Source organism: Macaca nemestrina, chromosome 16 (assembly GCF_043159975.1).
Source record: "Macaca nemestrina isolate mMacNem1 chromosome 16, mMacNem.hap1, whole genome shotgun sequence".
Classification (NCBI taxonomy): Eukaryota; Metazoa; Chordata; class Mammalia; order Primates; family Cercopithecidae; genus Macaca; species Macaca nemestrina.
The window spans coordinates 37,095,133-37,239,311 of NC_092140.1; the positions used below are offsets into that span (position 1 = coordinate 37,095,133).

Genomic DNA, 144,179 nt, shown 5'->3' on the forward strand with positions numbered 1-144,179 from the left:
AATCCTATCCCTCCATAAAGATACATTGAAGTCTTAAGTCCCAGTCCTCAGGATGTGATGTAATTTAAAAATAGGGTCAGGGAAGATGTAACTAGTTAAGATGAGGTGATACTGGAATAGGGTGAGCCTTTAATCTGATTTGACTGGTCTCCTTGTAAGAAGACAGAGACATAGAGGGAAGACAGCCATGTGAAGACATAAACACACAGGGAGAACACCCTGTGACGATAGAGGCAGAGACTAGAGTGATACATCCACAAGCCGAGGAAAGCCTGGAGCTACCAGAAGCTGGAAGAGGCAAGGTGGGACACTCCCTTAGAGGTTTCGATGGGAGCCTGGCCCTGCCGGCAACTTGATCTCAGAGTTCTGGCCTGTAGAACTAAGACAGAATAAATTTATGGTGACTTAAGCCACCTTTGGCCAGATGCAGTGGCTCATGCCTGTAATCTCACCACTTGGGGAGGCCGAGGTGGGTGGATCACCTGAGGTCAGGAGTTCGAGACTAGTCTGGCCAACATGGTGAAAAGTCATGTCTACTAAAAATACAAAAAATTAGCTAGGCATGGTGATGGGCATCTGTTATCCTAGCTACTTGGGAGGCTGAGGCGGAAAATTGCTTGAACCTAGGAGGTGGAGGTTACAGTGAGCCAAAATCACGCCTCTGCACTCCAGCCTGGGCAACAAGAATGCAACTTGGTCTCAAAAAAAAAAAAAAAAAAAAAAGCCATTTTCTTTGTAGTACCTTCTTGAGGCAGCCCTAGAAAGCCTGCACGATGGGAGAGGAGAAAAATACAGCAGAAATATGTGAAGCCAGAAAGCCCCTCGGAAGCATTCGTTGATTCAGCAATACCAAGAAAGCTGACTTCCAAGTTCACTATGATGAAGGTCAGGAAACAATTTGATTTCCATTGCCCATTCTCCCTCTATCCCCCAAACTCAGAAATTGTTAATACGAGGTACCTATAGAAGCAGGAATGAGGGAGAGTAGCGACAGAAGGATGTAAAGGTGAACAGAGAATCAAGTAAGTAGAGAAACAAGGATTATCATGTAACACTGGGGGCTTTTGAAGAGAAAGAGAGGAGGACCTGGAGAATTTTCTTGAATTCTTGGAATGTAGCAGTGTTTTTGCAGATATTATTTCTATTACGACCCAATAAATCCAAGCCAGGAGTAGTGAGCTAGCGTGGGCAGATCTTTTGATATTTTAAATGTTTAATGGTCTGACTTAATACAATCTAAAAAGATTGGGCAAGGTAGGAAAGAAGACAATTTGTCGATGATGATATAACAAAAATAGTTGCATCTTAGCAACAGTGTGATTTGACAGGACTCAAGAGGAAGTCAAATTGGAAGAAGTTGGCTTCCATGTAAATATTCTGGTTTAGGATAGGTTTGCAGGGAAAAGGGCACCCAATTAACTCTAGGTTTTGAAGAATAAGGACAAAGACACTTGGCTTTGACCAGGAATTTGTCAGTTAATTCACTTTAAGACTGCAGTGAAAGAATCACCTTATTGTACCCAAATTGGAATAAATGCAAAACCTTTGAAACTTAATTTTAAGTATGAACATTCTAACAGCAGTTTATCAATGATTTGACTTTTTGGTTTGTCAGAATTCCCTGTATTTGGTGTTTTTCTTTACACAGATGTTTGTAAAAATCTACTTTGTATTTAATTCTTTTCTTATACTTACTTAATGAGGCACTTTTATTTTGAAAATAATTTGTTATCCTCCTAGACTGTTTTCCTACCTCAAACTTGAAAATAATAACCTTAATAGTGTCTGTCAAATGAATGAACCGAAATTTCCTTTAACGTGTTACTGGAAAAGTCCCAAATTAGATTAAACCATTAGGTATAATCCCACAAATCAAAAAATACATTTTTATAAAATGTATTTCTGTTTAATGGAAATACATGTATTTTTGCATAACTAATAAATTGTATAACTAATAACTACCTCTATTTCTGATAAAGATCATCTGCTTTTAAAGATTTTTAATTCAGAGAAATTATAGAATAATCATATTGATGACTAATAAATATAGATGAATATTAATTTCCTATTACTTAAAAAGTATCTTGAATCTAAAACCCCAGATTTTTAATTTTCTTCCAATAGTCTCTCAGAAGATTCATGAAGCCAAATTGCATGATAATTAGGACAATGTAAATATTTCTAATTATGCATAAATACTTTGTGTCTAGAAGAAGTCAAATAACACAAACTAAATTTAATTCCCATATTATAGTATTATAGCCTGTTTTTAAATTATCTATCCATCTATTTATATCTTAGATGGCCAGAACAAAAAAAAAATGTGTTTGTGTGTTTTAAGTTTGACATTTCTCAAAATAAATGGAGTTCATTTGAACTGGTAAATGTGGTATTCAAGAAACACCTTAGATTTTAAAGAATTGGTTCACATGGAAAAAATACCACTATTTTGGTGGTTTATTTTTCCTTCAGAAAGCAGTTATAATGCTAACTCTTTTTGTTCACAATGCCCCATTTTCAAACCGTGTGGTTTAAAAAAGTGAATTTAGGTCAAGGGCTATTTTGAAAATCAAACAGGGTCACTACTTCTCCCACAGAATTATAACTAGTTGTGTAGTGAACCAGTTTTCATAAATGTTGACTGGATGGCATATATGTCTTTATTCAGGTATTGTAATGTTAATGCTTGTTTTAGTTGTAGGTTATGTTTATTTCAAAAAGATAGCATTACTTCACCTGCTAGCTTGATGTTCTTTTTTTAAAAAAAATCTTTTTCCTTTCTACTATAGATGAATTTGTGTTCAAAAGAGGCTAGGCTACATAAATCAGAAATTCAGACTCAAATTTCCATAACAAACTGTTCAGTTTACTGAAAAGCTAAATGGAAAACAATTTACTTGCAAAAATGTGATGAATATCTATTACATTGAAAGAATCATGACCTAATGGAACATATACAAAGGTGAAGCTAATATATAATAATTTCCATACATGCCAGATGATGCATTCTAAAATGAGGAAAATATCAACATTTTTACCACCAGATTTAAAAGCTAAAATTGTTTACAATAAATTCCTATGAAGATAAATGTTCCCAAATATTAATGTCAAATTCAATCTTCATCAAATATGAACATAGATGTGCATTTTTTTTTTCAAACAATGGCTATGTTTCAACTCACCATCACTATATAGGTTATTTTATTGTTTTGGAAGTAGGGTGGACTTGTTCTAATCAGTTCTCACATTCTTATTGTGTTCAGCTCTTCCTTAGGATCAGTGTTTTCCTAGTGAAATAGCTGTACTTAAACAGGCAGCTTCTAGGTGCAGACTAATGATAGCTAGTCCTCATCTAGTGCTTTCTGTGTGCCAGGCACTTTGAAGCCTGTTATACCTATTATCACAGGTTATTCTCAGAACAACCCACAAGATAAGTACTATTATTATCCCCATTTAACACAGAAAGGTTAGGTGACTTGCCCAACCTTATGCAGCTGTTAAGTAGCAGAGACTCAATTCAGATTCAAGTACTCTGGTCCACAAGACTCTGCCCTGATTCATAATACTGCAGTCCAAGATTTTAAAGTGATAGCTATATGGAGTTATTCACTCACAGACCTATCATTAAAGATACTGATTTTGATAAACTGAGCTAAGCATGGAAGAGGGAGGCAGAATCTACTCTGATGTACCATGCAACTAAGGGAACTAACCCAATACATAATCATGTACTTGTAGAATTCATCCAGTGACCTGTTTAAAACACATTATTATTTCTGGGACGTTGACCATGATAAAAAGAGAAAGGAGTAACTAGAAAGAGATCCCTAAGACTCACAATTGAAATCATCAAAGTTACTAAATGTTTTAAGTCAAAACAGAAGAAGAAAGTACTTGAGCCTATTTTGATTTTAGTCACAGAGGCATAAATTACTTATGTCGTATCTGACAGTTACAACAATTGAACTGTTTTCAGATCCCTCAAATCAGTTAAAAATAAACATTATGGATAAGAGTTAATCAATAAACATGTCATCTGGTGCTTGATCACAGCCAACTGTCTGAAGAACTGAAACAACTGGCATTATCCTTCCTTCTGTATGTGAACACTGCAGGGCAGGAATAGCAAATAGGTTTCAGTTACTGCACAGCTTCAGTAGCTTGCTGGGGCTGCCCAGGTGCCCAGGGAGCTGTGCTGCAGAAGGTTCTGAGGCGCATCCAGAAACCAAAGGGAAAGAAGCTGCAATGAATTACCAGCAGTTACCAGGATATTTGTCATCCTGGTTATTAGGCAAAAGATCTTAATTCCAATAATTATGAAAAGAGTCGTCCAATCTAATGTGTAGTCTAATTCTCTTTACTTCAGCTTGCCTTTGTGTTTATTTATACAACTCTGCCTCTGCCTCTGGAGGTTGTTGTCAGGGCATGATTTTTTTTGTAATTCATAGTCCTTTAAGTGAAGGTATTATGGATGTATAGAACATTTTAATTGTTCAAGGTAACATCATAAGCCCTGTTAGGAAAATAAACAATTGAGGAAACAAACCTCAAAAACATGATTGCCTTTTTGTTGTTCTTCTGAAGAAGTTTTAGTACTAGAAAAAGAGTATTTTATTTCCTCAAAGAAGCAAAGCATAACATGCTTCAGAAAGAATCACGTATTTGCAATAAAGTGACTGGGTTGGAATTTTACTATATATACATAATCAGGTGATGAAAATTCTTTACATTGTTACTTCTGGTGCAAGTATTTAAATTTAGTGAAACATCATCCTATGAATAAGTCTCGCTATAGACTTCTTCAAAAGTGTTGATATTAGAATAAAATTAGTAATGAGTTAACTGTTGAAAATTATTCAGCATCTGGGCCTTAGAGTTGCCAAGAACCAAAGTGTGCTTTGGTTATTGGCTGAAATTCTGGAGCAGATGAAGGAGGAAGAGGAAGAAGAGTAGAATCCTATGCCAACATCAGATGAGCAAGGTGCTAAAATGACTAATGGGATGAAGTTACATACAGTACCCTTAACTCAGAAAACATTTCTGTTTCATAGTGCTAACTACAAAAGGAAAAAAAAATACCCAGTAACTTTGAAGTTTAATCTTTAAAGATACAACTGTTAACACTTTTGGCTGGAAATTCAGAACTTTCTTCATTCCAATGAATGTGATTTTGTGAGTGCTATGGTTTGAAAGTTTTTCTCCTCCAAAATTCATGTTAAAATGTAATCCCCAATGTGGCAATATTGAGAGGTAGGGCCTTTAAGAGGTAACTGGATCATGAGGGCTCTGCCCTTATGAATGCATTAATCCCATTCATGGATTAACAGACCAATAGGTTATGTAGAGAGTGGAGTTGGTAGCTTTATAAGAAGAGAGATCTGAGATGAGCCCATTAGCATGCTAAGCTTCCTCACCATGTGATACCCTGCACTGCCTCAGAACTCTTCAGAAGGTCCCCACCAGCAAGAAAGCTCTTGCCAGGTGTGATCCCTTGATCTTGGACTTCTCAGCCTCCACACTGTAAAAAACAAATTCCTTTCTTAATAAGTTACCCTGTTTTAAGTCTCCTGCTATAAGCAACAGAAAATAGACTAAGATAGTGAGCATGTAGGTTATGGCACATTTATCAGTAGGCAAGAGGAAGTTGTCCAGTTTGATGAACATGAGGTGCAGTCTTGAACTTTGCTGGTCCTCACAGAAAAGCATAAGTTGGCTCCAATTATGCTAGATCTTCAGCAGGCACTATTTCCACAAGGGTTACTAATTGCTCTGTTTTGGTACCAGTTTACAACCATTGCTCCCAGAACAACCCATGATGAGGGCTGTGGCATGCTGGGCATCTTAAGGGGTCATTCCTGGGCATCATTTTATCAATGAAGAACTATTAGAATTACTATCTTCATCTGAATTCCTGGTGTTAATATGCCTTTTCAAGTTTCTGTGCCATTACACATGGAATTTCCTCAACTGAAAATGTTCTCCTTCTTCTTTTCCATAAAAATTCCATTAATCATTGAAAACTAAAGGACAAGTGAAATAGATACTTTTCTCCTAAATCTGGCAACGGCTTTTGCTTTCAAGTCACTCCAGGGTGGGAGTCTCTCCTACTGTCATATAAATGGCACAGTTGACTCTTGAACAACACAGTGACCCAGGGGTGTCATGCAGTAAAAAATCCACAGCTAATTTTTCACTCCCCCAAAACTTAACCACTAGTGGCCTACTGTCAATCAGAAGCCTTACTGATAACATAAACAGACAATGAACACATATTTTGTATATGTACTGTATATGGTATTCTTATAATAAGGTAGAGAAAAGAAAATGTTATTAAAAATCATAAGGAAGAGAACATATATGTACTGTTCATCCGGTGGAAGTGGACCACGTGGATCACCATAAAGGTCTTCATTATCTGTCTTCAAGTTGAGTAGGCTGTGGATGTGAAGGAAGAGGAGAGGTTGATCTTGCTGTTTGTTTCAAGAATGCTAAAAACAAAAGAGATCGGGGAGGTAGAAAGGGAAGCAGGAGAGGCAGGCATAGTCCCTGTAATTTTTTTTTAATTAAAAAAATATTTTTTTAAATGTGTGAGACAGAGTCTCCCCTTGTTGCCCAGGCTGCAGCGCATTGGCTGGAGCACAATGGAATGATCTCAGCTTACTGCAACCATCCCCTCCCAGGTTCAAGCAATTCTCCTGCCTCAGCCTCCCAAGTAGCTGGGATTACAGGCATGCGCCACCACACCCAGCTAAGTTTTGTGTGTTTAGTAGAGATAGGGCTTCACCATGTTGGTCAGGCTGGTCTTGAACTCCTGACCTCAGGTGATCCACCTGGCTTGGCCTCCCAAAGTGCTGGGATTACAGGCGTAAGCCACCATGCCCGGCATTTTTAAAAATTGTGATAGTTTTGGGGGTACAGGTTTTTGGTTACATGGATAAGTTCTTTAGTGGTGATTTCTGAGATTGTAGTGTACCTGTCACCTGAGCAGTGTACACTATACCCAATATGTAGACTTTTATATCTCACCCCCACTCCCAACCTTCCCCATTATATCATTCTTATGCCTTTGCGTCATCATAACTTAGCTCCCACTTATAAGTGAGGACATATGACGTTTGGTTTTCTGTTCCTAAGTTACTTCGCTTTTATTGAAAAATCTGCATATAAATAAATGGACCAGAGCAGTTTAAACCCATGTTGTTCAAGGTCAACTGTGTATATGCTAATTGTATTTGCTTAAATGCAAGTCTGGTCTTGGAAATTGATTTGCTCCAAAAGATAAACAAAAAATTTGAAGGAACTAGAATATTTTATAGGTGTAATTTACAAAAAGACTTTATCTTCTGCATACAAATTGTGGTTACTTGTGCATACCACTTTTCATCATTAGATAAACTAAGATGAAAGCTCCAATTTAAAAATAGTCTGTTTTCAAATATAATTGTTCCGTCAGGCTGGAGCTCTTTCTTGTTGGCAAAAGGGAGACAGGGACATTTCAATGTGTTTTTCTGCACTCTGTAAGACTGTAGCTCTTGGGTTTTTTTTGTTTTTGGTTTTTGTTTTTTTTTTTTTTAATTAAACTATCTTTAAATAGGCCAAAATTTTGGCTTTACATTACAGGGCACGACATAGTTTTGTTAAGTACGCCCTTGCCTTGATGTCCTCAGAGCATTGTTTAGAAAATTACTTTTACTGGCATATTTCCTCTTTCACAGCACCCTTGAGAAAATTGCTACATGGAAATGGGAGGATAATAACCCAGTCTCTTCCTAAAATTCTTAGGAAACTATATTCAAAGACAGATTTAATTAACAAAAGATACTAACTCATACACACACAAATATTTTGTTAGTAAGAGTCTAACCATGTGGTGTCATTGGTATTACTTTCACACCATTAATAACTTTAGGGAGGACTGCAAGTGAGACAGTGGGTCTGGTCTAGGAGTAGAGCTGCTGCTGAGTAATCATCTTCCTGGTGGGCCAGAGTATATTCCTGGAGGTTCTTGATTTTCAGACTTTTAACAGCTGGTAATTTGCTGTAGAGTCACAAGGGATTGTAGAAAAAGCAGCTGTGTTTCTTCCTGAACAAAAAAAAACTTCTCTGAAATTTTCTGAGTTTTTTGTTTTGTGTTTGCTTTTTTTAAAATTCAGGAATAGTAGTCATATTGAAAGAAACAGTGGTTGGCCTTTTATATATCATTTTACTATTTACACAGCACATTCCTAGATTTAATTCTCATAACTTGTGAAATGGGTATCATTATTAGGCAACAATTAAATTGGCTATAGAGCTTACACTGATTTTTCCAGTGGCCATGTCTGTCTTTGCTAATCCCATCCTTTCTATCGGAGAATTGATTTCTTTTTCCATCTCTGGCTCACAGGATCCAATATTTTTTAATGACCCACACTCTCTGGCTTAGCAATTGTTAAGGATTGGTCATGGTTTAGCAATTGTTAGGGATTGGTCATGTGACCCAAGCCAGTCAAAATCCTTCATTGGAATTTTATTTTGTAATATCAAATGTGTGCATGGTGGGCAGGTCAGTAAGTGGATATGAAGTAATTTTAGAGCTATTGACAGTCATGTCCCCAACAGGGTGGCATAGGCCTCTTTCAGAGAATAAAATCTACATGCAGAGAGAGACTGAGATAAACTATGGAGAAAGACAGACCCCACCTGCAGTTTGGTTCCATAAGTCAATTAACTACCCATTATGTGCTCAAGTGATTACTCCCACTGAAGTGAATTGATACAATACTAATTCCCAATTTAAACTTGAGAAACTGAAATCTTGTCAACATAAATGACCTTTCAGAGATGTTAAAATGTGTTATTTTTTTCTTCCCTTTTAGACTCGTTTCTATTGAACCGCTCTTTCGGTTGTGCCATTAATGTAAACCGAAGGAAGCTAAAGAATAAAATTCTCATTATGTTGACTCAAGGCTCTTTCAACCTGCCATTCATTGATACTATACAGTGTTTCTCTTGTAGCTAGGGGGAGTTTACCTGAAAGTGTTTTCTCACATGTCATTATAAGGAAATGTGTCGATATAAGGCAAAACATAGATTCTCCCAAATAAAAAAGTTTATAGCTTGAAAACATTACACGTTTTAACACTGATTTTGTTTCCCGCTTTGTTTGGTGAAACAAATGTAAACCTTCAGCATCTCTTTAGCAACTGTACAGAACTGCACAGTACACATTTTCTACTATTCATCTCCCCTTGTTTTGTTTATATTTTGTGCATCTATTACTTTTGTCATCAAGTTTTGATTTTATTCCTTTCGTATTATGTGCATTTGTATAAATAAGAAATGAAATAAAAAGAATAATAACTAAGTATATTTCAGTGGAGTAGCTTGCTATGCTTTTTTCCAGACTTCCACTAAGTACTATTGAAAACTGATACAGGCAGAAACCAGCAATGGCACTTCAAGTTAAGGATAGGGGAAGGCCCTCTGTGAAGCCTTTTTCATTCCATGGGCCAGAACTTGCATTAATACCATATCTTTGGGAGGCGTATATTAAGATTCTTAGATAACATGGCATGTGTTTTACTCTCTGAACAGGAAATATATGCGTTTTCACTATTGAGATAGGAAAGGACTTTCGCATCTCATAATTTTCTGCTACTTATTAGAAATGGTGACTGATAGAAACACTGAGTTGAAAACGGCTATCATATAACTGCTTAGGATCAATGTTTCTGAGCAGGACAGCACCAGGAGAACCTGTGTTTCTAATTTCACTCATCTCTCAACACATAGTGATGGCGGCAAGAGGCAGACAAATGCCTAGGCAGATAAGGAAGGGTCCCCGGAGAATCTCCAACCTGCCCTGTAAGTATTTATGCCAGATGTTTTTGTGCAGAAGAGGGAGCCTGCACAGTCTCCTCTGGGCATGCCTGCAACTGCCTGGAGGCCCACAGGCACTGGGGGAATGGGATGGAGCCACCAGGAATTAGTGCCTTATGTAGGGGGAGGATCCTGGCTTCAGCTCATGAGCAGTGTCCTGGTATTCAATCTGTGAGGTGGGAGCCTGTAGTAGGACCCCCTCTTTCTTTGCTGAGAGCTTTCTTTTATGCTTAATAAATCCATTCTCCTTCACCCTTCAATGTGTTCCCGTGCCTAATTTTTTCTGGTCATCAGACTGGAACCCGGTTTTAGCTGAACTAAGGAGCAAAAATCCTACATCAATAGGACCATCAGCTTTTCTCTTTCTTAATGCATTCAGAGACCACTTCAACCAGTGGCCAGAACAGCAGAAGTGTTTTGCATCTTGGGATGCTTAGCTATCTAAAGATTTTCATTGGCCCTGTTCATCTTTTCACATTATATTCCTGTTGGTCACTGTCCACCCTTAGAATGAGTTAGGTCTTAGATGACAAGCTGACTCCTGGTCCATTTAATTGGCCATGTGTGAAAGCAGGATATATGGTACAGAGCCTCACTGTGTGGGCAGTAGGGCACTACTGTGAGCACTGCTCACTGATTTTTCCAGTGGCCATGTCTGTCTTTAGATTGTCTAAAACTCAGTGAGCACTACTGTGGGCAGGTAGTCAACCTCACAAAAGGGTATGAGCATGGCAGACGTTTTGAAGATTGCCTAGTTCAGCACAAAGGCATATTTAATTTATTATACCTCTTTCTACCTTTATAAAATCCTTAAGGGTAAGAATTTACCTCATGAGTTTTTCTATATACTTTATGTTTTCATATAAACTACATTATTATTTTCTAAATACTTTGTAATTATTTTAATTTCCTTTTTTACTCACTAGTTTGTAGAAGGAGTTTCTAAATCTTCAGGTATGTTTTAAAATTACACATTTGATGTTGATTTCTAGGTACAGTGGTTAGAGCATAGCATGAAAAAATGTACTTGTAGAATTTCTTGAGGTTCTTTTGTGATTTAAAGTAGGGTATCTTTGGATAAATACTTTTCTTTCTCTATAATCTCTTACACACTGAAAGTACTCTATTTAAATATCTTGCCTGGGTCTTGTGTTTTGTTCATTTCTTTCTTTCAGTTTTTCCATATATTTTAATGCCATGCTATTTGTTGCACCCAAGTTTACATTTATTTTACTATATATGCTGTTGTGAACATATAATTATTCTGTTTGGCCTATTAAGTGCATTTGGCATCAAATTCTATACTGTTACCTTTTTAAATATACCTTCCTTTTTCCTTTTATTTTAAACTTCTGAGCCATTTTGTTTTAAGCACTTCTTTAAAACAGCACATGTTTGGAATATCTAGAAACTTAATCCTGATATATTTTCTTCATAATAAACTTTTAAAATTTGTTTCTAACTGAAGAAAATATTAATATATATTAATATATACGCAATCCTTGACTAGATACTCACTAATGAGCAAAATAATTAGAAAAGGGTAATATGTTAGAATAAACATTAAAAAGCATGTATTGGAAAGCCATGAAAATAGACAAACTGCTGGAAAGCGTAACCAGAACACCAACCTAAACTAAACACAATTACAAAATTTTAAGATAAGAAAATGAATATAACTAGAAATGTGGAGAAGAGTGAAAAGAGTGAAGTGTATACTTTATTCTTTCTGGATAACTTTATGGCAATGAATTGGAAAGTATATGTAGATTGGAGAGATACAGAATGCTTCTGAGCAATAGTGTAAAGATGTCAATATTCCTAATAGAAATTCACAATTTTGAGGTAATTCCTATTGTATACAATTGTAAATTGTTTTAAAATTTCCAGTGGGAAAATAAATTGGTAAAGCAATCATAAACTTTTTTTCTCTTCTTTGAATACATTTGAAATACTGTTACCAGATGGAAAGTCTTGACTGAGAGTTGTCCATGTTCGTGGTATGTTGAACAAAGAATTGAACAAAATGCACAAACAAAACAACAAAAGAACAAAGCAGAAGCAATGAAAGCACAGATTTATTGAAGTGAAAGTACACTCCACAGAGGGGGAGCAGGCCGGAGCAAGCGGCTCAAGAGCCCTGATTGCAATGTTCTTCAGGGTTTTTGTTGAACTAAAAGAATTTGTTAACACCCTGAGGTACCCTTTAGAGACTACCTATTGGTTACACACTATCTGAATGAAGGATTGGCCTGCAACCAATCAGAGGCTGAAGTGAAGGCTTGGCTGGCAAACGAATTAGAGGCATTTCCTGTTTCTGACACAGGGTAGGAGGAGTTTTGTAGAGGGAGGGGTCTCTGGTCCCTTGTCACTTGGGGATGGAGAGGTGGAGTTTTCCTTTCAGTCTAAATCTAAGAAGTCCGCAGCAGGTTGACCTTAGGCTTTCTGTCTCCAGACCCTATTCTCCTGCCTCAGTCTGAAAACCAATTGCAATCAACAGCAAGTGTGCAACAGTTTTTGGCTATGTGAATGCATGAGAGAATAAATATTACTTGCATTATCTGGTATTAAGACATAGTAAAAAGACACAGTGGTTACAACAAGATGGTACTGGTCTTAGTGTCATAGCAGCATTCTAGGTATGCATATTTAATAGAACACGGGATAGGTTTATTTAAATAGAAAATAATAGGTATCTTAAAAACGAGGACAAATCTTGACATGTTATCATGTGAGGAGGTCTGTGAATAACTAAGTGACAAAGCTATTAAAAGACATTTATAGTACAATAACTAATACCCATTGTTTACCTATTAGGTACTTTTCTATGTGCTTTTCTAAATTGATAGTGAAACAATATTATAAAGTAGATATTATTTTCTCAGTTATAGATAGCAAAGAAGATGGTCAAAGAGGTTAAGTTGTACAGGATGAATAAGTTTAGAGGTTTAATGTACAGCAGAAGGACTAGTTAATATTACGTTGTATATTAAAAATTTGCTAAGAGTAGATTTTAGGTGCTCTAATGCAAAAAATGGTACATGTGGAAAGTGATGGACATGTTCATTTGCTTACTTCATTTCACCATGGATATGTATATCAAATATCATGTTGTATGCCTTCAATTTATACAATGAAAAGTAAATGTTGTAGAAAAGAACATCAGCCAAGAGGCCTGGGAAGGAGGAGCCAAGGTTTATGTTAAGTTCTGACCCCAAGAGCCAGGTGATAAGTAATATGCCAACCAAGAAGGCAGGAGGCTCAGGAATCATCATATAGCCTTACCACATCCGTGGAGCCTCGTACAACCACGTATCTCAGTAGCTGCACTTCTTAAATGCACCAAACATTGAGTCAGCTTGAAGGGCTTAATTTTACCACTTCTGGTCACTCAGTCTGTGTTCTCCAAATCAGTCTCATCAATTCCATTCCCAGTTAGTTGTAAAAGAAGTAGTTACTGCAGTTACTCAAATTATCTTTTTTTTTAAAAAAAAAAAAATAATGTTAACAGATCAGAAGACACTTTCTGCAAATCAATTTCAGCTGAGGACTCACAATTTGAGTACGCTTCAAGATCAACTTTTCACCCTACTTTCGCTTTATGTATTTTTTTTTTCTTCATTTTCCTCACACATTGTCAGTGTGAGATGTCTATTTGTGGATTTGAGAGGAATCTTTACTGGAGCAGAAGAGATGGCTTTCTCCGTACGAAGAGGAACTCTGCACGGCTGGAAAGTGGGCTGTCTTACCACTGTCATAGAACACTCTGTGACTTGGACATAGTCAGAAAAGCATCTGGAAATCTGTAAATAACCACTGAAATTTTTGATTCAGTTCATACTAGAAACTCTCCCCCTCCATTATCAATGAATATTGGTTGGCGTTTGTTTAAAATTACAAATTGGAGCTAATCGATTTAGCGACTATCTTTTAAACAAAGGGAGGTTACTTCTATTATTTTCCTGTTGGGGCGGGTGGGGAAATAGTCAGAAATAGAATGGCACTTCAAGTACCTTGAGAACTATTATTAATGTTCTGACTCACAATCAAAGGCCACAAAGAATAACAGCTCCAATTCTGAATAACAGTTAAAATCCTAGAACAGGGGTAAAGGAAGAAGCAAATGAATGGAATTTTCTAAACAACCCAAAAGGGGAAAGAGAGAGGGAGAACCTGGAGAATCCTGTCAGTAGTAGAAATCAGAAAACAACCGGCATTCATCAGATTTAATTTCTGCAAACCAACCAGTGTCCTGGAAATCAGACATTTACTCAGCAACTCTGTGGTAAGCACCATGTATGACTTTTGAGGAAATGAGTAAGGGCATAAATACGTTTAAAGCGTAATATATGCATATTTATAATAATACCTGAAAACATAAATGTTCTAGAGTTTGCCTTAGGTGAAGACTACATAATGCAGTTTCAAGGGTTAAGAAATCGCCACTAACAATGAAGAAAATTTCCCACTTTCTGTTTACTACATCTGAAATTGATTTATGAGCACATACCCTAAGGCTTAAACTTAACTTCTGGAGAGAGGTAACTCATTAGTGTAAGGAATATATGCATGATACTAATGTTTTCTATTACGGGAGGGTCATGAGGTAGGAGGACAGAAAATAGTAAAGAGCCCTTAGCAATAGTAAGTTCACAGAATGATACCTCACCTCTTTCACAATTTTGTACAAACCTGGACATGCATATATCTCATTTATCTCAGCTGTAAGAGAATGGTTTTAAAAATGAAGATATTTTCTTTACTTTTTGTTTTCTTCTGTTCTTGTTTTGAGAATCTAGCAAATCTATAAATGCTGTCACAAGAAAAAAAAATGTTCATATGTGCATTCATCTGTAATTTGGGGGACAATTTCAGGGATTCAAAGACTCTCTGAAATCTATCTAAGATGGCAGGTTAAGAACAAGTGATCAAAGCATTTGTTGGCATCATTAGAATAATGGGGTGTTTGTTAGAAGTCCTGAATGTGACAAGCACTTTCATGTCAGTTGGGAGAAAAAAGGTCTGGAAATATAATTCCTGAGTGGTGTCTAGAGTGAGTTGGTTTGTCTGGTGTGAAATGTGCAAATGAATAAAACAGAAGACAAAAATCAAAAACTCATAACCGTACCCTGGTCAAGCATAATTTGTAGAATGCGAGTCACAGAAAAAAATGTGTTTCCTTCTCTCACTTGTCTCTTAGGCTGCTCAGTGAGCTAGAAATTCTCCTGCCCTTGCATGAAAAAGGGAGGTTACAGGACACTGCAGAATGTAAGCCAAAGGCTTAAGATCACTTTAAATCACCAAATAGTCTCATTTGGTACTTAAAAGTACTAATTGTGTCATATACAGAAGTTAATGCTTCTAATTTCTACTGGCTGAGGGAAAAGGTGAGGGGGTTGACATGAGCTACAACCTGCTTTGATTCTCTTCCCCACCCATCTCACTAACCCTGATGTCCAATAGCTCTGAAGTGAGAATGTTGAAAGTGAGGGGATACAGGGGTATGAGAAGGTTCTTGCTCTTGTAAACCGTCTTCATGCTAGGTCTGAGTCAGGCAGGTTCAAACTCACTTTTTTCTAAGGGGTGGGATCCCTGCTTCTTCATTGCTGGAGATCTTTTATTAGCAGTTCCCTTGATGTACATGAGGAACATTTATCTGGCTCCTCATTTTCTTTGCTTTCATAGTCCCTAGGAACCCTGAACTTCCCTCTTTACAGGACAATTCCTCAGCATACCTCCCCGTGACCCTTTCTCCCTGATTCTAATCATGAGAAGGAGTCATCATTCCTTTGCCCTGATGCATTTTTTTTTATCAACATAGGAACCCTATTTCTTTTTCTTTCTTTCTTTCTTTTATTTTTTTTATTATACTTTATGTTCCGGGGTACAGGTGCACAACGTGCAGCTTTGTTACATATGTATACATGTGCCATGTTGGTGTGCTGCACCCATTAACTCGTCATTTACATTAGATATATCTCCTAATGCTATCCCTCCCCTGTCCCCTAATCACACAACAGGCCCCGGTGTGTGCTGTTCCCCTTCCTGTGTCCAAGTGGTCTCGTTGTTCAGTTCCTACCTATGAGTGCTACTTCCACTGCTGGGGTAGCTGGTTGGTTTGCCTTCTCCTTTCTGCAATTCTCAGGCAGGATTCAGACTCAAGTTATTAAAATCCCCCAGTTGCAGGAGTCCCATTTGAAGCTCAGTGGTCCTGTAGAAGTTGAGGTGATAAAAACAGCTTACCCCATTCCTCCTCCTAGGTAATGGTGAATGGCTCTTTGTACACTGGCAACTCTGTCTACAAGGTCTTTCTCACAAATTCTCTGTGGACATTTTATATTCTCCGTGAGGAGGAAGTACTGAATATTATCTTGAGCATCTAAATTTTTGCAAGTTCTATTGATTGATTAGTTCAACTTACAACCCATTTTTGAATCAGACATCCGTCATCATAGGCTAAAAATGAGACAAACTTTTCACCTGACAGAAAATAAAAACATATATGGTTTTGCAGAAAAGAAAACAGAAAATTAAAGCATAATTTTAGACAAAAAAGTTACAAATCATTACACATGGCTTTTATTTAACAAATTTAACAACACTGTTGCTGCTTTTCCAAGAACTTTATAGACTAACTCAGTCTTAAACATGATCAATTTCATGACGCAAGCACTATCATTTTAATCTCCATTTTCAAGTAAGTAAGCTGAGGTATAGAGAAGCTAAGTAACTTGTCCAAGATCACATGGCTGGTAAATGATAAATCCCAGATTTAAACCTAGGAAGTCTGGCTCCACTATGATTGGTCCTAGCAATTATGCTATACTTCTTCTCAAGGTTACTGGAGGCCCTACAGAATACTTTTTTTGTGTGTTTTTTTGAGATGCAGTTTTGCTCTTGTTGCCCAGGCTAGAGTGCAATGGCGCGATCTTGGCTCACACCACCTCCACTTCCTGGGTTCAAAGCGATTCTCCTGCCTCAGCCTCCCGAGTAGCTAGGATTATACGCATGCACCATGCCCAGCTAGTTTTGTATTTTTAGTAGAAACGGGGTTTCCTCATGTTGGTCAGGCTGATCTCAAACTCCCGACCTCAGGTGATTCACTCGCTTTGACCTCCCAAAGCGCTGGGATTACAGGTGTGAGCCACTCCACCCAGCCAGCCCTACGGAATTCTAATAGGAGAAAAGTATATTTCTTATCAATCTTTATTCCAGAGCCTCTAGTTTCAACCACTCTCTTGCCACCACTCTCAAATGCTTTGTTTCCCTGTAGCTCTGTCCTCTTACCTGACAAATCAGATCACATCAATTTTCTATCTAAAACCTTTGAGTGTGTTTAAATTACCAAGACCAGATTTCTTAGTGATGCATAAAAAGCCTTTCATGTTGCAGTTTCTTTTAAACTCCCCAATTTTATTCTGTTATTTTATCACACTCTGCTCCATCATACAAACCTACTTGCCCTGTGTCCTCAACATGCTAATGCCATTTACTTTCTCTATATCATGGAAATACATCTCTCATGTATACCCCTATAGTCCTCAAACTACAAATGGGTTGATTTTTCTACAAAGCCACCTTTGACCCTCTTATCCATCCATCAACCCATCAACCTATCAACCCATCAACCCATTCATCCATCCATCCATCCGTCCATCCTTTCCTGTGTTCATCACATATTCACCAAGTGCCACAGGTTTCAGTGTTTCAGGTTCTGAAATACAATGGTGGCCAAAGCAGATACAAGTCTGCATTCATTCTGTGCTATTCTCTTCATCCCCAGAAATACATACATTTAATTTCCTAACACAGCATTGTGTAATAGTCTGTGGGCATCTGTGTCCTCCACTATGATCTGAGATCTTCCAGGACCCCCGAAAAGGTCTTTCAAGTAACATTACCTCCATATCCCCAGGTACCTAGTAGATTTCTTATCACATATTTGATGGTTAAGTGATGGATTATTAAGTAATACATGCATATATTAATGAGAGGTAAATGAATGGACGAATCTAAGAAAACTGTTCTTGCTACTTTTGTACTATTGTCTGATGGAGTTAGAAGTTGCTACTAGGCTCAGCACTCTAGGAGGCCAAGTGGGCGGATCACCTGGGCCAGACCTGATTGGGCAACATGATAAAACCCCTTCTCTACAAAAAATTAACCAGGCATGGTGGCACGTGCCTGTAGTCCTGGCTACTTGGGAGGCTGAGGTGAGAGGGTCACTTGAGCCTGGGAAGTCGAGGCTGCAATGAGCTATGATCATGCCACTGCACTCCAGCCTGGGCAACAGACTGAAAGCCTGTCTCCAAAAAAAAAAAAAAAAAAAAAAAAAAGGTTAGTACTAGGGGAACTGATAAGGAAGTTGTTTCTGGAGTCTAGGTTCAAGGGTTTACAGTCTGGACCGATTTTCTTACAGCTGTGGAACCAGAAAAGAGTTTGCCTTGGTTGGGAAAGCATAAATATGATTCTCTCTGAAGGCTAGAAGAGTGCTGCCTTTCAGTTTTAAGACTTCATTTGCCGTCCAGAAAACTTTTTTTTTTTTTTTTTTTTTGAGATGGAGTCTTGCTCTTGTCATCAGGGCTGGAGTGTAGTGGCGTGATCATGGCTCACTGCAACCTCCGCCTCCCTGGTTCAAGCGATTCTCCTGCTTCAGCCTCCCCAGGAGCTGGGACTACAGGTGTGTGCCACGATGCCCAGCAGCTAGTTTTTGTATTTTTAGTAGAGACAGAGTTTCACCATGTTGGCCAGGCTGGGCTTGAACTCCTGACCTTAAGTGATCCGCCCACCTTAGCCTTCCAAAGTGTTGGAATTACAGGCATGAGCCTGCTGCGCCTGGCCCAGAAAACTCTTGAATTGATCAACATAGAAGATCCTAGCAAAGACAGGCAAAAAGTAAAAAGATTTTAAAAGTTTTTCCAGAACTTATGATTTCATTTTTTTCCATTAAAGGTTAGATGCTCGGTTTCTATTTCAAGGGACTCCAGTAAAATATTTTGATATCTGAAGACAAAATCAATGAAACACTCTACTATGCCAAGTTACCCATAGTCTTTTCATGAAAAATGAATTGCATACTCAAATACTTTAAAGGGAAAGTGTATTTAAGATATTCCTGTTCTTAATGTGAGTCTGTGTTGACATGTGAATTAAGTACTTAGATTGACTTTCAGCACATTTTCTTAAATCCATCATCTGGATTCCCAGAAAAACCTGTATTTTTGTTAGATTCTTTTATGCTTATCTAGTAAACTAAATAAAATAATGCTTTCTTTGATGTCACTGTATGAAGGATTAAATTTCCTCTAAGGAAATTATTCATATCCCTTCCACAATATGGTGAAAGTGATGAGTCACCTGTCATTGACCTTCACATGTTTATGTGTGCTTATCTAAACCACACATCTGTTCTTTATTTTCCAATAAAGGGACCATATGCCCCTTGACTCACATATAAGAGCACAGTGTTCTAAAACAAACACACTGAAGTTAATTTGGGGATAAAATGAACTTTGAAGAGGATTCACATTCAATACTTGTAACTGTAAAAACAAAACAAAACAAAACAGAATTTATTCCTAAACTCAAGAGTGACATTGCATCTCTTCTCCCTAATACTCCAGTGAAGAAAACAGTTTAATAAACTATTTAAGAAAGCTAAAGAGTTAGTATTCAATACTAACTCTTGAATCATTCTTCAGAATAACTCTTGAAATATTTTCTCCAACTTAGGATTTTACCTTTATAAGCTAGCCAATTGCAGCCTTAGAACAATATCAGCTACAGGTTTGAAACTTACAAGTAAATAAATATTAAAAAATAATATTTTATGTTTGAAAAACTCTACCTTTCACATTATTAAACTCTACTTTCACATTATGTACTTTCCTATGCTCCTTATAACAATTTATTAAGGTAGAATGGACTATCATTATCTTGTTTCTGCAAATGGGAAAACTAAAGCTCAAAGAGTTGAAACAAATGGCCTGAATTGATAACGACAACACAGAAGACAGAACTTAAACCCAGGTCCTCTTCCAAATATGATGTTGAAAATCACAGTGATGGTTCAGAAAACTGAAGTGTAATGGTTTAGGTCACATGAAGATGTTTGTTCTCAACAAACACAAGTCACAATCATTGAAGCATATATCCATGATATTATCTATCTATCTTTCTGTCTGTCTACCTATCAACCATTTTCTTAGAAATTCAGGCAGAATTCAACCAAAGCACAGCCAGGGTAGAAGATTTTAACATATCTCTTATGGAATTTAATGGCTGGGGTTGATGAAGAGAAAAGGTGCAGAAGAGACTTAATATAGACATATTGTACTCCAAACCCAAGTCAAATGTATGATTTTCGACTCTTCATAGAAAACATACCAAAAATCAACCATACACTAGTCAACCAGATATGACAACCAGACTAGTCAACTAGATAAATTCCATAGTAAAAAAAATCTTATATGTTGTATTGAAAAGTATCCTGCAAATATAATCACTTGAAAATATAATAACAAAGTGCTCTCTAAAATAGCCCAAATTGGAAATCAAGATAAAATGAAAGACATTTTGAAATTAATGTCAATGAAATGCTATTATATATGTCAAAACTTGTAATGCATGGTTAAATTTATAATCTAGAGGAAACTTTATAGTTTAAAAGTTGCATCAATGAGCAGAAAATACATAATACAACTGAACTAAAAGTTAAATGTCTAAATTAGAAAAAAAGTACTAAAAATGTTGAGGGAAGGAATTAATGAAGACAAAGTGTTTTAAAAAAAAGACTAATAAATTAGGTAAGAAGAACTACAATCACCATAACAAAAAGTTCCATATGGAAGGAAATTAATAAAGAAATGTTTTAAAAAACTGATGAATTAGTTAAGAAGAACCAAAATCACTGCCACGACAAAAAGTTCCATACAGGCCAAGCGTGGTGGCTCACACCTACAATCTCAGCACTTTGGGAGGCCAAGGTGGGCTGATCAGTTGAGGTCAGGAGTTTGAGACCAGCCTGGCCAACATGGCAAAACCCATCTCTACTAAAAATAGAAAAATTAACTGAGTGTGGTGGCATGCACATGTAGTCCCAACTACTCAGGAGGCTGAGGTGGGAGGATCACTTGAACCTGGGAGGCACCACTGCACTCCAGCCTGGGCTACAGAGTGAGACCCTGTCTAGAAAAATAAATAAATAAAATAAATAATATTTTAAAAGTTACATACAGTTCTGGTTCTTTATTTTCTTTTAATTTTATTATTCTTTGAATTTTAGTTTAGGTTCAGTGAGTGCATGTGCAGGTTTATTACATGGGTAAATGGTGTGTTCCTGAAGCTTGGTGTATGAATGATCCCATCACTCAGGTAGTGAGCATACTGCTGGATAGGCAGTCTTGAACTCGCCTTTCCTCCCACTTACCCCCTCAAGCAGTCCAGTGTCCGTTGTTCCTATCTTTGTGTGCGTGTGTACTCCCACTTATAAGTGAGGACATTAAGTATTTGTCTTTCTGTTCCTTTGTTAATTCACTTACGATAATGACCTCCAGCTGCATCCATATGGCTTTAAAGGACACAATTTCATTCTTTTTTATGGCTGCATGGTATTCCGTGGTGTATACGTACCATATTTCTTTATCTAGTCCACTGTTGATGGCATCTTAGTTGATTCCATTTCTTTTGCTGGTGTGAATAGTGCTGCAGTGACCATACAAGTTCATGTGCCTTTTGGGTAGAATGGTTTGTTTTCCTTGGGTACATTTGTTTTCCTTTGAGCAAATTTCAGAAATGTGGGGTGAAATTACAGGAAGACCTTCTACTTTATACATATCTATAATATTTAAACTTATAAATTGTATTATTGTTATCAAACAATGTAATATAAATATATATAAAATGATAAAAGTAAAAGAAAATCATTAATTGGCAAAAAAAAAAAAAACCACAAGACACAGTGGGATATTTTAATATATAAAAGGAACTTTTGAACAAATAAGATGAATACTCTTAAAGATTATAAAAACATTAGTCTCCCCAAATTACAATCAACTAAAGAATTTAACAATTATTCAACATCATTATTAATAAGAGAAAGGCCGATTAAAGTATTAGCATGCCATTTGGCATTTAATAGTTTGGCAATTTTAAAAAATATGCATTCTACTTTAGATGATTTTTTAATATACTGTTTATATACAATAACTTAAAATCAAGAACCTTGAAATGATGCATACTCTTTAAACCATAATTTAAGTTCTAAGAGTCTCTGCCAAGAAAAATATCCGAGATATAGCAAAGAAACCCGTATCACAGGTGATCCTTATAACTTCATAAGAGTAAAAAGTGTATATAACCTAAATATTCAACAATTTGGAGTAGTTGTCTTAATTCTGGCAAAATACAGCAATGGGAACTCGTGACTATGTTATTCCTTGGGCTCTGAGGTTTCTTTTCTCCAACTTTCAGAGTCTCCTTATGTTTTGTGGATATTGTCTGAGGCTTTTAGTCATACTTAGCAGCAGGAATGAGGAAAAGTACACCTGCTCCATCTTTTGAAGCCAAAATGGAATACATTTAAAAACTGTAAAGAAGATCCTGGCTTACAGGATGATAGTGGTGACGGATATGTGGGATGCAGAAAATCCTAAGGGAACCCCACTTATTCTTTGTCCAGGTGACTGCAGGGGCCATTTCTGGAGTTAATGATTCCTGAAGAAAGAGGCTACATGTTTTCCTTAGAATATGTTTTAATAGGTTCAATAAGAGATATGATCAACAGGAAAGTATCTGTTATTCTTCTTTCAAAGGAGCAAATTAATGAAATGTGAGAGAACGGACAGAAGGAAAGCCAGATTTATGAGGAAGTGGTGATTATATTAGTGAAAGTAATAGGAAAAAGATGCATTAATTATTAAAAATTAAGATTTGGGATATTTATATAAATGGATATAGTGGCCACTATTCCCAGAATGCTGAGATGAAGGGAATTTCATCTTTGTGAGGACAATGTAAGTTTCAAAGAGGAGCTGTAGAAAATAACAGTGAAAAAATCATGAAAGAAATAGTAATAAAGTATGCCACACACATGAAAACTCATATTCTCTGAAACAGGGTTTTCCTCCTTATTTCCAGCTTTATTCTGTTTGGAAATTCCATCACACTAATTCCCTGAAACAATTGAAAGAATTATTTACAAAACTGATTCATGCAGAATTTCATGTTCTAGTTTGCTCATTAATTTAATAAAGCAATATATGCACTCTGGAGGACAGAACTCTGAAAAAAGCATCATAACTGAAAGATCCTCTTCAAATCTAAAATGATGGTAAAGTCATTCAAGAATAATAAGGATGTGACTCGCAGTGGAAGAAAAAAATGAACTTTGCAAATACAAGTTGGAACAATCCTAGTAAATATGCTAGCAAATTATTTCTGAGTGCTAGGTCACCCATGTATCTATTAACTTAAGAGTAACATATACATAGAAAATTACAGTGGAGATTTATAAGTGTGCAATAGTTATGACTGATAGTATGATTAAGTGTCTTTGATTTTGCACCATTCAGAACAGTCTTATGAATTATCATTTGTTAAGCAGGTAAATTATTGAAATTATCTTCAATGTACTTTTAGTGTGAAAAGTATTTTACCGTATCTTTATTCATCCATGCTAGTGTATACAAGAAGCTGTGCTAGAATCTGTGGTCCACATAAATTAACCATAAACTTTGCCCACAAGGTGTTGCGGAGTAACTTAGGTACCTTGAATTACTTTCTGGAGTGGGTGAGATATTTATTAAAAATAAGTAGGTAGTAATTACATTAACCAGGGTTCTCCTTTGCAAGCATGATATTTCACAAAATTAGCTGTTCTAGAATGTGTAAAAATGCCATGATGAATTCATCTGTGAGCTGCTCATTTCACTAGCAAGCAGTGACACAGGTACCACAAGGATCTCTGGAAATGGGGCAACATATATTAGTAAGAATGTGATAGACCAGGTGAAAATTCTAGCTGTGAAAGTAATTGACCTGACATACATTATTTAGTTGCTTTAAGCCTGAGTCATTAGCCAAATTTTGAAACCTTAATCCTAATTGAATCAGGAATCCTAACATTTATGTTCATTTGATGATCAGAACTGTCCACACCCACACAGCTTGCTATCCTCCTTGGGAAAATTATATTCAACTGTCTTCACTAATATGACTTTACAATTCTAGCAAACTTCTCAGGAAGATAAAAGTTGTAAATAAGGGTATTGTTTGTTTCAGAAAATCTCCCCACCTCCCCAAATAAAACATCCAAATGAACATCAGACATTCAACTTTTCAATAACTGGCATCAAACTACCCTTCTCCTTGTTACTCCGAAACCTCACCTCAAAATCTCTACCTTGCTCACTATACCTCAACTGTTATAGCATGATCCTAATCTAATACCAACCAAGCTCCCACCATGAAAGGTGAACCTTAAACCAAACTTCCAGACCTCTTAAATATTCCAACTTTACTCTCTACCTGCTAAGAAGCTACTAAGATTCTATCAAGATAATGCATTTTCTTTCCTTCAAAAGCAACAAAATCACTTTGTCCTGTGGACCCTTCATTTCAGGGGGACTTTCAGGGAGCAAGCATTTTGTAAGTTCTTAAGAAATAATAGGAAAATTACAAACTTTCAAATTAGGAGATGTGAAGGCAATGTAAAGAAAGGGGCCTATCATAATTATAGCAGATGAAAGTAAAGGACCAATTTTATACTAATTTTCACATAAAGAATAACTGCATGTGCTGACTATTATAGTATAGGACAGAAGAAAATTGAATTAAGTGAAACAGTGAAGACTGTAGATTATGTCCTAAAATAACGTGACACCAACCCATAGCCTTTCCCTTTTAACCTTGGTGGCAATTTCAAATGGGAAAGCATTGAACTGAAACTGACTCTAGCCTTCCTGAATGGTTGAGAGAGAGCCTTTTATACTCTTCTAACCATAAGAGCCAGGATTACGAAAGATCCTCACCCATGAGGATGCCCAAGTTACTGTCCTATAAAGGGAAGGATGAAAGACATACTAAGCAAGTTCTGTTCCCAAATGGGACTGGAGCACCTCTAGAAAAACACGAGTTATCCGCTATCAATGCGAGCTCATCTAAAAGTCCAAGATAGCGATCAGTCATAGCTTTCCCTGATCAAGAGATTGAATTGCAACTGGAGCCCCCATCAGTGCCCCTCAGAAGCTTAGAGCTATTTCCCACCATCCCTTGGAAGCAATGGTGGTAAATGAACCATGCTTTCATGGGACAATGCCTTCTTCATTTATTTTTATTTTTATTTAACTTTTATTTCAGGTTAGGGATACATGTGCAGGTTTGTTATACAGGTAAACTCACGTCACAGGGGTTTGTTGTGCAGATTAATTCATCACCAAGGTACTATGCTTAGTACCCAATAGTTATTTTTTCTGCTCGCCCTCCTCCCTCCCTCCACCCTCAAGTAGGCTCCAGTGTCTGTTGTTACCTTCTTTGTGTTCTTGAGTTCTAATCATTTAGTTTCCATTGTAAGTAAGAACATGTGGTATTTGATTTTCTGTTCCTGCATTAATTTGCTAAGGATAATAGCCTCCAGCTCCATCTATGTTCCCACAAAAGACATGATCTTTTTCTTTCTTATGGTTACATAGTATTCCATGGTGTATACATACCATGGAACAATACTTTCTTCAAATATTTCTCTTTGTGAGGTAGAGCAAAGCCTCATCCTCTGTTTCTTCTGCATTGTGCCCTTCCATAAAAGAACTTCATACCTTCCCATCATCGTCTGATATGTGTTTGGTTTGAGGGTAAAGGGTGAGGATGGCAAATAGTATGCTGGGAAAGGGCTATAGGCTTTGTTCAGCCATTGTATGGGGACTGGGGCTGTTAGCCATGAAAGTCACACCTTTGTCCATGTCGAGTTTTGGAAGGTCTGGACCCATGAAGAGATTAGGCATGACTACTGGGGAGGGCAGGTTTGGAGGCTGTTCGTTACTCATTTAGCTGATATTGAGGGATTATTATTTGCTGGATACTGTGTTTGTGGTGATGAATAAAATGATGAGCAGGCAGGTTTTCTTCCTTCCTTCACTGAGCAGACTTTAACACTGAGGATGAACCTCAATAAAGGAATTTGACATGTAAGAGTAAATGTACATAATAGATATGGGCAGCCATGATGCTGTCTAGGAAGCTCTGCTGGCCACAGTCAGGGAGGTTGGAGAAGGCTCCCTAAGAAGTATGATTGCAATGGTACTTAAAGGAAGAGGAAAACTTACCTTGGCATAGTGATAAGGGAGGAGTATTCCAGGCAGAGGGAATAGCATGGATGAAGGTGAAGTGATAAGGACCACATTCAAGGGACTTCAGTAAGATCAATGTAGAGCAGGGTCTTGGATTAGCCTGAGGGACAGGAGGGGCAGATCCTGTAGGTGACGGAGACTGCACTCAGCCATTATCCTGAGAGCAGAGGGAGAAGGATAAGTCTGCAGCATGAGCAGTGGCCTCTAGAGATTGGAGAGTCAGGAATCTTGATTTTCAAGGATGGCAGAGACCTATGCCCACTCATGCGTGGCACCCACAGCCAATACAACAGACAAGTACTATTGGCTTTATTTTCAGATATATTCCAAATCACATCTCTTCTCACCTCTTCTGCATATGTCATGGCAGTGAATTCCTAATTTGTCCCCCTAGTAACTTTTGTCCATCTGCAGCCTATCATAGACACAGAAATCCAAGTGACTTTGTGAAGACGAAAATCACATGGTATTTTCTTTTTGACATACTCTTCCCATCTATGGTAAGTAGAAATCTAAGATTATTTCCAGTATAGAAATAATATTGGTGTAGATGCCTTGCACAACTGCTTTGTCTGAGTCTGAGAAGACCTGTGATTATGAGGGTCCCCAGTCAATTGACTTTAAATTAATCAAAAGGCACACTGTCTTGGGTGGATCTGACCCAATCAGGTGATCCCTTTAAAGAAATCAGAGACATCTGAGGCCATACAGATTCTCTGCTGGCCTGGGAGAAGCAAACTCCCATGTTGTTGAGATGACAATGTAGCAAAGACCTGAGTGTGGCCTCTAGGAGCTAAGAGTAGTCTTCTAAGCTTCGAAGCTAGCAAGAAAATGGGAAGCTCAGTCATGCCTCTGCAAAAAAAATCTATTCTGCAAACATCTTGAAGGAGCTTACGCTGTATTTTTTTCTCATGTCTCCAGATGAGGATGCAGCCAGATAACACCTGATTTTAGCCTTGTGAGACCCTGAGCAGAGGATCTAGCTAAAATAAGTTGGACTCGTGAGGCATGGAAATTGCGGGATAAAAAATTTGTCTTTTCAAGCCACTAAATTTGTAATAAGTGGTTACACAGAAACAGAAAGTGGTGCTTAATTTGTCAGCACTTATATTGAGGAGTAGGTCTTCTTCTTTTTTTTTTTTTGCCTAAATGATATTTTTATCTCTAATACTTCAAACAGTATGTGGAACATATTGAGTGTTCAACAAATATTTGTCGAAAGAAGTTTCAGATTGAAGATGGCAGGATTCAGTGAGTGGATGACAATGTGGGCATGTGTGGAGGCTGATCACTCAGCCTGCTAGTCTACGGAAAGTAAAGAGAGTTTTTATGGTCAGTAAGAGGCACCTGAGAAGACTGTGCTTGAGGCCTGCCTGCATAAGCAGTGTAACAGGTGGCAGGACACCAGCACTCAACACTGATAGTGTGAACCAGGTGCACGACAGTGATGACAGCTTCCCCAGGGGCGGAAGATGGAAGACTTCCCTGGGCCACAGTGTTATGGGAGTCCTGGAATTACCCATACAAGGCAAGGCACCATGACCAGTGAACGATGTTGGTCCTCATATTCACTGACCATGGCAAGTGGGTGCTCAGAGCTGGATTTGATGTGGAGAAATAAATGTGGCAAACATTGCACCTTAGTGTCATGGGGAATTTCAGACCCTGTGTAAGGCCTGAGAGTCTTTGAACTTGGTGCTTGATTTTCACTCAAAAGAGAATCCTTGCTGATGAAAATCATTTTCAATCAACAAAATGATGATAAGACAATAATAAAGTGGATAATTAATGACTTGAATTTCTGTTTTTTAAGCTCAGGGTAATGCTATTTGCATTTGACACAGAAATGTAAAACAGCAATGAATGGTAGGGGTAAAAAGCTTGAGCTTTGTGATCAGATGACTTGTGTTTGCATTGCGATGCTACTGCTACCTACAGGATGTGGTAGGTGCGTCCACAAAAAGACTCACCAATGCTATTAAGGCCGTAGCGCTTCACATTCACCTCCACATGACACATAACCATCTCGCTTCTTTGTGCCTTAGTTTACCTTTCTATAAAACAGGCATAGTAATAGCATCTACTTTGCCAAGTGGATTAAATTTGGTATTATATAAAGTCCTTAGTGGAATGGTTAATAAAAATTCATGGTTATTAATAGCATTGGGTAGTTAATTAGACTCACTCAAGCAAGTCTCCATCTACATACAATTAAGGTCTAGATCTCTGAGATTTTTTAAGGGATAGAATCAGCTATGTCACATAGCTGGAGTCAGAAATTGTAAAATGCCTCTTCTTGGGTTTAATCTTGCTCTGTTCTTAACTGTATTTCAAGGCCATCAAGGTGACACATGCAAGCTGTTGACAGTTAGGTTTTGATGTACACATATACACACGCTGAACATTAAATAGATATTCCCTGTGAAATACTAGTTCCCAGAAAATAGTCTCCTCTGTATTTGATGAAATAATCTCCTTTCTAGGATGATACTTTAAAAGACCTGACCTTCATTGACATCACCCACATGCTAGATGAGATTACTGAGCCACATTGCAAAATTTCTGATATGAGATAGTAATAAAAACCTTTTTATTTGCCTTATATTTTGAGGCCTGAATATAAAATACAATTTCCAGACTTGACTACTCCAAGAACCAGTTGAAAAATTTGTACATGGTTTTGTTTCTATAAGCCAAATGTGTGTCTCTCACCCCTATATCAAAGACTCAACTTAATGAAAGTAATACAACAGGTTCAGAATCCAAGGACTATTTTCCATATACTCTGAGGATTACAGAATAATTTTAACCATCATAAATCCCACACATTCTGAAAGGAATGCATTCTGTGCACTCAGAGATTGGGTAGGTTTCAGCCCAGCCCTAAACATGTGGGTCAGGTGTCCTAAAAGAACTGCCCCAAATTGCCTGAGGAGGTTATATGCATTTATCTGAATTCCTCTGAGGAACAGATCTCCTCTGTAAGAGAACAGTAGGCACACAGGATATTTAGAGGCAAGAAAGTTTCCAAAGTATGGAACATGCAGAAGAAGAAAGACATCCTTGCACATCTGTTACAGCAGACTTCTCATGTCCTTTGTGACCATGAAGCCAGCATTTCATGCCAGGGAGTACGTCTTAAACAGACAATTCTCTCCATTGCTGCTTACTGAGAGTGGAGCACTTAAATCTCTCAAAACCTACCAACTTTATTTATACCAGAGAATTCTGCACAGGATCTTGGTGACCCATCATTTATCAGAATGATAAAACAATTTATTGAAACCAGTGAATTATTGTGTGAAGGGCTGCATTTGACGTGCAATCGCTAATTTTTATTTCCCTCTTATGTGTCAGTCAGACAAGCACTTTCACATATGTGGTCTTAACTATTTATGATTTTGCATATGAAGATACTGAAGCTCAAACTATTGCCTAAAATGTGATACTGGCATGAATATTTAGTTGCAATTTGAATTCAGGCTTCTATCTCAAAACCAGTATTCGTTGTGTAAAGAATATCTTTATATAAAGAATTCTTAGACTGTTCTGGCTGCTATAACAAAATACCATAAACTGGGTAGCTTATAAAGTACAGAAATTTATTTCTCACAGTTCTGGAGGCTGCAAGTCCCAAGATCAAGGAGCCAGCAGATTTTGTGTCTGGCGAGAGCTGGATTTCTCACAGGTGGCACTTATGTGTCCTCATGTGGCATCAGGAGCAAGGCAGCTCCTGGGGACTCTTTAATAAGGGTCCAAATCCCACTTACGTGAGCTCCACCCTCATGACCTCCTCAAGCTTCCCATTTTCTAATGTCACTTTGGGGGGTTTCAAGTTCAACATACAAATTTTGGGTAGACAAAAACATTCAGACCATAGCAAATCACTTTGAGATTTGCAGCATCATTGAAAGAGAACATGTTTGAGAAACTAATTTTGGAGGCAGAGAAGAATGTGATGTTTTCTTTCAGCAATCTCTGGCCTTGTAAAATAGAGGAAAATAAGTGATATTCAGTGTGAATATTTTTTTCCTGAAATGAGATGCAACAGATTTTGTGCTCAGTTAAATCTTCTTTCCATTATGTGTTCATTATTGAGTGTGAAAAGCTTTCCCCCCTCCCTTTTAGACTTCAGCATAGCCACATTTTAATTGTTAGAAACTGCTTTTTGATTTAGGGCCACCTTTACATAGCCTTTTCAAATTCAAGAAATAAGGTACAATACAATTGAGAAGCTTTTGCCATCAGCCTCGGCTGCAGCCTCTGAGAAGTGTGGGTGGCTGAGAGCAGCCATCCTCCACGGCAGGACTGTTTCAGCAGCTGTGCTGAAAAGCCAAAAACAAACATGACTCTTTCTGACCAGGAATTTCTCCTCTTTGATTCCTCATCTGCATAGAGTCTCTTTTTGCCAGAGGTTTTTGAATCCGTTGAGGGATGACAGGAGAAAAGGGTGCACTTCAGGTTACAAAGTTTGACTTCCCCTGTCTATTGATTTGTGGTACCATGTAGATTTGACATCAACAAGAATTAAGCATCAGCCAATAGTCGCATAGAGTCTTTACCTTCCTTTTCTTCCGTGGGGAGTTACTTTAGACTGGTGTCTGAATATCTCTTACTTTTGAATGTTAATTTGGGTGATGTATGAATGTGAAAAGCTTGTGGTGTACCAGAAAGTTCATACAAGAAAATGATAAATGCTCTGTTAGCTTAATTACATTTTTAGAGTACTTTCATTCTAGGGGTTTAGGAACATGGATCTGAGGTGGCATTAACAGAATATGGATCCTGCCTCTACCACTTTTTAGCTCTGGCAACCTGAGCAAGTCACTCAAACTCTCTGTACCTCTATTTCTCTACAAACTAGAGACAATGATAGCAAATTCATGCAGTTACTCAAAATATTTAGACTCAGTATATGTAAAGCAATAATACCATGTGTGACACACAGTGTTAGTTATTCTAAAATATGTTTCATTACCCCAATATGCACTCTAGCATGGGACTAAAGTATTTGAATCCAAGAATTGAATAAAATTCTTGATGTTTTCATATGAAATATGAAAAGCAATTTCTCTTTCTCTAAACTTTAATTTTCTTTATAAGCACTACATTTAATCAGAAATTTTAACCATGGGTGTTGGGATGCAGGATTGATCTCTTTCTTTTAATTTGGACACTGAGAGATCTCATATTTCTTAATTAGTCTGCATCTTTGTGAGCCTTTCACCTGGCACTTTGCCAGCAGTATGTAGGAGTCAAGGGAAAATTACTGCTAACAGTTGGAGATGATATTCAGGAAGGTCTTTGTTAGGAATGAAAAGTTGGCATCTTTGTGGTGGTGCTAGGCTTGAATTTTAAGTGATCCTGGCTATGAAACACATGGATGGAGGAATTCCAGAAAATTAGTTTTCTTTTCTCTCATAGGAAGCGTTTGGTACTAACAATCCACATAAAAATGGGGAGTGGTTTAAATACCAGGTAAATTCTCACAAAACCCTTTTTATATTGACAAAAGGTATGCAGACATTACCTTTAAGATAGCATTGTAGATAGAATTTCAGGTTAATCTCTTGAATATGAAAACTCAAGCATATGTTTATGAGATCAAGTTAAATATTATTGTCAACTTGATACAGCTATTGGTGGAAGCATTCTGCGAAACACCTAGATCAGCAGTAGGCTCATCGGTCCAGCCTCTTATGTATCCCACAGCTTCCACCAAGCACTAATGTGTCCAAAGGCTATTATAGACAACTGACCTCACACATAGAGAGCTCCCAACATGGTGTGATTCCAGGGGGATTGAAAACCACCTTCTTTATCCAGCTTATTAATACCTAGAGTTCTAATCTGAGCATGACATTGATTTCAATTCCATGGATTCTTTTAAGCATGTGTTTTTATAAAAGAATAAGGTGGTCCCAGCTACAGGAATCACTGACCTCTATGATACCAAATCTACTGCACACTTTTTGATATTCATTTTTATTTTACTTCAGAAGCATTTGACAGAACTGACTTTTTCTTCCTTCAGTATTCTCTTCTCTTGGCTTCCTTGACAACTTCCTCCCTCCCTCTACTTTGGACACCCTTTCTCAGTTTCTTAATTGGCTTTATCCAATCAGTAAAGGCACTTCGAAAGCCTCTTTTTCTTCCTCTTTTCTGTCTTTCTTTTCATGACCTTTCTACTCTTGCCACTTCAGTGCCACTCATTCACTAATAACTCTTACTTTTCTTAGGCTCCCCAAAAAGCAGAGTAAGATCAAGGCTTGCATGCAGGTAGTGATTTGGAAAGTTATCCCAACCGGTGGCAATGAGGTATGCTGGAAATGAGACAAGGAAAGAGGAAAGACTAGATGCATTATCAAGGCAACACTCCTGCAGGCACTTCTCAGATCTCTCCACCCAGAGGAGAGTAAAAAGAAGTGTTCATTCATCAGCTGCTTTTCCTGGTTGTTCAAGGGTGGCTCATATAAGTTTACTCCTTTATACTTCTGGGGTGCACATATGTGAGCCTCAGGCAGCCAACAAGAGATATATGGCATTATCAGACATTATCGGATTGGACCTGTGAAAATCTGATTGAAACTTGGATACGGGATACCGGCCATAGTTGTAGCAACTTTGGCCAGTGTAACAGATAGGGATGAAAGGTTGTAAAGATGCACAAAAAGGGCTGTTACAACTCCCAAGTACATTTCTCTAGCCCAGACTTTACTGAGCTCCAGACCCATGGAACTCCTTAGACTTTGCATATACTAAACTGATCATACTCTCCTTTTCCCAAAGCCTGTACTTCCCAAGTTTCCTGTCTTAAGAAGTGGTACCTAGTTTTTCATGTCACAAAACCTAGTCATTATACTTGACATTGTGCTGTCTTCAACTCTCCATATGAGTCCATCCCAAATTAAACCTCTTGGTGATTCCTTTTCATTTCTACAGCCACAACCATAGTCCAAACCACTGTTTTCTTTTACTTTGACTGTAATAGCTACCTAACATTTACTCTTTATTCCTTCCAATCTGTTCTCCACTTTGAACAGAAAAGACCCATTTTAAAAATGAAATTGTAAGCACATAACTAACTCTCAAGTCCCCTTGCTAGCTTCCCATTGCTAAACATAAAATCCAAACTCCTTAAACGTGGTCCGCATAAACTGGAGGATCTCTGGTCATCCTCCTTACTCACAAGGGTCCAATTGCACAGAGCTTCCTTGGATGTGTCAAATGACACAAGTCCCTTCCTTCCTCTATTTCTGCTCATACTCCTTTGCTATGTATGCCGTTTTCTGTGAATTTTTAAAATGCTGATTAACGGAGATATGTGAAACTTTGAAGGAAGGGATGAGGCAAACATGGGAGGTCTAAGAGGGGAATAAGTAGTTAAGGAAGATGGAACTGAGGTCTTACTTAAATGTTTACTACTTTACAATTTTTATCTCAGTCTTGCATCCAAGTCTTCACTATTTATTTACTTAGCCAACAGTTATTATCAGTTGTACAGCATTTAGTTTGTGCAAAGCAGCATCCCAAGTGATTTGACAACATTAATTCATTTACTTAATTACTTCTGTGTTGCAGAACACAGCAATGTTTCAGATTCTGGTTCCTTAATGTTGCCGTGCTCTTTAGACAAAATATTATACCTCCAGGAAATCTTGTGATTGTGTAGAATGAGTGGTTTAAACCTTGAGATGAAGCAATTACAAATTATGAACTTCTAGAAATACCTGACTCTTAAAAAATCTTGTTTATTTTTCATTGATATATTTAATATTTAATGAGAACCTTCTACATGTTAGGAGCTGTGCTACCATTGAGATGTGCTGCTAGAACCTAGATTCACTATGCTTAGACCTCACGTCTCCCCACTCTGCTGGAATTCCCTGCCATGTGTCCCTGTTTCCATTTTGGATAAATCTCTTCACACCTACCTGTCAACTTACAATAAGAAAATACATTTAATTTATTCCAAATTTCTTATGTTGGTTGGGATACAAGACCATTTACTATGTGTATGTGGCCCAGGCTATTTCCTTAGGAGTTAAATTCTAACCTCTTTTCACATATACTCCATCTTCAGCCATGCTGAAATCCCAGCAGGAGTATTTCACCTGAACTGCCCTCTCCTCTCCTTCCCCTGTCTTTGCATTTGCCCTTCTGCTTGCAAAGCTCTTTCCTCTTTTATTGCCCCAAAGACTCCACCCACTCTTTTTTTTTTTTAACGCATGTACATAATTCAATCCCACTGTAAGTAGACATGTGCTTTTAAACTGATGTATAAAGGTGCTGTGTCAAAGGAGCAGGGACAGCAGCCCCAGGATGCAGGGTCAGCAGTGGATGATAGTCATCAACAAGATCTTTTAATATCTGTGAAATTTCTTGAGAGCTCACTGCTGAGCCAGTGACCACAATAATGATGAATCTGGTGGTCAGAAGGATGCTGAAGACTAGGCTACAGATGTTCAGGCACTTGATGGTGGAGGCAAAGGTTCACTCATGTTTAAAGACCCAGGCCAAATGCTGTCTTCTGGGAGGAAACCTACTTTGCAGAACTGGCCACTCTTTCCTCTGAACTCTCACATTGTTCTGTACTTGTTTTATTTTCTCAAAGATACTATCCTTTACATATTGGCAAGTTCCTAATTAGACTCAGAGCTTTTCAAGTTGACAAGTTATATAGCTTCCTCATTTTTCTTTTATCAGCATTTTGGGAAGAGAGACTATCACCATCATAACAACAAAGATAAAATATTGAAGAATAAACCCAATGAAAGATGTTCAGACACAGTATGAAGAGAGTTTTAATATTCCGTTGAAGAATAGGAAGTAACTTCTAAATAAATGGAAAGCCATTTCCTGTTTTTGGATAGAAAAATGAAATTATTATTGACAACTTTCCCAGAATTAAACAATAGACACCTTATACTTCAATTAAAATGTCAACATATTTTTTAAAAACTTGACAAAAAATCAGATTAAAAATTAATATGAGAATATTTTGAAACATTTTGATACTGAAAAGTAATTAACAAGAAATCATTTTTATTGTTTTAAAAGTACTATGGAGCTACCCTAAAATAATTTGCTAATAATGGATAACTAGATCAAGAAAACAAATTCAGAAATATACTCATAAATATTAATAATTTGATACAGAAAACATTTAAATTTGTTGAAGAACTAGTAGATTAATCAGAAAGTTCTGCTGGGCTTTGACTAGGTCTTTTTAAGCAAAGATGAATCCCTACTTGAAGCTTTATTCTGAAATAAATACCAGAAATATAAGTATATAAATATATGGCTCACACCTGTAACCCAACGCTTTGGGAGGCCAAGGCAGGCGGATCACCTGAGGTCAGGAGTTCAAGACCAGCCTGGCTAACATAGCAAAAACCTCTCTCTACTAAAAAATACAAAAATTAGCCGGGTGTGGTGGTGGACACCTGTAATTCCAGCTACTCAGGAGGCTGAGGCAGGAAGAATTGCTTGAACTCAGGAGGTGGAAGTTGCAGTGAGCCAAGATCATGTCACTGTACTCTAGCCTGGGTGACAGAGCAAGACTCTATCTCAGGGAAGAAAAAAATATATATAAATATAAAGAAATTCTAAAAGTACCAGAAAAAAATTATTTTATTTTAAAAACTCTTTAGAAAAGTCTTCTTCTAACCCACAAAGAGAGGAAAAGACATAAATTGGACCACATTAAGAATTGCAATGTTTCTTTTTTTAATTTTTGAAATATTATGGTAATCAATAAAACTTTTTTTGGTAATAACTGTAGTAATAAATTTATTACGCAGATTAATCATTCTTGAACTTACACATCCCAGAGGAGCAACTGGGTCTTTGTGTCACAAAACAGTGACAACTGAGGAAAATATTTGCAAAATATAAAATATATGCCAGACACATATTCTATTTCCTTAATACACAGAGTTCTTACAATAGAAAAATGAGCAAAGACTTGAAGCAACATTTCACAGAAAAAAATTACGGTGAATAGTCAGCATATGATAAGATGCTAAAATCACTCATAATATGAAAACTTGACACCGTTTTTGTCTATCATATTGTAAACACTAAAATATTTTATGATAGCCAGATTTGGCTAGAAGAAATAAGTACTTCCACATCTTGTTCAAAGACAAGTTGAAAATATCATGATTTCTTGTTGCCCAGAAATCCCACTTCTCACAGGAATTTATCTAACAGTTTGATTTCCACAGGCATACAAGATACAAAGATGTTCACTGAAGTTCAAATGCAGGAACAATACAAATATTTATCAATAGAAAAAGTACTAATATTCATACATTCTGCTATTTTGCAACTGTGATCAGAAGTGGGTAGATTTAGCTACTTTGATGGAAAGTTGACCAATATATTTGTTAATAAGAAAATAAAATTATAAAACAGAAGCATTGGTATAGATAAAAGGACAGTGCATATAATGTGTAAATATATGTTTCTGGAAAGGTAGATATGAAACTGCTAATATGGTTAAGTCTGGAAATGACAACTGAGTGGCAAGAGAGATGGCAAGGAGACAATATCACCTTATACGCTTCTGCATTGTTTGAATTAGTTTAACTGAAGTTTTTTTTAAATATGTTTTATTTTTTTCCTAAAATGGCAACTCATCTTACCTCTCTCACTTTACGCTCAGACAGTTATCCAGAAATAACTTGTTTGTTCTAAGACACATAGTGTCTGGTAAGTGATGAATCCAGGAATTGAAATATTCACGCTCACTTGATGTGACAAATCCCTTGGGGGGTTAAGTTTTATATTTATAGTTTGCTCTGACAGAAATATTAAAATCTGCATTTGCACGCCACAGCGAGGATGTTTTGGGCACAAACACAGGCTCTTGCTGCTGCAGTGAAGGGCAGATGCCTCCAACAGGAGTGACAGTATTTATTCTGGCATTGTGAAAATCCTATTTTTTTCCTTGTCCTTTACTTTCTGCACTTCCCTCTGGGTTAAGCAGAAAAATAACTTTTACAGTGGTACCATTTTCTTAGTAGCTTCCTGGTAAAAATAAAAGGGGGAAAGTTTGACCTTTCTATGGGGTCTAATTACTGAACCTGGAAGCTTGACTCTAAACGGTGTAACTACATGTACAAGTAATTAGGTGAGTGCCTGTTATGATTCTCATGTTTGGTCAGAACTTTAGAAGGCTTGGAGGTAACAAATATAAATGAGAAAGAAATATATAAAGGATGTCCTTTCTAGGCTGTTTTTGTTCTCCAGAAGCACCTGTTTCTGGGATTTCAGTCAATTCCACTTACTTGGGTTAAAAGAGTAGAGCTCAGTATCCAGTCTCCACAGGGAGAAGAACCATGTTAACACTGATCCTTTTTAGCCATGTTTTCGGTGTTGAATTCCACACAATTAAATAGGCAATTTCCCCCAGGTGGTGGTTTTAAGACATGATTTCTTTAAAGATGAATTTTTCAATAATATTAAACGTAGAGTTTTGTATGTGGTGGTAACTGAGCAAACTTTATTCATTGCCATACAAGTTTGCTTGGTTAAGTGACAATAGGATACAGAGGACATAAGGAATTTCAACTTATAATATTCAGTGTTTATAATAAAGTTAGAACAACAAATATGTAGTCAAAGGCAAAAACTCAATATTTAAAGCAAGAATATAACAATACTTAACTCTATTTCTCCAGACACTGAATACAGTAATTTAGCACAGTACATTGGCACTCTCAGAATTCAACTTGGCCAATTTAATAGGAGACTTTACTTGTTCCTAGAAATATATGTACTGTATTTTTTAAATTGTTCCTCATAGACCTGTTTATAAGGAAAGCTAATTCATTTTTTGTGACTCCAATGTAAAACCATGAACAGGTAGGTATCTCAGCTACTTACCAGAAAAGGGAGAGATCTTAGTACTAGATTCATTTTTCAAAATGAAGTTTAGGTAATTTTATGGAGTTTGAATTCAAATTTTATTTTAAAAACTAGATCATGCTCAGTGAAAACAATTCCAAGAATTCAAAAGGTTATAGGGTGAAAGTGAGAATCTCCCTCTACTCCTTTCTACTTCACTTCCCAGAGTAAAACTCAATTCATATATATATATATATATATATATATATATATATATATATAAAATACATAACTAAAATAGATATGTAAAATATATAATATATATATATTATATGTAATATATATATATATATTTTTTTTTGAGATGGAGACATGCTCTGTCACCCAGGCTGGATGGAGTGCAATGGTGCAATCTCGGCTCACTGCAACCTCCGCCTCTCGGGTTCAAATGATCCTCCTGCCTCAGCCTCCCAAGTAGCTGGGACTACAGGCGCCTGCCACCATGCCTGGCTAATTTTTGCATTTTTAATAGAGACAGGGTTTCACCACATTGGCCAGGCTTGTCTCAAACTCCTGACCTTCTGAACCGCCCGACTTGGCCTCCCAAAGTGCTGGGATTACAGACATGAGGCACTGTGCCTGGCCAATTCTTATATTCTAAAATATTTTTGTCAGAGATTGGTTTTCTTTGCTAAGATTTTCTATATTTTCATTGATTTCAAGATAATTTTCAATTGCTTGTTAAAGCCTTTATATGAAGGCAGCTTTTAAATCCTTGTCAGATAATTCTAGTGTCTGATTCATCTTGGCTCTGGCATTAGTTGATTGTCTTTTCTTGGCACAGTGGGTTACTTTTAATTGTATCATAGACATTCTGAAAATTGTGTTAGGAGACTCTAGGTCCTATTTAAATCTTTTATTTTAATAAGAAGTTATTTGTTTAGTTTTGGCCCACAGCTCTAGGCTTATTTTGTGGGCTGTGGTTCTAGCAACAATTTAATTTTTTTAAAAAAGTTGTGCACCTCAATGGTTTTTAGTATAATCGCTGATACATGCAACCATCACCATGGTCAATTTAAGAGCACTTCCGTCATACAAAGAGAATCCTTGTTCTCTGTGAGAATCACCTCCCTGTCTCCCCGTTACCCAGCCCTAAGCAACCATTCATTTACTTCTGTGTCTATAGAATTTCCTGTTCAACATTTTACATAAATGGAATCACAGAATATATGATCCTTTGTTACTCGCTTCTTTCACTTAGCATAATGTTTTCAAGGTCCATCTATGTTATAGCGTGTATGAGAACTTTATCCCTCTTTATAATTGAATAATTTTCCATCGTGTGGCTATACCAAATTTTGTTTAGCCATTCATCAGTTGATGGACATATGGGTATTTCCATAGTGCTGCTATGAATATTTGTGTACAAGGTTTTTGTTTGAACACCTTTCTTTGCTGCTTTGAGATATATGCCTAGGAGTAAAACTCCTTGGCCAGGTGACAGTTTTGTGTTTAATTTTTGAAGAACCGCTAAACTGGATGGCACCATTTTGCATTTCCACCAGTAATATATGGGGGCTCCAATTTCTCCACATTGTCACCAACACTTGTTATTTTCTTTGTTGTTGTTGTTAGTTTATAAACAATTTAATCTTTAGAGGCTTTACACTGCTATTTTTATCTGCTTGGTTTATTTGGTGTCGCTGGGGCTCTCACTGGACCCTGCTAGTGCTACTGAGAGGAGGAAGGAATCTCCCGCAGCTGAGCTGCCTGCCTCTAGGTGGGGCAGGGAGTCTCTCCCTCTTCCAAGGGATAGAGTGCTTCTGGAGTCAATTCTTACTGTGGCTGGATCCCCTCTGAGGGTGCTGCCTGACTGCTCAGTGGCTCCATTTGGGGAAGGAGAGTCTCAGGCCTGATGCAGAAGGAGGGCTTATTCCTCGGTGGCATATTTTCAGCACGAGGCTTGATCACCACCCCCGCATATGTTGCCTTGCTTACCTGGCATTGCTGACGGAACTCCAATTTGATTCAGGGGAGGAATGAGCCTATTTGGGTTGCCTTCCATTGCTAGACTGGAAATTTGGCATGCTGGGACTGGATAGCCTTTTTCTATTGGGTAGAGGATTGTAAGACCATTAGATACTCTGTTTTCCTGCCTGTCTTGGAATCACTAACCAGTTCGTCTTCCACTTTCCACCTCTCAGAGTTCTCCTTCAGTTGCTGCTTGTATTTCCAGAGTTTATAATTAGGCTTAGTGGGGAGGAGCTGGGAGAAAAGAATCTACACCCTTTTATCCAAACTGGAAATCTAATTATTTCTTAACATGTATGTCTCGTTGACTAAGCACTGAGTACTTAAGCATAGGGACCATGTCTTACTTGGTGTTTTCAGTGGTTAATTTAGTTTCTGACACATGGCAGGCACTTACTAAAGATGTGGTAATGAATTAACATACAGAATTTGCTCTAACTATATTTTAGTACAGTGAGCTTCTGTGCCCTGTTACTTAGCCGTGACAGTGACAACAAAGCCAGATTAGGGATCTGCTTAATAATGTAAAGATGTAACTTTTTTTCTCTGCACTTGGATAGCTGACATCACATCTATCCTTTAGTGTTACCTCCACTGCGTGCAAGTAAAAAGTGTCAGGAAGAGATACTGGAAATGCTTCGTGCTGCCATGTTATAAGCATCAGAAAATGTCTGAGTGAGTGTATTAGTCTGTTCTCATGCTGCTAATAAAGACATACCCAAGACTGGGTAATTTATAAAGGAAAGAGGTTTAATTGACTCACAGTTCCATACGACTGGGGAGGCCTCTCAATCATAGTGAAAGAACAAGGAATGTCTCACATGGTGGCAAGCAAGAGAGAGCTTGTGCAGACGAATTCCCCTGTATAAAACTACCAGATCTCATGAGACACATTCATGTCACGAGAGCAGCATGGGAAAAACCCATCTCCATGATTCAATTACCTCCTACCAGGTCCCTCCCACAACACATGGGAATTGTGGGAGCTACAATTGAACATGAGATTTGGGTGGGGACACAGCCAAACCATTTCAGCGGGCAAAGAATTTTCTCAATGGATATTGGAAAATGGTCTATATACAGCTCTGCTGCTCGAGGCTTCTCTTAAGATCGAATAAGAAATTTTGTTCCTCTGATAATAAGTTTGTTTTTAAAACAGCAAGCATCCAGCATAAATCAAAGGTGTATTTTATCTCCCACTCTCTGACTTACTTATTTACTGTCATGACTTAATGGAATTATGTGGCAAAAACAAAATAAGTCTAGGTTAAGATTGTTTAATAGTTGTAATAATGTTTCCCTCTTTCAGGCTGTCCCCTTCTGTGAAGCCTTGAGCTAGCTACATTACTTTTAGTCCAAATAAACTTCAAAAATCTCTCTTCTGTAGATGCAGAAATTGCAAATTAGAGAAATGAATTTATATTCTCTAAAGTAACACCATTTGTATTTAATAGAGTTTCAATCTCAGTCATCACTCTTTCATGTTTAGTGTCTCTAATAAGACAAAAAATTTCTAAAGGAAAGCATGAAAATGGAACCCATGACAAAATAGGATTTTATGAACACATTTTTTTCTTTATATACAAAAGTGTCAGAGCAATAGCTTAGTTAATGTTATAGGATGTTTTGATGTGATGATAGTAACAACTGCCTTTTAACAAAATAATGCACTGCTTATTAGCTCATTGAACTACAATAGAGAACATTGTTTCCAAAGGCAATAATGTCTTATAATACAGTGACTCTTGCCCTGCCCCCTACTGTGTTATTTTCCTTCCTCCAAGCTGACAAAGGCATTCAACAAAATGAGGAAATAGTGGAGGGCACAGCTGAATCAAATTTTGAAACAAACAGCCTAAGATAAGTGCGTCACATGAGAACAGCTCTTAATTGTTCTGTGATAATTCACTCAAAATATAATGATGTTGTTAGAAAGAATGAACTAGTTTCTTGCGGATTAAGAGAAAATCGTTTGTAGAAGATGAAAGGGCATCTTGCATTTGAATAGACAGAGAAAAGAACTGCAAGAACATGAAATTACTTTTTCGCCTGATAAGACATTTATCTGTGTTTCTCTATCCTCATGCTAAATGAGGTCTAGAAGACAGTCCTTTGAAAGCAGAAATGGTATTAGGTTGGAATTCTGTTCCAGCCACTCAGAAGGCAGATATAAATAAGCATGGCAGTGATGCTGGTTACTAATGAAGAGACCTCTTTTGCAAAAAGCATCTTAACTAGCTAAAAAAAAAAAAAAAAAAAAAACTGCCCAGGGCTTTTCACCAGAAGCCAAGGCTCCATTCTATGTATACAAGGAAATAAAATGTGTAAAGTAGCCTCCCTTCACTGGAAGAATTTGGAACCTGGAATGTGTTAGCTCGAATCATGCTTCTAGTATTAATACAGATGTCAAAGCTGATAGTCATGGTATTTTTCCTTTGAAGATAAATCTAAAATCTTTCCAATTCACTCACTTTGTTGAACAATTCATCCTCCTGTAGCAGGAACCTAATACTATAAAATAGATTCCATACTGAACTTATTCTTGAGCTTCCCTGATCTGTCTGCCATTTGCTATGCCTCTTCCAATGGAGAGTCTTCACCACACTGTAATGGTGATCCCCCCAGGCCTTCAGTCTCACCCATGCTCAATGGAATCATCAGTGGGTAGTATGTTTGGTGGCAATGGGATGAAGCAGAGGTCTTTGCCTGAAATAGTACAAGTGGGCTTCTGAGTACAGATGGCTCTCAACTTAAATGATTTAACATATAATTTTCAATGTTACAATGGTGCAAAAGCAATATCTATTCAGCAGAAGCATACTTTGAATTTTTATTTTTGGTCTTTTTCCCGCTAGGAATATGTGGTATGATACTCTCTCGTGATGCTGGGCAGCAGCAGTCAGCTGCAGCCCCTAGTCAGCCCTGTGAGCACAAGGGGGCGCAACAGAGACTGTACGATACAGTGCACCAAATTCAATAAATTCAATAAATTACGTGAGATATGAAAACTTATAAAATAGGCTTTGTGTTAGATGATGTTGCCCAACTGTGGGAAATAATGTAAGTGTTGTGAGGATGTTTAAGGAAGGCTGGACTAAGCTATGGTGTTCAGTAGGTTAGATATATTAAATGCATTTTCAACTTATGATATTTTCAATATGCAATGGGTTTATTGGGATATATTTCCATTGTAAGTTAGTAAGTGAAAAATATTGGGGACTTTTTGGAATAAGGGAGAAGCTGGTTACCTTTTAACAAGGATTTCCCTAGAAATATGGATCTATCTGCTGTTAAAGAGAGAGTAAAATCCCAGGATTGAGACATGAAAGTGGAGCAGGCAAGCTGTAAGTGGTATGGCAGATGACTGATTCTGAATAAACCACCTCTTCAATACAACCCAATCATGCATAAATAAAATGCATGCTGTGTTCAATATATACATTCCTGGGCACTTGAGAAAATTAAAAACTAGAACATGGAGTAGTGAGACAAACACTTGTAAAGGCTAGACTTTGGAATCAAATGCCCAAACCAATAAGGAGAACAGGAACCCAGGTATTAGAATCAGTGTCAGGGAGTGAAGGTAATTCTGATATTCCTAATATAAACTAGAATCCTCAAAAGGGACCCAAGTTACTTTGAGGATAAATAAATGTATAAATTCCTTTAGGAGGGAAGCATTCTGATTTTAGTCTTTAAGGAATCCATGGGGGAAAATTCAAATAAATATTGAATACAGATAAAAAAAATTCTGTAAAATTCAAGAAAAAATTATAATATATGAAAGTCAATGAAAACAAACAATTTAGACACACAGTACTTTAGATTTTGATATTATTACATAAAAGTATAAAGTAACTACAGGTCTACATCTGAGATATTGCAGATTTGGTTCCAGACTACCTAAATAATGTACATATTGTAATAAAGTGAGTCACACAAATTTTTTGGTTTCCTAGCACATATAAAAGTTATGTTACACTATATTGTAGTCTATTGGATATGCAATACCATTATTTCACACCTAAGTAAATGAACAATTTACATACTGTAATTAAAAAATACTTTGTTGCTAAAATATGCTAACGATCACCTGAGCCTTCAGTAAGTAGCAATCTTTTTGCTGGTGGAGGGTCTTCCCTCTATGTTGATGGCTGCTGACTAGTCAGGGTGGTGGTGGCTGAAGGCTGAGGTAGCTGTGGCAATTTCTGAAAATAAGATGACAATAAAGGTAGCCACATCGATTGACTCCTCCTTTCATGAAAGGTCTGACTATAGCACGTGATAGATGAGTGATAGCATTTTTTTGCAGTAGAACTTTTTTTTCAAAATTGGAATCAATCCTCTCACACCCTGCTTTATCAAGTAAATGTAGTATTCTAATTTCTTTGTTGTTGTCTCAGCAATGTTCATAGCATCTTCACCAGGAATAGATTCTATCTCAAGAAACTACTTGCTTTGCTCATCCATTAGAAGCAACTCCTCATCCTGTCAGGTTTTATAATGAGATTGCAGCAATTCAGTCACAACTTCAGGTTCCAGTTCTAATTCTAGTTATCTTGCTGTTTCTACCACATCTGCCATTACTTCCTCCACGAAAGTTTTGAACCCCTCCAAGTCATCTGAGAGGTTTGGAATCAATTTTTTCCAAACTCCTGCTAATGTTGACATTTTGACCTCCTCTCTTGAATCATGAATGTTCTTAATGACAAATATAATGGTGAATCCTTTCCAGAAAGTTTTCCATTTACTTTGCCCAGATCCATTGTAGAGATCATCATCTATGGCACCTATAGCCTTACAAAATGTATTTCTTAAATAATAAGACTTGAAAGACAAAATGACTCCTTGATTCATGGACTGCAAAATGAGTATGTTAGCAGGCATGAAAACAACATTATGTACATCTTGATCAGAGCTCTTGGGTGACCAGGTGCATTTTCAATGAACCCTCATATTTTGAAAGGAATATTTTTTTCTAAGCAGTAGGTCTCAACAGTGGGTTTAAAATATTCAGTAAACCCTGCTGTACACAGATGTGCTATCATCCAGGCCCTGTTGTTCCATAGAAAGAGCACTGGCAGATTCAACTGAGCATAAATCTTAAGGGCCCCAGGATTTTTCAAATGGTAAATGAGCATTAACTTCAACTTAAAATCACCAACTACGTTAGCCCCTAACAAGACTCAGTCTGTCCTTTGAAGCTTTGAAGCAAGGCGTCAACTTCTCTCTAGCCATTCAAGTCCTAGATGGGCATCTTCTTCCAATAGAAGGCTGTTTTATCTACATTGAAAGTTTGTTGTTTAGTGTAGCCACCTTCATCAATTATCTTAGCTGGATCTTCTGGATAATTTGCTGCAGCTTGTTTATCAGCATTTGCAGTTTTACCTTGCACTTTTTTTTTAATATTACTTTTTTTTATTATTATACTTTAAGTTCTAGGGTACATGTGCACAATGTGCAAGTTTGTTACATATGTATACATATGCCATGTTGGTGTGCTGCACCCATTAACTCATCATTTACATTAGGTGTATATCCTAATGCTATCCATCCCCCCTCCCCCCCACCCCACGACAGGCCCCAGTGTGTGATGTTCCTCTTCCTGTTTCCAAGTGATCTCATTGTTCAATTCCCACCTATGAGTGAGAACATGTGGTGTTTGTTTTTCTGTTCTTGTGATAGTTTGCTGAGAATGATGGTTTCCAGCTGCCTCCATGTCCCTACAAAGGGCATGGACTCATCCTTTTTTATGGCTGCATAGTATTCCATGATGTATATGTGCCACATTTTCTTTTTTTCTTTCTTTCTTTTTTTATACTTTAAGTTAGTTGTGGAAATGGCTTCTTGTTTTAAATCATATGAACCAACCTTTTCTAGCTTCACACTTTTTATCTGCAGCTTCCTCACCTCTTTAAGTCTCATAGAGTTGAAGACAGTTAGGGCCTTGCTCTGGATTAGGCTTTGGTTTAAGGGAATGTTGTGGCTGGTTTAATCTTCTGTCAAGGTCATTCAAATGTTCTCCATATCAGCAAAAAGGTTGTTCCACTTTCTTATTTGTGTGTTCACTGGAGTAGCACTTTTGATTTTCTTCAAGAACTTTTCCTTTTCATTCGTCAGTTGGTTAACTCTTCGTGCAAGAGGCCTAGCTTTCAGCTTATTTCGGCTTTCAACATTCCTTTCTCATGAAACTTAAATTATTTCTAGCTTTTGATTTAAAGTGGGAGATGTACAACTCTTCCTTTCACTTAAGAGGCTACTGTAGAATTACTAATTTACTAATTGGCCTAATTTCAATATTGTTGTGTCTCAGGGAAAAAGAGGCTAGAGGAGAGGGAGAGATATGGTAGGGAATAGCTGGTTGGTGAAGCAGTCAGAACACAATATGTATCTATTAAGATTTCCATTTTATTTAAGCATAGTCTGTGGTGCCTCAAAATAATTACAATAGTAACATCAAAGATTACTGATCACAGGTTACCATAACATGTAATAATAATTATGAAAAAGTTGGAAATATTTTGAGAATTACAAAAATGTGACACAGAAACATGAAGTGAGCATATGCTGTTGGAAAAATTGTGCTAATAGAGTTGCTCAATGCAGGGTTGCCACAAGCCTTTAATTTGTTTAAAATAAAAGGAACATCTGTGAAATGCAATAAAGCCAAGTGCAATAAAATGAAGTATTTTGTATGTATGCAATGTTTAGGAAGTAAAACATGTACAAAACTCATCAGAGAAAAAGGAAAAGGGACTTCATAAAATAATCAATAGCTTTGTTTTTGATCATTTCTAGGTGATACAGATCAACTCTTCCAGAGAAGATAAGCAAAGCTGGAGATGTGTGTGTGTATATGGGTGTGTATGTGTGGGGTGTGTGTGTATGTATGTGTGGTATATGGTGTGTATGCATGTGGTAGATGTGTAGATGATGTGTGTGTGCTATGTGTGAGATATGTGGTGTGTGTCCACCAGATTATAGGAATAAGTGAACAAAAGAGGCAGCTAAGAATTCCCGGGCCAAGACCCAGGTGAAACATAAAGATCTAAAAAGTGCACAAAGGGATAGCATATGATAGTAACCCAGAAAAATCTGGAATAGCTGTCAGAAAGCATTACTAGAGGTAAGAAAGCCACTCATAATGCTAAAAATTCACCTGTGCTGTGGTCTGAGTGCTCCTCAAAGTTTACGTGTTGAAATTTAATCACTGTTTTGGTGGATTAAGAGGTGGACCTTTTCAGAAGTGGTTAAGTCATCAGGCAGAGGCCTCATGAATAGATGAGTGCCTTAGAAAGGGCTGAACTGAAGGGAGCTAGCTTAGGCCCGTTCCCCCTTCCATCTCATCTGCAGTGTGAGAATACAACATTCATCCCTTCTCGGGGACACAGCAACAAGGCACCATCTTAGTAGAAGAGACCAGGACTTCCCCCAATATTGAAGCTGCCAGTGCCTTGATATTAGACTTGCAGTCTCTACAACTGTGATAAATAAATGTATGTTATATATAAATTACCCAGTTTCAGGTATTTTGTTATAGCAGCACAAACAGACTAAGACATTCAGGAAGATATAATAATAACAAATTATTGTTATTGTATGAACCTAATAATTTGATCTCAAAATATGCAAAACAAACATTGACAGAACTAAAATGAGAAATAGACATATTCAAAATGATAATGGACAATTTTAAACATGTATTTTAATAATTAATAGAACAGTCTGGGTGCCGTGGCTCATGCCTGTAATCCTAGCACTTTGGGAGGCCGAGGAGGGTGGATCACCTGAGGTCAGGAGTTTGAGATCAGCCTGGCCAACATGGTGAGACGCTGTCTCTACTAAAAATACAAAAATTAGCTGGGCTTGATGGCAGGTGCCTGTAATCCCAGCTACTCAGGAGGCTGAGGCAGGAGAATCACTTGAACCTGGGAGGCGGAGGTTGCAGTGAGCCGAGATAGTGCCATTGCACTCCAGCCTGAGTGACAGAAAAAACTAATAAAACAAGTGGAGAAAAACCATAAAAAATAACAATTTTAAGTACTCATTACAGACTTAATGCCCCTAAAACATACTTCTCTGCTCAATAACTATAGATAGATTTTTTAAATGACAAATGGGGCAGTCAAAAAAATTGATCGTATGCTGCCACACAAGTCATGTCTCAAAAATTTCAAATAAATGAGATGATACAGACTGTAATTTCTAATCAAGGTATAATTAATTTACAAATCTGAGAAAAAATCCATTAAAAAAAATATCGAGAGCCAAGAAGAATACTTCTAAGTTCCTCATGGTCATAGAGGAAATCGCAATGGGAATTAGAAAATATTTTTAGTTGAATGAAAAATAATATGTTACTTACAAATGTTTCATGTTTCTATTAAAATATGCTTATATGGAAATGTGCACCCTTAAAAGTACATAGACTGCACATGTATCCCTGAACTTAAAAGCTTAAAAAGTGCATAGACTAGTAATAAGAAAGGCTGACAATTAATCATCTGAGTTTCCATTTCAATAATTATAAGAAAATAGTAAATTAAACTCAATGAAAATAGAAGAAAAGAAATACTATAGGGACATAAATGAAAAAATATAAAAAGATTAGCAAAATTGTTAACTCTTTGGTCACAATAAAAACAAAGAAGACATAAATAATATCAGGAATTAAAAAGGAAACATTAAATAGTTTAGTAAAGCATAATAAGTTGGTAAAATTATAATCTAATGTATCTAATAAACAGAATGATACAACTTAGCAAAATTTGCATAAAAAAGAAATCTTTGTGGTTTTATGCTTATTAAATATAAATATGTTGACAAGTTTCCTAAAGGAAAATTATTGGCTAGTCCAAACGTCTCTAATCGGTGACTTATAGCAAACACTAAAGTAGGAAATGACGAATTTGCTTTGCCTAAAAATAAAAAATGGAAAGCAAGTACCTCAACTTAATATTTGAAACCAAAATGACAAGCATATGTGAAGCAGATCTAGTAGAATTTTTATGAAAAAAATACCAGTAATTGAAAGAAAATCTTAATGGAGTGATTAAACAACACATAAAATATAACTGAAGAAAGAATGAGAAAAGTGGAAGACAGATGTAAAGAGATTACTTAGACTGCAACATGGGAAAACAGAAAGAGGAAAGTAGTGAAGCGATGATCCTGGACATGAAAGATTGAATGGGACAGTTTAATAATATATCTTATCATGATCTCAGAAGAATAAATAAAATGCGGTGAAATGTTCAAAGAGGCATTGGTTGGATTCAAAGACACAGAGTACACCACATATTAAAAGCAGAATAGTTGAAAAACTATCAACTTAGTAAGTCTATACAAAACCTCAGGAAAAGGTAGCCAGAGAGGCACAAGAAACCTACAAAGAACCACACTTGAACTTCCAGCAGCCTTCTTAAATACTTGGAAGTCAAATAATAGCAGAATAAATCTTTCAGAGTACTCACAGAACATAACTGGGTTGAAATAAATATATTTTCATATAAAGAAAATCTAAGTTCATTTAGCACTAACTTCACTAAAGGCATATTAAAAGTTTTTCTTCAAGAAGAAGAAAATTTACCTGCCAGGTAAGATGCAAAAAAGAATTGTGAGAAAAGAAACTGGTAAATACGTTGCATTAGCTATTTAATGCTGAGTAACAAATTGGCTCAAAACGTGGTATTAAAACAACAGTAACCGTTGCTTATCTCAAACAGTTTCTTTGCCTCAGGAATTTGGAAGTGGCTTGGATAGGTGGTTCTGGCTTGGGGTCTTTCATGAGGTTGCAATCATATGCGAACTGGGGTTGCAGGCAGGTAAAGGTGTACATGTGGCCAGAGGATCCACTTTCTAGGTGGCTGGGTCACACAGCTGGAAATTAGTGTTGGGACTAACTTTCCCTAACAGTGCTTGGGTGTTTTCACAGTGCAGTGACCAGACTTCCAGAACCAGTAATCCAAGCAGCACCAAGGTAGAAGTTAGAATACTGGTATAACCTATTCTTGGCAGTCACACACTATGGCTTATACTACATTCTGTTGACCACACTGGTCAGTCACTATTCAATGTGAGAGGACATCACACAAACATGTATACATATAATTAGAGCCAATCATTGTCTTCATAACATAATAATAATGATGTGTTCCTTTTTAAAAGAAAAGAAAAATTAAGGATAAAATTATCATTGGCAGGAACATTGTCAGTGCTACATTATTCAGTCTTTTAATTATTCAGTAAGAGGATACAGAAACTGATTTACAGTATTGTGCCCATGACAGCATTTTAATAGTAGCCAGTTACAAAATTAGAATATGTTATTAAGTTATGAATTTCTTAGGAAAGAAAAACAGAGGTGACCAAATTAAAATATAATTAATTGAAAAGATAAAATGGAAGAAGCATAAAAAATGGAACAGTTCCAAAGCACAGTGAAAATGGTAATCAGTTCTGATATATTAGTAATCACATTAAGTTAAGAATAAACTTTCCAGTTAAAAAATGCCAGTTTGAGTAAAATATATCTATTTTAATCATATAAAACATGAAGATGTAGAAAGTTGAAAATAAATGGTTAGAAGATATATATGAAAACATCAGGAAAATATAAAACAAATAAAAATGTGTGTAGCTATATTAACATAGAAATATAGAGTAACCAAGAATAAATTTTTTAAATGTAAAAGAAGCCTTTGTTGTTCATATATATGTGTATGTATACGCACACATATATGTATACACATACATATGAACAATTGATTGTATTGGTTCAGGGAAATTTCAGTCAAAATCCCAACAGATTTTATGTTTGCATCTTGCAAAACAGATTCTAAAATTTTTTTGGCATAGCAAATGCTGAAAAACAGGAGTTTCCTGAAGAAGAAAAATAATGTGGGAATATCCCCTTGCATATTCCAAGACTCATTATAAAGCCACAGTATTAGCTAGAGACATGCTATTCAATTAATGCTGAATATCAAGGTGACATTGATGCTGACACTCTTGGGGACCACACCGGAACTGCTGATGGAGAGCACACAACAGCGAATGTGACGACTAGGTCAGAGAGAGGGAGTATATTCAATTTTATCAGATAATCTCAAACAACTTTCCAAAGTGATTAGACCCATGTCTATTCCATCCGCACTGAGTGTGAACTCCCACTGCATACATCTAAGATTGATTTTTCCACCTTATCTTTTGCTCACAGGGTACATCTGTAATGGTATTTTATAGTAAATATTGCAAGAGACATGTTATTCAATTGTCCCTAATAGGCCAGAAGCAGCCCATGGATATACAGAAATTATATATAACACGTGGCATTGCAACTACTTAGGGAAGAGTAGACTAGAAAATAAATGGGGCCAGAATATTTGTTTATCTCTATGGGAAAAACAATTGGATTCCTGCCTCGTATCATATACTAAAATAAATTCCAGGTGGATTAAAGACTGGAATATTAGGGGCAAAACTTTAAAACATTTGAAGAAGATATTTGGGTGAATGTTTATGACTGAAGTAGGATATAATTTTCTTAACTAGGACTCCAGCCATAATGAAACAGAAATAAATGGCATAAAGAAAAATACTGATAAATTGTATTGTATTAAAAACAACACCTTTGCATTAAGACATCATGGAAGTGGAACATACGCAACAAAACTAGAAGACATCTGTAGCAGACACCACTGATTAATTATATTAATTCTCAGGATATATAAAGAATTTGTATTGATTGGGAAATAGTGGAAATGCTGACAATATTAAGTGCTGATGAAAACGAAAAGCAAGAGTACCGGACAATCTAAACATTCATTCTAAGTAGACATCCCAAGGAAATATTTCTATGTGTACTAGAAGGAATGTGTAAAAACATGCAAAACATCCCAAAATATGTTGAACATGAGCACAAAAATGCATACTGCTGCAGACTGAACTCTCTCCCCACAGTTCATATGTTGAAACCCTAACTCTGAGTACCTCAGAATGTGACTCTGTTTGGAGGTAAGGACTTCCAAAGGAAATTCATTTAAAATGGAGTCGTTAGGGAATGCCCTAGCCAATCTGACCAGTGTCCCTTTAAGAAGAGGGGATGAGGACACAGGCGAGACATCAGAGTTGTTCACACATGGAGAAAGGCCATGTGAAGACACATTCATCTATAGTATTCATCTACAGTAAAATGGGTGTTAAAATGTGCTGTATTAAAGTGAGGCAAGGCCGGGCGCGGTGGCTCACGCCTGTAATCCCAGCACTTTGGGAGGCCGAGGCGGGCGGATCACAAGGTCAGGAGATCGAGACCATGGTGAAACCCCGTCTCTACTAAAAATACAAAAAATTAGCTGGGCGCGGTTGTGGGCGCCTGTAGTCCCAGCTACTCGGGAGGCTGAGGCAGGAGAATGGCGTGAACCCGGGAGGCGGAGCTTGCAGTGAGCCGAGATCGCGCCACTGCACTCCAGCCTGGGCTGGGCGACAGAGCGAGACTCTGTCTCAAAATAAATAAATAAATAAATAAATAAATAAATAAAGTGAGGCAATATTATACTGGGGTGAATATGGATGACCTACAGTTCCTCATACTCATTGGGTAAATCTCTTTGAAATGTAATGTTGAGAAAACAAAGATTTAGAAGCATATTTTGACCAAGATGGTCTATTTCCTTTCAGCTTGACTAAACTTTAGAAAGGTTTCTTCCTGACCTAAGCTCCTGATCTCCCTTTTCTTAGTGAGTTTATTTTAGAAAACTTGCAATTGTAAATTCTTTCTCTGCCCTTTTAAGATGTAAATCTCCCAGCCTCTTGCCAGTTTTACAACATAGCAATGTGTTTTGTATGATTTTGAGAGTTATTCTATGACACGTAATCACCAAAAAAGATAGGTCCCTTATCTCTCAGTCTCGGTGCGGGGGAAGGAGCCTAACTTCTCCTCTCCCTCATTTCATGCCAATTAGCAAAAATAGATGACCTAATATTTAGTAACCTCCAGGCTTATGTCCTTCAGAACCTTTGCACCAACTTGACCCGGTATTGAAAATCTCTCCTGCCTTTTGTTTCAACACAGTTCACTCTATATTCCATATTGCGATAGTTGTGAACCTATTGTGGTCATCTTGAAAAAAGTCTTCCTTGCCTGGTTACCTTGTCTGGTGCAATTTTACTTTGATAATGTAAAGTTTAATATCATTTCTTAAAGATTTCCATCAATAGAAATATATAGTTTGGAGGTTTATATACACATGGTAAAACCATTTTTAAAAACTGCAAAATTGGGGCGGAACAAGATGGCCGAATAGGAGCAGCTCCAGTCTCCAACTCCCAGCGCGAGCGACACAGAAGACCAGTGATTTCTGCATTTTCAACTGAGGTACTGGGTTCATCTCACTGGGGAGTGCCGGACGATCGGTGCTGGTCAGCTGCTGCAGCCCGACCAGCCAGAACTGAAGCAGGGCGAGGCATTGCCTCACCTGGGAAGCGCAAGGGGGAAGGGAGTCCCTTTTCCTAGCCAGGGGAACTGAGACACACAACACCTGGAAAATCGGGTAACTCCCACCCCAATACTGCGCTTTAAGCAAACAGGCATACCAGGAGATCATATCCCACACCTGGCCGGGAGGGTCCCACACCCACGGAGCCTCCCTCATTGCTAGCGCAGCAGTCTGTGATCTACCAGCAAGGTAGCAGCGAGGCTGGGGGAGGGGCGCCCGCCATTGCTGAGGCTTAAGTAGGTAAACAAAGCTGCTGGGAAGCTCGAACTGGGTGGAGCTCACAGCAGCTCAAGGAAACCTGCCTGTCTCTGTAGACTCCACCTCTGGGGACAGGGCACAGTAAACTAAACAAACGCAGCAGACACCTCTGCAGACGCAAACGACTCTGTCTGACAGCTTTGAAGAGAGCAGTGGATCTCCCAACACGGAGGTTGAGATCTGAGAAGGGACAGACTCCCTGCTCAAGTGGGTCCCTGACCCCTGAGTAGCCTAACTGGGAGACATCCCCCACTAGGGGCAGTCTGACACCCCACACCTCACAGGGAGGAGTACACCCCTGAGAGGAAGCTTCCAAAGCAAGAATCAGACAGGTACACTCGCTGTTCAGAAATATTCTATCTTCTGCAGCCTCTGCTGCTGATACCCAGGCAAACAGGGTCTGGAGTGGACCTCAAGCAATCTCCAACAGACCTACAGCTGAGGGTCCTGACTGTTAGAAGGAAAACTATCAAACAGGAAGGACACCTACACCAAAACCCCATCAGTACATCACCATCATCAAAGACCAGAGGCAGATAAAACCACAAAGATGGGGAAAAAGCAGGGCAGAAAAGCTGCAAATTCAAAAAATAAGAGCGCATCTCCCCCGGCAAAGGAGCGCAGCTCATCGACAGCAACGGATCAAAGCTGGACGGAGAATGACTTTGACGAGATGAGAGAAGAAGGCTTCAGTCCATCAAATTTCTCAGAGCTAAAGGAGGAATTACGTACCCAGCGCAAAGAAACTAAAAATCTTGAAAAAAAAGTGGAAGAATTGATGGCTAGAGTAATTAATGCAGAGAAGGTCCTAAACGAAATGAAAGAGATGAAAACCATGACACGAGAAATACGTGACAAATGCACAAGATTCAGTAACCGACTCGATCAACTGGAAGAAAGAGTATCAGCGATTGAGGATCAAATGAATGAAATGAAGCGAGAAGAGAAACCAAAAGAACAAAGAAGAAAAAGAAATGAACAAAGCCTGCAAGAAGTATGGGATTATGTAAAAAGACCAAATCTATGTCTGATTGGGGTGCCTGAAAGTGAGGGGGAAAATGGAACCAAGTTGGAAAACACTCTTCAGGATATCATCCAGGAGAACTTCCCCAACCTAGTAGGGCAGGCCAACATTCAAATCCAGGAAATACAGAGAACGCCACAAAGATACTCCTCGAGAAGAGCAACTCCAAGACACATAATTGCCAGATTCACCAAAGTTGAAATGAAGGAAAAAATCTTAAGGGCAGCCAGAGAGAAAGGTCGGGTTACCCACAAAGGGAAGCCCATCAGACTAACAGCAGATCTCTCAGCAGAAACTCTACAAGCCAGAAGAGAGTGGGGGCCAATATTCAACATTCTTAAAGAAAAGAATTTTAAACCCAGAATTTCATATCCAGCCAAACTAAGTTTCATAAGTGAAGGAGAAATAAAATCCTTTACAGATAAGCAAATGCTTAGAGATTTTGTCACCACTAGGCCTGCCTTACAAGAGACCCTGAAGGAAGCACTAAACATGGAAAGGAACAACTGGTACCAGCCATTGCAAAAACATGCCAAAATGTAAAGACCATCGAGGCTAGGAAGAAACTGCATCAACTAACGAGCAAAATAACCAGTTAATATCATAATGGCAGGATCAAGTTCACACATAACAATATTAACCTTAAATGTAAATGGACTAAATGCTCCAATTAAAAGACACAGACTGGCAAAGTGGATCAAGAGTCAAGACCCATCAGTCTGCTGTATTCAGGAGACCCATCTCACACGCAGAGACATACATAGGCTCAAAATAAAGGGATGGAGGAAGATTTACCAAGCAAATGGAGAACAAAAAAAAGCAGGGGTTGCAATACTAGTCTCTGATAAAACAGACTTTAAACCATCAAAGATCAAAAGAGACAAAGAAGGCCATTACATAATGGTAAAGGGATCAATTCAACAGGAAGAGCTAACTATCCTAAATATATATGCACCCAATACAGGAGCACCCAGATTCATAAAGCAAGTCCTTAGAGACTTACAAAGAGACTTAGACTCCCATACAATAATAATGGGAGACTTCAACACTCCACTGTCAACATTAGACAGATCAACGAGACAGAAAGTTAACAAGGATATCCAGGAATTGAACTCATCTCTGCAGCAAGCAGACCTAATAGACATCTATAGAACTCTCCACCCCAAATCAACAGAATATACATTCTTCTCAGCACCACATCATACTTACTCCAAAATTGACCACGTAATTGGAAGTAAAGCACTCCTCAGCAAATGTACAAGAACAGAAATTATAACAAACTGTCTCTCAGACCACAGTGCAATCAAACTAGATCTCAGGACTAAGAAACTCAATCAAAACTGCTCAACTACATGGAAACTGAACAACCTGCTCCTGAATGACTACTGGGTACATAACGAAATGAAGGCAGAAATAAAGATGTTCTTTGAAACCAATGAGAACAAAGATACAACATACCAGAATCTCTGGGACACATTTAAAGCAGTGTGTAGAGGGAAATTTATAGCACTAAATGCCCACAAGAGAAAGCAGGAAAGATCTAAAATTGACACTCTAACATCGCAATTAAAAGAACTAGAGAAGCAAGAGCAAACACATTCGAAAGCTAGCAGAAGGCAAGAAATAACTAAGATCAGAGCAGAACTGAAGGAGATAGAGACACAAAAAACCCTCCAAAAAATCAATGAATCCAGGAGTTGGTTTTTTGAAAAGATCAACAAAATTGACAGACCACTAGCCAGACTAATAAAGAAGAAAAGAGAGAAGAATCAAATCGACACAATTAAAAATGATAAAGGGGATATCACCACCGACCCCACAGAAATACAAACTACCATCAGAGAATACTATAAACACCTCTACGCAAATAAACTGGAAAATCTAGAAGAAATGGATAATTTCCTGGACACTTACACTCTTCCAAGACTAAACCAGGAAGAATTTGAATCCCTGAATAGACCAATAGCAGGCTCTGAAATTGAGGCAACAATTAATAGCCTACCAACCAAAAAAAGTCCAGGACCAGATGGATTCACAGCTGAATTCTACCAGAGGTACAAGGAGGAGTTGGTACCATTCCTTCTGAAACTATTCCAATCAATAGAAAAAGAGGGAATCCTCCCTAACTCATTTTATGAGGCCAACATCATCCTGATACCAAAGCCTGGCAGAAACACAACAAAAAAAGAGAATTTTAGACCAATATCCCTGATGAACATCGATGCAAAAATCCTCAATAAAATACTGGCAAACCGGATTCAGCAGCACATCAAAAAGCTTATCCACCATGATCAAGTGGGCTTCATCCCTGGGATGCAAGGCTGGTTCAACATTCGCAAATCAATAAACATAATCCAGCATATAAACAGAACCAAAGACAAGAACCACATGATTATCTCAATTGATGCAGAAAAGGCTTTTGACAAAATTCAACAGCCCTTCATGCTAAAAACGCTCAATAAATTCGGTATTGATGGAACGTACCTCAAAATCATAAGAGCTATTTATGACAAACCCACAGCCAATATCATACTGAATGGGCAAAAACTGGAAAAATTCCCTTTGAAAACTGGCACAAGACAGGGATGCCCTCTCTCACCACTCCTATTCAACATAGTGTTGGAAATTCTGGCTAGGGCAATCAGGCAAGAGAAAGAAATCAAGGGTATTCAGTTAGGAAAAGAAGACGTCAAATTGTCCCTGTTTGCAGATGACATGATTGTATATTTAAAAAACCCCATTGTCTCAGCCCAAAATCTCCTTAAGCTGATAAGCAACTTCAGCAAAGTCTCAGGATACAAAATTAATGTGCAAAAATCACAAGCATTCTTATACACCAGTAACAGACAAACAGAGAGCCAAATCAGGAATGAACTTCCATTCACAATTGCTTCAAAGAGAATCAAATACCTAGGAATCCAACTGACAAGGGATGTAAAGGACCTCTTCAAGGAGAACTACAAACCACTGCTCAGTGAAATAAAAGAGGACACAAACAAATGGAAGAACATACCATGCTCATGGATAGGAAGAATCAATATCGTGAAAATAGCCTTACTGCCCAAGGTAATTTATAGATTCAATGCCATCCCCATCAAGCTACCAATGAGTTTCTTCACAGAATTGGAAAAAACTGTTTTAAAGTTCATATGGAACCAAAAAGGAGCCCGCATCTCCAAGACAATCCTAAGTCAAAAGAACAAAGCTGGAGGCATCACGCTACCTGACTTCAAACTATACTACAAGGCTACAGTAACCAAAACAGCATGGTACTGGTACCAAAACAGAGATATAGACCAATGGAACAGAACAGAGTCCTCAGAAATAATACCATTTGATCTTTGACAAACCTGAGAGAAACAAGAAATGGGGAACGGATTCCCTATTTAATAAATGGTGCTGGGAAAATTGGCTAGCCATAAGTAGAAAGCTGAAACTGGATCCTTTCCTTACTCCTTATACGAAAATTAATTCAAGATGGATTAGAGACTTAAATGTTAGACCTAATACCATAAAAATCCTAGAGGAAAACCTAGGTAGTACCATTCAGGACATAGGCATGGGCAAGGACTTCATGTCTAAAACACCAAAAGCAACAGCAGCAAAAGCCAAAATTGACAAATGGGATCTCATTAAACTAAAGAGCTTCTGCACAGCAAAAGAAACTACCATCAGAGTGAACAGGCAACCTACAGAATGGGAGAAAATTTTTGCAATCTACTCATCTGACAAAGGGCTAATATCCAGAACCTACAAAGAACTCCAACAAATTTACAAGAAAAAAACAAACAACCCCATCAAAAAGTGGGCAAAGGATATGAACAGACATTTCTCAAAAGAAGACATTCATACAGCCAACAGACACATGAAAAAATGCTCATCATCACTGGCCATCAGAGAAATGCAAATCAAAACCACAATGAGATACCATCTCACACCAGTTAGAATGGCAATCATTAAAAAGTCAGGAAACAACAGGTGCTGGAGAGGATGTGGAGAAATAGGAACACTTTTACACTGTTGGTGGGATTGTAAACTAGTTCAACCATTATGGAAAACAGTATGGCGATTCCTCAAGGATCTAGAATTAGATGTACCATATGACCCAGCCATCCCATTACTGGGTATATTCCCAAAGGATTATAAATTATGCTGCTATAAAGACACATGCACACGTATGTTTATTGCAGCACTATTCACAATAGCAAAGACTTGGAATCAACCCAAATGTCCATCAGTGACAGATTGAATTAAGAAAATGTGGCACATATACACCATGGAATACTATGCAGCCATCAAAAAGGATGAGTTTGTGTCCTTTGTAGGGACTTGGATGCAGCTGGAATCCATCATTCTTAGCAAACTATCACAAGAACAGAAAACCAAACACCGCATGTTCTCACTCATAGGTGGGAACTGAACAATGAGATCACTCGGACTCAGGAAGGGGAACATCACACACCGGGGCCTATCATGTGGAGGGGGGGGGAGGGATTGCATTGGGAGTTATACCTGATGTAAATGACGAGTTAATGGGTGCAGCACAGCAACATGGCACAAGTATACATATGTAACAAACCTGCACGTTATGCACATGTACCCTACAACTTAAAGTATAATAATAATAAATTAATTAAAAAAATTAAAAAAATAAAAACTGCAGAATTAAAGGCCTGTATTTGGAAGCTGATTTTCTTTGGGTCAGGTAGTATACACAGAATTAGTGATGTTCTAGTTCTTAAATTAGTTCAGAAGTTGTTTCACAGTTCTATAGATCTCTCTCTCTCACATATATATACACATATATATGTGTAACAATATATGTAAATATATTTAAATATATGAGTACCATCTAGTAAATAGAAATAAACCAAAGAAATTGGGACTGACTTTGAGAAATCATTTCAAAAACTAGAGAAAGGAGCCAAACAGAAAAATAAAGCCAAACAAAAACAAATAAGTAACCCCAATAAGTGGGTGGGAATTGGCTTTCCGCATTGTCAGGTTTTTTTTAAACCATAAACCACATTTGTGATGCACTTATACTTCAAATAGGATTTTAGTCCTCTGTAGATCAAATTGTAGCCTAATTATAGCAAATCAAATCAGGATTGCAGCATGAATCCATCATCATCATCATCACCATTCTCACTAATATGTACTTCAATTCTTACATATTAAACTTCTTTTACCAACAAACCCCTGAACATCATTTAAATTTTTGCTAAAAATAATTTGAAGCAGGAATATAGATAAAGCCAGAGGAACCGTCAGCAGTGACACAGTGATAGGTGGACTTTCTGAGGTACAGCTTTTAATGTAACTCAGTGCGAGGGAATCTTAGTCGCTGTGTTTTTCTATTCCAATGCTCCCATATCCAGGAGAATAAGTGTGATTCATTAAGCACAGAAAAATACCAAGTTATGGCAGGTGGTGCTTGGGAACAGTGGCATTCCGTTTTGAGTCAGCTACAGAAGTTTGAAACAGAGTCAATCTGAGTTTGACTGACAGATGAAATGGTGGTCTCATGTAATCTTCACTGTTACGGAAGTAAATGCTTTTCTAATCATAAAAGCTGCATGGCCCTTTGACAAATATCCTATGAGTTCGTTTCCCTCCTCGTTTTATAATTTTCATTTTTTTCACCTGATCTTAGCTTAGGTGCTCTGAATTTCCAGAAAAAAGGAAGATTAGAATCAGGATCATGTGTAGAATAGTCCAATTTAAAAATCTGGGCTATAGTAGAGTTTATTTTAATGTACTTTCTGTCCTTACTTCCTCTGATGAATGCGAGCCTCTAGGCAGACAAGCACGACTTGAATGTTAGATTCCAATACTCTGTCTCCCAGTGATCTTGGACGGTAGATAACATTACAGAATGGGCATCAATCAAAAGTGTATAAGATTTTGTAGTGAAGAAGTTTATCTAATAGAGAATCAGTGGAGTGAGGCAAAAATTGCCGTAAAGTAGCAAGGAACTAATTTATTCAAGTTATTCTTTCCTATTACTTTAAACTTAAATACCTAATCAAAGTTTGAACATTTGCCTTGTATAAAGCATTGCACTTAAGGAGATAAGTTCTGGGAATTAAGTTTGGTAAAAACAATAGGTCAAAACCTATTCATCAAGGCTAAACCTGTTAGAAATTAAAAAAAAAATACTCAACTCTATTTAATTAACTTTGCTACTAGAAGTTAGAAGTTTTGTGTAACAACCATAGATAACAAAAATTGTTTTAGCTGGAATTTGACAATAGAGGCAAATATTTGCATAAACAAAATTGCTCCTGGAATTAAACTTGTAAAAGCAAATAAGAGGCATATTTCCTCATTGCAACAATGCTCAAAGTTCATAGAAATAATCTTTAATTTTATGTGCAGAGGAAATTGACTTTGCCTTTATGGTGTGCTATCTATATTCATTCATCCAATCATTTCTTAGCACTCATTGTGTGTCAGGCACAATTCCTGATGCTGAGGATTTAAAAATTAAAGTCTGTGCCACCAAGTTACTCATTAGACTAATTGGAATGATTGAAAAGTGAACAGCTACCATTTTCTAGTCCAGAATGATCAATTATACAAAATTCAATCACTGACAATTAGGCTTAGCTTAACAAACAAATTAGAGAGGAGGTGTGTCCTAGCTCTTTCAGAAATAATCAGGGATTGATCGGGTGGGTGGCAGAACAGGAACTCATAGTTGGTTCAGGTGTGACCGTGAAAGGGTAGAGCATTCTAGGCAGAAAGAGCTAGCAGGTCATTCATTCAGGAAGGGAAAATTCAGTCCTGAAAACACAGTGTGAGATCCAGAAAATAAAAATAACAGTTAATCCATTGGGTGCCTGGGTGAATTAGATCCTAAACTCGCACTGACCTCAAGACAGTCAGACACTCAGCCACTTTTTGTCTGTGTCAGGGCCAGTTCATTCATTCATTGGCTTCTAATTCTAAGTGATTTATTCTTGATGTCTCTATATGTTCTACACATTCCATACATTTTAATTCTTAGCAGTCATAGATCTTAAGATCTAAGAAGTATGTAGGGCAGTTTTTAAATTCCCCAAAACTTTTAGAACTTTCAAGAGAGGCAATATAATATGCTGAACTTCCCAGTATCCTAGAGATACTCATGTATCAAAATTACCCCCTCGTAGCCCAAGGTTATCCATCAGAACTCCTTAGATTTCACTACAGCTTATTACAGTGAAAAAGCACCCACGTGTCCCTAAGTACGTATTCAATTTATGAGCATCAAAGGACAGAAGAGCATCAGACAGATTTAGATACATTAAAATGTAGTCTCTATGTTTATAATGATATGCAGCCACATAAAAATAATATAGCAAACACCTTGTACTACAAAACAGCTGTGGTGAAATTTTTGACGAGAAAATATCCCAGTTTGAGAACATTAGATTAGACATGAACATAAATTAAATATATTATTAATTCATTTGGAAGGGTTGAACGTTTAAGAAGTCTGTTTCTACCAGTAGAAACAAAGATGGAGAACTGTCAGATAGTTGTGAGTTGCTCAGAATTCTTCTTGGCTTCCAGAAATTGAATTGGAAACAGATGTCTGCCCACAAAGTGAAAATGATCTTATTAGTAAATGCGTCTTTAAGTGAGACACACTGACAAAAATGATTCTTTAGTGGACTTCCAGTCAAAGGAAAAGAAATATTAGATAAGTTAGAAAGTATGTCATAGTGCTCTAATTCTAGAAGTTGAGGGTGGCAATTTACAGGCAATTTTCAGGGATGCTTGAAAAAACATTTTGTAATTTATGATTCGTTTTTTGTGACCAGTTTGATGAACAAAAAGAAATGGTTGATGAAATTTACTAACCATCTGAAAGAGTGTCCAGATTCCATGCTTTTTAGTTCTGTTTCAGACCCTAGTATATTTACTTTTGGTTGGTCAGAAGCACCAAAACAGACTTTACAACAGGAATTTAAGAAAATAAAAAGTATCTGTTCTGAAAAGAGAAAAAATACTATTATTGATAAGAAAATAATCAATTTTACTTTATCTGTATTTATTATTGATTCTTTGTATAGCTTTTGTTTTAAATTTCCTATGTTAGAACAGATTAGTTTTTGCTTTCTCTGCATTTTGAATCAAAATTTTGGTGGCAGTTTCATATATAAGTGTTTAGTTAGGTATTTGGAGCTGTTTCAAGGAGGATGACTTATGTTTCTTGACTTCCAAACATGAATGAAGAAATATATTACATGGCATTATGTCACAGCTTCTCATGTCATACTTTTGACATGGTCCTCAATAGATATTTCTTGATTTTATTGAACCAGAGAGGGGTGTGGTAAGTTTAGTAATTACCACCAGGGGGCAGCAGAGGCTGTAGGATCTCAAAACATGGACGTGGCTCTACTGGCCAAGATGGGTACAGCCTTGCACTGTCCCTCCAGTTCTGCTGGGTTGTGATTCAGCTCGGGGTGATCATCAGAATGGTACAGGAAGTTCTTAAAAAAAAATTCTGGGAGCACATAAGTATCGAATCATAGTCTTTGAAGAAATGGCCAGAACATGTCTAGTTTCCAAAACTATTGGTTATCTTCATACATGAGAACAGGTAATGACAGAAGGGTAGGAAAGAGTTTCTCTGCAGTTGGTAGAAAAAACGATTAATCTCCAAGAAGAATGCCTGCGTCCTGTGGGTTGACCCTAGGGAACTGTGGAATTGCTACTGAAGCGCCAGGGTTTGGTCTAGGTCCTGTTGCGTGCTGCACAGAAAGCCAATCACTGAGATGATAAGTATTGTCAGAGAAGAAGGCTTTAATTGGATACTGCAGCCGAGAAGATGGGAGATCAATATTAAACACATCTCTCTCACCAAGTACAATAGGGGAAGGAATGTAGCTAAGTATAGGAGGGCTAAGCAAGAGAAGCTGGTCAACAGGAGGCAGGTGGTTGACTAGACAATCATGATGGGTGAGGGGTCTGGGATCTCATTGTCCAGATGTAGTGATCTGGTAAGTGTCAGCTACTTCATACTATCTGGGAGGTCTGATGGTCAGTTTCCTGAGGAAGGAACTCAGATAAGACCAATGCAAGTTTCATACTTTAAGACCAGGAGAGTTAATATCTACATGTATTCAAACACAGTAAAGATCAGTTCTCTGGGCCAGTTGGGCCAGTTTGAGTGTTATGGACTATAGATGGGATTTTCAGGGGCTGATTTGGGGATATTGGGTTTCATATTCTGTAGTTACATGGCAGAAAGAAAAGTAAAACAGACTTACTTTTACTGGTAAGGAATACCTACTGACTTGTTTTAGCTGTAAGTTGACCTACAAAGAGTTCTACTTACTCTCTTTTGTTCTGGCTCTAACTGCAGTTGCTCCCATGCCTCTAACTTACATCAGTGATTTCAGTGTTCACTTACATATAGAAATGCTTCCCTCTTTGGTTCCCTCTTTATTAAGTTTTTAATATTTGCATTAAAAACATTGATGGTGGTTAGAACACAAAGTCCTGATTCTGTCTCAGATATACTACCCGCCCCCCTGCGCCTTTTTCTGAGATAGCGTCCCTTGTACATTACCATCCTCTTACTGTGCTGGACTCAGGAGTATGTAACTATTTCTTTACATCTTCCAAGATCAACTAAGTAAGAAAATAGGACAGGTGTGGTGGCTCACACCTGTAATCCCAGCACTTCGGGAGGAGGCTGAGGTGGGTGGATCACTTCAGGTCAGGAGTTTGAGACCAGCCTGGCTGACATGGTGAAAACCCATCTCCACTAAAAATACAAAAAATCAGCTGGGTGTGGGGGTGCATACCTGTAATCTCAGTTACTTGGGAAGCTGAGGCTGGAGAATCGCTTGAACCTGGAAGGGGGAGGTTGTAGTGAGCCGAAATCTCACCAACTGCAATCCAGTCTGGGTGAAAGAGCGAGGCTGTCTCAAAAAAAAAAAAAAAAAAAAGGAAAAAAAAAGATATATACATGTATATCTTTGAACAGATTGAATCTACAGTGGTCAAACAGTAGCTGGATAAAGCCTGGGACAGCAAAGGGGATGTAAGCACAGAAATGTTCAATGTTCTATGGAATATTACTTACAAAATAGGGTTTGTTGTCTGGGCTCACAAGCTTCGTTTTATCCAGGATAGACTCCAAGAATAAAGGAGTTTTTGTGATATTCAGTTCCTCTAATTCTTTTTGGAGCACTGCAAGCTCCTCTCCCAGCTAAGTTAATGAATTTGAATTTTATTCTGAGCGTGTTGGAAAGACTTTGGAGGATTTTATCCAGGAAAAACAGGTTCAGTTTATGTTTAAAAGAAAGGAATATAACTGCTCAATGATGAACAGATGGTAAGGAGATAAAAGTAAAAGCAAGAAGATCAATTAGGAAAAAATCATCATCTTAGAGATGATGTCACTTACACTGTGACAGTAGTGATGGAGATGGATAAAGTAGACAGATATAGTACATGCTTTCAAGTTTCTAGATAAACTAGGTCTATGTTTGTTTGGTAAGGTGTGGGGACAGAATTTTGGAAGACAATGGTTGGAAAGCCTGTTCTTTTTCTTTCAGTGCTGTTGTATAGGTCTGTGAGCTGCTGCTTGTGCTCAGACATTACTATGCAAACTGGGTAAAGAAAAAAATGAATTTGTTCTTCTAAATACCACATTCATTAATTTAAGGAGATTAAAGTGTTTTCTTATACTCAAATTTGTTTTCTGAAATGACATATTATGAAGAAACACAGAACACATGTGCCCTCACCCTACTTTATATGGAGATAGGAAAAGAGTTCACCAGGCAGGATCAAGCATGCTGTGAAGGATGACTGGTAGATTCTTGCTGGAAGCACTGACATATGCCCAGAAGTTTGTTCAAACCAGATACAATATTGCATGTCTGGTCCTAAGATCAGCCTATCTACACATCAAGGGTGAGGTATGGATGTGTTTTATTGGAATTGGGTCATCACTAAATATACATTTTTCAGTTTTCTTTTATTGTTCTGTTCTTTTTCAGTGAGGTTCTTTTTTCCTTTTTTTTTTTTTTTTTGTCTTATGGTCACATGTGTGAGTGATTTTAAAAAGAATGTAGCATCATCATCCTGAGAGAGGACTGACCTGAAGATCTGGGTATCTGTGTGAGATTTGTCTCTTGCCAAATAGCTAGACAAGTCACTTAGCTCCCCTGGATAAATGTCTGTGATATAAGGAGTTTGATTCAGTGATCTCCAAATGTCTTCCAGCCCTAATAATTTGTGACTCTGATTTTTGAGGTTCATGTGGAATCAGTGTGAACTCCTGACACCTTCAATGGGCTGCCAGTTTTTCCCTTAAATGAAGGAGTCTCATTAGCTGCATTTGTATCAGCAGTCTCAGAGAAACACAAATATTTGAACTTTCAAAGCAAAGAGAAACATAATGGCTACAGGTTGCTGCTTCAATTCCACTGGAAATATCTGTATTTCCTTCTGGGTTTGTTGCATTCTCATTTTGGTGTTCCTTGGGATTGTGATAATCATTTTTTAGCTATCTTCTTTGTATTTTTTTATGTGCCACCTGCCTATTATTTCTCTGTCTCTCCTAAAAAATAGATGAGTTAGTCAGAAGTGAATTGTCAAATGCCCCTGAGTCCAGGGCGTCCATGTTCTCTTTGCTGTCTCGTGTGGCATGGATCACAAAGACCTTTGGTTACCTTGCATTGTCCAATTGCATTTTTTAAGGATTTACGTGGTGCATGGCATGGGACTAATAGTAATGTTCTTCAGATTTCTGTTTTCTTTGTAATCTAATAATCTAATTTAATGCTAAGGCAGATTAATATTATGTAATATATACCACCATTATATATCCATAATAATTAAGGTAAATATGTTTTAAAAGATTATACAGACAATAGGTTAGCAAGAAGAATTTCTCCTAGAGAAGCTAAGTTAGACATAGTGAGGCATGTTGACCTAGCAGGCAAAAAGAAATGGATAATGAGGCTGGGAACAATGGCTCACACTTGTAATCCCAGCACTCTGGGAGGCTGAGACAGGCAGATCACCTGAGGTCAGGAGTTTGAGACCAGCCCAGCCAACATTATGAAATCTGGTCTCTACTAAAAATATGCAAAAATTAGCTGGGTGTGGCGGTGGGCGACTGTAGTCCCACCTACTGAGGAGGCTGAGGCTGGAGAATCTCTGGAACTTGGAAGGTAGAGGTTGCAGTGAGCCAAGATCGTGCCATCGCCATTGCACTCCAGCCTGGGTGATGGAGCAAGACTCCATCTAAAAAAAAAAAAAAAAAAAAAAAAAAAAAAAAAAAAAAAAAAAAAAAAAAAAAGATAATAAGTAGTTTCCTTCATGAGCCCAGAGCATCCAGACAATCCTACTGTTTCTTCTTGAAGGTCATAAAATGCAACAAGAAGCTTAATCTTAGGCGCTGTGGCAGTTCATAAGAAGAGCAGCCAGTGTGAATTCAAGATATATAAAGTGGAAGATGTTGGGTGAATATTACCCCCTGCCTTGTGAACTGAAAACCCAAGTTAATTAACAGGCTGCTAGCTTCCTTCTGTTTCTTTGGGTAAACTTCAGAACTTACAGGATTTTGATAAAGAGTTGGGATTTTCCAGGGGCCAATGAGACTGGCATGTTTTGTTACTAACTTGGATGAAATATGTGGAAGTTTAAATTGCTCATCTGTTCTGCTCCTTTTATCCAGCTTGTACCAGAAGTGACCATTCCCACGTTGTTCTAACTCACCCCAGTCGGCAGTTGCCAGTTGCCAGCTTTGGTGGTGGTTGTTTTAGAGGTTGCTTTGTTGCCAGTGCAAAGTTGATAGTGGATTCTGTAAATCGTTTATGTGGGGGCTGACTCCATACTGAGTATAAGCAATTAGTGGGTTATTTAGTCTGAACATGGTTTCTGTGCAGGCTGGGATAATACCCATGCTACTCTGTTAAATTATGGTTAGGTTTTTGTCTCATTTGCGTTAAATACCAGAGGCATGCATCCTGAAATAGAACTTAGCCAGGAAGTTATTCTTTGTCTACAAACATGAAAGTAATTGGCACCCCCACCTCCTTCTACTCTCCTAAGACCATCCCAAGCAGCTGCAAAAGGCATATTTGATAATGGATGCACAGGAGGAGAGCAGCACCAATTGCCATGGGAGACATAAATTAAAGCAGTAAACACAACAGAAAACCATTAATGAAGACTCCTTCGGGCCAGAGCAATTGCAATGAACCTGAAACTTTTCTGCAATTAGTGTGTGAATTCTGATGCAAATAAAAGGTATATTTATTATAAGATGTTACAGAAGTGTGGCATCTACCGTGGCTTAGAGCATGGAGGAGATGCACTAGATGAAGCATAGATAAATGATAAAGAAAATCCTGTCACGAGTTTGCTGACCTTATTTAGATGTTAAAGTTGACATTAGAACTACATTCTATCTTCAATTTAAATAAAGTACATAATTTGAGTTAATTCATCCTTAACTCGCCAAAAGTTTATAAAATCTAGAGTCCAAAAGTACCAGGTAATGTGTTGCCAAAGGAAAGTGGGTGGATTCAACCAACAATTGAAATCAGGTTTCATGCCCAGAATGTGTTTCACCTATACAGATTTGTCCCTAGCTGAATAAAGAATTTTAGTGTCTCTGGTGCCTACCACAGTTAACTTAAGCACATGCAAAAGCCAAGTTTGGTAGACTTTAATTGCATTTTCCTTAAAAACATTTGGTGCACCAGATAAATAATTTTAAGGCCTGGATAAAAATACTCTACAAATATATGATTAAATTTTGCCTTTAAATACACAGACTCAACTCTAGTTAAAGTCATGAGTACTTGCAGATGGGAAGCCACAGGGATTTGGTCATATACTCAGTGGAAAATGGTAAAGACGAGACTTGTATTTTTAGGACAAGAGGGGAAAAGGAGGTGGTCTGGGCCAAGGCAGTATTTTGTAAGTGAAAAAGACCTTATCACATTTCAAGTTGTACTTTAACTCATGACCTACATTTTGTCTTTTAAATGCTATGTCAACATGCAAAGGCAGAGTAGCAAGAAAGTTGGAGGTGTGGAATAAAACTGTGACACACAAATACTGTTTCCTTCTTTACATGTTCAAAAGAGAACAAAGGATTCTAATGGAAATGCTAAATCTTTTGCCAAATAAATATGTTTAATCCAGTAATGAAATGGTTTATTAAATAATTTTTTAGAAATGTTACATTAAGATGGCTGTATAAAACATAGATTTGGGGAATACAATTTGAAAGACATGGCATATAGATATCTGACTCAAGAAATTATTTTCTAAAAAAAATATAAAACTTAAATACCGTTTTTCCATGGTATGCAATTGGCAAAATCCAAACAGTTGGAAAAATCTTATGAAACGCATGATCCATTTTTTTCTCTGTAAAAATGTTAGAATGGGGTCAGGGAAGAGCCTCTAGATTAAGAGAGATTTAAGAGATGAATCAGCCAATTTTAATATATAGACCTTATTTAGATTCTGATAAATTGTAAAAAAAAGTTGCACAGCACTTATAAGACACTTTACAAAATGTAATCAATGACAGCATATTTCATAATGTTAGAGAATTCATTTTATTTAGGTATTATAATGTTTGAAATGTAATTTCAATTATTTGGAATACATACTGAAATCTTTACATATAAAATAAGTTAAAGAATTTGACTCAGAAATTTGGTCTTGGAAATAAAGCCAACGGACAACTCTTAAAACCTAATTTTGAGTATTTTAAGAAATTCCTGTCACAAACAAATACATTTTTAGGTTTCTTGGTATTTACAAATGATTGCATTCAGGAGAAAATAATCTCTCCTACTAAGAGAGTAAAGGGGAAAACCACGCATTCAATTTGTAGAAAAAAAGCCATTTTAGTTATTTCTATTTTTATTCGAGCAAAGTATACCCAAGTTGGCCTATTTTTCCATTTAAGCCTATTTATTATTGTCATCCAACGTTCATTAGATGTTTTTGCTCCTCTGGGAGAAAATACCCTTTAATGCCCCTTTCTAACTACAGGGCTATTGTGCAGAGATGCTACCTGGTGTATGTCTGGAAGATAGCAGATTGTGGATCCCAGGTAGGCTTTGTGGGGTCATACTGCTGGATGAATGACTTTGAGGATATCACTTCCCATAACTTTTTTTTTAGGGGGGGGGTATCATGTTATAAGTTTTTTTTTATTACACTTTAAGTTCTAGGGCACATGTGCACAATGTGCAGGTTTGTTACATATGTATACATGTGCCATGTTGGTGTGCTACACCCATTAACTTGTCATTTACATTAGGTAAATCTCCTAATGCTATCCCTCCCCACTCTCCCCACCCCACAACAGGCCCCGGTGTGTGATGTTCCAAGTGTTCTCATTGTTCAGTTCCCACCTATGAGTGAGAACATGCAGTGTTTGGTTTTTTGTCCTTGCAATAATTTGCTGAGAATGGTGGTTTCCAGCTTCATCCACGTCCCTACAAAGGACATGAAGTCATCCTTTTTTATGGCTGCATGGTATTCCATGGTGTAATGTGCCACATTTTCTTAATCCAGTCTATCATTGATGGACATTCAGGTTGGTTCCAAGTCTGCTATTGTGCATAGTGCCACAATAAACATATATGTGCATTTGTCTCTATAGCAACATGATTTATAATCCTTTGGGTATATACCCAGTAATGGGATTGCTGCATCAAATGGTATTTCTAGTTCTAGATCCTTGAGGAATCGCCACACTGTCTTCCACAATGGTTGACCTAGTTTACAGTCCCACCAACAGTGTAAAACTGTTCCTATTTCTCCACATCCTCTCTAGCACCTGTTGTTTCCTGTCTTTTTAATGATCGCCATTCTAACTGGTGTGAGATGGCATCTCATTGTGGTTTTGATTTGCATTTCTCTGATGGCAAATGATGATGAGCATTTTTTCATGTGTCTGTTGGCTGCATAAATGTCTTCTTCTAAGAAGTATCTGTTCATATCTTTCACCCACTTTTTGATGGGGTTGTTTGATTTTTTCTTGTAAATTTGTTTGAGTTCTTTGTAGGTTCTGGATATTAGCCCTTTGTCAGATGAGTAGATTGCAAAACTTTGCTCCCATTTTGTAGGTTGCCTGTTCACTCTTATGGTAGTTTCTTTTGCTGTGCAGAAGCTCTTTAGTTTGATTAGATCCCATTTGTCAATTTTGGTTTTTGTTGCCATTGCTTTTGGTGTTTTAGACATAAAGTCCTTGTCCATACCTATGTCCTTAATGGTATTGCCTATGTTTTCTTCTAGGGTTTTCATGGTTTTAGGTCTAACATTTAAGCCTTTAATCCATCTTGAATTAATTTTTTTCCCCAGTTTAAATGGAAATTTTATTTATTTTTATTTATTTATTTATTATTATTATTATTATACTTTAAGTTCTAGGGTACATGTGCATAACGTGCGGGTTTGTTACATATGTATACTTGTGCCATGTTGCTGTGCTGCACCCATCAACTTGTCAGCAACCATCAACTCGTCATTTACATCAGGTATAACTCTCGATGCAATTCCTCCCCCCTCCCCCCTCCCCATGATAGGCCCCGGTGTGTGATGTTCCCCTTCCTGAGTCCAAGTGATCTCATTGTTCAGTTCCCACCTATGAGTGAGAACATGCGGTGTTTGGTTTTCTGTTCTTGTGATAGTTTGCTAAGAATGATGGTTTCCAGCTGCATCCATGTCCCTACAAAGGACACAAACTCATCCTTTTTTATGGCTGCATAGTATTCCATGGTGTATATGTGCCACATTTTCTTAATCCAGTCTGTCACTGATGGACATTTGGGTTGATTCCAAGTCTTTGCTATTGTGAATAGTGACGCAATAAACATACGTGTGCATGTGTCTTTATAGCAGCATGATTTATAATCCTTTGTGTATATACCCAGTAATGGGATGGCTGGGTCATATGGTACATCTAATTCTAGATCCTTGAGGAATCGCCATACTGAGTTTCTTCACAGAATTGGAAAAAACTGCTTTAAAGTTCATATGGAACCAAAAAAGAGCCCGCATCTCCAAGACAATCCTAAGTCAAAAGAACAAAGCTGGAGGCATCACGCTACCTGACTTCAAACTATACTACAAGGCTACAGTAACCAAAACAGCATGGTACTGGTACCAAAACAGAGATATAGACCAATGGAACAGAACAGAGTCCTCAGAAATAATACCACACATCTACAGCCATCTGATCTTTGACAAACCTGAGAGAAACAAGAAATGGGGAAAGGATTCCCTATTTAATAAATGGTGCTGGGAAAATTGGCTAGCCATAAGTAGAAAGCTGAAACTGGATCCTTTCCTTACTCCTTATACGAAAATTAATTCAAGATGGATTAGAGACTTAAATGTTAGAACTAATACCGTAAAAACCCTAGAGGAAAACCTAGGTAGTACCATTCAGGACATAGGCATGGGCAAAGACTTCATGTCTAAAACACCAAAAGCAACAGCAGCAAAAGCCAAAATTGACAAATGGGATCTCATTAAACTAAAGAGCTTCTACACAGCAAAAGAAACTACCATCAGAGTGAACAGGCAACCTACAGAATGGGAGAAAATTTTTGCAATCTACTCATCTGAAAAAGGGCTAATATCCAGAACCTACAAAGAACTCAAACAAATTTACAAGAAAAAAACAAACAACCCCATCAAAAAGTGGGCAAAGGATATGAACAGACATTTCTCAAAAGAAGACATTCATACAGCCAACAGACACATGAAAAAATGCTCATCATCACTGGCCATCAGAGAAATGCAAATCAAAACCACAATGAGATACCATCTCACACCAGTTAGAATGGCAATCACTAAAAAGTCAGGAAACAACAGGTGCTGGAGAGGATGTGGAGAAATAGGAACACTTTTACACTGTTGGTGGGATTGTAAACTAGTTCAACCATTATGGAAAACAGTATGGCGATTCCTCAAGGATCTAGAATTAGATGTACCATATGACCCAGCCATCCCATTACTGGGTATATACCCAAAGGATTATAAATCATGCTGCTATAAAGACACATGCACACGTATGTTCATTGCGGCACTATTCACAATAGCAAAGACTTGGAATCAACCCAAATGTCCATCAGTGACAGACTGGATTAAGAAAATGTGGCACATATACACCATGGAATACTATGCAGCCATAAAAAAGGATGAGTTTGTGTCCTTTGTAGGGACATGGATGCAGCTGGAAACCATCATTCTTAGCAAACTATCACAAGAACAGAAAACCAAACACCGCATGTTCTCACTCATAGGTGGGAACTGAACAATGAGATCACTTGGACTCAGGAAGGGGAACATCACACACTGGGACCTATCATGGGGAGGGGGGAGGGGGGAGGGATTGCATTGAGAGTTATACCTGATATAAATGACGAGTTGATGGTTGCTGACGAGTTGATGGGTGCAGCACAGCAACATGGCACAAGTATACATATGTAACAAACCTGCACGTTATGCACATGTACCCTAGACCTTAAAGTATAATAAATAAATAAATAATAAAATAAAAAAAACAAAAACAAAAACAAAACAAAACAAAAAAAATAAACCACCACACCTGGTGAGAGCTATTCACTGTCAGAACAGCATGGGAAAACCCATCCCAGTGATTCAGTTACCTCCAACTGGGTCCCTCCCACAACAGGTGGGAACTGTGGGAGCTACAATTCAAGATGAGAGTTGGGTAGGGACACAGCCAAACCATATCAGCATGTAATATACTGGTATCTGTAGTTTTATGAAAAAGTGTGGAATAAAATTATAGGTCAACAAGAAGTGAAATATTTCCCTATAAGATTTTGGATGGCTCTTTTGAAGGCTGTCCTCTATTCACTTGTGTCTCACAAACCCAAAGCATCTTAGTTTATCCCTGCATTTACTTGTTGCTTTCTCCCTCTGTGTATGCCCTGGGAGGTTAGTAATGGATGATAGAGTCAAATCCATGAGTGAGTGATAGTTGGTCCGGATAACTGGGGTAGAAGATAATTATCCATTTGGCATCAAATTTACATCTTCCTTACCCAGGATCCCTCATAAGCACTGGAGAGAAGCATATTCATGTCAGGTGAATGCCCAGAAGGCTAGCATCATGTGGCAAAAGTTTCAGAGTCAGAGTTGATTCTCAAATGTGTTTGTTCAGAGCACTTGACTTTTAGTGGATTATTTAACTCAATTGTAAGTTTATCTCCAAATGAGGGTAATAATATCAAACTTATGTAAATGTGAGAATTAAATTAGATAATAGATTTTAATGCCTAGTACAGTGCCTGGCTATTAATAGGGCACAGCAGATGCTAGTTAATATTATTTTTCTTCAATAGAAATATAATTAAATATTTTGTTTTAATGAAATGATTCTTTATGTTGATTACTCTGGTTTTCTCAGGTTTTTTTTTCTTTTTAAGTTAACAGTGGAATTTGCTTTCTTTGAAATCTCATAATCACAAATGTAATGTTCTTTATTGTTGGCCTCGAAGATTTTCTCTTAAATGATTAATGTCATTTAAGGGATGTTAGAAATGATCTATCCTCACCTGTTGACTCTGCAGGTGAGATTATGGTAAAGCGGTGAGGCTGAGTGGCACATGGTCTCAAGTACCAGTTAGTGACAGCTCTGGCAACTGCTCAACTGTCTACTACTGTGTCCAGTTATCTTTCCAGAGAAACTATAGTGTTTTTAAATCAAGTCCTGATTGGACTATGAGATAGACAGTTGACCCAAGGTACACTCATATGCTTGTCATTCCTGTTAAAATGGATTTATGACTCACAAATGTTACAACCTGAGGTTGATGTTAGAACTCAGAGGGTATGTTGCAGGAAGGGACAGTATGGTGGCACCCAAACACACACAGCAGCAGAGAAAACCAGCCAACACAGTGAATAGTATGGAAGATCAGCCTGTAATCGTCCAGTAAACTCCTCTATTTTACCTCTGTTAGTTGTAGTGGATTTCTTCTACTCAAAACCAAAAGACCCTTGACAAGGACCAAATTAATAATTATTTTTATAGCACTGAGTAAGTATTTAACTGACAATTTATACCTTATTAATAGACATTAATTAATGCAACTTGGATTTCGATTTCACAAATGTGTTGGCACCTTAGACATACTCTTGTCTTTCATAAAATAAAGCCATCTGCTAATAGCTCTGTTCAAAGTGTAAAACATTACTTAAGCTAACACAGAGCTTCTGAAATGAAAGTATGAAGAGAAAGGCTTCTTAATTTTCTAATTGCTCTTTCTTGCTATTGAAATTAGCCAGCATTTTATCTTTAATAAGAACAATTATAAAGAGAAACATTTGCCAGATAATTTAAAGGTTAGTCACTATGGCATGACTAATGTCTATGGGAAAAATAATCAGCAAATTGCTCCATTGTTACAATGAGAGTAATACATTTTCTCAATGAATACCTGGGATATTTAACTCCTCACTTTAACTCCTCACTCTTCTCAGTGGATCTGTAGCCATGTCTGGTACAAAGTGGGAATTTGATGCAGTCTCCTGCTTTTGCCTACAAAAAAATGGCAAGACTTCATCTTTCATTTACAACATTTTGCTTGTAACAAAGAAAAGTTTCTACTTTGATGATCAATTTTTCATATTCCAGTAACTTTTTCTCATTAGCTGGCAGGTGAGGAAAAGGATCTGAAAGTATGGGGGTGGTGCAATAGCATTAGAATTGTATCCCCACATTGCCCCAAATGTGTCCCATGGGAGTTGAGGGTGGGAGAACTCTTCACTGCCATTTATCAGTGACCCTTAGCTTAGTCCCTGCCAGCATTTGGTTCTTTTCCAAAACATTTGCATGTATATGGGGGAATGGAAGAAGTGGTCTTAAAATAATAACCTTTTTTCATTTGGAAAGCTTGAAGAAATGAAGATTTTACTCTAGTATAACTAATGTTTCTTAAATAAGATGGTTAATTTTTCAGGTTGAAGAATCAATTTCCTAAAGCTAAACACCCAGTCAGCTGTATGGCTGGCTTATAGCATCCTCATGATGGCCACATAATAGAAAAACATCTGATGTATAGTCAGTGTTTCCCAAGCCAAAGCACACATCTGTGCTCCCAGGATGTCCCGATGCAGATGCTGTCCTTTTCCAGCCAAGTAGTGTGTTCTGCCACTTATTATAATAAAGCCCTTTGAGAGGCACTATGAACTCGACTCGCTAGCCATATTCATCCCCACCAACTAGTAATGACTAGTTGATTTTTACAAATTGCATATTGAATTTTGCACATGCTTTGCTCTTTGAAAAGGCAACCTTCCCATATAAAGAAAGAGAAGGCCATTTGTTCAGCTGCCGTGTTTGGTACCCTATTGTAACAGTTCTGCTTCCTGATAAAATATAGAGCCAAATCTGAAAATGTGCAGATAACTGGTTCTACCCAGGCCACTTATCTGTAGAAACCTGATAATTTGATTTTTGAATAAGCTCTCCAGGTGTTCTTAAGCAAGGTGAAGTTTGAGAATCATTGATTTAGAGGACTTCAGCATAAAGTTCTCTCCTAGTAAAACTGGTTTATTGAACTTCTTGGATTTTCCTGTGATGTGGCTGCTCTGCTGGGCCTGTAGTAAGTCTGCCTAGCTTTGGAATGCTTTATGAAGATGTCTTTTGTGGCTACCCACATTCTCCAAAATGTCTTTACCTCCACTCTCCTGGCTTTTTTTTCAGTTAGTCCTAACATGTGCTGGAGAAAATAATATCATTCACTGTGCAACATCAAACCCTTACATACATATAAATAAGATTCCCCATTTTTAGCCTAGGAGGAGAAATGCTTATACCAGCTTACACATACTTATTCGTGTCTATCTGTCCTGTCTTTAACAGAATTGCTGAACATCTATGAAGAACAAATAGCATCTTTGGGAACAGTAAGACATCTGTCATGCTCAAAGGAGGTTATAAAGATCTGAGTGTGGTGATACAAACAGGTGTGCTGACAGGCACTGGGTTTGGCATTGAGGTGATTCTAATGTGAGCAGAGTAATGTGAGCAGTGTGTGGTACTCGAAGACCTTGATGTTTTGAACTTGGACTCCGGTGCAGGAGTGGAAGGGTTGCACTTGAACCCACACACCATGGCATCTGCATCATAAACATTCATTGAGGTCTGGGAGATAAGGGGGCTAGTGTAAGGGAGGAACCACTTGGTGTCATTTGTTAGGGAGACGACTGTGCTACCATTGGAGGATAGAGAGCCAATTTACAGCAGTAGAACGTGCTCTCTCTCTCTTTTCAGTTATATTATCCTGTTTTTCCGTGTGAATGTTAATCTGAGTCAGCATTTCCCACAACTGAAAGCGAGATGGCAGTTGTAACAGAGGATGGAATGAACACCAGCCTGAATGCTTGCCAGTCGGTGTGGCTGAACTCTTCTCAGCTTGGAAATTCAGAGCAAGGAGTAATCTATGTGGATTGAGGCTTTTCCTTCAGGATCTGCAAGTTTGCCTCCTACTCCTCCCGATTTTAGACAAGTCTTCATCAAACTGTCTGGACAGAAAATACTCCATTTTTATCCTAAGACGAAATAAACAAATAGCAAACCTCTAATGAAAACATACAGAACTTGTTGGTTATAAATTACTTTTTAAATTTTATTACAATGTCGTGTATACTCACTCACTGTAAAACATTAGAAAACATTTCATACAGGACGAATAGCAGAAAATTTATCTTCACCACTTTTAACTTCTTAAATTTAATGTTGAATCCCTTGTGTTTTTTTCCCTGTCATACATACTATGCATGCACATTCATATCCACCACTTCACCATATTCACTTCTTTTCGCTTTCATACACAGCTTTCATACTTGCAAATATTTAAATTTAACTCCATATTCTATACATCTTTCCCTTTCATTTAATACTCATTTTTATCATTATTTGAATGGCTGAGAATGCCTTATTACATATGAATGTAACACAATTTCTATAAGCAGTTCTCTGTCTTTGGACATTAGATTATTTCTATTTCAGTTTGAGTATGACAATATATACGCATGTAACCACATATATCTCAAAGTATTAAAATTTCCAGTCAGAAGATCAAAATGATCCTTTTGAGACAAAGGTATAAGTTATAGTTTGGCTGATGGGCTTTAAATTCTGGCAGTTGCAATGGTTAAAATCTCACAAAACTAGGCAGAGTCTCAAAGAAAATAGTCCTAGGCTTTTGGCTGATGAAATATTTTGTACTGCTCTTTAAGCACAGGGAATTAATCCAGTCTGCAAAGTGAACTAAATAAATAAGAGACCAGGCAGATTAATGGTTTGCAGACAGAAAGGTTCGGGGAAGATCTGGCCTTACCGTGATTGATGTTCTCCAAGTGGAAAATGATAACATGCCTGGCAAGTGCTTAACAATCTTAAAAAATGGACTTCCTCTTTCCTGCGAGTAAAACTTTCTAAATACCCTTATTTTAAAATTACTGTATCAAATCATATTATTTTTATTTTGGAATCTTTTAAAAGCTATGAAAAGATACATTTAATACAACTTCTCTAGTGAAATCATAATCAGCATTTCTCACCAAAGAACAATTGTGGGAGGGAGGATTCTTTTCAGAAATACAAAGAACAATGCCAAGTTTCTGATTTTCAGAGGAATTGCTTAAATAAGGCACAGAAATGAACTAGGTATAAAACAAGTTATCAAAAATGTTCGTTTTTCTCAAAAGAAAGTATACGGAAAAGTTCATTCAGCAAAAGATTAGGTTCGGATTTTTAAAGAAATGTATGTTGGGATTGCTGAACTGTCCATTTTATTTATATTATGATTCTTGATTTTTAAATATTTTATTTAACTGTGGGGGCTATGATCGATTGATTAAAATAAAGCCCTAGCTTTTGCAAGTTTCATGCTATGGAAAAGTCAATACAGACTCCATTTTACGATTTAAGAAATAGAAAAGAAAATACTTTCACTACCTTTCTGACATACAAACATTCCTGGATGTCTTTCTCCTTCTCATTAGTAAAAATTCCATGACTATTAAAGCTTTATACATGCTTTTATTTAAAAGGTATTATATCATGCTATTTTTTATTTTGGAATATTTTAAGAGTGATGAAAAGATACATTTAATGAAACCTCTATAGATATAGTACTTCAAACCAGAGAACAATTTAGCAAAAGATTATGCTAAATAGAACTACACTTAAATATGTAGGTGGCTTCTCCAACAATTTAGAAGTGAGGGAAATAAAGTTACCTCCTATGAATTATATTTCCTTAATGAAGACCAGCATGAATGTATTTAATCTTTAGTAATAAAGAATTTAAAAGGAGAATGGTTAATATAGCATAGAAGTCAAAGTAATAAACCGTGAAAGTGTGTATGTCTAGCTGTCTTCAGAAAGATGCTGAGTGGGAGCTGTAGGAACATGCCTGTTCCTCAGAGAGGAGATCTGAACTGTGTTGGGGATGCATTATTCTTCTGGGCTTGACACTTAGAAATAGGAAATGACCAACTGGTTCGTAAATAAGAAGTGTTACAGCTTACCACCTACATTTTCCTTACCTCTGAAACAGAACCACTAGTAAGTAACTTCTACTTTCCTTGTCTTGGAGTATTTTTCGCCCTTTCCTGGTTGAAATATAGTATCTATATAATTCTGCTTCTAACATGGTCATGGAGAGATGCATAAGTGCTAGAATGTCTCTGTATCCGACTCCCTAAGGGAGGCCAGTAAAAATCCTAAGGCTCCAAGTGTTCATAAGGATGGGATGGAAGGCAAAGATCAGTGGTTTCAGCGATAAGCTGATGTAGCCCAGTTCTCCAGAAAATACAATCTAGTGATGACTGCATTTTGATTAGAAGGGGCTTCCCACTGGAGAGGGCAGTGTAATGCTTGAGACCCATGTTAAGTCAAAAGGGGGCTTTTTGAACAGCCTGTTTCACATGTGACTCAGTGGTCTCAAGATCCTGCCAGTCTGATTTATATCTGTTTTCTTTGACATGGTCTAGAATTCTGAAAGTCCAAGGATATACGAAAGTGGGGTACTGAAAATGGTACCACTATGGGTTAGCAAATTCAGTCAACATTCAGGATAAATTAGTCTGTTCCCTCCTATTGTTGATCTCTTTATCTTTTTATCCTATATTGTGGGTTGTTTAACTTCTCACTTTTCTTTTGAAAAATTTTTAAACTTTCATCTATTATATTTATTTTTTTCCCATACCATTTAACTATTTTTTTTTTTTTTTTTTTTTTTTTTGAGAAGGAGTCTCGCTCTGTCTCCCAGGCTGGAGTGCGGTGGCGCGATCTCCACTCACTGCAAGCTCCACCTCCCGGGTTCACGCCATTCTCCTGCCTCAGCCTCCCATGTGGCTGGGACTACAGGCGCCTGCCACCGCGCCCGGCTAATTTTTGTATTTTTAGTAGAGACGGGGTTTCACCGTGTTAGTCAGGATGGTCTCGATCTCCTGACCTCGTGATCCGCCCATCTCGGCCTCCTTAACTATTTTTTTTTTTTAAAATGGAGTCATGGTTTTATTTCAAGAATTCAATATCTTTAATTATTTTTCTAAAGATAATAATTTTACTTTTTGAGTTTTTTCTGCCCCATGCATTTTCTCTCTTATTTTGAGTTACTGTGTATGAATGCTGGTGTCTTTTTGTGAGTTTTGGTCTTCTTTTTGGAGTTAGAATGATTTCTTTTTCTCTTTTTTTGGTGGGGGGCAGGGATGGAGTCTTGCTCTGTTGTCCAGGCTAGAGTGCAATGTCGTGATCTCAGCTCACTGCAACCTCCACCTCCTGGGTTCATGCAATTCTTGTCTCAGCCTACTGAGTAGCTGGGGCTACAGGCGCCTGCCACCACACCTGCTTAATTTTTGTATTTTTAGTAGAGATGGGGTTTCACCATATTGGCCAGGTGGGTCTTGAACTCTTGACCTCAGGTGATCCACGCACCTCGGCCTCCCAAAAATACTGGGATTATAGGTATGAGCTGCTGCACCTGCCCAGGAGTTAGAGTGATTTCTGACTGCCTCCAAAGTAAGGCAGTAAAGTATTGTGTCTGTTAGACCAGCTATAATATTGAGGTATCCCCAAATCTATTATTTTCTTTTTTTTTAGAGAAGATTCTTCGATCTTCTGCCTTGATGGGCAGGGCATAGCCAGTAAGGATGGGTGAAGAGGTCTCACTCTTAGGCACGAGTGCTGCACCTCACCCCTTACCCTCTGTGCCTGTCTCTGAGCCAAGACCTTTCTGGTATGATTTCTGCAGGGAGTAAACCTCTCACTTCTTGCAGGGGTATAGGAGGAGTAGTCACCATGGTTGAACAGGGTGAAAGAGGGACTAGTTCCTCTGATAGCTCCATGTCTAAAGTGTCAGCCTCATATGTTTTAGCTGTCTTCGTTCTCTCATTTCTTACCCTCCTTGGCATCCCAATTTCTGGCTGCAGCCCTTAGCCTTTTCTGGGTTCTGGGAGGTGAATTGGCTTGTTTCTTATATGGCACTTTTTGTATTCAGATGCTAGTTTTCCACTTTCTCCACTCTCCTAGGTTGCTTACCATTCCCCTATCTGCTTTTCAGTTCAAATATGGATTACTAGTACCCATCACTATGTCTGATCCTACCCTCTTTGTCCTTGAGTGTTTACCACTTTTCTTCTTTAGTCTCTTTCTTGAGTCATCTCAGGACATCTGTAGCCCAATTCATGTTTGTCCACATGCCCAGGTTTAACTTCCATTGGAGTGTGCTTTACAACAGAAAGGAAGGCTTGTAACAGGTTTGGACAGGGTTTCCTGGGCCATTTCTTTCTTTGGTGAAGCTGCTTCCTCAAATCTTAACACCAGAAATAGCCTATTACTTCCATACCTTCATATCACAATGCAGACTCTGGTCCCAGAAAAAAGGAGGGCTGTGTTTCCTTCCCCCATACTCTCATTTCCTGTCCTGGTAATGAGATTCTTCGATCTTCTGCCTTGATGGGCAGGGCATTCCACAGGAGGACATGATCTAGCCTTGTGGTCCCAAAGTTAAACAGTTGTCTGGCTGCTTCACCACACTTCCTGGATTCTGAGTGATTTAGGATTAAGTTACATCACATGTGACATTAGCAGCCCTGGATATATTGCTCCAAGCTCCATTCAATTTCTTTTCAGCCTCTTCTTGGCAGTAGTTTAGAAATCTTGTGGTCCAGGCTAAAGCTGGTTCTCCCTCGTCAAAGACAGTTGGAGACAATGTGTAGGAATGATGATCAGTGCAACAGAACTAGCACTTAGTACTTGTAGAGCAGTTAAAACCATTTCAGCTCAGGAAACTGAGAAAAGAACTGAAGTTTCTTCCTTCCCTTCTTCTCCTCCTCCTCCCTTCTTCTCCTCCTCTTCCCTTCCTCTCCTCCTCCTCCCTTCTTCTCCTCCTCCTCTTCTTCCCTCCCTCTCCCTCTCCCTCTCCCCCTCCCTCTGCCTCTCCCTCTCCCCCTCCCTCTCCCTCTCCCTCTCCCTCTCCCTCTCCCCCTCCCCTCCTCCTCCCCTCCTCCTCCCCCTCCTCCCCCTCCTCCCCCTCCCCATCCTCCTCTTCCTCCTCCTTTCTTCTTATCCTGATCATGAGGAACGAAGAGGTCCCAGCCTTCCCTTGGAGGAATCCTGCTCTGTTACAATTCTGAAAGCCAGGAAGATCTCCATTACCTCTAACCTAAATTGCCTCTGACTTAATTCAATGCTATTTTATTGTATTCAGTTCACCATGAAAAGGGAAAATATAGTAAGTTTCAATTTCATGGAAATCCTTCATACACTTGAAGATGATCATTAAGCCACTCCAGGTTTTCCTTCTGTAGCCTAAGCAACCCTGACAAAAATCTTTCAGAAATGATTTTTAGATTGTGTTGGAGGAGTGATACTTCTTTCAATAAAATGTGATCTCGATGCTTCCAGAATTCTTTCATCTCTGTTGCTTTTCTGGCCATGCGATTTTTTTTTTTTCTAACTAAGCGTGCATTTCAATCCTACTTTATAAACTTCATTTACAATGTTTAGCACTTACATACTCAAAACATATGGGCCTGAAAAAGTATACAACTTTACTCTAAATTAAAGCAGACACCACAGCAATTCAAAAGTGATCACTAACTGACTTTGGTCTTATGAAAACAAACTTTGGTCTCTCAGGCTGAGTTTCTTCTTTCAGAGGTTCTCAATTGAGAGAACAGCCTGTGTATAGAAGAGTGTTTTTGCGCAGACACTGCTTGAAAGCAGTTAGCATTAAGTGTGCCTGTGTGGTTAGTGCAAGCTAAACAAAGAAACAGTAAAAGCACAGCTTTAATCAAGTCCAGTTGAGAAGAAAGTCTTAGGGATTGTGTCTGGGATAAGAAGAATTATACTGAAAAGCAATTTTCTGCAAGCTTCACTAACAACATACATGTATCTCACAGTTTCTATTTTCAGTGAGAAAATATGCCATAAAATGACTAATAAGTGTCCATGGTATTTCTTCTTTATTTTTAATTTTTGTGGGCCCATAATGGTTATACATATTTATAGGGTACATATGATATTTTGATATAAGTGTATGATATGTAATAATCAAATTTGAGTAATTGGGATATCATTCACCATAAACATTTATTATTTCTTTGTGTTGGGAACATCATAAGTCTTCTCTTCCTAGCTATTTGGAAATATACAAAAATTTATTGTTAACTGTAGTCTACAAAAAATTGTTAACTATTGTGCTACTGAACACTAGAGTTTTATTCGTTCTATCTAACTGTACTTTTGTACCCATTAACCAACCTGTCTTCAATCCTTGCCCCAACAAACCTTCCCAGCCTCTGGTAACCATCATTCTATTCACTACCTCTGTAAGATCAGTTTTTTAATCTCCCACATGTGAGTGGGAAACATGAAATATTTGTCTTTCTATGCTTGACTTATTTCAGTTAACATAATGTCCACCAATTCCATTCATATTGCTGCAAATGACAGGATTTCCTTCTTCTTTGGGGCTGAATAATATTCCATTGTGTGAATATACCATATTTACTTATTAATTAATCTGTTGATGGAGACTTAGGTTGATTCCATGTCTTGACTATTGTGAATAGTGCTGCAGTAAACATGAAAGTGCAGATATCTCTTTGATATACTGATTTCTTTTTTTTTTTTTTTGGCTGTATGTAGAGGACAGTGGGATTGTTAGATCATATGGTAATTCGATTTTTAGCTTTTTTTTTTTTTTTAAGTACCTCAACCTTTATTTAGGTCACTGCTCACTACACGCAAGTCCTAAAAAAAAAAGGTTTTTTTCATACATATAGGCTTATCATTTATAACAGTAAGTTATAAATGATATTTATATCATTTATAGAGATTCATTATAATACAATAAAGAAAATTATCAAAATACCATAAACTTTCACCTGCCTTTCTTCAAGGTTACAGTCTCAAATGACTCATAAACTAATCTGCAATGAGGTCTACATAAAAGTGAAATGATGGTATCATAGTTAAGTGTTGTATCATTTTATCACTGCCAGTTAATGTAACGGTATTTATCTAACAGGAACTTTTTATAAAACTTAACTATTCTTTAAAATACTCTAGCAGGAAAAATAAAGTGGTGGGGGAATTAAAAATAGATAAAACAAGAACAACGAAAATTTGAATTGTTAAAGTAAGGTGATGGATATAGTGTTGCATTACTATTCTATTTTGCATATGTTTGAACATTTTCTATTATATGATATTTTGAAAAGGTGTTAAGAAAAATAAAAAGAAATATAAACCTGTGCACAATCATTCATCATATCAACTAATGTAACACAATTAAGCTAATAGCCACTTTTTCTTTTTCTTTTTTCTGAGACACAGCCTCGCTCTGCTGCCCAGGCTGGTGTGCAGTGGGGCTATCTTGGCTCACTGCAGCCTCTGGCTCCTCAGTCCAAGCGATTATCCTGCCTCAGCCTCCTAAGTAGCTGGGACTACAGTCACGCGCCACCATGCCCAGTTAATTTTTGTGTTATTAGTAGAGATGGTGTTTCACCATGTTGGCGAGGCTTGTCTCGAACTCATGACCTCAAGTGATCCACCCACTTTGGCCTCCCAAAGTGCTGGGATTACAGGCATGGGCCACCAGGCCCGGCCCAGTTTCTTCCTTTTATATATATATATATATATATATATATTTATTATTATTATTATTATACTTTAAGTTCTAAGGTACAGGTGCCTAACATGCAGGTTTGTTACATATGTATACTTGTGCCATGTTGCTGTGCTGCACCCATCAACTCATCCTTTACATCAGGTATAACTCACAATGCAATCCCCCCTCCCCCCTCCCCATAATAGGCCCCGGTGTGTGATGTTCCCACCTATGAGTGAGAACATGCAGTGTTTGGTTTTAAAGAACCTGCCTACTCTCTTCTTAGTACCTGTGGTAATTTAAATTCTCATCAACAGTCCATGAGCATTTCCTTTTCTCCACATCTTCACTAGCATATGTAAGACGACACTTGTATTTTTAGGACAAGAGGGGTAAAGGAGGTGGTCTGGGCCAAGGCAGTATTTTGTAAGTGAAAAAGACCTTATCTCTTTTCAACTTGTACTTTAACTCATGACCCACATTTTGTCTTTCAAATGCTATGTCAACATTCAAAGGCAGAGTAGCAAGAAAGTTTGAGGTGTGGAATAAAACTGTGACACACAATAGTGTTTCCTTCTTTACATGTTCAAAAGAGAGCAAAGGATTCTAATGGAAATGCTAAATGTTTTGCCACATGAATATATTTATACCAGTAATGAAATGGTTTACTAAATAATTTTTTAGAAATGTTACATTAAGATGGCTGTACAGAACATGGATTTGGAGAATATAATTTTAAAGACATTGCATATAGATATCTGACTCAAGAAATTATTTTCTAAAAAATAATGTAAAACTTAAAAGTGTAATGTTTTTCCATGGTATGCAATGGGCAAAATCCAAAGAGCTGGAAAAATCTGATGAAATGAATGATCCATTTTTTTCTCTGTAAAAATGTTAGAACGGGGTCAGGGAAGAGCCTCTAGATTAAAAGAGATTTAAGAGATGAATCAGCCAATTTTAATATATAGACTTTATTTAGATTCTGATAAAATAAATTGTAAACAAAGTTGCACAGAACTTATAAGACACTTTACAAAATGTAACCAATGACAGCATATTTCATAATGTTAAAGAATTCATTTTATTCAGGTGTTACAATGTTTAAAACATAATTTCAATTATTTGGAGTACATACTGAAATCTATACATATAAAATAAGTTAAAGAATTTGACTCAGAAATTTGGTCTTGGAAATAAAGCCAACGGACAACTCTTAAAACCTAATTTCGAGTATTTTAAGAAATTCCTGTCACAAACAAATACATTTTTAGGTTTCTTGGTATTTACAAATGATTGCATTCAGGAGAAAATAATCTTTCCTACTAAGAGAGTAAAGGGGAAAACCACGCATTCAATTTGTAGAAAAAAAGCCATTTTAGTTATTTCTATTTTTATTCGTGGCAAAGTATACCCGAGTTGGCCTATTTTTCCATTTAAGCCTATTTATTATTGCCATCCAACGTTCATTAGATGTTTTTGCTCCTCTGGGAGGAAATACCCTTTAATGCCCCTTTCTAACTACAGGGCTATTGTGCAGAGATGCTACCTGGTGTATGTCTGGAAGATAGCAGATTGTAGATCCCAGGCAGGCTTTGTGGGGTCATACTGCTGGATGAATGACTTTGAGGATATCACTTCCTGTAACTCTTTTTTTTTGGGGGGGGTACCATGTTATAACTATTTTTATTACACTTTAAGTTCTAGGGTACATGTGCACAACGTGCAGGTTTGTTACATATGTATACATGTGCCATGTTGGTGTGCTGCACCCATTAACTCGTTATTTACATTAGGTATATCTCCTAATGCTATCCCTCCCCCATCCTCCTACCGCAAAACAGGCCCCAGTGTGTGATGTTCCCCTTCCTGTGTCCAAATGTTCTCATTTTTCAGTTCCCACCTATGAGTAACAACATGCGGTGTTTGGTTTTTTGTCCTTGCAATAATTTGCTGAGAATGGTGGTTTCCAGCTTCATCCACGTCACTACAAAGGACATGAACTCATCCTTTTTTATGGCTGCGTGGTATTCCATGGTGTATATGTGCCACATTTTCTTAATCCAGTCTGTCATTGATGGACATTTGAGTTGGTTCCAAGTCTTTGCTATTGTGAATAGTGTCGCAATAAACATACGTGTGCATGTGTCTTTATAGCAGTGTGATTTATAATCCTTTGGGTATATACCCAGTAATGGGATGGCTGCATCAAATGGTATTTCTAGTTCTAGATCCTTGAGGAATCGCCACACTGTCTTCCACAACAGTTGACCTAGTTTACATTCCCACCAACAGTGTAAAAGTGTTCCTATTTTTCCACATCCTCTCCAGCACCTGTTGTTTCCTGTCTTTTTAATGAACGCCATTCTAACTGGTGTGAGATGGTATCTCATTGTGGTTTTGATTTGCATTTCTCTGATGGCCAGTGATGATGAGCATTTTTTCATGTGTCTGTTGGCTGCATAAATGTCTTCTTTTGACAAGTGTCTGTTCATATCCTTTGCCCACTTTTTGATGGGGTTGTTTGTTTTTTTCCTTGTAAATTTGTTTGAGTTCTTTGTAGATTCTGGATATTAGCCCTTTGTCAGATGAGTAGATTGCAAAAATTTTTTCCCAATCTGTAGGTTGTCTGTTCACTCTGATGGTAGTTTCTTTTGCTGTGTAGAAGCTCTTTAGTTTAATTAGATCTCATTTGTCAATTTTGGCTTTTGTTGTCATTGCTTTTGGTGTTTTAGACATGAAGTCCTTGCCCATGCCTATGTCCTGAATGGTATTGCCTAGGTTTTCTTCTAGGGTTTTTATGGTTTTAGGTCTAACATTTAAGTCTTTAATCCATCTTGAATTAATTTTTGTATAAGGCCTAAGGAAGGGATCCAGTTTCAGCTTTCTACATATGGCTAGCCAGTTTTCCCAGCACCAGTTGTTACAGTTAAGTCTTGAATCCATTTTGATTTTATTTTTCTATGCAGTGAGTGATACTGTCTCGTTTCATTCTTATGCATGTAGATATACAGTTTTCACAGAACAATTTATTGAAGAGACTGTCTTTTCACCCATATAGATTGTTGATGCCCTTATTGAAAATGTGTTGGTTGTTAATATGTGGATTTATTTCTGAGTTCCCTATTCTGTTCCATTGGTCTATATTTCTGCTTTTGTGCCATTACCACGCTGTTTGGTTACTATAGCTTTGTAGTATATTTTGTAGTGTAGTAGTGTGATGCTCCTGTTTTTGCTAAAATTAGCTTTTGTTATTCTGGGTATTTTGTATATACTCATAAAATTTTAGGGTCGTTTTTTCTGTTTTTGTGAACAATGACATTAGTATTTTGAAAAGGTTTGCATTTTATCTATAGAATGCTTTGCTTAGTATGATCATTTTCAAAACATTAATTCCTCCAAACCATAAACATGAAATGTCTTTCCATTTTTGTGTGCTCTTCAATGTCTTTTATCAATGTTTTGTAGTTTTTATTGTAGAGATCTTCCATGTCTTTGGTTAAGTTTATTTGTAGATTTTTCTTTATAGCTCTTGTAAATGGGATTGCTTTCTTGACTTCTTTTGTAGACTGTTTGCTTTTAGCACACAAAATGCTACTGATTTTTGTATGTGAATTTTTGTATCCTGCAATTTTACTGAATTTATTTATTAGTTCTAACAGTTTTCTGGCAGAGTCTTTAGGTTTTTCTAAGCATAAGATTATGTTGTCTGTAAACAAAGAAAATTTGAGTTCTTACTTTCTCTTTGGATGCCCTTTATTGACTTTCTTGGCTAATTTTCTGAATAGGACTTCTAGTACTATGTTAAATAAAAATGGCAAAAGTAGGTATTCTTATCTTGTTCCAGATGTTAGAGGGAAGGCTTTTAATTTTCCCCCATTGAGTATAATGATAGCTGTGGGTTTATTGTACATGGGCTTTATTATTTGAGGTATGTTCCTCCTATAAGCAGTTTGTTGAGAGTTTTTATCATGAAGGAATATTGAATTTTATTGAATGCGTTTTTGGCATCTATTCAAGCGATCACATAATTTTTATCTTTGATTCTGTTAATGTGATATATCACATTTATTGATTCACATATGTTGAACCATCCTTGCATGCCTAGGATAAACCCCACTTGATCATGATGAATTCTTCCATAGCACAACAGATATGTTTCAGAATTCAGTTTCCCAGTATATTGTTGAGAATTTTTACATCTATGTTTATCAGTGATATGGGCCTGTAGTTTTGTTGTTGTTGTGTTTTTGTCTGATTTTGGCATCAGAGAAAGCCTGGCCTCAGAGAATGAGTTTGAAAGTATTTCTTCTTCCTCAGTGTTTTAGAATAGTTTAAGTAGAATTGTTACTATTTCTTCTCTTAAATGTCTGGTAGAGTTCAGCAAACATTCTTAAATGTCTGGTAAAGCCATCAAGTCCTCAGCTTTTCTTTGATGAGAGACTTTTTATTATTGCTTTCATCTTGTTACTGGTTAGTCATGTGTTTGGGTTCTTTATTTCATCATGGTAAAATCTTAGTAGGTTGTATGCCCTTGGAATTTTTTCCTTTGGTCTAGGCTTTCCAATTAATTGGCATACAGTTGCTGATAAGTGTCTCTGATGATCCTTTGAATTTCTGTAGTAATGTTTACTTTTTCATCTCTGATTTTATTTATTTGAGCCTCTCTTTTTTTCTTAGTCTAAATAAAGGTTTTACAATTTTGTTTATCTTTTCAAAAAAATCCAACTTTTTGTCTTGTTGATCTTTTCTATTTTTCTTTAGTATCAATTTTATTTATTTATGGCTGATTTTTAAAATTTATTTTCTTATACTAATTTTGAGTTTGCTTTCTTCTTGCTTTTCTAGTTCTATCATTAGGTTGGTTGTTTGAAGTCTTCCTACTTTTTTAAAGAAGGCATGTACTGCTATAAACTTCCCTGTAAGAACTGCTTTATCTGTTTCCCATAGGTTTTGGTATGTTGTGTTTCCATTTTCATTAGTTTCAAGACAGTTTTATATTTCTGTCTTAATTTCTCTGTTGACCACTTGTTCATTCAGGAGCATGTTGTTTTATTTTTATGTATTTGTATTGTTTCCAAAGTTCCTCTTGTTATTGATTTCTAGTTTTATTGCATTGTGGTCAGAAAAGATAGTTGCTATGATTTTGATTTTTTAAATTTGTTAAGACTTGCTTTGTGGTCTAATACATCTGATCTATCCTTGAGAACATTCCCCGTGTTGATGAGGCGAATGAGTATTCTGCAGCTGTTGGGTGAAATGTTTGTATGTGGTATTTTGACATGATTGACCTTCAGATTTCAGATATGCACTTTTAACTAGGAACCAATATCATATAAAAAGGTTTACTACATTTATTAGTCTGTCTTCATGCTGCTGATAAAGACATACTCGAGATGGGATAATTTATAAAGAAAGAGACATTTAATGGATTCACAGTTTGACGTGGCTGGGGAGGCTTCACAATCGTGGTGGAAGGTGAAAGGCGTGTCTCACATGGCAGAAGACAAGAGAATGAGAGCCAAGTGAAAGGTGTTTCCCCTGATAAAACCATCAGATCTTGTGAGACTTATTCACTACCATGAGAACAGCATGGGAGGAACTGCCCCCATGATTCACTTATCTCCAGCTAGGTCCCTCCCATGACACAAGGGAATTACTAGAGCTGAAATTCAAGATGAGATTTGCATGAGGACACAGCCAAACCACATCACTACATAAGAATTATTTAGTAAATATTAAGTCCTGAAAATAGAAACACATACTTAATTATGTCTGAAATATGGGAAGCTATTTATTTCATGATCCTTGTAATGGACATTGTCTATTTTTATGTTCAGAATCTATATCTATATTATCTGTATCTATATCATCTTTATGAAAACTCCTTTTACTAAGAAAAACCATTGCATGGGATTTGGATGGAGTGACTTCCTCTCCCACTCCCATGCCTGACCCCTATAAAGGGTTAGACACATGATACAGGACTTGTGTAGCTGAACACTATATTCCCTTAGTCTCAGTGACTGCCTCATGAGCAGACATGTGTTCCAAACAGTGGTATTTTTAGGATTTTTTTGACCAGTCCCAAATAAAGAAAGATGGACATTTGGGGTATTAAAAATCCCTGATATACAAAGAAGCAAGAACTACTGTGTCAATAAATTCTGCCCTCTAACTGACGTTTTTTGTTTTTCTTTTTTGTTTGGCTTGGCCAGTTTGATTTGAATTTCTATGGCAATTAAAAGTCCAATTAATAGGATCCACTGGAAACATTATATACAAGGACAATGAAATCTGAATTCACAAGTGATTTGTCTAAGTCAGCATACACCTGGTTAGCAGGGGACCTATGCTTGACATTGAGCTCTCTTAATATTTGTTCTCTGATCTCGTATTTCCTGGTTACCTGCAATGTATCAGACTCTGGTGGCACGGTGGTAAGCCTCTCCTCATAAAGCTTACAGTCGATTTCTCTTTACTTCTCCATGTCAGTCTGAGAAATGTTTTGATGAAGCTGTATATTTCTAAACAGTTTAGTCTACAAGACAGTATTTCCAAAAGTACTATTTTGTTACAATAAATTTAACTGCAGAGGATATAGTGAAAGGTTTTCCACGGAAGCATAAATATTAAATTTAAATCTTAAAGCTTTTTAAACCTTTAATTTTATAGCTAAAATAAAATAAGAAGTAGGAAAATTAAGCCACTCTCCTGTATTCATACTCTCTTCAGTTTATTAGAGTTTTGTTGCTTAGTTCATTAAGAAGACTACATACAAGAAATAGTGAACTTTTTCTTAACCATATTCATATAATAGATGCAATATATCTTTTGTTACAAACACAATTCTTAGAATCTTACCTTAAATATCTTAAGTGCTATATAAATACTATTAGTGGAATGATTACTATGAAAATGTGTAATTGCCAGCTGTTTGTATTGCGATAATGATACAAGAAACCTAAGATTCTTCTGATTCTTTCACTGTGCCTCAGTGTTTCAATAACTCTTCACCTCTTGCCTAATTCAAATGGCCCCAAACAGTTAATCTCCAAACCTCCCATCAAGGCAGGGAAACCAAGTTCTAAAATGACTAAAATGAAAATGCTAAGTCTGACGTCCACCTGACTTTTTATCTATTTGATTCAAATGTTTATTTTCACATACCAATTTATTAGGTAAAGGAGGCAAATAGATAATGTACAGAACTTTAATTATTAAGATAGATCTATTTATTCTTAAATAAGCAGGTGATGTTTTCGGTTTTTGCTTTAAATATGTGCAATTTATTTTATGTTGATTAAATCTAAATAAAACTGTTTACAAAACCAAAATGTATGAGATAGATCTAAATAAGCCAATTCCTACTCACAGGAAAGATGTCCACAATGTATTGAGTGGATGAAAACATATAAAGTGATAGCCATATCTTTTGTTAAATACACGTAAGTGGAAAATGTTAACTTTGACTGTGGGAATACAAGGAGTTTTCACTTTTAAGTTTAAATGCTACCAAGATAACTCCCAATGATTCCTACTTCCTGCAATGAGCATAGCCAAGATAACTCCCAATGATTCCTACTTCCTGGGATTCACTTTCTTTGCAGTTCCCTCCCATGTTGTATCAGGGTTTTCTGTGACCAGCAGAATGTGGCAGAAGTGAGGATATGTCACTTATTAAACACATCTTGAAAAGAATCATTTCTTCCTTTTTATTTCTTGCTTGGATTGTTTGCTCTGGAGGATACAAAAGTGGCTTTATGGCAAGGTACACATGGAGGACTGAAGCCTCCTGCCAATAGCCATGTAAGTGAGCGATCTTAGTAGAGGATCCTCCAACCACAGCCCAACCTTCAGATGACTGCAGCCCTGTGTGACATTTGACTGCAACCTCATAAGGAACCCAGAGAACCATTCATTTGAGCCATTCCCATATTCCAGATTCTTAGAAACTGTGTATAGTAATAAATATTTGCTGTTTGAAGACATTAAGATGTGGGGAACCTTGTTACATAGAAATAATTAATACAACTTATATCACTTTTCTATTTATTATATGTGTGATTATATATATTCATACAGACATACATACACATAAAACAGCTGTATTGAGGTATAATTGACATATAAAATATATATTTAAATTATATAATTTGTTAATTGTGTGCATGACATAAATGGTGTATATACGTGTGTGTGTATATATACACACACACACACAAACATGTATATATCCTAAGTCATCACTAAAATCAAGATAATAAACACACTCATCATGCCCCCCACAATTTCCTTATGCCCTGCTGTTATCATTCCTTCTTGACCTGCTGTATTCCTGTCATAAGGTAACCACTGTCTACTTTCTTTTACTATAGATTATTTTGTATTTTCTAGGATTATGTGTAAACAGAATCACACAGTATGTACTTACTTGGTTTGACTGCATTCACTCAATCTCAATGAATTATTTTGAGATGCATTCACATTAATCCATCCACATAGAAATAGTTCATTCCACTTTATTGGTGAGTAGTAATGCATTTTATATACAGTATTGGATATCCCACAATTTGTACATTCACCTGTTTATGGGAATTTGGATTCTTTAAAGTTTTGGACTATTAAAAAGCTTCTATGAATTTTGTGCACAAATCTTTACTGAATATTTGCTTTCTTTTCTCTTCAGTAAATACCTGGCAGAGGAAATTATATCATAGGTGTATATTTAACTTTTTAAGAAACTGCCAAGCTGTTTTCAAAAGTGTTTGTGTCATTTTACATTCCTGGAGAGTTTCAATTTTTTCACATCCTTGGTCATATTTGGTATAGTCATATTGTTAAATTTCAGTCATCCTAATAGATGTGTAGTTGTATCTAATTATAACTTTAATATGCATTTTAATGACTAATGAGGTTGAACATCTTTTTCATGTACTTAATTGCTATCCATATTTTTTGTGAAGTGTCTGTTAAGTCTTTTGCACAATTTTTTATTGTGTTGTTTTAAAAATTTTGTATTCTTTTTATGTTCTTTATCAGAGATATGGTTTACAAATTTTTGTAACTTGCCCTTTGATGCATTTAATAGTGTCTTCCTCAAGCAGAAGTTTTACATTTTTGTGAAGTTCAGCTTATCAGTTTTTTAAATAAGATAATTATTTGCTTTTCTGGGGAAAACTTTCAAATAAAGATTGGCAATAAGTGTTTTTAATAATAAAAGTTATATAGGAAAATGCAGAAATCACCTACAAAAATTAAAATCAGCCATAATATCACTGGCCAGAGATAATCAGTGGTTTTCTAGCACACATTTCATCCCTCTACCTTTTTAATAATGGAATCCAAATATGTTCTTTTGAAATCTGCTTAACATATCATATCACAAATGAGTTTTCATATTAATATATTCTATAATGTAATTTTTAATAAAGCCATAGTGGTATCCTCAAAATTCAGAAACATACAGAATGTATTCTTGCATATCAATCAAATTCAGAAAATTATTGAAAGAAATTTAAAACTGAATAATTGATAATTAAATTGGAGCTTTTCTTTAAATTATTTAAAATAGAAAAGGATTAACTTGTGACTGCTTTTCTTTTGGTATATTTCAGCATTTTTAGGGTTTCTATGTTAGTAATGTACCTAAATTTATAATTACACTTTCCTACATATAGAAGAGAAAAATAATTTTGGAATTGAGTTTTTTTTTTTCCATTACAGTGGAGATTTTGATATAAACAAATATTTAAAATTCAAGATGTAGTCATTTTAGAAGGAGACAGGAGATGAAAATTAGGAGGTATAAATGAAAATGTTTTGCCTAAAGTTGCTGGATCCTGATTCCCATAGTCACTCAGAATAATGTTGCTGGAACCTATCCAACATTATACAAACTTTCAGGCTCATTGAAATGGAGACAAATAATATATTTTGAAAACTGCATGAAATCCATCCATAAATAACCAAATTAAGCCTTTCAAGATGGAGATAACTTTCTATAAGATTCAAATCAATTCCATGAATGATTCAATAAGGCTGACAGCATTTCAGCCATCCAAAACCATCCAGACAGACTGGAAAACACGTTAATCTTCTTGTAGAAAAATGTGACCCAAGAGAAATGAAACTGTATTAATTTGGTTTGTTGTTAGGAAAAAGTACTAGCCAAGTTTTACAACTAATTTTTCCATTTTCACTGTGAAAGAAAATGAAAGTAAGGAGGCTATAAGTCAGTTCTACTGGGTCAGTTATGACAGGTGTTTTAACACCGTTTTGTTTTCTTTCTTGTCTTTTTTTTTTTTTTTTTGACAGAGTCTTGCTCTCTCGCCCAGGCTGGAGTGCAGCAGTGTTGAGAGTTGACAATGTGCTAGCAGCCTTCACTCTCAGTGCCTCCTCGGCCTCAGCGTCCACTCTGGCGGCACTTGAGTAGCCCTTCAGCCCGCCACTGCACTGGGGGAGCCCCTCTCTGGACTGGCCGAGGCCAGAGCCGGCTCCCTCTGCTTGCAGGGAGGTGTAGGGGGAGAGGCACGGGCGGGAACCGGGGCTCTCTGCAGGCAAGTCCAGGCCAGCGCTAGTTCCCCCGGGGCTCGGGCGCAAGCTCCTCGGGCCCCACACACGAAGCCGCAGGCCGGGGCCACGGGCCCAGGGCAGTGAGGGGCTTAGCACCCGGGCCAGCAGCTGCAGAGGTGGTGCCGGGTCTCCCAGCAGTGCCGGCCCCGGGGTGCTGCACTCAAATTCTTAGCTGCCTCCCCGCAGGGCAGGGCTCGGGACCTGAAGCCCACCATGTCTGAGCTCCCGCCCTGTGGTGGGATCCCACGGGGCCCAGCCTCATGACAGGCACCACCCCCTGCTCTGGGGCACCCGGTTGCATCGACAGCCTAAGGGCTGAGGAGTGCAGGCACGGCCAGGGACTGGCGGGCAGCCCCACCTGCAGCCACTGTGCAGGATCCACTAGGTGAAGCCAGCTGGGCTCCTGAGCTGGGTGGGGACTTGGAGAACTTTTCCGTCTAGCCCTCTGTGTCTAGCACAAGGATTGTAAATGCACCAATCACCACTCTGTGTCTTGCTCAGGGTTTGTAAATACACCAGTCAGTACTCTGTATGTGTACTCTGTGTCTAGCCCAAGGATTGTAAATACACCAATCAGTACTCTGTGTCTAGCTCAAGGTTTGTAAATACACCAACTGGTACTCTGTATCTAGCTAACTCTGTGTCTTGCTAACCTAGTGGGGACTTGGAGAACTTTTCTGTCTAGCACTCTGTGTCTAGCTCAAGGATGGTAAATGCACCAATCAGCACTCTGTCAAGATGGACCAGTCAGCTCTCTGTAAAATGGGCCACTCAACAGGATGTGGGTGGGGCTAGATAAGGGAATAAAAGCAGGCTGCCAGAGGTAGCTAGCGGCAATCAGCCTTCCACACTGTGGAGGGTTTGTTCTTTCGCTCTTTGCAATAAATCTTGCTGCTGCTCATTTTTTGGGTCCATGCCACTTTTAAGAGCTGTAACACTCACCGCGAAGGTCTGCAGCTTCACTCCTGAAGCCAGCAAGACCACGAACCCACCAAGAATGAACAACTCCAGACTTGCCGCCTTTAAGAGCTGTAACACTCGCTGTGAATGTCTGTGGCTTCACTCCTGTCAGTGAGACCAGAACCTACCAGAAGGAATAAGCTCCAGACACATCTGAACGTCTGAAGGAAAAAACTCCGGACTCACTGTCTTTAAGAGCTATAACACTCACCCCTAGGGTCCGCGACTTCATTCTTGAAGTCAGTGAGACCCAAGAACCCACCAGTTCCGGACACAGTGTGATCGCGGCTCACGGCCACCTCTGTCGCCCAGGCTGCAGTGCAGCACTGTGATCGCAGCTCACCACAGACTCCATCACCTGGTTTCAAGTGATTCTCCTGCCTCAGCCTCCAAAGTAGCTGGTATTACAGGTCCATGTCATCACACCCTGTTAATTTGTGTATGTGTATTTTTAGTAGAGACAGCGTTTCACCCTGTTGTCCAGGCTGGTCTAGAGAACTCTTGACCTCAAGTGATCCGCCTGCCTCAGCCTCCCAAAGTGCTGAGATTACAGGCGTGAGCCACCACGCTGGACTAACACAATTTTCCAAGAGCAAAATGCCAACAGAGGATGCTAGATGAGGCCGCACTGATAGGATTTTGTAATTAGAGAACTGGGACACCCACATGAGTTTTGACCAAGCTGAAAATTGTTAAGTATTGACCAAATTAGAAATAAATATGTGTATTCTCCAGTGGAAAACTACAGTCTTAGAAATCATGCTAATGAATGTTTGGAAGAGATACTGAGCACTTTCCCTGCCTTTTAAAATCCTCCCTACAGCTCATGGTCTGAAGCCCTAAACCTACATTTCCCACTCTCCTTTGATGTGGGATTTAAGTTTAATTCCGACAAAGGGATCAGTGATAAGAGATTTGAATGATAGAATTGAAGTGTTTTTTTTTGTTGTTGTTTGTTTTGTTTTTTTCTCTAGGAGCAAAACATGAGATGTTCTGCAGGATATAGACGTAAGGTTTGCAGCAGCATCTGGGTGAGCTTCTACAAATCACCTGCTATAGGCAACTGTAGGCTTCAGCTGAGAGCTTCAGGGATACCTTCCTTAATTCCCAAGCTTTCTGTTTTTCTGAAAGTCTGCAGTGGCATTCTGTGACCTTTATTCTTCCAGTCCTATTAACAGCTTTTTAAGTATCCAGTTCTCTTTAAGTATCCCTTCCTGCTAAAACAAGCAGAGTGGTGTCTGTTTTTCAGCAAAGGTGTGACAGATAGAAAGTTTAAATGTTAAGGTTACTTGATCGAATTCTTAGTGTCCACATATGGTGTACACACTGAAAATTTCATATAAGGCAAATATTTTCCATAACTTTGTTTCCTGTATTTAAGGTTGACAAGAAGCATGAGCAGTGGCATGGTTCTAGCTGTTCCATAACAAAATTTTGTTTACACAGTGTATTTAGAGGGTAAACGTGCAGGTTTCTTACATGAATGTATTGCATAGTGGTGAAGGTTAAGCTATACTGTACCCATCATCTGAATAGTAAACATTGTATCCAACCAGCAGTGTGTAAGCTTCCTTTTTCTCCACAACCTCACCAGCATCTGTTATATTTTGACTTTTTAATAATAGCCTTGCCTGCTTTTTACTGGGGTTATTTGCTTTTTTCTTGTTTAGATATTTGAGCTACTTATAGATTTTGGATATTAGCTCTTTGTTGGATGCATAGTTTGCAAATATTTTTCCCATTCTGTAGGTTGTCTGTTTACCCTGTTGCTTGTTTATTTTGCTGTGCAGAAACTTTTTTGTTTAAGTCATTTTTGTCTATTTTTGTTTTGTAGTGCTTACTTTTGAGGACTTGGTCATGCATTCTTTCCCTAAGCCAATGTTCAGAAGAGTTTTTGCTAGGTTTTCTTCTAGAACTTTTACAGTTTCACGTCTTATATTGAGATCTTTAGTTCATCTTGAGTTCATTTTTGCATATGGTGAGAGGTATGGTTCCAGATTTATTATTCTGCATATGGCTATCCAATTTTCCCAGCACCATTTATTGAATAGAGTGTCATTTCCCCACTGTATATTGTTGTTAAGTTTGTCAAAATCAGTTTGTTGTATGTGTGCGGCTTTATATCTGGGTTCTGTGTCTATTTTTATAACAGTACCATGCTGTTTTGGTTATCACATCCCTGAAGTATAATTTGAAGTAATTTGAAGTCAGGCATGTGATGGTTTTTTTTTTTTTTTTTTTTTTTTTTTTTTTTTTTTTTTTTTTTTTTTTTTGCTTTGGGTTGCTTTGGCTGTTCAGGCTCATTTTTGGTTCCATATGAATTTTAGGATTTTTTTCCTAATTATGTAGAAAAATGACATTGGTAATTTGATAAGGGTTGTATTAAATCTGTAAGTTGCTTTTGGACAGTTATGGTCATGTCAACAGCGTTGACTTTTCCAGCCCATGGGCATGGGATGTTTGTGTCATCTCTAATTTCTTTCATCAGTATTTTATAGTTCTCCTTATAGAGATCTTTTACCTCTCTGGTTAAATATATTCCTATGTTTTTATTTTTTGGTAGCTATTGTAAACAGGATTGCCTTCTTGATTTGATCCTTAGCTAGATTGTTATTGGTGTATAGAAATACTACTGATTTCTGTATATTAATTTTGGATCCTGAAACTTTACTGAATCAGTATATCAAATCTAAGAGTTTTTTGATGGAGTCTTTAGGTTTTTGTAGATATGAGATCATGTCATCAGCAAACAGGGATAATTTGACTTTTTGACTTTTTCTTTTCCAATTTGGGTGTCTTTTTTTCTCTCTTGTCTAATTGTTCTGGCAAGAACTTCCAGTACCATGCTGAATAAAAGGGGTGAAAGTGAGCATCCTTATCTTGTTTCAGTTCTTACAGGGGGTGCTTTCAACTTTTCTCCATTAAGTATAAAATTGGTTGAATAACAATATTTTAGTAGGAGTGTTGGAAACGTACATTCCTCATGAAGACAAAATATTGTGATAACATTATCTGGAATAGTTTTCTAGATTGATTATTTCAGGTAATTATCTGGTATAATTATCTAGGTTATCTAGATTTTCTGGGAGTGGGGGTGTACAAGGAGAGAAAACCTAGGACTTACAGTTCTTTCTTTTAGCTCCAGGCAAGATTGTTTCAGAGAAAGTTCTTATAGCAGCAGTCCAGAGACCAGAAAAAGACCCAATGAGAAAAAATATCCTGCCATAAAGTGTTACGAATGGCCAGATTTTTCTTCTGAATCAGTAAACAATAGAGAACAGAGAGATTTTTTTTATTTAGAAAAGGAACAATTTTAATCAGTGCTTTGATTGACCCTTTATCAAATACTTCACTAAGAGGACTAACTTTAAAAGAAATGTTTAGGACTTCTAACTCTGACAACCAAACTTAGTTGCAGGGAAACCATTTAGGGAAAAAAAAATGACATATATTGCAGGTCACACATTTTATTCAAAATTTTAGTAGCTTTATTGAGTCTCCCAGGGGAAAAGATACATCCTTAAATCTTAAGATTGTCTCCGTTATTGAATGAAATACTGGCAATGAGAAAACAGGTGCCACTTTGCAGTCATTAAAATATTAATAACTGAAGTTATTTGAGAGTAGGAGCACAAAGGCTGCTCTTTTGATCTTTTATCTATAAATTATGTGATGGGCTGAACTGCAGAATTTCCATGGATACATGTTAGCACGCATTTATCATTACACATATCTGACATTTAAGATAAGACTACAAAACAGCATTTGGGAACATAAAGCCAATAAAACAAACAATCTGAGCATTAATGAATTCAGAAGCTTGCCATGTTCCTGAATGGAAAAACAATATTTTTAACTGGCTAATTCATGTCATGTTAATATCTACATTTTCTATAATATGAATTTAAATGAGACATTTGTTTTTCTTTAACCTTTCAAACCTTATTCTGTACTTTATGTGGAAAAATAAGGACAACATAGCCAAAACATTTTGAAAAAGATGTGATGATTACCAATTCGGTGCTACCAAAGACTGAAAAGTATTGTAAGGGGCAGAGTGGCATAACAAACACGGCTTAAATAAATCATGCTGCATTCATGAAAGAGAATACGCCACAGCCACAAGAAAATTAGGTGCACAAACTGACCAGAAAAATGCTGGTGATACATTGTTAATGTGGGAAAAAAATCCTAGTAGACCAAAGTGTTTCACATGGTTATATTTGTGTAAAAACTGCACATGCATCTATAGACATATATGCAAATGCCTTCATTAGTGTAGAAAAACTTGGTAACACACCAAACTTCTAATGTGGTCATATTTAAAACATAGTGGGAGCCAATGTAGACATGTTCTTCCTAGTTCGTGTATGTGGGGTATGTGTGTTGAAGCGCACATGTGTGATATATAAGGTGATGACTTTATGGGTAATTTCCAAATTTTTTGGTATTTTCAGTATTATTCAAATTAAAACACAAAGAAATCTGTCATATACTACTTTCTCTTAGTGCACACACTTATAACTATACATTTATGCAAGAAAGAAACTTTGATATTTATAAACATGACTGCTATCTTTTAAGAAGCGCTCCCTTTTATAAAAATGGGCTTTGTTGCACTGAGAAATTTTGGTTTTGTGAGGACAATTTGGGATCAGGAGTCAGGAAAACCTGAATCATGATTCAGGTTTGCATGATTGCTATGATTCGGATGTGGCTTGTCACTGACAAAACTCATGTTGACATTTAATTGCCAATGTAAAAGTGTTGAGAAGTGGTGGGACCGTTAAGAGGTATTGTGGGTCCTGAAGGATCCACCCTGCAAGAGGAAATTAATGCAATCTCACTCTCAGTGGAACTGGATTAATCAGGAGACAGGTCTTTATAAAACAAGGCCTCCTCTCTTATTTGGTCTCTTCACATGAGCTCACTTCCTCTTTTCTGCTTTCTGCTTTCAGGGTGACATTGCTGTGACAGGCTGACATTGCTGTGGGCAGGAACTAGAGGGAGAACAATCTAAGAGACCTGATTCTCATCAGAAAGAGAATCTGCTATAATCCTCATCTTGAGAATGTATAATCTCTAATCCTCATCTTAGACTCACCTCTACCTGATGACTTACCGGTAAGCAATAACATGTGACTGAAATAGAGGTCTTGGAGCAGCCAGGTGTTTGCCATGGTGGGTTTGTTAAAATCAATATCACATTTATTTAGAAAAGAATACCGAGTCATACAGAATGTTCTCCCTGGCAAACCGGGTTGAGATGGGAAAGGAAGCTGTTTAATAAAATTTCTAATTTCTCTCTCTCACTCACTTTGATTTCTAATCTACTATATGTAAAAAAAGAAGTCTTTTTCTTTTCTAGCCACTGAGGTCAAGGTGCACTGGACTTTATTGAACAAAATGGATAGCTAATGAACATTGATAGGTTGTCCAGAAATTGTCAGTCCTGATCTCCTCACTACAACAAAGACCTTGCTTATAAGGCTCCTTTATATATGACCTGCGTAAAACACCTGCTATAGTACTTGGAAGAGAGCATGCTCAATAGACGACAATTGTTAAGTAGTAGTAGTAATAGCCTGAGATTATTCCAATTAGTTTGAAGTGAATAATCAATACAAATGAATGAAGTACCTGCTAGTCATAATTGCATGGGCGGACTTTCACCTGCTTGTAAGGATATGTTGCATCAGATACTCGTTGGTCTACACCAATATCGACAAGGTGAATGTACCCACTTTGATTGCTTTAGAATGACAGGACGCCCACTTCTTCCCTCCTGAGCCTGAGGATAAGCAGTCCCTGAGGCACATTACTAAATGCAAGTTTTGTTAGAAGGAGGAAGGGAGGAATGGCTACTAGACAAGCAACCAACAGTGTCTCTTACTATCCTCAGCTTTCCCACTTTTTTGTCTGCCACTTCCTAGCAAATCCCATAACCATATGGTTCTGAATTTAGTAGATGTGTGATGAAGTGAGCATTAAGAATTTCCATATGGAAGTCTTTTCTGTATGTCTCATGCAATTTTATGCTTTCAGACTTTCAGACATGCTGCTACCTTTGCTTGTCATTCCTTTATGTTTCTCATCTTATTCAGTCTTCAGATTTAGCCAAAGTATCCTTTCATTCATTTATTCAATCTAAATCTGACAAATATCTATTGTCTGTTATATGTTAGGCACGGAAAAATTATAGGCACAGCCTCTGATGGAGAAGATAGAGACATAAATCAACAATTAAAGCACAGCATAGAAAATGCTAATATGGAGGTAGGCATCTTAGCCCCTAGTCACCAAACCCACCTGAGATAGGAGGATAAACTTGTTGGAGGAGGAAGGCTTAAATGGTATCTGGAAGGGTGAGGAGTCACTAAGGCAGGCAGGAATAATAGTCCTGCCTATGTTCAATGTACAGGATTCTGAGAGAGTATGTGTGATGGTGAATTTTATGTGTCAATGTGACTGGGCTAAAGGATGCCCAGATAGCTGGAAAAAATGTTATTTCTGGGTATGTTTGTGAGGGTGTTTCTGGAAGTGATTAGCGTTTGAATCAGTAGATTGAGTAAAGAAGATCTGCCCTCACCAATGAGGGTGAACATTATCCAATCTCTTCTGGGCTCAAATGGAGCATAAAAGTCGAAGAAGGGCAAACCCTTTCTTTGAGCTGAGACATGGATCTCCTGACCTTGAGCGTCAGTGCTTCAGTTTCTAGGGCCTTTCCCATGCAGACTGGGAATTATGCCTTTGGCTTCTCAGGCTTTAGACTCAGACTGAATTACACCATCCCCTTTCCTGGTTTTCCAGCTTGCAGACAATATATCATAGGAGTTCCCTGTCTGCAAAATCATGCTTCTTTTTTTTTATTGTAACTCATTTCCCAAGCCATGCTTTTTTAGGTCCCTGAGTCCCCACTCAGACAGGAAAGCTTGTCTCTAGATGTTTCCAGTCTGGACTTTGTCTGAACTAATGTGCCTCTGCTGATTGCTGCATGCCTATAACGGTTGCCTAAGAGAGTGTCCATGTGTGTAGATTTTTGAAAATGCTGGTGGAAGAACTCTTACTATGGAATTGCTTTAGATAGTCTTCCACCTTGCCTTTAGTAAAAGTAAAATTTAAACTTAGAACAGTCATAAGTCATTTACTGATAGGGAAATGTTCTGATAAATGTCATCAGGCAATTTTGTTGTAGTGTGAACATCATAGACTGTACTCACAGAAAACTGGCCTACTACACACCCAGGCTATGTGGTACAGACTGTTGCTCCTAGGCTGCAAACCTGTATAGCCTGTCACTGTGCTGAATATTGTGGGCAATTATAACACAATGGTATGTGTGTATCTAGACATAAACAAGATACAGTAAAAATACAATATAAAATGTAAAATGTATACACTTACATAGGGCACGTATTGTGAATGGAGCTTGCAGGATTAGAAGTTGCGCTGGGTGAGTCAGTGAGTGAGTGGTGAGTCAACGTAAGGCCTAGGATATCACTGTACGCTACTGTAGACTTTGTAAACACTGTACACATTGGCTACACTAAATATATATAAAATATTTTCTCTTCAATAATAAATTCATCTGACTGTAATGTTTTTACTTTATAAACTTTAAAGTTTTTTAACTTTGACTATTTTGTAATAACATTTAGCTTAAAGATACAAGCACATTGTATACTTATACAAAAATATTTTCTTTATTCTTGTTCCCTGAGGCTTTTTTCTATTTTTTTTTTAATTTTTTTAACTTTTTAAACTTTTTTTTTTTTTGTAAAAACTAAGACATAAACACATTAGTCTAGGCCTACACAGGGTCGGGGTCATCAGTGTCACTGTCTTCTAGCTCCACATCATGCCCCACTGGAAGGTCTTCATGGGCAGTAATATGAGTGGAGCTGTCATCTCTTATGATAATAATGTCTTCTTCTGGAATACCTCCTGAAGGATCTGAAGCTGTCTGACAGTTAATTTTTTATTTTGTAACTAAACTTTTTATTTTGTAACTAGAAGGGGTACACTCTAAAAGAACAATAAAAGTGTATAAGTATATCAACCAGTAACATAGTGATTTATTATCATTATCAACGACCGCTATTCTTTATTATCCATGGGAGAATTGGTTCTAGAACCTCCCTAAGATAACAAAATCCATGATTGGTCAAGTCCCTGATGTGAAATGTCATAGTATTTGCCCATCGTCTATGCACATCCTACCATACACTTTAACTCATTTCTAGATTACTTATAACCCCTAGTATGATGCAAATACAGTAATATGGAACTGTCTCCCCACCCAAATCTAATGTTGTAATCCCCATTGTTGGAGGTGGCACCTGGTGGGAGGTGACTGGATTATGGGAGTGGATTTCTCATTAACAGTTTAGTACTGTGTTGTTGGTACTGTCATGATAGTGAGTGAGTTTTCATGAGATCTGGTCATTGAAAAGTGTTTGATGCTTCCCCTCTCTCTCTCTCACTCCTGCTTTCACCAGGTGATATGCCTGCTTCCACTTCGCCTTCAGCCATGATTGCAAGTTTCCTGATGCTTCCCCAGAAGCCAGGTAGATGCTAGCATTATGTTTCCTGTACAACCTGCGAAACTGTGAGTCAATTTAACTCCTCTTCTTTACAAATTACTTAGTCTCAAGTGTTTATAGCAATGCAAGAATGGACTAATACAGACAGTAATATCTAGTACTAGGTAAGTAGTTTGTTATAACTGTATTGTTTAAGGAAGAATGACAAGAAACCAATCTATACATGTTCAGTACAGATGCAATTTTTAAAAAATATTTTGATCCACCATTGGTTGAATCTGTGAATGTAGAACCCACAGATATGGAGGGCCTACTCCGTATGTATTGCATATGATACACTTTTATACAGCTGGTAGTGCAATAGGTTTAACATCATCATCATGACAAACAGGTGAGTAATGTGTTGTGCTATGACATTATCATGGCTACAAAGTCACTAGGCAATAGGAATTTTTCATCTCCATTATAATCTAATGGGCCCACTGTCATATATGTGTTAGTCATTGACCTAAATCTTATCATGTGGCACGTGACTGTATTCAATTATAATAGCTTTTTGGACATTTCTTTTTTCTGACTTTGGGATTAGTATTTTAGTATTTCTTCCTCTTACATTGTATACTTTAAAAATATTTTAATAGTTTTTTCATCTATGTCTTCTATTGTGAGATGTGTGTTTTATAATATTTGGAAGTATGTTGGGTCTTCAATTAGAAATAATAAATATTAAATGGTATAAAATTAGTTTAAGGTTTAAATTGACAAAAGCCATTTAAAAGAGATTTTAAAAATTTATATGAATGCCCTAATAGAACTCCAGTTACATGTCATTACCTTATATATCAAGCAGAAATAAATCACTATTAATTATTGAAATTTTAATGATTTTAATTGTGAATATAAAAATGAGAGGAGATACAGTAATTTGTATGAATTATTTGATCACCCATCCTTGAAAAAGAGACAACAATTATATTTTCAAATGTGAGTCAGAAGCAAAGCAGAGAATATTTTATTTATGCTTATTTAACAAGTTAATTGTAATCTAATGTGTAAAGTATTAAATGAAAATTAAATGACTAAATCTCTTCATGAGAGATGAGTGATATAATTGCACTCTTTCCATGAATATAACTTTTTTTATTATTTATACTTTAAGTTCTAAGGTACATGTGTACACCGCGCAGCTTTGTTACATATGTATACATGTGCCATGCTGGTGTGCTGCACCCATTAACTCGTTACTTACATTAGGTATATCTCCTAATGCTATCCCTCCCCTCCCCCTCCCCCCACCCCATGACAGGCCCCGGTGTGTGATGTTCCCCTTCCTGTGTTCAAGTGTTCTTATTGTTCAATTCCCACCTGTGAGTGAGAACATGTGGTGCTCGGTTTTTTGTCCTTGTGATAGTTTGCTGAGAATGATGGTTTCCAGCTGTATCCGTGTCCCTGCAAAGGACATGAAGTCATCCTTTTTTTATGGCTGCATAGTATTCCATGGGGTATATGTGCCACATTTTCTTAATCCAGTCTATCATTGATGGACATTTGGGTTGGTTCCAAATCTTTGTTATTGGGAAGAGTGTTGCAATAAATTACGTGTGCATGTGTCTTTATAGCAGCATGGTTTGTAATCCTTTGGGTATATACTCAGTAATGAGATGGCTGGGTTAAATGGTATTTCTAGTTCTAGATCCTTGAGGAATTGCCACACTGTCTTCCACAATGCTTGAACTGGTTTACAGTCCCACCAACAGTGTAAAAGTGTTCCTATTTCTCCACATCCTCTCCAGCACCTGTTGTTTCCTGACTTTTTAATGATTGCCATTCTAACTGGTGTGAGATGGTATCTCATTGTGGTTTTGATTTGCATTTCTCTGATGGCCAGTGATGATGAGCATTTTTTCATGTGTCTGTTGGCTGTATGCATGTCTTCTTTTGAGAAATGTCTGTTCATATCCTTTGCCCACTTTTTGATGGTGTTGTTTGCTTTTTTCTTGTAAATTTATTTGAGTTCTTTGTAGGTTCTGGATATTAGCCCTTTGTTTTTATGATTTTTGATCTAACATTTAAGTCTCTAATCCATCTTGAATTAATTTTTGTATAAAGTGTAAGGAAAGGATCCAGTTTCAGCTTTCTACGTATGGCTATCCAGTTTTCCCAGCACCATTTATTAAATAGGGAATCCTTTCCCCGTTTCTTGTTTTTTTCAGGTTTGTCAAAGATCAGATGGTTATAGATGTGTGGTATTATTTCTTTTTGTGAACAGACAAATAGGAAGATAGACTGTTATTGCATGTGAAAGTCATTAAACAGAATCAATTATCGATGAGCATAAGCTTATTATTTTCAATTTTTCGGTGATGATTAGATTTTTTAAATTGCTTTTAAAAATTCACCCAGAATGACATATTTCATTTTCTAGTGTTTCTGTGTATATTCTATATTTTGCTAGTACTTGGTCACCCCTGTTGCATGATAATGCATAATGTTGAACCAATTTACTAAAATCTATGTAATTGAACTCTAATTCATCAATGGCAATATAAAATTTGCCTTAAATCAAAGTCTACCCTTTGTATATCTGTAGGTTTCGGTTTTATTTTTTTGTGACAAGAGCGAACCGTGATGTAAGCAAATGTCTTACTCTTCAAAGTTGTGACCTTGTAATTTAGTCATTTATAGACTCTTATCTGAACTAGTAGCTTTATGAGGAAACATCCCAAGAATTAGGATGAGAGATATTGTTTCAGCTGCCTTTGGGCTGACTTCAGATGGCCATTATCTTATTATGAAACTAAATTTTGTAAAAAGATGTGACAAAATATTCATGTATCAGAACTGTCACCAGATTTGAAAGCTTCAGTAAAATAATTTGATTGGATAATGTTGGAGCCAAGAGTGACTTCTAATAGCAAAAACAAACAAAAAACTAAAATCTCCAAAAACTCTTCAGGCAAATTATGCTGTAGAATAGTGGAAACCCATTAGAATATTTTGTCAGTTATGTGTTAGCTGCTCACCATCTTCATGCATCTCCTTGGATAAGCCAATCAAGCCTTCTAAATGTCTTTGCTCATTTGCAATATAAAAAAGTGGACTATTATTAAATATCCCTTGGGCCCAAATTTTCTATGATTCAATAAAGCAAGACAAGAATAAGCAAAGTGCCAAGTTTTATTCCAGCTAATATAGCCTTAAGCCATTCACATGTACACATTCACATTTTATGTCACATAGATAACATAAAAAATAGGAGGAAAACTTTAGGACCATTTCAAATTAAGGTTTGTAAAGAAGCCCAGTAGTAAAGTAAGTGTAAGAACACTTCCATATGAAAAATCGGAATAAGTAAAAACATAAACATAAGACATGGACAATTCAATTTTAATGCTGTTTTCACACAAGAAAGGCCTTATTCATCCCAGGCCTAAGAACCTAAATTATTTCTCCAAACTAAGACAGGGTGTGTCCGGCTTTTCATGGAGGAATCACATCTCAATGCAAATAGAAAGGCTTTCCCATATGATCCACAGCAAAGTAAGAGAGAGGCTGGTAGGTATATTCATATTTCTTGAACTTTAATTCAGTTCCTTTTACTGTCAATTTTCTTTAAAAAAAAGTATTCTTAAATCATTTTAAATATTGAAATATAAGAGAGGCAAAAGATCTTTCAAAAGGATCTAATGGCTAATTGTTTGGAACTATCAAGTTGCTATGTGATAGTCCTGATAAATGAAGTAAAGATAGATTTTGGCTGCTCCTCAGTTTCTGAAAGGCAAAAACTACAGTTTAATTTATCATTGCCTTTAATATATATCTTAGATTTTTAAAATTTCAATTTAGTTCCTCCCTTTGCACAAAAATCTAATTTTACTTCCTCAGTGAAACGGTTTAAGCAATTTGAGTGTTTTCTGCTACAATGTGCATCAGAAATGTTTATGATGTAAACATCAAAAACATGTTGGAAGTAAAATAATCTCGTAACTTAAACTCAGAGTATCTTTTCAGTGCTAGTACAGACCAAGTTAAAATTGCTAATTGAAGTTTAATAGATTATAGCCTAAGGACATTGTCATAAGAGACTTTTGCTTTTTTCTTCTGATGTCAACACACTGTGTCAAAAATGCTTCCAAGAATAAAATGTTTTCAGTCTTTTTAGTTTATTAGCAAACATTTGTTACAATTTTAATCCTCTCTTATGGAGAGCAAGTACTAATTAAAATGCAATGAGTAACCAACCATTGCACAGCTGGTTGCCATCTCAGAGAGTTAGTCAAGCAGCCATTTCGTTTACAATATGACATGAATGGTCAAAAGTCAGATTGTTGACAATCATATCATATGCTGTGGGCTTAGATTTTGCTTGTCATTTCTAAGACTCTCCTGGGAAGTTGTACATAAAATAGTTTCTGCTTAAAGTTAGAAGGAAAATTTTGTTCTTTGTGTTCAAGGAAAAGGAGTAATTTATTTGTGGGAAGTTATAACAGTAATTGTTTAGGTTATTTTAAATACCTACATATGTATACACACCATATAGGTCTGTGTGTGTGTGTGTGTGTGCAAGCAATTATATTATATGTAACTACTATACTCTACAATTTATTTTCTCCCTTGCTCACACATTCTATTTAGCACTGTTTTTCTCTATTGGTAAAAATTCCAGATTGCCAGAAAGATGACATTTGAGATAAAGTATGTGAAAATGTTTGGTAAAATGCTTAATGCAGCTAAGTTTTCACATATTTGTGGAAAAATTTTTGAAGGTTTTATATCTCTTTTGGTCTTTTCTTTTTCTTTTTCTAAAATTATGACATGACTTGCTATTAGTGGAAAATACTTGCGTTATCTCACACATACCATTACACAGCAATGTGCCATTGTCAAATTGCAAAATCTTGAAACCTATAGCAACAGCCTTCCAAATTATATCCTTGATTTTAGGGACCATGATAAATAAAAGTGAAAAAGCAGGCAGGCTCACCTTGAGAAGAGGGGAACTATATCAGAAACAGAAAAACAAGGAGATAGTAATTCAGAGACATGGGCAAAGGAAAATAATGGATTTTAAGAGAGATCCACAATGAACCTACATCATTATGGTTCCCTCAATGAGAATGGCTTTCAGAACTGCCTTCTGAATGTTTCTCATTTTTAAAAAATTTAGTTTTTATTTTTATTTTTTAATTATACTTTAATTTCTGTGGTACGTGTGCAGAGTGTGCGGGTTTGTTACATAGGTACGTGTCGTGGTGGTTTGCTGCACCCATCAACCCATCATCTACATTAGATATTTCTTCTAATACTATGCCTCCCCTAGCCCTCCAGCCCCTGACAGGCCCCAGTGTGTGATGTTCCCCTATCTGTGTCCATGTGTTCTCATTGTTCAACTCCCACTTATGAGTGAGAACATGCAGTGTTCTGTTCTTGTGTTAGTTTGCTGAGAATGATGGTTACCAACTTCATCCATGTCCCTGCAAAGGACATGAACTCATCCATTTTTATGGCTGCAAAGTTTTCCATGGTGTGTATGTGCCACATTTTCTTTATCCAGTCTACACTGATGGGCATTTGGGTTGGTTCCAAGTCTTTGCTATTGTGAACAGTGCTGCAGTAAACATACATGTGCATGTGTCTTTATAGTAAAATGGTTTATAATCCTTTGGGTATATACTCAGTAATGGGATTGCTGGGTCAAATGGTATTTCTAGTTCTAGATCCTCGAGGAATCGCTGCACTGTCTTCCACAGTGGCTGAACTAATTTACATTCCCACCAACAGTGTAAAAGCATTCCTATTTCTCCATATCCTCATTTTTTAAAGTCTGACTTAAGAATCCTTTCTTCGCTGAAGCTGAGATTACTGCAAAAATATGATTTATCCCAGTAGTTAATCCTGATGCCAAGCTGTTCATTGACAAGAATATTAAAGTCCACAATTACTTCATTTCAGGGAAATCATAAAATACATATCAGGCTGGAATAATTTCTTCCTGGACAATGTTGACAGTTATTGAAAATTCAATTAAGGTACATTTCTTATTAAAGCTGAGAAAAGCATTATGAAAATTTGTTCTTTACTGCTCTAGAAATATGTTGACTGTTCTAATTTGGTTTAACTTTAAACTTGTTCTGATGAGATTCTGCAAAATAGGCCATTGCTTTCAAGGAAGAAAACCCTCATTAAAGTCAAAGCAAGGAAAAAGTCAGCATAAGTTGTCACTTGCAATACTCGGCTAAATATAAGAAGGTAAATGTCCTAACTGTGAGTCTCTGAAGTAGCAAAGGAAAGGAGATTGCCTAATGACCATTTATGAAGATGATTAAGGATACTGATAACACAATTTAAGAACATAACTGTCATTCGCATAGGATGATATAGCTTAATAAACATATTTAAAATAGAAGAGATTAGGTAGCTTTATGAATTCCATTTGGTACTGATTAAATTTCGGTTACATGAGTTAGAAAATACTCATTTTCTTTTCTACAACTCAAAGGTTATTGTTTAAATTTTTCCAAAAGTTCCAAATAAGTAAACATAGAATAAGCCTCATTAGTCTCCTGTTTGGAAAACTGTCCTGGCATTTCCTGATATTGCCACTGCCATTGGACCTATAATTAGGATTTCTATTCTGGGCAGCTTCCCAAATACAACTCTAAAATAAGGCCAGTTTGTGGGCATTCTGAACAAATGCCAGCCACTAAAAACCAGTGGTAGATAAGGGGCTGCCTTGGCTAATTGGATTATATACACAATTGCTGACAAGTTTTCTCTTTTTCTTGGTTCCAAACTTATTGATGAGAGTATTGATTATTTTACAACAATGTTGAGTCAGAGAACTAAAAGTGGCCTTGGAAGGATATTTATGACTCACTTCTTTTCATCTTCAAATCTTCAGGCAGGTTGGCAGGCAGGTCAAAAGAGAAATGAAGGAAAAAAGTAAAAGAAGCAAAGAAAGGAGAAAGGGAAGGAGGAAAAGAAAGAGAGAAAGATCTCTGACCACAACACCTAATAATGAGTCATTTGGTTCTCAATGGAACTAAAACTGGATTTTAGAGTTTTTAAGTCATAATCGAAGGATGAGAGGAAGAGAATAAATCACTAAAATAAACAATGTAGGAAGAAAATACTTTTTTCAGATTTGTTATAATAAGCAAACATTGTGTAACAGCTTCTTGCAGATGTATTTTACGAAACAGAGGAGACTAAACTAAAATCCCCAGCAAATGTAAGATTGTGGAGAAGAAAACAATTGAAAACAACATTCTTTATTGGGCTGTTATGTTTTACTGCATGTATTACCAGATTTCTACAGACAGAATAAAGCTGGCTTTATATTAGAACCATAAGCCCTTCAACTTTTGATGGTTTCTAGCAGTATATTTCATGAAATGCACTCTTAGACATCTATACAAGTTTGGCATTTATTTCTATCCTTAAAATATAAGTCAAGATTGTCATTTAGGTCTTATAATACAAGAAAAGCTGTCAACTGCTTTGTAAGACAACGTGTAAAAGGGGAAAACTGCATTGCCCAATGGGCTGTATATTTAATCATATTTGTTGCTTTTTTTAAATAAAAATGTAATATAAATTTACATGTATAAATTTATGTAAACATATACATGTAGTTTATTTTTAAAATATTTTATAATTAGTAAGAATGTATGAAATTTGCTAAAAATAATTATAAAATATTTGGCCCTCATTCTTTCCCATATTGACTTCATCTTCTTTTTACTAAGTCTCCTTCAATCTGGACCATCTTAGGCTATTCTTCTTTGCAGTCAATGGAGATCTGTTATCTTCTCAAATACAATACTTCTTCTCTGACTTTTGTTCTTTAGGTATCCATTCTCCACCTGTGTATTCGTTCCATCCCATCCATAGGATCTTCCTGTACAACTTACCAATGTGCTCTAATAATTCATATCTTTTTTGAAAGACAAAAACCAAAACTTTATTTGCTCACATCTCATTCTAGCCCTACTCACATTTTCCCTTCCTCTGTGTTGGCAAAATTCTCATCACTGGCTATACTGCTATAGTGTTTCTACTTTCTTACCTGCCTCTCCCTCTTTAACTCACACCAGTTGGGATTTGCCCCTTACTTTTCCCGAGAAACACCTTTTGCTAAAATCTCAGAAGTCTAGCCAAAAGCGATGGGTCTTTCAGCTGTTAGCCTAACAAGCTTATCCTTTTTTTTTTTTTTTTTTTTTTTTGCGTGGTTGAGACACCATGCTTTGTAGTCAAGTGTTTTCTAGCCTCTGAACTGCTGTCCTCCCCAGTTCTACAACAGTTGCTTCCTACTCTAAGCTATTTATAAATATTGGAATTCTATAGTCTAGTTTCAGACTGTCCTCAGTTTTCATTCTAACCTTTCTCACTAGATGATTGCATCTATTTGCCTGATGTTTAATACCATTTAGGAGGCAATGGCTCTCAAATTCATACTCCCAACTATGACCACTCTCACAATAGCTAGACTCTTTTTATAGTCAACTTCTCATTGACATCTGATGGATATCAAAAAGGCAGCTTAAGTTCCTTAACATATCCAAAACTAACTCTCAATCTTTGAGCCAAACCTAACCTTACTCTGTCTGGTCTTTGTGTTTTAAGTATTCATTAAATTTGAGTCAGAGTAACTTGAGTTACTTGAGTCAGAGAAGTGGAAGGGATCTTTGAGATCTCCCTTTGCCTGTCTTTACTTGCCACATTAAATTTAAGGATGAGTCCTGCCACTGCTTCCTCAAAAATATATCTGGAATCTACATATGTTGTTCCACTACAACTGTTACCACTTGAATCTAAGTTAAATTCTCATCTTGACTTCCCTGTTCCCTCTTTTTTTTTTCCCACCCATTCCTCTTACAACAATGAAGTTACCATGCCCCATGCTTATTTCATGTAGAGTCATGCATTGCTTGTCACTGGGGATACCTTCTGAGAAATGCATCATTAGGTGATTTTTATCCTCTTGTGTATCTTATAGAATGTACTTACACGAACCTAGATGGTATAGTCCTACTACACACCTAAGTTATATGGTATAGCCTATTGCTCCTAGACTGCAAACCTGTACAGCACGTTACTATACTGAATACTGTGGGCAATTGTAACACACTGGTAAGAATTTGTGTATCTAAACATAGAAAAGGTAATCCATTGCACTGTGACATTATGATGGCTATAACCTCACTAGGCAATAGAAATTTTTCAGCTTTATTATAATCTTATGGGACCACTGTCCTATATGCGATCCATTGTTGACTGAAATGTTGTTATGCATCTCATTACCATATTTTATACCCTCTTTTATTACTCATTGTATTTAGAATAAAATCCCAATTTGTAAACATGACCTAAAAATGTCCTATATTATCATACCCTTGCCTTCCTCTCTAACACTGTCTCATCACAGTTGATCATTACATCTCAGTGACGTTTCATTTAATTACTCTAATGTGTCAAGCTCTTCCTTGCATTAACGTCTTCATCACTTCCTTTCCTCTACCTGAAATATCCTTCCTTCCACATGATCTTGGCAAATGACCACTCATTCTTCAGGCATTAGCTGAAAGTCACGTTTTGAGTTAATCTGAATAAAGTTGCTTCTGTTGTTTTCATACAGACCACTGTTATTTTTAGTAAAAATTAGTTAGCATATTTATTTTTTGCTAATGCTTGTCACTTGACTAGATGTTAAGTTTCAGGATAATCCATGCCGCCTTTTTAAAAACCATTTTATATTTAATACCTAGCACAGTGCTGGGCACAGAGTAATTGTTAAAAATTCTTGAATAAATGAAATAAACAAAAATAAGTTTTTGTTACCTTGGCAACATAATTTTCCTCAGCTTTAGTAATAGGATGACGTTAGTACAAATACACTGACAGTTATTGTGGGGGCTGAAGGAATACCATATCCAAGGAGGTGGGAATACGGTTTTTGAGAAATGTACCATTTTGTCATTCTTATTTCTTATTTTTCTATCTGCAGTGCCAGGATTAACACTTTCATTCACATTCTTTTACAAATCTGTATGTAAATTAGACTTCAGTGCTATTCTCACCAGAAATTTCTGCAGTTTCTAATTTGAAGGTTAAATTATGTTTCGACCAACAAAACATACCTACCCTCCGAGGATCAATAGAGAATTATATAAAAAATAATTTAAATATGTTTGTTATAAGTTGAATTGTGCTCTACTAAAATTCATATGTTGAAGTCCTAATCCACACTATCTCAAAACGTGAACTTATTTGAAAATAAGGTCATTGCAGCTACAATTAGTTAACCTAAGATGAAGTCATTCTGGAACAGGGTGGACTCCTAATATATTATGACTGATGTCTTTGAAAGAGGGAAAGTTTGGACACAGACACACACATATGTAAAGATGAAGACAGATACACCAAGGAATGTCAATGATTGATAGCAAACTACCAGAAGTTGGAAGAGAGACACAGAATAGATTTTCCTTCATAGCCTTAGGAAATACTAAACCTGCTGACACCTTGCTTTTAGACTTCCAGCCTTCAGAACTGTGAGACAATATATTTCTGTCATTTAAGCTAGCCATTTTGTGGTATTTTGTTAAGATTGAGTAAACTAATACAATGTTTAATTCTTTTGAGTCATTTCATTTCTGGCAATATATTCTAGATAAATAATTGCATGCTAATGAAGATATAGTAAAAATGTCAAATAATAGTAAAACTAAAAATTATATTGTATCTACACAGTAAAATACAAATCCATTTAAAATATATTTTGAGCAAATTTTAATGACACAAGCAAAAGCTTATTCTACAATATGAAGTTTAAAAAATGACAGTGAGACTTCCGCTTTTGATTAATATGAAGTAACAAGGACTGAATTTACTTCCTGCCTTTAACAACTAAGACACCAGCTAAAGAAAGTATATGACAGAGTGACAGTCAAGATACGGGATCAATAAAAAACAATGATCCTTAAGAGATAAGAAGCAAATTAGATAAGCCCTATGATTTACCCAATTTACTTCCTGAAGAAAGTTTTCAGGCTGTGGCTTATGGAGGAGAAATCCAGGCAGAATCTGGAGGTTTCTTTGAGTTGAGGAAACCAAGCTGGGAGTTTCCAGAAGCCAAGGCAGATGGCATTTACTGGACAGAGCACCATAAAGGTGAAAGCAGCACAGAGGCAGCTTTGGAGGCTTACAGGTGGTCCTCCTTCAGTATTCAGTTGAGTGCTGTTTAGCTCACGCATGTGAGGAAACTACTAACAGCTGGAGGAAAGAACCATCTGAAAGGATTAGAGAGAGTCATACTCAGATTTGGCAGGACCAAGATCAGCATCCGTTCCTAGCAAGACTTGAGAAATGTATAATTCATGGCTCAGTTAGCATACTAAGAAATATCTTGCATTAGTAGTGGGAAAAAACAAATACTAGACTGAATGCAGTACTGGCCTACATAACACAGCTTAAAAGGATCAAACTGTATTCAAGTAACTTGAAGATACCCCAGAACAAATCTCACAAATATTGATAGAAATATTAAAAACAAAAAGAAACAAAACAAAACACCCACAATAAGAGTGAATCACAATGTCTGGCATCTAATCAGACATTATCAGGCATCCAAATAAAAAGAAAATGTAACTGTTAATGAAAAAAAATCAATCAACTGACACTGACCCAGAAATGATACAGATACTAGAATTAGTAAACAAGGATATTAAGATACTTATGACTGTATTCCAAATGTTCAAGAAACTAGAACAAAGATTTCACTTGATACACAGAAACATGGAAGATAATATATAGATGCTCCTCAAATTACAGTGGAATTATGTCCCAACAAACTCAGAATCAGTTAAACACATGTCAAAAATGTACTTAAGGCTGGGCGCGGTGGCTCACCCTGTAATCCCAGTTCTTTGGGAGGCTGAGGTGGGCGGGTCACGAGGTCAGGAGAATCGAGAAACGTCCTGGCTAACATGGTGAAACCCCGTCTCTACTAAAAATACAAAAAAATTAGCTGGGCATGGTGGCACGCACCTGTAGTCCCAGCTACTGGGGAGGCTGAGGCAGGAGAATGGCGTGAACCCAGGAGGTGGAGCTTGCAATGAGCCGAGATCGCGCCACTGCACTCCAGCCTGGGCTACAGAGCAAGACTCCCTCTCAGGAAAAAAAAAAAAAACTACTTAAATACCCTAATAAACCCATCATAAAGTTAAAAAATTGTAAGTTGAACCACTGTAAACTCAGATGCTCCTCAATTTGTGATAGGGTTATGTCCCAATAAACCTATCACGAAGTCAAGAAATCATATGTTAAGTCATTGTAAGTGGAGAGGCTCCTCAACTTAAGTTAACTTGTGGTAAACCCAGTGGTAAACCATTGTAAAGTCAAAAAGTCATTAAGTCCAGCTATTCTAAGTCGGGGACTGTCTGTATTTTAAAACAACCCAAATTCAACTTCTAGAAATGATAGCTGTGATATCTGACATGAGAAATGCACTGACTAGGATGAATGACAGATTAGATATTATAGAAGAAAACATTATTGAGCTTAAAAACACAGAAACTCACCAAAATTAAACACACAGAGAAAAATACTGAAAAATATGAATAGTAAGTTTTATATGCAAACACATGAAAAATATGAAATGTGGAATAAATTGAAGCAGTTAAGAATATATAAAATTCTAGTTATAAAGGAAAAGAAATGTTTGGGGGGATGTATTTAAATAAAGACTGATTATTTTCCAAATTCAATGAAAGCTGTAAATGCATAGATTGAAGAAGCTCTATAAGCCTCAAGCACAAGAAGGGTTAAAAAAATACACAAAGGTGCATCATTATCAAAATTCTTAATGCCAATGATGAGGGGAAAAATCTTAAAAACAGAGAAAATAAAAATTAGGTACAATGGGAAAAACATGACATCAGATTTCTATTTGGAACAACTTGAGAGAGACACAGAGAGAGAGAAATAATAACTTTAATGTATTTTTTAAAAACCAACAGGAGCAGGTTGCTTAATTTCCATGTAACTGCATGGTTTTGAGCAATTTTTTTTAGTCTCAACTTCTATATTTATTGCTCTGTGGTCTAAGAGTGTGTTTGGTATGATTTTGGTTCTATAAAAGGACTTATATCTAGAATATAAAAAGAACTTTCAAAACTCAATAATAAAGAAGCAAGCAACCCAGTGCAAAATGGATAAAGAATTGCACAGATGCTACACCCAAGAAGACATCCATGTCAAAAAATTACATGCTCAATATCTTTAGCCACTAGGGAAATTTGAATGAAAGCCAAAGTAAGAATATACTGTGTAGTTAGTAGAATTTTTGAGTAAAATAACACATCGTGCATAATTTTTATATAAAATTCTAGAAAATTTATGATAATCTATTGCGACAGAAAGCAACCAGTTGTTTCCTTGGGATAGGTGGAGGGTAGGAGAATCATCTGGAAGGTAACAATGGGTATGAGGAGTTTTGGAGAGTGATGCTATGTTCATTATTTGATTCTGGTGATGGCTTGGCAATGTATTTATCTGTCAAGATATTTCAAATTGTACACTTCTAGTATATACAATTTATTGTATATTTACTATACCTAAATAAAACTGTTAAAAAGGGAACCTACAAAATGTTGGTAGTTTTATCACAATGATATAAAAAAAGCAATTCATTGCTAATCACAGAAAACCTATTTAAAATTGAAATAAAAATATAGTGGATTTTAAATAATGGCATCATGAGTGAATTTTTCTTCATTACTTTATTATTAAAATATGTGAAAATGACGTGTGTGCTTTAATCTTCAAGAAAATGAAATATTTTCATAGGTAAAAAAATGCAGAGGTTTAAGTGTAAACTAACTTTTCTCTCAAGTGTAAAATATACCTTTATTTCTCTTAGTTTTGCTTTTTTTTTTTTTTTTTTTTTTTTTTTTTTTTTTTTTTTTTTGAGACAGCATCTTGCCCTGATGCCCAGGCTGGAGTGCAATGGCACAGTCTTGGCTCAAGTGATTCTCCTCCCTCAGCCTCCCAAGTAGCTGGGATTACAGGTGCGTGCCACCACGCCCAGCTAATTTTTTGTATCTTTAGTAGAGATGGGGTTTCTCCATGTTGGCCAGGCTGGTCTCAAACTCCTGACCTCATGATCCGCCCACCTTGGCCTCCCAAAGTCCTGGGATTACAGGCGTGAGCCACTGTACCCAGTCTCTTTTGTTTTAAAATAGAATGTCAATAGTAATATAGTTTTCCATTAGACAGCGCCCCCTGCAAACACAAACACTCAGAGAGATAAAACTAGACATTTTCTGTTTCACAGGAAAAAAAAAAAAACTTGATGTGAATGGAGATGAACCAATAAGTCTATATACTTAAGATTTTGCTGGATGGGAAAGAAGCTTGTTTTGTGGCCTTCAAAGGTTCTGAAAAATTAAGATTTTCATTGTGAAGGCAGACTTACAAGAAAAAGGAAAGGAAATTAGAGAAGACTCATTAGCCAGATGGGAAACAGAAGAAAACAGGAAAACAAAACAAAACAAAAAAACAAAACAAAACAAAAAAAACACCTGAAAAGAAAGACAAGAGGAAGCAGTAAAGAGGCAATAGTGACTAGAAACTTGGACAAATGAAGAAGGAATAGAGATGGAAGAAACACATGACTGACTTACTCCCTAGTTGATATCTCTTCTGTTTTTCTCTGCCTTACTTCTGCAAGAGCCACAGCAGCAGAATTGGGAGCCATCTGGTCTCCATTTGCAGATTCGGCTTCATCTGGGGTCTGTGGTCAAACTTGCCTCTAGGGAAATATTGAGAAGTCTCAATTCAGGACCCACCTGGTGTGCATCCTAAAAGTGTTAGCAACTGGGATAGGGCTTAAAACCCACACCTCCTCCTAAAATTCTATCTTTAAATCCTATTTTGATATTTTCTTTTTTCCCTTTTTTCACATCTTTGTACATATTTGGTTGTACTTTATATTTACTTTCTTTAAGAACAAGGATTATGTTTAGTTCTTTGTAACTTACCTTTTTTTGCCTCAGGCTTTCCATGTATGAGCGCTCAGAAAAGTTATTTTAAAAGAGTTGGGCTAAATAGATTTTCAGAGTGTTCAATGTCAAGATAAATTTCCTGTGAGTTCTGTTAAATGTGCTGCAATTCCTCTGTATAGACTAAGTCTCTCAGGCTCAAATCTGAACAGGAGCAACAGATACATTAAATATATTATTTAGTACATTTTTGCCTTTCAGTATCAAACAGTCATCACATTCATAAATTTCCAAGGATATTCTCCATGTCTGCTTAAGAAAACAGTGAAAAACATAGTATGGTTTTATCTTTTGTAGAAAAAAATGGTTAAATATACCATTTTGAGAAACTCATTTCTGTGAACTAGCCTATGGAAGAGACAACAGCAGCTAGAAACTTGGCCACTGAAGAAGAGACATAGAGGTGGAATAAACATATGGTTCAAATAGTGCTTAATAACTGGAGTGTTATTGTATTCTTTAAAAATCAGAGATCTAATTCTTATGATTCAATTGGAAGGATGTTCAGTCCACTGATCCTGTTAGCTAGGGGAAATCTCAGTGTTAGAGTTCTTTGTCTGTTTCTGCTGAAAGCTATGAGAACTCTTTCATATGTGTGTCAATGAGACAGTCTGAGGAAACTGCAGTCTTCTGTTTTATCAATGTAGACATTTGATCAGAGGCCACATGGTTCATGTCTCTAATAGTTAAGGCAAAGTAGGGCATCTAATTTGGTCACAGTTTATGTCTTCATTGCACTGATGTCATTTTTATTTAGTAGCAAATGTGTTTTAGGTAAAATATAAGACACTGTTCATGACAGATAAATGCCCTCTCTAGTTAGACATTCATGTGATTAGAAGACATATAAAAGAACATATCTCAGAAAACGAAAGCTTACTCATTGGATGTAAGTTTTATCTTGGTCCAGTTAACCTTTGAAACACAGCAATGTTGGATTTTTTTCAGAGATTTTCTTTCACTTGTAATATGAAAATTACCCACAAAGTAGGATGATTCTTTTAAATTCTTAATAACACTGAAGAAAAGTGAGAAAACATTTTAATTCAGTTGTTCAGCTAAAAAGTGAATGGTAAATGAGTGGGGATTCATTCCAGTCATTATTTGTAGTTCCTATTTAAGGTGCTTCACCATGACACATAGTCATGGCCTTCTTATGACATCTTCCTCGTTTAGGTAAAACTTTAAGTTGCCAAGGCCGGTGCGGTGGCTCATACCTATAATCTCAGCACTTTGGGAGGCTGAGGCAGGCGGATCACCTGAGGTCAGGAGTTTGAGACCAGCCTGACCAACTTGATGAAACCTTGTCTCCACTGAAAACAAAACAAAACAAAACAAAACAAAAAACAAAAATCCTTGCTGGGCGTGGTGGCAGACACCTGTAATCCTAGCTACTCAGAAGGCTGAGGCAGGAGAATCACTTGAAACCGGGAGGCAGAGGTTGCAGTGAGCTGAGATGGCACCACTGCATTCCAGCGTGGGCAACAGAGAGAGACTCTGTCTCAAGAAAAAAAAAAAAAATTAAGTAAGATTAAATTGCAAAGAGCAACAACATCTGAAGTAATAAGTTGATGACTGGGATAACTAGATTCATATGCTGAGGGAATATAAGCTCTTGGTGTTGGAGAAGATATATTGATGAAGGATAAGAAGAGGCAATAGTTATTTCTGAGGCCTCTGTTCTGTTCCGTTAGTCTATATATCTGTTTTGATACCAGTACCATGCTGTTTTGGTTACTGTAGCCTTGTAGTATAGTTTGAAGGCACGTGTATACCTATGTAACAAACCTGCACATTCTACACAGGTATCCCAGAACTTAAAGTATAATTTAAAAAACAAGAGGCAGGAACAAATGGAAATTCTAAATAATTACTGTAAAAGGAAAACTATGAAGGAGTAAGAGATGTTATACTGGCATAATTAAAAAGACTTTGAACAAATCAAAGACATAATACTAGAACAAAAATTTAGCTAGACCAAAGGAAAGATATTACTTTTGTTGAAATACACTCAGGGAAATATTCCAAGAACCAAAATATGTCACTTGCATTATGTTTCCTAAATAGTAAGCCCCATTGCTAGTTGTAGGGATAAACATTGGTAATAGGAACCTTGGAGAAATATCAGTTTTGGTTAAAGTCATCTTTTTAATCTGAATTTTAAAAGAAAAATAGGAGGAAATGTACCAGTCCTACTTTTGCCAATTGGATAAGCAGGCAGAAGTTTATTGGATTCAAAGTTTAGCTTTTATCACAGTCTACATTATAACGTATCCATGCCATGTAATAAACTATAAACTTTCAAAGGACAGGGGGTGGATTTTTGTCATCTTTGTATCTCCCCCAATTCCTTACGTTTATATGATACTGAATAGTATTTTACCATAATACATTTCCTCCCAGTCTACTGACTGGCTGAGAAAGCTTCTCTGAGCATTAGCCCTACAAAGTCGTAGCATGGACAGGTAGGGATATGCATCTACTCTTACTAATTGTAGTATTTGTTTTCTATAAAGTGGCTACAAACACTGAATTAGTGAACCCTGCTTCTAGAAGAAATACAAGATTAGGTCCTGTACATCTCATTTTCATCAACCGATTGATACATAGCCCTGTTTTATGTGTGTTTCTGTTTAGGGACATCTAATGTAATACATATTGTTGATTAATTCACATTGAACTCACAATTCACAGCTATATAACTCATGCCTGAAAGAAGCTTCTCTAACACACGCACTTTCTCCATGAGGTACCTCACAACCTGCTTGTGCCTAGGAACACTAGACAGAGCGTCAGGACCATGCTTGGGGGCCATTTTAAAAAGCGGAATCACCACCCTCAAAAAAAAAAAAAAAACTCAAAAAATATGAAAAGTGGCAGTAAATAGACCAGGAAAAAAAAATACTTGTTGATAGTAGGAGAGCTAAAACCAAAAGGCCTTGTGTGACATCAGCTGGGAATATCCATATGACACAACTCAAATTTCTCACTGCCTTGTGCATATCCACAAGTGATCATGAAAGCACAGAAAGTATTGGTTTGGGGAATTAAGTGAATTTGCGATTAAATAACCTGAATTATTGGATCTGGGATTGATTGTACCCTTGTTTCTCCAAGGAAGCTAAGAATGAGATAAAATGAACATAGGCAGGGACTTAGGAGCAAACTTGACTCAATTCAGCATTCAAGTCCAAATTCACGCACATTTATTTTTCTAGCAAGGGTTACTTTACCAGCTTTGGAAGTTTAGGATACACTTGTTGTTTCCAGCAAAAGTCCAAAACATAAGTCGCTTTCTGGATTTGGCACCTGCTGCTCGGTCATGCACTGACCTGAAATTCTCACCTCAGAAGGGGACTGACGTGTGTTGAGAATTGAGGCGGACTACTGGCTGCCTATTCATTCTTTCCTTCTTTATTAATAGAACTCAAATTTGTTGGGAGATGATAGCAATGAAACCAGTTAGAGAATTACATGCCCAGATGCTTTTGAAAATATGGTGATTAAATGGCCAATATCTGACCAATGAGATGTAAGTAGAAGTTGGCTTGGTCTTCAGGAATAACTTCTTAAAATAAGAACAATTCAGTTAGTGTGGATCCCATTGCCACTTCTTCCTCCCTATTTAGCCAGAAAAAAGATAGAAGCTGAAGCATCAGTAGCTATGTGACTTTGACCTTGTGGATGACAATCCCTGAGACTAGTGGAACGTAAAAATAAACAGAGCCTAGATTTCTGAAAATATGGAGGTGCACTGCCAGCCCTGCATTTCCTTCCTCCAGGCTTCCCACTCAAAGGAAACACAGAGAAATGTTTCTAAGGTTTTTTGCTTTGTTTTGTGTTTATACGCTACTTACTGCTGAGTGCAATTTCTCCTCCTCCCCCTCCTCATCTCCCTCTCCTTCCTCCCCTGCCTTCTCTCCCCCTCCTCATCCTTTTTTCCCCGCACTTCTTCTTTTTTTTTTTTTTTATTATACTTTAAGTTCTAGGGTACATGTGTATAACGTGCAGGTTTGTTACATATGTATACTTGTGCCATGTTGCTGTGCTGCACCCATCAACTCGTCAGCACCCATCAACTCGTCATTTACATCAGGTATAACTCCCAATGCAATCCCTCCCCCTTCCCCCCTCCCCATGATAGGCCCCGGTGTGTGATGTCCCCCTTCCCGAGTCCAAGTGATCTCATTGTTCAGTTCCCACCTATGAGTGAGAACCTGCGGTGTTTGGTTTTCTGTTCTTGTGATAGTTTGCTAAGAATGATGGTTTCCAGCTGCATCCATGTCCCTACAAAGGACACAAACTCATCCTTTTTGATGGCTGCATAGTATTCCATGGTGTATATGTGCCACATTTTCCTAATCCAGTCTGTCACTGATGGACATTTGGGTTGATTCCAAGTCTTTGCTATTGTGAATAGTGCCGCAATAAACATACGTGTGCATGTGTCTTTATAGCAGCATGATTTATAATCCTTTGGGTATATACCCAGTAATGGGATGGCTGGGTCATATGGTACATCTAGTTCTAGATCCTTGAGGAATCGCCATACTGTTTTCCATAATGGTTGAACTAGTTTACAATCCCACCAACAGTGTAAAAGTGTTCCTATTTCTCCACATCCTCTCCAGCACCTGTTGTTTCCTGACTTTTTAATGATCGCCATTCTAACTGGTGTGAGATGGTGTCTCATTGTGGTTTTGATTTGCATTTCTCTGATGGCCAGTGATGATGAGCATTTTTTCATGTGTCTGTTGGCTGTATGCATGTCTTCTTTTGAGAACTGTCTGTTCATATCCTTTGCCCACTTTTTGATGGGGTTGTTTGACTTTTTCTTGTAAATTTGTTTGAGTTCTTTGTAGGTTCTGGATATTAGCCCTTTGTCAGATGAGTAGATTGCAAAAATTTTCTCCCATTCTGTAGGTTGCCTGTTCACTCTGATGGTAGTTTCTTTTGCTGTGCAGAAGCTCTTTAGTTTAATGAGATCCCATTTGTCAATTTTGGCTTTTGCTGCCGTTGCTTTTGGTGTTTTAGACATGAAGTCTTTGCCCATGCCTATGTCCTGAATGGTATCAGAAGGCAAGAAATAACTAAGATCAGAGCAGAACTGAAGGAAATAGAGACACAAAAAAACCCTCCAAAAAATCAATGAATCCAGGAGTTGGTTTTTTGAAAAGATCAACAAAATTGACAGACCGCTAGCAAGACTAATAAAGAGGAAAAAAGAGAAGAATCAAATAGACGCAATAAAAAATGATAAAGGGGATATCACCACCGACCCCACAGAAATACAAACTACCATCAGAGAATACTATAAACACCTCTACGCAAATAAACTAGAAAATCTAGAAGAAATGGATAATTTCCTGGACACTTACACTCTTCCAAGACTATACCAGGAAGAAGCTGAATCCCTGAATAGACCAATAGCAGGCTCTGAAATTGAGGCAATAATTAATAGCCTACCAACCAAAAAAAGTCCAGGACCAGATGGATTCACAGCTGAATTCTACCAGAGGTACAAGGAGGAGCTGGTACCATTCCTTCTGAAACTATTCCAATCAATAGAAAAAGAGGGAATCCTCCCTAACTCATTTTATGAGGCCAACATCATCCTGATACCAAAGCCTGGCAGAGACACAACAAAAAAAGAGAATTTTAGACCAATATCCCTGATGAACATCGATGCAAAAATCCTCAATAAAATACTGGCAAACCGGATTCAGCAGCACATCAAAAAGCTTATCCACCATGATCAAGTGGGCTTCATCCCTGGGATGCAAGGCTGGTTCAACATTCGCAAATCAATAAACATAATCCAGCATATAAACAGAACCAAAGACAAGAACCACATGATTATCTCAATAGATGCAGAAAAGGCTTTTGACAAAATTCAACAGCCCTTCATGCTAAAAACGCTCAATAAATTCGGTATTGATGGAACATATCTCAAAATAATAAGAGCTATTTATGACAAACCCACAGCCAATATCATACTGAATGGGCAAAAACTGGAAAAATTCCCTTTGAAAACTGGCACAAGACAGGGATGCCCTCTCTCACCACTCCTATTCAACATAGTGTTGGAAGTTCTGGCTAGGGCAATAGGCAAAAGAAAGAAATAAAGGGTATTCAGTTAGGAAAAGAAGAAGCCAAATTGTCCCTCTTTGCAGATGACATGATTGTATATTTAGAAAACCCCATTGTCTCAGCCCAAAATCTCCTTAAGCTGATAAGCAACTTCAGCAAAGTCTCAGGATACAAAATTAATGTGCAAAAATCACAAGCATTCTTATACACCAGTAACAGACAAACAGAGAGCCAAATCATGAATGAACTTCCATTCACAATTGCTTCAAAGAGAATAAAATACCTAGGAATCCAACTGACAATGGATGTAAAGGACCTCTTCAAGGAGAACTACAAACCACTGCTCAGTGAAATAAAAGAGGACACAAACAAATGGAAGAACATACCATGCTCCTGGATAGGAAGAATCAATATCGTGAAAATGGCCATACTGCCCAAGGTTATTTATAGATTCAATGCCATCCCCGTCAAGCTACCAATGAGTTTCTTCACAGAATTGGAAAAAACTGCTTTAAAGTTCATATGGAACCAAAAAAGAGCCTGCATCTCCAAGACAATCCTAAGTCAAAAGAACAAAGCTGGAGGCATCACGCTACCTGACTTCAAACTATACTACAAGGCTACAGTAACCAAAACAGCATGGTACTGGTACCAAAACAGAGATATAGACCAATGGAACAGAACAGAGTCCTCAGAAATAATACCACACATCTACAGCCATCTGATCTTTGACAAACCTGAGAGAAACAAGAAATGGGGAAAGGATTCCCTATTTAATAAATGGTGCTGGGAAAATTGGCTAGCCATAAGTAGAAAGCTGAAACTGGATCCTTTCCTTACTCCTTATACGAAAATTAATTCAAGATGGATTAGAGACTTAAATGTTAGACCTAATACCGTAAAAACCCTAGAGGAAAACCTAGGTAGTTCCCCGCACTTCTAAGTCCTTTCTGAGCCTCGTCACCTCTCCTTCCTATCTCCTATTGTTTAATAATCTCATTTCTGTGAGATTATTAAGCCTCACAGGGCTTTTCGGTTTTTGATTAATATTCTTTCAAAGTGTCCATAGCGTCTATGCTTTCTTCTTTCTCAGTTTCTTCTTTGATCTCCTTGCTGAGAGTTCTACTTCTTTTAGTTCCTCCATTCAGGGCACGTATTGGCCCTTCTGGATTCCTGAGCTATTGAGATTTAAAACCAACCAGCTTTTGCTTCCTCCTCTGATGGATGTTATGCCCACTCAGAGTATTTGTCCTTACCGATTTGTACTCTGAGACTGGGTGGCACTTTTTCATCTAAATTTGTTGAGACTGTTTTCCAAATAAAGACATTTCTTTATTTTCCTAGTTGCTCTGTCTGTTTTAATGAAAGTATTTGAGCTTATTAATATGTTCTGGCATTTCTCATGATCATGTCTGTCTTTGGAAGTTTAATTTACATCCTATCTAATGGTAGCATGCCCTATGCAACAGGCATCTTCATATACATTTTGTTATTTCTCCTTCAGAAAACCCTTGGGATAAGTGTTATTCATCACATAGTCAGATGACAAAGTGAAAGTCCAGAGAGGTTAAGTAATTTGCCTAAAGTCAGCAACATAAAAATTGATATAATCCACATTGGAGGTTGTTTCTGTTTACCTCATTATTAAATGCAACGTAAATCCTTTAGTAATGAATCTGAAAGCATCATTTCATAGCTTTGCTGTCTTAGAAGGTCTCTTTGCATGGCCTCAGAAATATCACAGCAAACTTTGTGATTTTTGACACTGATCCAGGGTTCACTCATTCTAATTCATGGCTGTAAGTTTTCAGGTGGAAACGTATCTGGTCTAAAGGAGAGAGAAGTATTTTTGTTCGTAAAAATCTAGGCAGACTCTGGTTATAGCATTTCTCTCGTGTGTGTCTCTCATGCACCATTGCAAACATAAATAGCTTTGTAGATAAAGAGAACACTTGGTCATCATCCTCTGTCTAAGAGTATCATATGTGCCTAAAAGTACACCTCAGCTTTCTGATTGCAAGTTTAACAATTCTACTTCCTTTACTCCTGCACAGAAATTTTAAAAACAAAAACACTTGTATCTCTTTGCAGAACTTTAACTGGATTCCTTTTCCATATCTGTGTTCTTCTATAAGGTACACACACACACAGACACACACATATATATATATATATACACATATATATTTGGTTTTTATTTTAATGTTTTTTGAGACAGAGTCTTGCTCTGTCCCCCACGCTGGAGTGCAGTGACATGATATCGGCTCACTGCAACCTCTGCCTCCCCGGTTCAATTGATTCTCCTGCCTCAGCCTCCCAAGTAGCTGAGATTACAGGTATGGGCCACCATGCCTGGCTAATTTTGTATTTTTAGTAGAAATGGGGTTTCTCCTTGTTGGTCAGGCTGGTCTCAAACTGCTGACCTTAGGTGATCTGGCCGCCTCAGCCTCCCAAAGTGCTGGGATTACAGGCGTGAGCCACCGCACCCGGCCAACTTCTGCTGTTTTCCCTCATCTCGCAGATCATTTTCCTTGCTAAATCAATAGTGAGCTTGTTCTGTTGAGACTCAGTTTCTGGATAAATCCCAATCAAATGTCAAATGGTGATTATGAATATACCTACATAGAGCAAGGTTCATTGCTACCTCATTTACTATCTGATAAGCAGGACTGATGCAATGAGCATGGGTTCACTCAACTCATACTGACTTATCAGTATTATGAGAGGGTCCACATGTATATCTTAAATTTTGCTTAAAGTTGTGCTCATCTGAGCATATTGTATATTGGATCCAGAGCCAAAGTTTTGTTTGTTAGTGTGTCTTTTGTGAAATAACTGAGATATTTTCATTAATCAATTATGCTAGCTTAAAAAATAGGAATATTGACTACAATCAAAAACATAATCCCCACTCTATTCAGATATGGCTCTGTCTGATGTAAGCAATGGTATAGGAATTACTCTATCTTCAATATATAAATAATAAATTGTGTACCCATAATGGTAATTTTTTTGGAAAATCAACTAAAAATAACAAATCTCTTTTGTTTGATAATCTCAGTATGGCCCATGCCAAACATTCTAAGGCACCTAGAAAATTAATGCAAAAGGTCTATAAAAACTTTATGAATATTTTTCTAAAAGGAACTCTTCCTATATTACTTTTATAAGCTGTGTTAGAAGTTCACATTCCAGGTATATGAGAAGCTAGATTATTCAGACCACGTACTCCACTGAAAACAACTCTGGATGTTTTATAGAATATATTTTTAAGGTACTTTTTAAAGTATTGCAGAACTGACAATAGAGTAAGAAATTATCAAGCCAAAATCTAAATAAAAGTGGGAACACAGACAGGTTCTGAGTGGGCTTCTGAGACTGGTTTTGTGCTGATGACATGTTGCCAAAGCTTGTGAACTTGAATTTGGGTATTGGTGGTCTCCTGGGAGTGAATGAAAGATTGTTTGACACTGAACAGAGCCAACTGGAATGCAAGGCAAGGGATGTCATCACTGAGAAGTTGTAATCACCAGAATTCCTTCCTATGGATATACAGCCTACATTTACATCTCCTGATTTACCCTCTACCGCCCAAAATCCTCAAGCTGTGAATTCACAAAGAAGAAAATCACCATGTGCGAAAATCAACAGGAACAACAAAACAGAAACAGACCCATAGGACTTCAAATGTTTAAATATCAGGCCGGGTATAGTGGCTCATGCCTGTAATCCAAGCACTTTGGGAGGCTGAGGTGGGCAGATCACTTGAGGCTAGGAGTTTGAGACCAGTATGGCCAACATGGTGAAATCCTGTCTCTACTAAAAATACAGAAATTAGCTGGGTGTGGTGGCATGCCTATAATTCCAGCTACTTTGGAGGCTGAAGTAGGAGAATCGCTTGAACCTGGGAGGCAGAGGCTGCAGTGAGCCAAGATCGTGCTGCTGCACTCCCGCCTGGGTGACAGAATAAGGCTCCATCTCAAACAAACAAAGAAAACATCAGAAAACATCAGAAAACGATAAAACAATGATCACTAAATTAAAAGAATAAAAACAAGCTTAGAAAAACTAACAAGAAAACATTATAGAGGATTTCTTCAAAATAGAAGTTTTAAAAATAAAGCAAATATTAACAGATATAATGGTTAAATATATCAGCCAATATGAAATAAGTAAAAAGGAAATTCATAAGCTAGAAGGTAAATGAGAAAAAATTTCTCAGATTGCCACCTAGTGAGGCACAGTGGTAGAAATACTAAAAGCAGTTAAAAGAGATAGGGTTTGATACACGTAAACTCAGTTTTGAAAATATCAACAATTTCAATCCAAAATTAGGGGATTCTAATGAATCCTAAGGAAATTCCTCCAGAAGAAAAATTATTTCAGGTTTTCACCTGAACTGAAACTCAGTTCAGTTTCACCTGAACTGAGACGCAAAAGGAATAAAGTACAAAAAAAATCGGTAAATATTGGTTTTGTCTAGATGCATCTTGGTTGTGTAAAAGAATAGCAATTTCTCACGAGATTAAAAAGAGAAATGATCTATCCAACAACAGCGTCACATAATCAGTAAGTAAATAAGTGAATTGTGTTAGTTTGGGACCTCAAGAAGCAGATATTGAATGGGATTAGACATGTAAGGGATTGACGAAGGAAAACATCTATGAAAGAAAAAGTGGAGCAATCAGAGAAGGTGGGGAGAACCTTCAGACCACAATATAATTCAGACACATATAAAAAGTGAAGAGGAAAAACTACAGGATAAGACGATTATCAGACTGCAACACGTGCAATATTTAAGAATGATTCAACCAGGCCTATGAGGACTTCTCAAGCAAGAGCTGCCCAATCAGGGAATTCTGCATTGCGTAGGAATGGGCTGACACTACAACCCCTATTGTGGTCTGTCTGGGCAAAGCATAGTAGTAGCCTAGCGGAAGTGTGGCCTTGGTATGAAATCAGTGAATGATCCAGAGAGGCCATAGCTGGGGCTGAAAGTCATCTATGCTCCCCACAGCAGGAAATCTGAGATACATATTTCTATGGCTATCACATGGAGTTACATTTGCTAATGTCCTTGTATTTTGAAAAAGGAAGATAAAAATATTGATTAGTATAGATTAGACTAATAAATTAAGCATAGGCATTGTAATTTTTGGAGTAACCACTAACAAAAATTACTTCCAAACCAACAGAGTAGAAAAATCTTTATGAAATTTTTATTTCTTTCAAAATTCTTTTTAAAAAAATTTCAACATTTTCTTCCTCTAAGAATGAACACAGAAATATCTAAATGCCTTAGGAAAAATCCAATTTAGAATTTGAAATTTATTGGAAGGTGTGTGTGGAATGCCTATGAATTTTCTTCAGTAAATTTGGGTGAGTGAAGCAAGGTCAAATGCCTTGAATTTTTATGATAAAACAAAAACAACTGTTTAAACTTTTTATTTCTGAAAACAAATGAGATATTATATAACAGTAGTCATATTTTATTGGACCTTAAAATTAAAACAGAACTTAAAATAGAACTTTATTTGGTGATAATGGATAAAGTGAAGCCAAATCATTATGTTGTATCTTTACTGTGATTAATAGTAACCTGGACAAGCAATAAAGAGAAATGTAAAGATACACACACACGCACACAAATCTTCATATATATATACACACACACATATTTTGTTGTTGTTTTGTTTTTGTTTTCCAATAAAAAGAAGCATAATCTTTCTATAGGAGTGACAGAGTTTCAAAAAAATCTTTTAGCATGGATAATGGACATATATTTAAGAAACAAGAATAATCTAATGGAATATGTCATAGTTGTTTATTATAATATGAAGATATAATCATAATACATTTTTTGAATGGACTAAGGGGTTCTTTATGATGCACTTAAGCAAAAGCTGATGTGCATTTTGATCTGCCCAATTCTATTTTCATGTCACAGCAAGGAAGTTTTAATAAACTCCATAAGAACACCTCAGTTTTAATGATATCTGTGTCTTCAGTTTCCAGATGTTTGTGACTCAGCTTCAAAATGGATCAATGCTTTTCAATTTTCCCTGGGATGACTTTCCCAGCTACTGTGGACAGTAGTTAGTAATCCTGGGCTTGCAGCTGACCACACGATTCCTATGCTGTGGACTGAACCTGACACTCTCCCCATCAATAACCCAAACATCTTGAGTTCACAGATGTTTATAGATTCCATATTAGCAAGAAGCATCTTTGAAAATCTTCCCTCATTGTGAAACTCTAAATGGATATTTTTTGTTCTATTAAGATATGGTTTATATACAAATGTTATTTTGTGCACAAATCTTGACTGTGAAGAATTCAGTCATACTTTATTTCCTGTGTTCATTCATTTGTCATGGGGATATTTGATGGCAGAAATGCTGGGAACCACTAGCTAATACTTCCTATTACCTTTGACCAATAATTCCTGTGCTTTTTCAGACAGGGTATGAAGCCAAATAGCGTTGCTCTTCCTCCTCCTCCTCTCCCTTCTCCTCCTCTCCCTTCTCCTCCTCCTCTCCCTTCTCCTTCTCTTCCTCCTCTCCCTTCTCCTTCTCCTCCTCCTCTCACTCCTCCTCTCCTCCTCCTCTCACTCCTCCTCCTCCTCTCCTCCTCCTCTCCCTTCTCCTCCTCCTCCTCTCCCTTCTCCTCCTCCTCTCACTCCTCCTCCTCCTCTCCCTTCTCCTCCTCCTCCTCTCCCTTCTCCTTCTCCTTCTCCTCCCTCTTCTCCTCCTCCTCCCCCTTCCCCTCCTCCTCCTCGTCCCCCTTCTCCTCCTCCTCATCTCCCTTCTCCTCCTCCTCCTCGTCCCCCTTCTCCTCCTCCTCCTCGTCCCCCTTCTCCTCCTCCTCCTCGTCCCCCTTCTCCTCCTCCTCCCCCTTCTCCCCCTCCTCCCCCTTCTCCCCTTTCTCCTCCCCCTTCTCCCCTTTCTCCTCCCCCTTCTCCTCCCCCTTCTCCTCTCCCTTCTCCTCCCCCTTCTCCTCTCCCTTCTCCTCCCCCTTCCCCTCCCCCTTCTCCTCCCCCTTCTCCTCCTCCTTTCCCTTCTCCTCCCCCTTCTCCTCCTCCTTCTCCTCCTTTCGCTTCTCCTTCTTTCGCTTCTCCTTCTCCTCCTCCTCCTTCTCCTCCCCCTTCTCCTCCTCTGCCTTCTCCTTCCCTCCTTCTTCTCCTCCCCCCTTCTTCTCCTCCCCCCTTCTTCTCCTCCCCCCTTCTTTTCCTCCCCCCCTTCTTCTCCTCCTCCTTCCCCTTCTCCTCCCCCCTTCTCCTCCGCCCTTCTCCTCCGCCCTTTTTCTCCTCCTCCTCCCCCTTCTCCTCCTCCTTGTCTTCCTGCCCATGCCTCCCCTCCTCCTCTTCCTCCTAGTTCTCCTTCTCTTCCTCCTCATCTCCCTCCCCCTACTCCTTCCCCTTTTCCATCTCCCTCTCCTTTTCTCTCCACTTTCTTCTTTCTCTGTCTCTCTCTCTCCCCAGAGACATTTCCTCTACAGATCTCAGCAAGGCAAAGAAAGGAAAACAAAAAAAAAAAGAATCCTGATTCTTTTTCATTTTGGTAAGGTGAAAGAAATTCTGACTCCTTCCTGATTAAAGTTTTCAGAAGAAATAATTTTGTTAAACACTTTGTAATGCTGCTGTGTTTCAACATCATTCTTTTGAAAAGGAGAAACAACTCTCAGATGACACTTGGTGGTGTTCTGACAGCTAACAAGGGAGGCATCATTGTGATTCTGAGGGCTTTTCATGTCACTGAGGCTGTTCTAGGATTCTGATTGATTTTTAGTTTTCAAATCTCCCTTTTGTTAAAAGGGTACAGCTTGTTTTTCATATACTATAAAAGCCCCATAAACTGTCCAAAGAGATAGTTGGGGGTTGTTTCATCCATCCTTCTAAATAAGTCATAAGATCTTTTTAGAGAGCATTCAACAGTATGATATTGGAGCATGAATCAGACGTTTGCCAAGCTGGAACTTAAAATAGGAATTGTTTAATAAAGCAGAGTTGAGAAGATACAAGGCTTATTCATTTAGTTTAAATAAAATGAAATCCTGTATATGAAGTGACTAGCATAATTTCTTCATGGAGGTAGCAAACATTCGCTGGTTAACCTCCTACATCAAAGATTTACTTGCCTTTCATGGTTTGGTGATGAAGGGGGCGTGTACCCTCACCACTATCTATCTGTTTACACTGCCCTATCTATTTCTTAAGGTTGGTGAGTGCTGCTGCTCCGGCAGCTCTTCCCAACTGGGATTGACAGGAAGGAAATTTCATACAACGCCTTGGCCAGTCTTCCACCAACCTCTTTGTTTCATGTAGTGGGGCAAGACCCAAGGAATTATAGGGCCTTTCAGAGGGCCAGATGGAATGTCTGATACCTTTGTGCATAGCTCTATATTTAGTTCTCAGTACATAGCAGAGATGGTTTACAATTTTGGCAAAGCGATCTAAAGCCTGATGTTCCTTTACATTAGAATTACAAACATCTATTATGGAAAAATGAATTTAAATGATATGAATCATGTATACCTAAGCATAGATTTAGACTTATGCATCTTGCCCTGTCTTTATATGCTTGAATTTATATCAATTGAATCATCTTCATATTTTTCTTGGAAATATTATTTGATCTGGAAACATTGATTTAGTCCTGAGCATATTTATCTCAGTCTTTAACATTGTGCTCACTCTGCTATTCAGAGCTTCCTTTCGTGACATATCTGAGAAATGCTAAAGAAACATCAGTAATGCTTGGGCCTTGAGACGTCAGTCTAAAGTGAATAAGTGTCTGCTTTTACTAACATCATTAAGAATTTCCTCATTACCAATACTGACTATTCATTCTGTGGTTTAAAAGATAATTTTATGAAATCATTTTATATTTAAAATGATATTGCATGATTTTGTATTTTTCACTTTCAGTTTAAAAATTGCCTAACCTAATACATTGAAGTCATTTTTGAATTTGCTATATTTCTGACTAAAGACAATAATCTTAAGAAAAATGCTACTCTCACGTATGTGGTTCTCTGTATTGATTTTATAGTCTTTTCATATTGTCTTCATTAACTTTAAGTGATATTTTAACTCATTGTTTTAATGGCTAACATTAGTATACAAACTTTTTAAAATTTTTCTTAAATACCTGTTTTCATAGTTGTGATACTGGTCTTACACATCCTTTCTAGATGATATTTAAACAATTTAGAGTACTGTAAAATTGTCTGTTCTCTGTCTCTGGATCAGCTGAAGATTGATGTGACTGAGGTTTGTATGTATTCAATTCAGTTTTGTCCTTTGCCGTATGGATTTTGTTTGAAGATAGTTCATCTAGCCTGGATATCCAGTTTTGGACCCTGTAATGCTTTGTCTTCCTTAAGTGACCAGTTTTAGATAAATTATTGCTGCTTTAAAAGACAGGATTATGCTTGTTTCATATTTTTGGTGATTGATTATTAAAGAAACATTGAGGGCTTTTTCAAACTGTCACATAACAACCTGATGTTTTCTCATTTGAAGTCCACAATTTACATTACTGACCTTCAACATCATTGGCAAGTATTTGTTCATTCAGTGATATGTGACAAGCCCTGTCACCTTATTGGGTTAAGATTTGGTTTCTGTTTTTCCAGATCAGATGAGACTAGCCCTTTCCCTGCTTCTCTTTCCCATTCACATTATGCATAATCCCTTCCAAGTATCTTGTCAGGTGCTGAAAGCTATCTTCTCATTCAACTGAGTACTTCATCATGGACAAGCTCCCCAGGCCTACATGAGTGGAGGTAATAATGTAGAAATTGCTCCATAATATGTGAGCTGTCAAATTGGAAATCAAAATATTCACATGAAGATAACAATATAAACTGATAAATCATGTTCCGTGTAAGCAGAGAAAGACATTTTCAAAGATGTCTGTTTTCAAAGTCACCTGTGAAAGATTTAAAACTTTGATAAGGCAGAGCACGGTGGCTCACACCTGTAATCCCAGCACTTTGGGAGGCCAAGGTAGGTGGATCACCTGAGGTCGGGAGTTTGACACCAGCCTGACTACCATGGAGAAGCCTTGTCTGTACTAAAAATACATAATTAGCCACACACGGTGGCACATGCCTGTAATCTCAGCTACTTGGGAGGCTGAGGCAAGAGAATCACTTGAACCCGGGAGTGGAGGTTGCAGTGAACTAATATCATGACATTGCACTCCAGCCTGGACAACAAGAGCAAAACTCCATCTCAGAAAAAAAAACAAAAACAAAAACCAACAAAAAAAAACTTTGATAGGCAGCAGAATCTTTTTTGAGAGAGGCGAAAATTGAACTGGCTCATAAATCTATGTGAGAAATTGTCCCACTGCCAACCTACCATGGATGCTAAAAGTACCCAGATGTCCTGAGGTCAGCAAACAGCTCATTGTTTTCTTAACATGCAGTCTATACATCATTACCAGGACACCATGGCTTACATTGCAGGACTAAGAGTTTCCCAGGATTATGCTGGTCATGTAGAGTAAGCCTTGAGCATCTGTTCTTCACTGAAGATTTTTTTTCTGGGGGGCCTTGATTTTGTTTTGGAAGAGACCTATAGATCAGAAATCTGTTATGGAGTTGCATCTATCCTTGGACATCACTCTAGTGATATCAAAACACTTTTTTCCATCTCAACACACTTGTCTTCAAAGTTTCCCAAAACCTCCTTAACTGATAGAAAATATTTACTAGAAGATTATTAATCAAACTTACTGTGTTTTTTACTTTCTGCTACCTTTTTTCTTCAAACTTAAAGATAATAGAAGAGCAAGAAACAGTGAGAGGCCCATCAGAAACTCTGAACCCCAAGCATTGCCCATTGGCAGTGTATACCAAATGCCAAACACAGTACCTGGCTCAAGTAAGCCCTCGATAAATGCAAAGCTATCATGTTTATGATATAATGGTTTTTGATAAAGAGGTAAAGCAAATATAGAGATGATAGACATTATTATTGCCATATCATAGGCTAACAGGTTGCCTTTTGAAGGAGTTAGATTTAATATGTCAAGGGAAGTTGAGTTACCTACATAGTAATTCACTATAATATACTGTGTTAGAATAAGTTCTATTTGTCTCGTTTCATTCCTGATGCTTTGTATAACTAATGGAATCTTGGCATTTAATTATTTCTCTTAACATTTTATTGAGTAAATAATCTCAAAATATACAAAAGTAGAGACAATTATGATGCATTTCAAACAATTTCCAATTGTTCCATGATTCAGTAATTATTATCTCACATTCAGTCTTGCTCCATCAATATCTCCACCTGTTCATTGAGACACAAATTATTTTAAAGTCTGTATCAGTATGATATAATTTCATCATAAATACTTCAGTATGTATTTTATGCTGATAAGACTTTAAAAAATTGTAACCGTAATATAATCACACCTAAAAGATCAATCATTTTTTAAAAAGCGAGTGAATTCAGGCCAGGCGTGGTGGCTCACACCTGTAATCCCAGCACTTCAGGGGTCCGAGGCGGATGGATAACTTGAGGTTAAGAGTTCAAGAGCAGCCTGGCCAACATGGTGAAACCCCATCTCTACTAAAAATAGAAAACCGAGCCTGGTGGCAGGCACCTGTAATTCCAGCTACTCAGGAGGCTGAGGCAGGAGAATTGCTCAAACCTGAAAGGCAGAGGTTGCAGTGAGCCAAAATTGTGACACTGCGCTCCAGCCTGAGTGACAAAGCAAGACACTGTCTTAAGAAAATAAACAGGCCGGGCGCGGTGGCTCAAGCCTGTAATCCCAGCACTTTGGGAGGCCGAGACGGGCGGATCACGAGGTCAGGAGATCGAGACCATTCTGGCTAACACAGTGAAACCCCGTCTCTACTAAAAATACAAAAAAAACTAGCCGGGCGTGGTGGCGGGTGCCTGTAGTCCCAGCTACTCGGGAGGCTGAGGCCGGAGAATGGCGTAAACCCGGGAGGCGGAGCTTGCAGTGAGCTGAGATCCGGCCACTGCACTCCAGCCTGGGCGGCAGAGCGAGACTCCGTCTCAAAATAAATAAATAAATAAATAAACAAACACAACAACAACAAACTAGTGAATTCTGTATAGCAGCATAAGGAAATTTGCACATCTCTTTGCAAAACAAACAAAAAGAAGTAAAAAAACTGAACAAAATTATCAAAACAACAATTTCAGCTGTTGAAAATCAACCATGTAGAAAACAAATTTGGAAGCACCATTTCTTTAAAAACTGCTAGAAATTTGAGTTCTTGCCTGGGACTTCTCTCATCTTCTTTTAGGGAGCGCGGCCATGGAAAAGTGTAGCTTCCTAGCGTGGGTGGGTTTGGCCATAAAAAGTGGCATATTTGCTGCCAGGGAGAGAGAAGCTAGAAGGACAAGCTTTGTCTGCTAAATGTGGTAAATTTGGTGGGAAAACTCACAGCTTTGACAGGTCTGGTTGTAGTCTCACATCTAGAAATGGGAGAGCCATGGAAAAGCTGAAATAGGCTCTTCATACACCTTGGGCAAACTGGAAAACTACATACATACATGAGGGAGACTCTAGAGAGTTAAAAACCCAAATCATACTTGGAGCTGAGGGACCAGTTTAATGCACTTACAAGAATCCGCACAGACTGATCTAAAGGACCACAATAGTATGAAGTATTGAAACACAAACTCTACCCAAGTCATTGGCTGAGTACTTTGCTATGCAGACGAAGAGTGGCTCATAGGAAATCAGGTTTAAAAAATGTAAATAAGAATTTTTAAAAATTGTGCAAAGATATCGGTGGACAAATAATGTAAGGACAAAGATCTCAAAAATTAAGTCCAGGAAAGTTACCAACACAAAACAAAAGGAAGGAATAAGAAAAGAATAGTAAAAAAATCAACTCTCAGAAAAATAAAAAAGAAATCCAAGACTGCTACATGATACTGTCTAAAGTGTTTGTTATTTAAACAAACATTGTGAGATATACGAAATAATGGCAAAGAGAACAGCCAATAAAAATAGACTCCCAGATGGGCCCAGAAGTTGGATTTAGCAAACACTCCAAAGCAGCCATTATAAATATATTCCAATAATTAAAGGAAACTATGACAATGGCTGAACAAATAGGGAATCTCAATAGGGAATTATAACTATAAAAAATCAAATTTTAGACTCAAGGAATATGATGCCTCAAATGGTCTCAGAAGCAATTTTGAGATGCCAGAAGAAAAGAGTTAGTACATTGAATATAAAGCCATAGAAGTTCAAAGAACAGGGAGAAAAAGATTGGAGATGAAAGAAAAAGTGAACAAAATTTCATAAACCTGTGGGGACATCATCAAACACACCGACATATGGATAGTTGAAGTTCTAGAAGAAGAAGAAGAGAGAGAAAGGAGTAGAAATAATGCCAAACATTTCCCAGATTTGATTTTTAAATATTAATATGCCAAAAACTCAATAAATTCCAACTAGGATGAACACAAAGATCTATACCTACACTTACCAGAGTTTATCTTAAAGCCAAAAATAAAAGGAAAATGTGAAAAACAGAAAGAGAAAACTGTCTTTGTACAGGAGAGCAACTTGATTAATTTTTAAGGTGGTATACTTTAAAAAAATTAAACATTTTCTGTCCACTGTTTGGTTATCTAGTGGGATAATGCTTACAGAAAAGGCAGGATAGATCTTGAATAATTCCTGTTTGTTCATTACCAATTCCATTTTTTTAAGCAGTTTTCAAAATAATGAGTTGCCTTTTGAGCATTCTCCAGTGAGACTTTTTCTCCTCCTTTGGTTTGACTCCTTTTTCTTTCTTTCTTTTTTTTTTTTTTTTTTTTTTTTTTTTTTTTTTTTTTTGTTGATGGAGTCTTGCTTTGTCGCCCAGGCTGGACTTCAGTGGCGCGACCTCAGCATACGGCAACCTCTGCCTCCCAAGTTCAAGTGATTCTCCTACCTCAGCCTTGTGAGTAGCTAGAATTACAGGTGCCTGCCACCACGCCTGGCTAATTTTTGTGTTTTTGGTAGAGCTGGGGTTTCACCATGTTAGTCAGGCTGGTCTTGAACTCCTCACCTTGTGATCTACCAGCCTTGGCCTCCCAAAGTGCTGGGATTACAGGTGTAAGCCACCTTGCCTGGTCTCAACTCCATTTTAAAAATTATTTCCAGAGTAATTAATAGAAGCTTTAATTATTTTTAGATTGTTGCCTAGGTAATTTTTATTAACTCTCTTAAATGATGTCTTATTTTTCATTATATCTTCTAACGAGTTTTGTTTTTTTTTTATAAAAGGTTATTCATTTCTGTTCCATGATTTTATAACATACAATTTTATTTAAAATCTTATATAATTATAGTAACTTACCATAGATTATTTGAAGTTTCCAGATATTAATCATATCTTTGGAACATTGAGTTAGTTCTACCTCCTCATTTCCAATTTTAATGCAGTTAATTTTCTTGTCAGTTATGTTGGCTGATAGCTTCAATGCTGTCAGTCAGTTTTCCTGTCAGTTACGTTGGCTGATAGTGTAGATATCGTTAGCATCCTTTCTTTTCTTCTTCCTGACTTTATCAGGCAAGTTGGCTTTGAGATACATACACACAAGTATAAATGTATGATAGTTGTGTGTGTTTGCATGTATGTACGCATAATAAAGAGACAGTTAATGAAGTATCCATTAATTACTATCTTAATTGGCACTTTCAACAGGGAGTAGAGTTGAATTTTTCAAGTCTTGTCAGATTTTATGGCAATAGTTAATGTTTTTTTCTCTTAAGCCTTATAACTATGATGATTAGTATTAATAAGTTGCCTTAGGTAACTTATTATGACCCTGCAATTCTGACATACAACTCGCTTGATCATAATGTATCATTTTTAAATGAACTATTTAATTCTGTTTGATAATTTAAATTTAATCCTTTTGCATTGCTCTTATAAGTGAGTTTGGGCTAATTTTTTCTCAGTCATTTTCAGGATCTCTCTTTATAAATAATTTGAAAGATTTTCTTTATTTTCTGCACTCTGGAATAATTTAAGTAGCATTAGGGTTGTCTGATTTTTAAAGGTTCAGTAAAATTTCCTCTATTTTTTTTTCTGTTGCAATTTATCTGTTTAGAATCTCTGTCTCTACTGTGGTCAGATTTGGTAGGTTGGATTTCTGTACAAAATCGTTAGTTTATCAAAGTATGCAAGTTTATTTGTATAGTTACTTATTTAAATTAACTTATTTAAATATATGGTCATATATTATGTTTTTTTAAGAATTAAAATTTAAGTTAATTATTTCTACTGTTTCTATTTTCTAAAATTAATTTCTGCATTTTCCCTAATAGTTCATGATGTACACTTTCTTTTGGTTTACTATCATTGTCTTTCTATGTTTTTGAGTTGGAATTTAATTTATACATTTTAATTTTTTGATGTAAATATTTAATGCTTTAAGTTTACTCAAATAACTAAGCTATATTCCATAGATTCTGATACTATTTTCATTTTCAAGTGTTTTTGTAATTTAGTTTTATACATTTTGACATTATTGTTATTTAACAGCATATTTTAAATTATTGGTATGGAAAGACCTTGTCTTAATTTATTCAGTCTGTTATAGCAAAAATGTCATAAACCAGGTGACTTATAAACATCAGAAATTTCTTTTTTACAGTCTAGAGGCTGGGAAGTCTAAGATCAAGGTACCAGAAGATTCAATGTCTGGTGAGAGCTTGTTCCTCATAGATGGTGCCTTCTTTGTGTCCTCACATGGACACAGCGCCTAGCTTGCTCTCTGGGGTCTCTTTTATAAGACCACTAATCTCATGTGTGAGGGCACAGCCTTTATGATCTAATCACCTCTCAAAAGCCCCACCTTCTAATACTCTCACACTGGGGATCAGGTTCCCATATGTAAATTTTTGGAAGATACAAATATTCAGACTATAGCAGTCCAATTTTATTTCTTGATTTGATTTTATTTGTATTATTTCAATTCTTTGGAAATTATTAGGTTTTATATGTGTACTAAGAAAAGGTCAGTATTTGCAAATGCTACATACCCTTTTTAAAATGCGTACTTTCTATCTTCTAGGTTTATAAGTTGATGTGTTTCTAGGTAATATGTTGTTTAGATCTTCTGTATACTATTTTTTTCTAATCCAGAGTAGCTGGATTGTCTTGGATTGAGAGATTTATAAATATTTGTATGTTTCCTTGCATCTGCTGTATCTTCTGCTATGATGTATATTGTTGTACTATTATAATTTACATAAATATGAATATCTCTTGAATACTCTTGAATATATCTTTTTATTATTATTATTATTATTTTTTTGACACAGAGTCTTGCTCTGTCACCCAGGCTGGAGTGCAGTGGCACGATCTCAGCTCACTGGGAGCTCCACCTCCCGAGTTCACGCCATTCTCCTGCCTCAGCTTCCTGAGTAGCTGGGACTACAGGAGCCCGCCACCATGCCTGGCTACTTTTTTTGTATTTTTAGTAGAGACGGGGTTTCACTGTGTTAGCCAGCATGGTCTTGATCTCCTGACCTCATGATCTGCCTGCCTCGGCCTCTCAAAGTGCTGGGATTACAGGCATGAGCCACAGTGCCCATCCAAATATATTCATTCTAAGAGTCCCGTTTGTTTGTTTCTTTTAATGCTTTCTTTTTTGGTCTGCATTCTCGTTGATAGTAAGATTAAGGCCCTCTGACCCTGTGTTTCCTTTGTCCTGGCGTATATTTGTCCATCTTGTGTTTTCAACCCTTATGATTCTCTTTGCATTAAATATGTCTCTTGTATATAGTGTATTGCATTTTGTTTCATAGCCTATCAGAAGTATATTTTCTTCTTCTTCTTCTTCTTTTTTTTTTTTAAGACGGACTTCCACTCTTGTTGCCCAGGCCTTAGTGCAATGGCACAATTTCGGCTCACCACAACCTCCACCTTCTGGGTTCAAGTGATTCTCCTGCCTCAGCCTCCCAAGTAGCTGGAATTACAGGCATGCGCCTCCACGCCCAACTAATTTTGCATTTTTAGTAGAGACGGGGTTTCTCCATGTTGGTCAGGCTGGTTTCGAACTCCTGACCTCAGGTGATCCACCTACCTTGGCCTCCCAATGTGCTGGGATTACAGGCTTGAGCCACCACACCCGGCCGAAGCATATTTTCTTAATAGTTTAACAAAGTTAATTGACATTGATTAATACTATCAAAATGTTTGATATCAGTTCTACAGTAGTATTTTATATAGAGATAAATAAACTGATACATGTATATACATTTGTAGACATACATTCATACACACACCAATACATGTACAAATATATGTTTGTAATATCTATCTTCTACCTATCTATCCATCTGGCTATTGGCACATATTTGCATTTTAGTCTATTTGCTTGAATATTACTTTTATTCTCCTCTTTTATAGGATTTTGTGTTTGTTTTTTGCCTTGTTATTATATCAATTATTATTATTGATAATAGCTAGTAATTCTTTTCTAGCTTCCTTTTTCTTTACAATGTAATTTGAAAAATATATATTTTAAAATCTCAGTTGGTGACCTTGTTCTTTGTGCATACATTCTCCTTATTTTGCAAAGTGTTACTGTATCTGCATTGTTAGAGCATATGACCACTTTGTCCACATATATATAATATTGATATCCCTTTAGCGATTCTAATTTCATGAAATGCACACTCAAGTAGATAAACTAGGAAGTGCTCATTGGAAAAATACTCCTTAAATTTCTCTGTCTTCATAACAGTTTGTTTAGAACCTTTAAACTTGAAGGACATCCTGGCTAGGTATAGAATCTTAGTAATTTATTTCTTTGAGTATCTCAAATATGTTACTTCATTGTCTTCTGGTATTAAGTTTTGCTGTCACAAAATGAAATCAACCTGATATTATTTCCTTAAAATTTATCTTTATAGCAGA

The 144,179-nt window shown here is 37.1% G+C and overlaps 1 long non-coding RNA gene across 1 annotated transcript; it reads left to right on the forward strand.

Annotated features, from left to right (window-relative positions):
- Positions 1-13,908: 13,908 nt before the first annotated feature.
- Positions 13,909-112,663, forward strand: LOC105481737 (uncharacterized). The gene is made up of 3 exons (XR_987153.2): positions 13,909-14,146; positions 101,521-101,686; positions 105,061-112,663. It is a non-coding gene; the product is annotated as an uncharacterized lncRNA (long non-coding RNA).
- The last annotated feature ends 31,516 nt before the right edge of the window (positions 112,664-144,179 follow it).